The sequence below is a fragment of the Diceros bicornis genome, chromosome 19 (genome assembly GCF_020826845.1).
Source record: "Diceros bicornis minor isolate mBicDic1 chromosome 19, mDicBic1.mat.cur, whole genome shotgun sequence".
NCBI classification, from domain to species: Eukaryota; Metazoa; Chordata; class Mammalia; order Perissodactyla; family Rhinocerotidae; genus Diceros; species Diceros bicornis.
This window is the reverse complement of record NC_080758.1, coordinates 8,744,784-8,888,962: the sequence shown is the minus strand read 5'-3', so window position 1 is coordinate 8,888,962 and position 144,179 is coordinate 8,744,784. Positions and strand designations below refer to the sequence as shown.

At 42.9% G+C, this 144,179-nt stretch overlaps 1 protein-coding gene across 1 annotated transcript; it reads right to left on the bottom strand.

Moving 5' to 3' along the window:
• Positions 1–25,656: 25,656 nt before the first annotated feature.
• Positions 25,657–135,295, bottom strand: BCAS1 (brain enriched myelin associated protein 1). The gene is made up of 12 exons (XM_058562448.1): positions 134,949–135,295; positions 124,875–124,951; positions 122,442–122,520; positions 99,084–99,655; positions 76,548–76,706; positions 75,553–75,597; positions 66,119–66,295; positions 56,226–56,267; positions 48,758–48,931; positions 40,438–40,503; positions 33,906–34,166; positions 25,657–26,803 (listed from the first exon to the last, which is right to left on the bottom strand). The coding sequence occupies exons 2-12, from the start codon at positions 124,944–124,946 to the stop codon at positions 26,729–26,731; spliced, it is 1,722 nt and encodes a 573-aa protein (XP_058418431.1). The 5' UTR covers positions 124,947–124,951; positions 134,949–135,295; the 3' UTR covers positions 25,657–26,728.
• Between the last annotated feature and the right edge of the window lie 8,884 nt (positions 135,296–144,179).

Here is a 144,179-nt window from a genome sequence, read left to right as displayed (position 1 = left end):
TTGTTCGATCATTTGAGTACTCTCTGTTTCTTTGTGTCTACACACACACACACACACACACACACACACAGGTTTTCTTGGAACCATTTGTGGTTGTTATATTCATCATGATCCTTTACTCCTAAATACTCCAAGTTTGTTTTTCCTAACAACGGGGGTAGTCTCTTACGTAGTCCCAGTAGAGTTAACAAACTTCATATGTTTATACTGGCACAACTCTTTGATTTAATTTATCACCCATATTCCAATTTCATCAGTTAACCTTATACGATCCTTTATGACGTCCCCCTCTAGTACAGGGTCCAGTCTCAGGGCAGGATTTGCATTTAATTGTCATGTCCTTTTAGCGTCCTTTAAGCTGGAACATTTCCACAGCTTTTCTTTGTCTTTTGTGATATTAGCATTTTTGAAGAATCCCTCCCCTGCCCCCTGCCCACTATAATAGAATGTTCCTCATTTTGTGTTGGTCCGATGTTTCCTCGTGATTAGATATAGGTTGTATGTTCTTGGCTGGAATGCAGGGCAGAGAGGATGTTGTATCCTTCTCAGGATATCACCTCTGGAGGCACGTGATGTCCATCTGCCTGTCATTGGTGATGTTAAATCCCCTCAAACTTGTATCCTATGTTTGTGGATGGCACGAGGTGGGGGAGGGAGGAAGAAAGTTGAAAAAACAAGGAGGCATATGACTCAGTGTTAGTCAAGGTCCTGAGTCATCTGTGTTGCTGAGTTAACCACCCAAAGCAAAGTTTTGTGTAATCACAAAGGACAAGCATGCAAACACACATGCACACACATGCACACACGCGCACAGACCCAAGCTCAATTCCACTTTACAATTTTCTATCCACCCCCAGAGTCCTATTTTAGCACATGGAGCATTGGCAGAAATAATTCGGAGAGATTTTCAAATTCTGCATTAAGGCCTCAAGTCTGAATATTACTTCCTAATAATTCCTTGGGTCTTAAAGGCTTTGGTGCTCTGGTTAGGAGGTTGGAGGGCCCCAGCCAAGCGTATGCATGAGCTTAAAGCAGTGGTTTTCAGCACGGGCGGTGCCTGACATTCTCCTGGGAGCATTTCACCCCGGGGCTGCACAGACCCCACCCCAGACCAACTGAATCAGAACCTCTGCGGGTGCAGCTCAGGGAAGGAAGAGTTTTCAATGCTCTGCAGGAGTTTCTAGTGTCCTGCCAAGGTGAAGACTCACCAGCTGAGAGGCGATTCCAGAGCTTCAGTGACCCCCAAACACTCTTTCACTTTTGGTCAGATGCTCCCTTTCATAGCTACAGTATATTGAGCACATTTTGTGTGTCGGGGACGTCCATGGATTTTGTCCTCGCAGCATTCACTTTTTCTTCTCTGGGTGAAAAGCCCCCTGGTTTTCCTTTGGCTGGCTACCGCCTTCACTTGCAGCTCACGTGGTTTGGGGGGGCCAACCCTGCATCCTGTCTTCAGGGATGGGCATTGATTCTCAGGCTTGGCAAATTGATTGGTTCGTGAATGGTCTAATGAGACTCGAGCCAAGACTTTTGCTGGAATTATTGGCAAAGAGGTGTTTTATTTCTGCTCAGGCTTAAAGCTGAGAGAACGTAAACGTGAAGTTACCAGGGGCTACTACAGAAAAGGGACCTACCCAAGAGTGAAGCCGACATAGAATAAGGCAGAAAAAGAGATGAACTGGGTGGATATGGTTTGAGCACCAGTCCTGGATCCAGCCATGCCTGAAGCTATCAACTCCTATTTTGCTTAATTTAGTTTGGGTTGAGGTTTAAGAAGCAGGTAAGACAAGTATCAGCTATAAAAACCTGATAACGACCTAAGATGGAAAGTTATCAGAGGCAGGAAAACCTTATAGAAGGAGGAGAGTTTAAACACTGGTTCTCTGGCCTGTGGCTGTGGGACATCACAGTCATTTAGTCTCCCTGGGCTCTAGCTGCCTCCTCGGTGGGGGCAGGGGGTGGGATAATGGGGCAGACCCCATAGCGTTGCCTCAGCATTCAATTGCACAGCCTGGTATGGCCCTTCGCAGTGGGTGGTTGCTGAGACCATTTTTAGGAGCCCGCATAAAATTCCAGAAGGCCTTTGGGAAGTTGGAGCAGGAGATACGGATGTTTCTAAAATGAAAGCTGTGTCTCCTTAGGCCACTGCTGCATCCGCTCTGTTTGGGGCATACGTGAGCAGGACACAGGCAGGAGGTTTGAGCTCTTATTTGCAAAGCCACTTTCTGTGCTCTGTCTCTTCTCCCCGTCTCCTCTCCCCCAACTTAGGCAGGAGCCAGCGCTCCATCCTCTTCACTCTGTCGCATGGTCTCCATTCTCCACCGTGGCCCTCACCCTCCCGGCCTGATGGGTAGCTGGCATCTCAGATGAAGCATAATCTAACAGCTGACGGCAGCTTGAGCCCTAGTGTTTTGCCGGGCCATCTTAATATGCCCGTGGGGTCCCCTCCCCAGCCCCAAATGAAGTTCCAAAGAAAAAAGGATTCAACCATAAAACAGAATTGCATTTTTTGAAATAACACACAACATTATATGCTGCGATTAAGTTATTGTCTTTGGAGATGTTCTCTTTCTTTCTTGGGGAGGCGAACCCCTCCTTTACTGGTGCCTCACCTGTGCCACTGGCCGCCTGTTGAGAACCGGGCACAGGCTAAAGCACTCGCTATTCAGTCAGCCCAACAGCCCAGAGCTCGGCCCTACCCAGCGATCTCTGCTTTCCAGATGAGGAAGTGGAGACACAGAGAGGGGCGGTGATTTGTCCATGGCCATGAGGCAGGAATTGATCCAGGTCTAGCTCTCCTATCCTCCTGTCTTTCTGTCTACCTATCTATCACATATCTATCTACCTAGCTAGCTATCTACCTATTAATCAGCTACCAATCGTCTATCATCTATCATCTATTTATCCATCTATTTATCTATCATCTATTTATTTATCCATTTATCTATCATCTGTCTATCTACCTACCTACCTACCTATCAATCATCTATCTATGTATCTTTGTCTCTTACTCCTGACTTTGAACTTACCTAGGTCTGGTGTTATGTTTTCTGTAGAGTGATCTTATTTATCATCCAGTCGAGGACACTTTGGGGGTGAAGGGAGGCCCCGTTAGTACTTAGGCACACACTGGCGCTGCCCCAGGCGCCCCCATATGTGGCGGGTGGGGAGGGGTGGCGGCCAGGTATTTATTTCTCCCCAGTCCTTATCTCATCACAAGGACTCCATAAAGAGAGGTGGTGAGGAAAGCTCATTTGTTTTGTTCAGAGAGAAAGTGAATCACAAAGCGACAACTTACAAAGTCACAGAGAGGAAGTCACAGGTGAGGTGGGGCCAAAGCTCTGCCGCAGGATTCCTTGGTGCAGGTAATCTGAAAGCTCCTCCATCAAGCATTTGTGCGCAGAAGCTAAGCTCCAGGCCTCCTGGAGGGAACTCGTGGCAAAGAAATAATAAAATAGTAATAGCTGGTGTGCCCTGAACCCATGCCAAGTGGGTTCACTGGGCCCTTTACCCGCATTGTCTGATTTATTCCTTAAGGAAGGTGTGATTATTATACAAAAGGAAAATGAAGGCACAGCAGACAAATCCCCCGCTGCCATACAGCTACCAGAGCCCGAGAGACCAGCCGCGTGTTGTCTTCTTCCCAAAAGAGTCAGTGAGTAGTACTTGGTGTTTGCCATTTAGAAGCCCCTTCAAAAAGTTGTCTGGAAATCTTAAAAAGAGCAGTAAGCATCCATTTAGAAAGGAGCTTTTTAATCTCATAAATATGCTCAATGCACCAAAACAGGCAAACAAAATAACCCAAACTCACAACTTGCCTCGGTACCCCACCCCTTAGATAAACAAAAACAAATCACAAAATATGCTTAGTAATGAATTCGCAACACGGAGGAGCTGAGGGCAGGAATCAAATCAGCTGGGACTTCAGCCGCCTTCTGTAGGGAGAGGGGAAGGCTCTTGCAGAGAATATGGCGAGGAGAATGAGAGAGAGGGAGAGGGAGGGAGAGGGAGAGGGAGGGAGAGAAAGAGGGAGGAGGAGGGGGAAGAGAGAGAGATGGGAGAGAGAGGAGAGGAGAGAGAGAGGAGAGGAGAGAGAGAGAGAGAGATGGAGAGAGAGGAGGGGAGAGAGAGAGACGGAGAGAAAGGAGGGGAGAGAGAGAGATGGAAAGAGAGAGAGGGGAGGTGGGCAGAGAGAATGAAACAGAGAGAGATTGGGAAGGAAAGGTGAGAGAAACACAGAGAGATTGCGAAACAGAAACAAAGAGAGAAGTGGAGAGAAGGGGAGGAGAGGCGAGAGAGACTAAGAGATTGAAAGAGAGATTAAGAGATGGAGAGAAAGAGAGAGAGATTGAGGGGGGAGAGAGAGAGAGAGATTGAGGGGGGAGAGAAAGAGAGAGAAATAGAGAGAGAGAGAAGGCAGGGAGCAGGATTGAGAGAGAGGGCGAGATGGCTAGATAGATGACAGATAGGCAGACAGATAGATATTGAGATGCTGACTGGCGGTGTGGAGAGGGCAGCTAAACTGCATAAAGTCCACCTCTGGTCCCTGCAGCCTCCCCTTTACAGCCTCCACCATTTTGTTGCCTGGCAGGAGTGTGAGGGGCAAGGCTGTTTCCAGATCCCCCCTAAGGAGCAATGCCCCCATCCAGGGGTGCTCCTGAGGACAGCCCTCTCACACCCTAGGCCTGACTTGCTGGGCGGCACGGACTGTGTCACACAGTGAAGACCTCATTTCTCAAGAGTTCTGCAAAATGGTGCCTGCCCGTGTTGACACTGGAGGCGGTGCGTCCCTGAGCCGAGTTGGAGCGAGCTGCGGCTCCCTCACCAGCTGGCTGCCCGCCCGAATGGCTCTTATCTCCAAGTTTTGACGACATGTCCTTAAGGTGACCTATAATTATCTGGCACCTCGGATTGCTGCTCACAAAAAAAGTATCACTGGAAGAAAAAAAAATCCCTAATGATTGTGTAAATACTTTTTCCCAAGAATATTAAGCTCAGATGCCCTCTGCTGGGCGAGACAGGCAGGGGCGTTGGCCAGCAGGGTAGATGGGCCGGGGCCAGGCAGGGCCTGAGCCGAGGCGCACCCGGAGCAGAGGCTGTGCCAGGGCAGAGGGGCTGCCTCCTTCTTGTGTGACCCTTGGGCATCGTTTAGGGCAAAGGAGCCAATATGAGCTCCTTCAGGCAAAGGGAAATAAAAACAAAACTGAAGCTGCTTATGAGTAAATCATTCACTTTGGGAGAACTGACAATGTCTTCACCTGGATTTTTTTTTTCCTGTTACTAATATTGTTGGATTTGACAGGTGGGAAAGAATCAGAAAAAAAAAGGCAGGGGCATTGCTGACGCTGCCAACTTTTCCATCCAAACAAACTGTTTTAGGTCTCAGGGAAGTCCTGGCAAAGACTGTGTCTCAGGAGGGTGTGTAGAGATGGTGGCCAAGTTCATTGTCATTATTAAATTGTATTTCCCAACCAGGACATTTTGAGAGTGAAAGAGGATGCTGTTAAAGATTACGCCAGGTCAGTGGGTGTAATCCAGGAGTATCCCAGGCAAGTCAGACTATCTGGTTTATTACTATCCAAAAAGAACTTTCCACGATGATAAAAATATTCTAGATCTGTGCTGTCCAATATGGCAACCACTAGCCACATATGGCCATTGAGCATTTGAGACATGGTGAATGCAACTGTGGAGACAAATTTGTACTTCCTTTAATTTTTATTAATCTACATTTAAATTTAAAGAGTTGCATGTAGCTAGTGGCTAGTGTACTGGACAGTAGCGCTCTGGTCATATTATTCATTGGAAAAGACCAGAATCCTAGATGACAGCAGCTAAGGCCCCAGGCATAGGACTTGCTGGGAGAGACCCTCACTAAGAATTTGTTGAACAAATAAAAACTCAATGGGCGAAAGTTACTGTGCTCTGTCTCCACAGTGACAGAAATTCAGACGACTGCTCAGAGACTTCCAGGAACTTGGAGAAACACAGCTTCCCCCAGGGAAAGCCAAGAGCCCAGTGACATTTCCTGTCAAATGTCCAAGGCTAACTCCAGGTCCAGAGTGTCAGCCCTGGCATGTGGCACTGGGATCAGCCGTTGGAAGGATTATTTGCCACTCGTTTCCAGTGCTTTCCCGGTAGCGTCCTGAAAGCCAGCGGGGTTTCTGCCTGGTCAGAAAAGACCTCTTTCATTTGGGGTTTCACCAGCAACTTTTAAAATTTCTCCAGTTGTCTCCTGATGTTATAGATTTGGAAAGAGGCGTTTTTGTTTCTAATTATAAATTCCTGGGTGATGTCATTCAGCCCCCAAGCTATACTGGATAGGGAGAGACAGGATGCTAACAAGTTATCTGGAGGTGTCAGAAAGAAATGATGAAAAACAGTACAGTTGGGGGAAATGTTTTGCAGCTTGCTTTCTGGTTTTAGCAACTGCACTAGAAGAGATAAGATACACATGGCGTTTATAAGGAGGCAGCGGGATCTCCAGGGGACGTGAGGCAGGAGAAAAGAATCAGGCTGAAAACGTCCAATCATCACATAGTTACTGAGAAACAGATTACAATATTGCCAAGGAAGCTCTTCAAGGAAGGGCTCCTACAGGGACCTTTGGGGCAAAAATTCAGTGGGCTCTGGGACAACTTGACTTCAACTCGATGGTATTTGAATAATCAGCCAGAGAGAAAACAGATATAGTACACACTGTCACATCTAGCGTTGAAACTCTCAGTCTGACTCTGAGTAATGTTCGGCCACGCCCAGAGGTCAGGCCTACACTCACTCAGAAACAAGTGGAGAATTGAAGCAATTATTCAGATAGCCACAGATGTAGCTAGTGGCCAGTGTTGCATCCCTGATTTAACCAAGAAACAGTAACACTATTATAAAATGTGTGCGATTTGTGGAGCTATCTTGAATGTATTAAGGAAAAGAGATCACAGAAAAATCCAGAGTGTCAATGGGAGTACATTCAGGTTGAGTCATACAGAGTAAAGTGGGAAATTGATGGCCTCCCACCACTGAAAGGAACATCTTGCTTTCAGCCAAAATGAAAATAAGGATTAGGTTTAAATTTTTCAGATGGTTCAGGAGTCCACATCGCTGTGTATTATACGCACAGTTGATAAGTATCATGTTGGATTGCATTTGGGCCAAAAGACAGAAAATGGTAAAACGGCACATTAAGAATTTTGAGATACTATGAATAATGTAATATTATTTAGAGCTATCCCTTAATTACACCCTTCTCATGAATTTTGGGTGGGCTAGCCAGTGGAGGAAATGTGTTTTTATTTCCCCTGGTTGTTCAAAGTAGCTTTGCATAGAATATAGTTTATCTACTTGTAAGAGAAAACCCAAATACCAGCGGCTTAAATGAGATTTATTTTTCCCCTTCAGTAAGAAATCCAGAGGTAGGTGGCTGTTGGTGTTGGTGTGGTATGGATTTTAAGGCCAAATTTTTGGCCTTTTTCTCATAGTCACATAGTCAAGTAGCAGCAAAGGAGAAAGGGAAAAGTGTCACCTGAGTCTTCACCTCCCACATCCCCACCTTTAAGGAGCTTTTGAGAACGTCCACCCAATGACTTCTGACATCTCATGGGCCAGAGCCATGTTAAAGGGCTGTGTCTAGTTGCAAAGGAGGCTGGGAAATGTAGTTTTTAAAGCTACAGTTTTTTAAAGTCCCCCCCCATTATATGTAGATGTTAGGTAGCATCCAGTAGACTTTACCACCTCAAAGAATCTTAAAACAAAACAAACAAATTTAAAAAAATAAATTTTTTATCCAGTTTTGCAAAAATAACCCTAACTCAGTCTTTATGAACAACTTTTATTTATAACTAATTACCGTGTAGTAAAACAATGATCATGCATATTATTAAATTCACATATCAAGAAAGAAAATCAGTAAGTTAAGGGGTATGTGTTTGTCTGTGTGTGTTCTCCTACAAGGTGAGCAGCGTTCTTACTGGATGATCTTCAGTACATTTCTCCTGGGGTTTAAATGAATTAGGTGTGACTTCGTCCGTCAGCAGCTCAGTCTCCCTCTATTAGAGTCTGAGCTGAGTAGGATACTCCTGAGAACTAAATAAAGAGCTTCAGTAGGAGTTTCTTAAACCTGAAACACACTGTCTAGAACAAGTTCAACTTCATTAGCGATTTGAAGAGAGATTTATTGAGCCAAAGGGAAGACCTCTCTGACCGGAGTGTGTCTATCTTCATTTAAGTAACGAAAACAGCCGCAGCGTGGAGTGATGGTTGGGTTCAGGTCTGAAACAATTTCTTTATGAGTCAGCCATTACTAGTGGTGGAAAAAAGGAAGGGGGTGAAGAGAAGGGCTGGGAGATGAGGCTGGGGGCGGGGGCAGAGGGGCCAGATCACGCAGGGTCTTATGTGCACATTAATAGGTTGAATTTTAGCCTGTGGTTCAGGGGTTGCAAACTCCTTAAGGGCCAGGCAGTAACATGGGTGCCTGAGGCTGGCTGGGGGAGGGAAATAAGGAAGGAGCAAAGTCCCTTGCTCAGCAAGGTGACAGTCGCTGCTGGGCTCCAGCCAACCGATTCTATGTGAGACTGCAGACCCCGTGCCGCTAGCCAGTCAGACCTTTCAAGAAAAGCCCAATATCTGAATGCTTATATGAAATCTGATTTGATGACATTGGATCAAATTCTATAATGCTGGGCCGAATGCTGATCAAATGTGGCCAGAGTTAGCAACCTTGCTTTCTGGGTGATATGGCACTAGTAAGGCCATCTGAGCAGGGGAGGGACATGGATACTTCCCCCTCCTCCTGCTCCCTCCCCGTCAGCCATGGTGAGTATGTTTGAGAATGGAGAGGAGGGTAGCACAAAGGCGGAGCGGGGAGGTATCAACTGACGGCAGGAAAGCCAGTTGGGAGGCTCTGGTCACAGCCAGGGTGCGATTTGGTGAGCATTGGAATTAAGACAATGGCAGTGGGGACAGAGGGTGGGCTGAATTCTGGAGCAATTTCTCAGGCGGAATCAGAGGATGAGTGATTGATTGGCTAAGGGACAGGCCAAAGTTAGGAAAAGGGGTATTTGAGGAAGGGAGTGATTTTGTTTGAGGTAGAAGTAACCATCTGGCATCTTGGCAACTGACTCTGCCTTATAGGTGTGTTTTGTGGACCACCTGGGATTAAAATTTTTTTTCAATGAATTCTCAACTCTTAAAAGATATGAATATTTACATACAAATCTAGATTTCCAGCTCCTTTCCAGCTCAAAATAAAGTCTGAGCGTATCAGGCGTAGATTCCAGTAGAAGCCTGGTGCCTGAGGTGCAACGCTGCAGAAGAGCTCGCGGGAAAAGGGTTGTAACAGGCTGTTCACGCAAGTTTGTGCTGCACCTTGGAGGGTGTGATTTGTCAATGCCGGTTAACAGTAAAAGGAAAAAGTGCACACTCACTGGCCTGGAGGTCCAATTCTCAGTATCTGCCCTAGGGAGGGGAAATTCCCACGCAAGTGCACAGAGAGACGGGGTAAAGACTGCCCTTCGTTGCATCCTTGTTTGTTATAGTGAAGGACTAGAAACAACATAATGTCCATCAGGAGAGTTACAGGTAAATAAACCACGGTCCATGCTATATCTGTGCTGTGGTGACCCGAGGAACAGCTGAAAAGATAAGACGCGCTGAAAAACTTCTGAACAGAACAAATAATACATAGCAGTATTCTCTCTTTCTCTCTCTCTCTCTATGTGTAGAAATGGGACCTGAAGGCTCTGTACCACACTTATCACACTAGACATCTTTATTGAAGGAGAAAGTTTCCAAGATTGGCAGTAAGTGGTTAAAAGGGAATCTACCTTTAAGTTGTTAATTCTTTTAACTAGGAAAATGCATTTCTGTATCACTTGTGCAATTAAAACTTAATTGAAAGTGTAGGACAATGCATTTGGCGTTTTGCAAGGACTGTCTCGGCAGAGCAGGGGGCGTGGTAAACAGATTTACAACATCTCGAGGAGTAAGTAGGAGGTAAAGAGGCGGAAGTCGAAGCAAAGGGAAAGAGGAACATGGGGGTGGTTAGAGTCAAGGCAAAGTTCTTTGCTGGTTGCTTTTTTACTAGAGTGGCTGAAAAACTCAATAAAAGGGCATTTTGGCCTCTTCTTACAGGGCATTGCTTCTACAGTAGAGCTTGGTGTTTACTTCTGAGCCAAGATCGCAGCTATAACTTGTGTTCTGACTCTTCTGGTATAGAAAAGTCTAGAAGGATTTTGATGGGAAATTAAAGTTGTTTGGTAGGATAGGACCATAAACTCTCTATAAAGGTGAAACAGTCATATGGGGAAAATGTAGCTTGAAATAGGATACAAAGGAATGTCCCATGAAAAAAGTGATTAACTATGTTGTAATAATCGTTGTGGTACATTATTAGGTGGTTATTAAAAATCATGTTTTCCAAGTTTTTTTATTTGAAAATATGGGGAAATGCTGGTAATACAATGTTTGATTTAAAAAATTCGTGCTACAAAACTGTTTATGCTGTTGAGTCCAATGGCACTTACAAAAATAAGTGTATATGCATAAGGGAAAAAAAGAAGGAAAGCACTCAATTGTGCACAGTGCTTCTCTCTGGGTGATGGGGAAATTGGTGATTTTATTTTTCGTGCATTTCTGTTGACACAACAATTTTCTATCGAAAACATTATAGCTTTTGTAATTCCCCAAAGGAACTGTTTTTAAAACTGTAGTTTGAAAATCATTTATGAGGGAAGACAGCCAAGGAAGGATTTCTGTTTGGCAAGGAATCAGGCAGGCAGGCCCCAAGCAGCCTTTTGGAGACTTTGTTCCCATTTTGCCCAAATGTCAAATGTCAGACTTCCACGTGGTTAAAAGGATGTAGAATGATCGGCTTCTCGGCTGGATGACAGATGTCAACTCTTCCATCCTCCCAACCCAAGGCCTGTTGAGTGTTCTTAAATTTAAAAGAGAAAACAGAGAATTCAAATGGGCTGGAGACACAAGCTGGCAACTGAGGTTTGGCCCTGTCTCCTTGGGCTGACCCTGGAAGGGTTATGCAATCTGCAGAGAGAAGAACGCTGCTCCTCGCCACCCTGCTGAATCCCCCTCCTTTCCACCAACATGGCAGGAAGCAACACAGCCTCATGAGTAAGCCTGAAAATTCCAGGATCAAACAAACCCATATGGAATCCTTGCTCTTTTACTTAACAGCTCCGTGGCTTCTGGCAAATTCTGTAACTTCTTTGTACTTCAGTTTTCTCCTGTGTAAAAAGGGGATGCAATCCCCACCTCACTGGGTTCCTTTGAAGACTAAATAAAATAGAACACATTAGAGTGGACATATAACAATCATTGAATCAGTGTTTTTATTCTCAGGTTGTCTAATTTTATTTTCTTCTCACTCTACTTTACGACCATAATTCAGGGGATGGAATGAGAAAGGACAGTTTGGGGAGAAAGATACTCTTTTTAATCTGCAGATTTTCCTGTGAAAAGTCAAGCATCCCAGTTCCAGGCTGGTATAGACCTGAAGCCAATGAACCAATCTGTTGAGCACTGTTTCCTTCCAGGCAGTGTGCCTAAGGCCCATTTCAGGAACATGACCAGGTTTCACATAGATTGTATTATCCTGTCATGTTTTATTCAAATAAGTCCTGAAAACAGCCTCTTCTTGCCATCTCTTCAGCAACCACGCTGATCTAAGCTACATCTTCTCTCCAGAAGTGACGGCACTAGCCTTCTTCTTGGCCTCTCCACTTTCATGCTTCCCATTTCCAGTGAACTTTGGAATCAACCAAAATAGGAGAAGAACCAGTCTGGAGAGAGTAGTGTTATGTGTGGAAGCCCAGGGACTTTGGAGGCAGGGAGACTTGGGACTGAGCCCTGCCTTGCTCAGTAACTAACTTACCTGTGGTCACAAGGGTAGCAACTGGCGAAGCCACTTTTGATGCCTATGGCTGCCTGGCTCCGGAGACACCACTGTGGACCACCCTGCTTGCAGTCCCCCATCATCGCTATGAGAAGTGAGCATCAATGTGCAGCTGGCTGTCTCTGCAGCACTAGGTAAGTGCCTCTCACTTAGGGAGATGACTGTCACTCATCCTTCCTCTCTGCTTCCCCAGCACCACAGGGAGACGTTTACCCACCCAACACATCATAAGATTTGGGGGAGGGCTGCTTCAGGAAACATAGTATGTAGCCAAAAATCTTTCTCTGCAACTTTTTAAAGCCAATCTTTGAATTAACCAGAGGTCTGATAAGATCTTTCCTATGTATATCTACTAAAGGTGAATTTATATTTGTTTTTGTTCACGAATACATCAAAATGCTCATACCTCTTCTTGATCTGTGTTGGGGGAGTTGTGGTTTTAATATGATTTTTTTTTTTTTTTTTTTTTTTTTGTGAGGAGATCAGCCCTGAGCTAACACGCGCCAATCCTCCTCTTTTTTTTTTTTGCTGAGGAAGACGGCCCTGGGCTAACATCTGTGCCCATCTTCCTCCACTTTATATGGGACGCCGCCACAGCATGGCTTACCAAGCAGTGCGTCGGTGCGCGCCCGGGATCCGAACCAGCGAACCCCGGGCCGCCGCAGCGGAGCGCGCGCACTTAACCGCTTGTGCCACCGGGCCGGCCCCTAATATGATTTTTTTGAAAGAGTGAAAAGCAATGCTTTAAAATGAAAATAGGATCACCACATGATTTCATCATCTCGTGGAGTTCATTCTATTACCACCTTGTCTTCTGGAAGGAATCTTGTTTTGGTTTAATCTTTTTGGGCTCCCTGCTCAGCTAACTACATGTTTAGCTTGGCGTGTTTAATTTCATATTCTATAATTGTCTTAAGAAATTTTACAAAAAAGGCAAAACATGGTGTTTAGAACTGTTCACTGTGGTAGTGTCTAAAGTAGCGTGGTCTGTAGTAATTCTACGTACAACAGGACAGCAAAAGAGAAATGGCTTGCACATAGACACAATGAGATATCCTGGAGCCATCAAAATTGTAATCATGCAACTTATGAAAAAACATAAGGGAAAATGAATGTATATGATGTAATTATAATATCACAATATAATGTAATATAATTGTGACTTAGGTACACAAATATTAAAACAAAATAGTTTGCATTGAATTGGACCATCAGGCAGTCCGTATGCATTTTATTGAGCACCTGCTATATGCCAGGCACTTTCATAACTATGAAATGATCAATATAAAAAAATATTTGCAGGGACTATGTAAAAATAAGATTGAATCAGAGACATGGGATTACGATGGACTGTTTTACCTTTATTCTCCTCTAACATTTAAAAAAATTATGGTTTCATAATTAAAAAAGGGAAAGAAATGTTTGAAATAGTATCATGATAAAAGTTGCAAATGCTAATTTTGTGCTAACTTAATCCAGGCACTGCTCTGAGTGGTCTGTGTATATTATCTGATTTACTTTTATAATGATGGTATTATCAATAACATCATTCCTATTTTATGGTGAAGAGACTGAGACATGACGCGATGTTTCATATCAAGCCCAATGTCTTAGAGCTAGTTTGTAGGAGAACTCAGTTCCAGAATGTTCTTAACTACTGCTCCAAACATATCACACAAGGGTACACAGCACAATTATGCATGTGGGATTTCCTACAGTATTGCAGTGTGTTTTGGCCTTTGGAGTGGATGCCTCCTCAGTTATACTGGAGGGTTCTCTGCTTTTCCTGTTTACTGCTCCCCCAAACCCAGACTCACAGCTGACACTCAATCAATTTATGGGTAAACCAATCCCACTTTAATAAAAGGGGCCAGGAATTGGGTTGTCCATTTCATTTTTTCACAGTGTCTGTCAACTCTGTGAGACTTTTATAGAGTTTTTTCTGTGTGCCCATGCTTCCAAATTGAAACAGACGATTCCAACCCAGTTCACAAGACAAGCAAAAACGTAAACTGAGAAGATGGTGATAAAAACAGGAAATTATTTCACCCTGGGAATATTCCAGAAACCAAGTTTGAATAATTGCTTCATGTTCAGTTGGACACAGGTTCACTCCCAGGTTAACTCACACATGTAAATACTCCTGACTACCTTATGATTGCTTCACACACACATACACACACACACACACCCCTGTCTTTCCACAATGCTAACTATGCAGCGTGAATCAGTCACTTGACTTCAGAGCACTGAGCTCTTCATCTCAACCTGGACTCCTCTCTTTCTTGCATACGCACATGCAATACAACAGCAAATCCTGCCCGCCCCATCTTCTAAATTTGCGACCTACTTTATAGGCCAGCACATGTCAATTTTGGTAAATATTCCATGTACAGTTGAAAAAGAATATATATTCTTCACTTATTGGTTGCTTTCTTCTATAAATGTCAGTTAGGTCAAATGCGTAAATAGTATTGGTCAAAATTTTTCTATTCCTATTGATTTATTTTTGTTGGCTTGTTTATTAGTTACCAATAGAGGAATGTTAAAGCCTACTGTGATGATCGTAGATTTCTTTATTTCTCCTTTTAGATCTGGTGGTTTCTGTGTTATATATATATTGAGGCTATATGAGCAAGTGTTTGTAGATTTAGAATTGTGCTATCTTTCTGATGAGACTGACCATTTTTGTTATGATAAAACATCTTTATCTATTATATTGCTTCTTATCTTAATATCTACTGCATCTGATACTGGAGTAATAATCAGCTTTCTTTCGGTTAGTGCGTGCATGCAATATCTTTTTCCATCTTTTTATTTTCATTCTTTTTGTATACTTATATTTAAGGTTTGTCTCTTGTAAGCAGAATATAGTTGGGTTTTTGTTTTTTCATTTAGTATGACAATCTTTCTTTTAATTGGAGTATTTAATCCATTTATGTTTAATGTAATTACTAATTCATTACTAACACAATACTAACATATTAGTAGTTGTTTTCAATTAGTTGCATCTGTTATGAGTTCCCTTTTCTCTCCTTTGTCACTTTTTAAGTTAATGAGGTCTTTTTAATATTATTTTTTCCTCCTCTCTATTAGCTTATTATTTCCATATTTTCTTTTTCTTTTTAAATTACCCTACAGATTACAAGTATGATCCTTGACTTATTAGAGTCTAATAAAGTCGGTGCTTTTGCTACTTCTCAGGCAATGCAATGAACTTTGGATATGTTTAATTCTTTTTTCTTCTTACCTACCTCTTGTGCTATTGCTGCCAGAAATTTTAATTCTACATATATTTTAAGCCCCACAAGACATTATTATTATCTTTTAATGCAGTCAATATTCATTTAGATTTACCAACACATTTATTCTTATGCTGTTTTTCATTCTTTCCTAAATTTTTATTCTTCCATCTGAGATTATTTTCTTTCTCTCTAAGAACTTTCTTTAGTCTTTCTTTTAGTTAGAGTCTGCTGGCAACATATTCACTCAGCTTTTGTTTGTCTGAAAATATATTTATTTCCTCTTAAATTCTGATGGATATTTTTTACTGGGTGTAGAATTATAGGTTGGCAGTTGTTTTCTTTTAGCCCTTAATTTTTTTTTAAAGGGTTTTATCTTTTGGCTTCCATCAGTTCTGCTGAAAAGTCAACTGCCAGTCCCATAGTCTCTTTCCATATAAGTGGACTTTGTGTCTCTGCTCTAGGATGCCTTCTGACCAATTCTTTGGTCTAACTTTTGTAGTTGTCTTCAGTAGGTGAGATGGTCTGCAACTAGCTATTTGGATATGTTTCTAGAAAGAAGTTTTACATATTAAATGGCTTTGGTTTTCCCCAGACGATGTTGGAGATAGCAACTGGAGGTTAAGGGAATGAGGGATGATCAGAGGGAGAGAGGTTAAGATAGAAGGAGTAGTTTTACTTGAAAGGAGTGGACCCCAGAAGATTAGCAGCAGTCTGGGGCCAAAGGAAAGATATAGGGGACAGAATGTCATTTTCTGAAAATAAATGGCCCCAGAACCTCAAAGACTGTGATATCCAATATTACATTTTATATTTCTCTTTGTCATGTTGTACTTCCTTGAGGTAACTGAGATCCAGAGAAGTTAATCAACTTGTCCAATCTCACACAGCTAGTACACTTACTGAGATTTGAACCCATGACAGTAGACTCCAGAGCACACACTTTTAACCACTAAACTATGCTAAAGACCAGAGACTTTTAAGCTTTTCTGATTATAAACCATAGTAAGAAATACATCTTGAATCTGTATATACATACTCAGAATCAAAACTAACCTTTCACTAATCAATACTACCTGTAACACATCATGAGATATTCCATTCCATTCCATTCCATTCTATTCTATTCTATCCATTCCTTCCCTTCCCATCCCATCCCACTCCATTCTATATGTTGGATCAACAGTAATGGGTTGGGCCCTAGTTTCAGATAAAAATCAGTGGTAAAGACAATGATTTACCTTAAGGATTAATAAAGTACATAGCTCTGATTTGCCAGGGAAAGCTCAGAAATTGAGAAGGAAGGGCAAAAGAAGCCACTTATCGTTGTCTTTCAGAGATTTAACAACATAACAGCTTTGGCTCACCCACTTTAGATTCTCGTAGTAGGCAGCCTCCAGTAGGTACTTGAACTTTGGGCTGGCATTGAGTAAGTGGGGACGTTATGTTGCCTGTTTGGGAGTGCATCTTAGCCCTCTCTATACAGTATAGGAGCAGAGTAGGCATCAATAAATGTTTGCTACCTGAGTCAAATCACAGGTCGAGGGGGGCGTCTCGGAGTCTTCTCTGCTCTAATATCCTCTATGTAGCCCCTGAATGAAGAAGGCTACAACATTTCTCTCTGAGTCAGAGTCAACAGCAAAAGAATCTCCTAGAATGGTCATTTTTTCCAGAGTTGCTATCTTAGGCTGCTGTGGCACTGAGGGACGAAAGAAAAATCACCCCCCCCCCATTCCAGAATTTCCTGTCCTATCTTGTGGTTGACTTAAAACATTTCAACTCCCGCCTCCCTCTTTCTCACCGTCTCTTCTTCATGGTTAAAGACGTTATAAATTTGCAAAGGAAATGATTAAGCAAATCCAGAGATTTTGGCTAAGGGACTTGATTTTTCAAGGCCCTCGTTTTTGAGAGCTGAAGAAATCTGTATGATGAAGGGTTTGTGCATGAGTTTTTAGCCTTAGTCAGGACTGGTGCATAATTTCCTGTTTTTGTATCCTCAACACTGCTAAGCTACTTGTGAACAACTGGCCGGCAAAGATAGGGAGGGGGTGGGGGTGTGGAGAGAGGGTTGTGAGCCAAGAGGGGAGGAGAAGGCTGTTCTTTCTTCAGTTCTGGCAGAACTTCTGTGAAAGTGGAAAGATTTTTTTTTTTATAGACAGTGAAATAGAGACCAGAGGCAGATTCTAGACGTTGAAGTGGGGGGCGGGGGGTGACTGGTAGAGAGGAGAAGAAACAAGTTTGAGCAGGAATTTTAATGGGCTGCCAGATACTCAAAGAGCAGTTGAATCTCAAAATGTTCCGATAAGCATGAACATTATTAGGCACTTATTATGTGCCAGGCACAGTGCTAACTACTTCGCACGGAATATATCATTAAATCCTACAGCAACTCCATGAGGTGGATGCCACTATCATCTCCATTTTATGGACGTGAAAGTGAAGCTTGAAGAAGTTAAGTGACTTGGAATTCCAACCAAGGCCTTTGGACCCTGAGCCTGTGTTCTTAACCACGACTCTGTTCTGAAGATAAAGAAGGTGACAGGGTTGTCGCTGGGACCATAATATACATGTTCTTTTATTTAGATCCAGGGTGGGGGGTGGGGCCCTAACCAAAGTGGCTTTCTGATTTTTTTTCCTCTCATGTTAGGGCCTCAGATTGTGCTAGGCATTCGCCTCTTGACTCTTAGTTCCACTTTGCATGGTTCCCTTCAAACTGCATTTCCCAGGGGCCATTGCCAACTGTCTTCTGGTTGGGTGCAGCCAGTGGGAGGCGCTGGCGTGGAGATATTTGTCCAGTGCCCTCCTGTCAGCAGACAGGCAGTTTCGGGATAGCCCCACTCTGGTCCCGGCTACTCTCAGCCAGCTTCCCCCACTGCCCCATGGCGCTCCATTTCCCACAGGATTCCGGGCTCCCTGCTCTGGTAACGTCACCTCTTCTGTCTGTCTGACCTCCATGGTAGTTGCAGCTTGCCTCTGTGTCTAGTCTCTGGGAGGCCTCCTTGTCACGTGCTTGTCTTTTCAGCTCTTCCAGCATTTATTATTTATTTATTTATTTTTGAGGAAGATTGGCCCCGTGCTAACATCTGTTGCCAATCTTCCTCTTTTTTTTTTCTGTTTTCTCCCCAAAGCCCCAGTACATAGTTGTGTATCATAGTCGTAGAGTTGTAGCTCTTCTAAGTGGGACACCGCCTCAGCATGGCTTGATGAGCAGTGAGTAGGTCCGTGCCCAGGATCCGAACCGGCGAACCCCCGGCTGCTGAAGTGGAACACGTGAACTTAACTGCTACTCCACCAGGCCGGCCCCTCTTCCAGCATTTTTAAAACTAGTGCCCATATAATGTCCCTCTTTTGAACTTCTTGGCACAAGCTAGGTTTTCCTGACAGAACCCTAAGTGAGACCCAGACATGTGTGTCTTAGACACAGACCCTGGGAGAAGAAGTTAGATGAAAATCGTTTATTTGGGAAGTGATCTCAGAAAGCACAAACAAGGGAGAGTGTGTCCACTGGTACGTTACCACTGTGGGCAGCTAGGGTTCAGGCTTGCTGGGGACCCTAGTGGGAACATGTAGAAGGCACCTCAAAATCATCCCTCTGAGAGATGGGGAAACCGAGATATTTATCTGCCAATTTCCATCCCTTATTGGATGAGGGTGGTCCTTCGGGGCATAAAATTTCAGGCATTTCCAGAATGCCCTGCACGTGGGCTGATCAAGTTCTCACAGCCTCTGGAGAAAGCCACCAAGAAGAAAAGCAAATAACGGAGAGATCACTGAGGTGGGAGGCTATTCGTACTGCAGGTAACTCAGAGGTGGGCTGAAGGGGAATGAGGCGGGGCATTCACAGCATCTGCTACTATGGCAACCTGGCTCATATTATAAGTAGATACAACCAAGGACAGTCAAAGGCAGACAGAGGCCCCTCCCCAGAAATTCTACTTTACTTTAGAATGGGATGGACCCCAGGGAAAATCAACATCTTTCTTTTTCCTCTTTCTTCCCTCCTTTCTCTTTTCTTGGATGAGCCAGCCAGCCACCTGGTTACCAGGATGGAGAAAGACTGGGACACAGTTTAAGGATGTCCCAAAGATTGGATGGCCTTTGAGCGCATGAAAGAGAAGACGTATGTTCTACCTTGAGCAGATGTTATTTGCATCCTCATCATGATGCTGACTGAGTGCTTACTGCTTGCTGGGCACGGTACTCACAAGCCATAAATGCATTGTCCCATTTACTCTTCTCAGCAACTCCCTGAGAGAGTTAACCATTATGACTCCCGCTCTACAGAGACCAAACTAAGGCTCTGAGAGGTGAAGTAACTTGCTCAAGATCTCACAGCCTTGGGTCATAGGTATGGATCATCTGGGTGGATCGTGCAGCCAAATTCCAAATCCACATATATGACACTTGGAAATAAGCATTTAAGCATCCTGTTAAGGACCAAAGCCATTTGGGGGTTTTATCTATATGGATATTTCTTATACTCTTTAAAGGTACTTAAAAAGAAAATGATTATATTTTATAATATAGATGGTCCCCCACTTATGATGGTTCGACTTACAATTTTTTGACTTTATGGTGGTGCAAAAGTGATATGCAGTCAGTAGAAACTGTACTTCGAGTTTTGAATTTTGATCTCCCCCACCCGGCTAGCGATATGTGCAGCTCCCCGTCAGCTACACAATTACGAGGGTAAACAACCGATACACTTACAACCATTCTGTACCCAGAAAACCATTCTGTTTTTCACTTTCAGTACAGTATTTAATAAATTACATGAGATATTCAACACTTTATTATAAAATAGGCTTTTTGTTCATTTTGCCCAACTGTAGGCTAATGTAAGTGTTCTGAGCACGTTTAAGGTAGGCGAGGCTAAGCTATGATGTTTAGTAGGTTAGGTGTATTAAATGCATCTTTGACTTATGATATTTTTGACTTACAGTGGGTTTATTGGGATGTACCCCGATCCTAAGTCGAGGAAGATCTGTATCTAGTAGACAGTTCAGGTCACCCAATGAATCCAATGGATATTCATTAAATTGAGTTTGTATTAAATCCTACCTGTAACCAAAATGCAAATCTGACTGTGTCACCCTCCAGCTCTGATCTCTTCCATGGCTCCCAGCTGCCTTCAGGAAAAAGTTTAAACTTCTTACTATGGGCTCCTTACTACATGTCTGTGATGATCCAGTCTGTGCCTCCTCTCCAGCCTCCACCGTCTTACCTGTCCTCCCGCAGCCTCACTCCAGCTACGCTGAACTACTTGCCATTCTCTCTGTGGACTCTGGGCTTTTGCATTTCCTGTTTTGCTGGAAACCCCTTTGGCCAACTCTTATTCATTCTTTGTGAGTTAGCTCAACTGTCAACTCCTCAAATGGCCAACCTCCATCCCCCGTAGTCTTGTGGCGGTGCCTTCCTCAGAGTTCCACAACACCCTGCGTTTACTTATCTTGTATCATTATCGTCTTTTCGCCTGTCTATCTCTTCCACAGACATGAAAACATGCCTTTATGAGCTTAGGCTGGGCTTCAACCTTGGCTCAGACATGTGTCCTTGGGCAAAGTTCCTTCTGCTCTCTGAGCCTTAGTTTCCTCATCTGTAAGATGGGCAGTAAACAAGGTAATTCATGTGACACACAATACCTGGCATATTGTAAGGTCCAATATTAGCTGTTACTATCTTTGCATCTTCAGGGCTGGTCTTTTTCAGGTGGTGCTCGGTGAAGTGGTAGCTCTACCTGGACCAGTGGTTTTCAAATTTTCTCTGCATCAGAACCACCTGGAGGGCTTGCTAAAACGGACTGCTAGGCTCCACCCCCAGGGTTTTTGATCCAGTGGGTCTGGAGTGGGGCTTGAGAATTTGCATTTGTCATTAGTTCTCAGGTGATGCTGGTCATTATGGGACCAACTTTGAGAACCACTGGGGTAGGCACCTGGGGAGGGTAGCTATCTGGTTACAAGTGATCAAACACTCGGTGCTAAAATAAACTCATACTAGAGCGTAAAGCAACTGACTCACCAATGGATGTGACCATAGAATATTTATCTATCAATTTATCCATTTAGCCCATATTTATTGAGTATCTACTATGTCCAGGCATAGTACTAGACATTGATGATAGAGCAGTGAATGAGACAGACAAGAAGGCCCCTGATGTTGAGCTCACAGTCTAATGGCCCAGCTTCAGATTACACAAATCCCCTCAGTCTGAACTGAAAGGGCATGGTTGGTTTGGGGAATGGCCACCCTTAAAAATATTAATATTAATAATTGCTTTATTGTTGATTGCCTCATTATAATTTCCTTTTCAATATTGATATGACCAAAAGGATAAATCGAAACTGATTATGGTAAACCTAATCCCCTTGTCTAGAACTGCAGCCATCATTTGTCATCCTGGTCTTAGGATAAAGTCAACTCATGGAACACGGCAGAGCAGAGTCCCAGAGATTCAGAGCCAGGCTGTGACATAATACCTGTTATATGAAATGATGTCTATCCTTATTGTTATTATTGTTATTATTAGCCAATTTGAGTAGGAGTTTTCTGTTACTTGGTGCTGAAGGTCCCCTATGATATAATAGTTCTCCTTTACTAAGTGCTTATTATGTGCCAGCCACTGTACCAACTGTTTGGCATGCTCATCTCACTCCATGCTCACAGCACCTCCATGAAGTAGGCACTATTATTATCCCATTGTTTAGGGAGGAAACTGAGAGGTTAAGTCACTTGTCCTCTGGTTGGGGGTGGAGACTTGAGAGGTAAGGCTGCTCGGTGGAGCGTGATGGGCTGGCAAGGATAACTGAAATACTTTGCAATGACACCGACTTAAGTGGTTTGCCATCGCACTATGCTTCCTTAAGCTTCTTCCAAGACTGAGCTGATAAGAATGGAAAAACAAACCAACCCACTTTATCTTTGACTAGCAGGGCAGGGAATCACAGAAGGCAATTGACTTGCCCAGTTTGGCCCTCTTGTTCTAGTTCTCTTCGTTAAACTTGACCGCTTTCTAGAAGTTAATCAACAAACACATTCCTAAGAGCTTCTTTGGCTCAACCTCCTTGCTAGGCAGTCAGGGAAAAGGGCCTGGCTAGAGATTGTAGGACCCTAGGTCCTGGAACTCCCCCATGTGGCCGGATTTAAACAAAAACATCTTTCAGTGAGAGTAAACATGTAAGCAGCGACAACTACCAGAAAAGCAGCTGGGGGCCATTTTGTCAAGAAGCGCTCCTTTGGGGAAAAAAAAAAAAAGCCATACAGGTGCATGCCAGTCCCCTCTGAATAAGATGTCACAAAAGAGGCAATTAAGTTCAGTTAGAAGCATATAGCTTTAAATTAGATAATGTATTCAGAAAGCATTCTATAAACTGTAAAGTGTGATAATGTAAGGCATTATTATTATTGTCCTTACTTCTGTGAAATTGCATGGGTTGCTATGTCTGCTAAGCAAGTTAAAGGGCCAGGAGATGGTGAGGCTAGAAGGAGCAACTTTCTGGGGAAGGCAAACAGAGCCGAAAGAGTTAAACTCCCCAGAAAACCAATTTATGCAAAGGGCTGGATCCTGACGGCATTCAGGCCTGCACTAAAGATCTGAATTACAAATTTACACAATTTGCTGCTCAGTAAGTAATTTCTTTTCTTCCTAATGGAGCCTGTAATTTCCAGTGGGCCCGTGCCACTTTATTTTCCCTGATAGAGTGAACAACATCTAGACCACAGAGGAGCCTGATTCTACTCACCGTGCGAATTGCCTTTTTTAAAAGGCTTAAAAAGGGACATTGGGAGGATGGTTAAAACCAACCCTTACCATCTGACATTTCTGCAAAGCGCATTTCCTGCGTTTGCAACTTGGGTGAGTTAATCATTGAAATCATTTTCCTTTCCTTCTCTTTCAGGGAGGTAGGCGAGCTGATTTTATTTTTTAAACCTTAAGATCAACTTGGAGCTCTTTGACATGAGAAATAAACATTTGTCAGGTCCAGTGGGTAGAAATCTGCTCCCTTCCAGGCACTTATAGAAGGAGCCAGCAGGACACAGATTCTAGTCTCTTGGAATCTAATTTAAATCTGGACTGTTTGCAAACAAACAAGGACAATCCAGAGTGTGTGTGTGTGTGTTTGTGTGTGTGTTTAAATCCCTGATAATTTGTTTAGAGAGCCGAGGGGGTACAACAAAAACACAAGAATTTCACTTTCTTTCTCTTTTTCTTCCCTTTTTGGCATTTCTTTGGGTATATATCCCCTGCCCCAAGAGGATGGATTCATGAGGGACCTCCCGGGCTCCTGAGAACAACTACGCTTTTGAATGAATTCTTTTATGGGTATCAGTCAAAAAGTCACCGTCAGCTGTAACTGGAAAGCAGTTTTTTTTTCCCCAATGGCGGCCATTTCAGTTCAATAGCTCAATTCTTGGAAAAGGCCACTTCTTCTTGACCTTGAAGAAGACGCACTTCTCTGTGCACCTAAAAATAAATAAGTCAATAAGTAAATGAGTTTGTAAATTGAAAAAAGGTCACCGTTGCCCCTCCCCCACAACTTGATTTCTCTTTCCGTTTCAGGGTGTTAATGTTTTGCTGTGTGCAAGTGTTGCTGTCTGAATGGCATTTCTGGGCTCCGTATTTTGAGGAACTTCAGTCCCTCTGTAAATCCATGTCCCAGAAGTTTTCCTGAGCTCACCTGGAGAGTGTCTGCTCTGTGTCCACACGAGTTCAGCATGAGGCATGGAAGTTAGTATTTACTGTAAATGCATCAGAAATGGGCTTTCAACTCAAAAAAAAAAAAAAAAACAACCCACAAAACTCCAAAATGCAGTTTTAACTTGCTTCTTAGGCTACAACTGAATTAAGAATCCTCCAAATAAGTCATTTTTTGAGTCTGCTCTGGCTTAGGCTTTCTTGCCTTTAAAAAACAAACAGGCAATTTCATTAAAAGATTGCTCTCTTTTTTGGCTAGGAAGATGGGAAACCAGTTACAGAAACTGTTGGCATACTTTGCAGTGAGATTCTCAGCAAACAACCTCTTTTTAAAAATTTTTATATTTTTTTCTAGGGAGGCGGGGGATGGGAGAGCTCCTTCTGCGTTAGTGACTCAGTCTGGCCTGGGGGCGTTTCTCATCAGGGCAAAAAGCCCCTGAGCCCAGTGAGGTGAAACCTGGAAATGATACTGTCGCCTTTCTCAATGGTCTAGCGTGGCCCGAGCTCACCAAAGGTCGCACCAGGCAACCCCCTGGTGTTTGGACCAGGCCACCCCCTGGTGTTTGGAGACAAAGGAATAACCAGTTCCTGAATCATCCCACGTTCTATGACGGCGTGCGAGCAGGGAGAGTCCCCCCCACCAAGGGCTTCCCCAAAGGGTTTTTTCCCGATTTGTGCCAAGTTAAGCATTCGGACATGAAGTGACATGAGGTTGTCTCAAGTGGGTGAGTCACGGACACTGAGTAATCTCCAAGTTTGGGCAGCAGGTCTGAAGAAACTGACCCAGCTGCAAGGAAAAGACCTCTGGTCTTTATTTGAAACCTAGCATTCAGCCAGTTCACACTGGGGGCTAGCAGGCCCCAGCAGCAAAGGGCCCCCCAAATCTGGTTTTTTTAGAGATATTAGTTTTTCCCCAAACACCTTGTTGCCAAAGCCATGGTTTTATTTGCCTAAGGTGCAGACTTGTCAGGAGAGTATATTCAATGTTTATTTCTGATCAGTATGTGATGGTTTGCACATGGGATGGATTTGTGTGAGCCAGTGTGTATGCGTGGATCTGTGTTAGTTACATGTATCTATTTGTGTGTGTGTGAATATGAATGTGTATATGCATTTACCTATTCCGGTATGTAGTATATAAATACGAATGTGTCCCTGTATCTGTCTATTCCTGTATGCAGTGTATGTTTACATGTATGAAAGTGTGTCTACGTGGTATAAATACATATCTGAATATATGCGTGTATATCTGCAGTAAACACTGCGGATGCGCTCGTCCTCCAGCTGCTAAGGGATCCAGCTTCTCAGCTTGATGGGAGCAGCTTGCCTGTCCCCCACCTCCCAGGGTGGCCTATGACTCACCACCAAGGATGCAAAGGCTGGCGCCCTTGCCTCAAGGTAGAACCAACTGTGTGGTGCAGTTCACGCTCCAGAGCCTCCCCGGGGGATCAGGACAAAATTCCCCTCCAGCTGAGACCAGCCCTTGCTCAGCTCCTTCCCTGTCCTGTTCTCTTCTTCCCTTTCTCTAGGAGCCCTCCCTCAGCATATCATGTGCATCCAAATCCCTGTCTCAGGCTCTGCTCTAGGGAGCCGGGGCTAAGACAGTACTTTTATAATGTGCCTGTGTGTATATGCACATACACACGCACACACTTTGTAGATGTGTGTGCTCATAAACAAGGAAATCTAGGAAGATCTGGGGGAGAAGAGAAGCTAGAGGAAGAGCACTGATTTCATACTGTGGGAGATAAAGCATCTCAGACACAGAGTAGGAGAGACCTGCTTTACAAGTGACAATTAAAAGATGCTTTAGATGTAAATGTATTTTTTTATTAAATCAGAAAAAGGAAGATACAGTATACATGATATCAGTCAATCTTTGCTACTTTGAATTACATTTTAATAGGCTCATGGACCTATTTACTCCTCTGTACAAGTATTAAAAACAACTCAGGTATTTGAATAATCTTCTGTAAATTTTTATTAACTGGGGTTACGGGAAGGGTTTTATCAGAGCACATCCTGAGAACATTAGGAAATTACAGACAGACTCGAGATAAGTGTCAGACAGAACAGATGAAGCAAGCCCCTCGGCCATCTGAGAAACATTAATAATGTAAGATTGCAGAGACCAAATCTTTGTTAGGGATACCGGTTGAAGGATTAACATGGAGCCCTCAGCGCCCCCTTGTGTTGCTTAATAAGCTTGCAACTTCATTTGTTTTGTTTTGCATTGTTTTTTAGGAAGTTGTAATCTTCGCCCTTGTCGCTGAGCCTAAAAAAGCAATTGTTTTCCCAAATCATCTCAAGCCCTCTCCAGTCAATCTTTTCCCTCTCGTCAATCACTTTCAAGGACCCTATTTGAAAAACGACTCTTATTCATTCCCTTTTCATTCCCCGCACATTCCACTCCAGGAAATTGGCAACCTCCCAGCACCGAGCCCATGTTCTCCCTCCTTGAAATGTGAACTTAAACAAACAGATTTTCGTCTCTCCTCTAAAAGGTTAGAGGATGAGTACGTATTTACTACAAAACTTAATTCCTTCCACCAGGCATTTTTCTTCTGCAACTTACTCGTCACTGCCATTTTTCATAACTTAACCAGAATGCCTTCCTCCGTCCCCTCCCTCCCCTGCTTGGCAACCAACTCTTCTGACCTTACTAGTTAACTTGCTAAACCATCTTTACAGCTATTTACCGGGAAAGACTTGACCAGAGACGTAAATAATACACCTCAATATACAACAGCTCAGGCTTATTTTGTAGGCAGAATTTCATTTGATGGCCATCAGAAGAAAAAATATATACATGGAGTGGGTTTGGGGAGGAGATGGAGTGGGGAGGAGACATCCTGGTGGCAGGAGGACTTGGTGGGGACTGTAGTGATTTGTTTACTTGGATTTGCCAACAGGTCCAATGGATACGGGGTCTGTCTGCACTTGAGCATCCAACATCCGCTTTGGTCCCTGGAAAAAAACACAAAGACGTTGCATCCTGATGAAGATCTGTTACAGCAACAGCGACAACTGTCATTTATTTAGCACTTACTCTGTGCCAAGTGCTGTGCAAAGTAAATAGACCTTATTCGTGGGTGGTGGATAAGAGAATGATCTCCAAGCAGATGCCCGAGTTCAACGCCCAGTTATATTTACTTTCTAGCTTTGGGAAATCTCGGACAAGTTATTTAACTCTTTGTGTTGCACTGTCTTCATCTTTAAAATTCATCTCAGAGGGTTGTTCATATAAGATTAAGTGAGTTCATACTTGTAATGCCCTGAGAACAGCGCCCGGGGTGTGGAGACCTTCCATAATTACAGCTCACTTTAGTCTCCCTCTCGAGTCACTTGCGGACCACATTGCCCTGTTTAACTTTCTTATCAAACACATCACCATCGGAGATGATCTTATGATCTACGTTGCTTGTCTAACATCTGTCTCCACCAGAATGAAAGCTCCGTGGATTCTGTCTGCCGTATCCCGGGTGCCCAACAAGTGCCCGGCACAGAGCAGGAGTCCTTCACGTGGACTGAATGTGGGTGAACAAACCCGATGAGTCGAGGACTGTGATTACTATTGTCATGATTATTATTTCACCTTTTCTGTCAAGTATAATTTATATACAGTAATATTAACCCTTTTTATGTACGGTTCTATGAGCTTTGGCCAACACAAATAGTCATGCAACCACCACCAAAATCAAGATATAGAGCAGTTCAATTATCTCCCAAATCCCCCTGTGCCTCTTTGTAGCCAACGCCGCCCCCACCCCCAGACCCTGGCAACCACTGATCTGTTCTCCATCCTGGGAGTTTTGCCTTTTCCAAAACATCATCTCAATGGAACCACAGAGTACGCAGCCTTTGAGTCTGGCTTCTTTCATGCAGCGTAATGGATCTGAGATTCATCCATGTTGCTGCATGTATCAGGTGTACAATTATTGTTGGCCTTATTTTATAGTGTAGTATATATAGTGTAGGGTAGTATAGTAGAATACAGGATAGTATATATGGTACAGTAAAGTATATATAGAGTATAGATGGTTTATATAGTATAGTACAGTACTATATATATGGTATAGAGTAGTAAAATATATAGTATAGTAGAATATATATAGTATAGTATATATACATAGTATAGGGTAGTATAATGTAGCATAGGATAGTATAATATAGAATAGTATAATATAGACTATATTGTATAGTATATATAATATATATATTTGTATAGTGAAGTCTAGTATGGTAAATATAGCACAGTATATTTATTTATTTATTATTATTTTTTCCCCCCCAAAGCCCCAGTAGATAGCTGTATGTCATAGCTGCACATCCTTCTAGTTGCTGTATGTGGGATGCGGCCACAGCATGGCCGGAGAAGCGGTGTGTCGGTGCGCGCCCAGGACCCGAACCCGGCCGCCAGTAGCAGAGCGCGCGCACCCAACCGCCAAGCCACGGGGCCGGCCCAGCACAGTATATTATAATATGGCAAAGTACGTACAGCATAGTATACATTATATGTGTATATATAGCACACATATATAGGGTAGTATAGTACAGTAAATATAGTATATATAGTACAATAGTATTGTATAGGGTAGGGTAGTGTAATATACTATTGAAAAGTATATGTAGTATAGTATATATATACATGGTGTTGTGTAGTATAATATAGTATAGTAGAGTATATATAGTATAGGATAGGGTAGCATAATATATAATATAGTATATATAGTGTAGTATGTATAGTAAGTATAGTGTAGTGTATTATAATAATATTGTATATAGGGTGTGTATATATTGTATATACAGCACATACATAGTATAATATACTATAGCATATAGAGCATGGTATAATATAGGATAGTATAGTATATAGTATATAGTATATAGTGTAGTGTAATGTAGTGTAGTTTATCACTGGAATCAGACTGCTGGATTTTGAATCCCAGATCTGCCACTTCCTAGCTGTGTGACTTTGGTCAAGTTGCTTAACCCTCTGCACCCTAATATTACCATTGGCGAAATGGAGATTCACAGGGTGGTTCTGAAGATTAAATGTTAGTATATGTAAAATGCTTAGAATGGTATTCGTCACATAGTAAGTGCTAGAAAAGAGTTATTGTTACTATTTTGAGTGGTGGTAGTTGCATTCATTCATTCATTCAACAACATATATTGAGTATTAGTAGGTTGCGTTAGTCTTTGGGAATACAATGATGACCAGGACACCGTGGCACATTGAAAGCTTGGGCTCAGGATCAGCCAGAACTGGATTGGAGGACTGCTCTGTCCCTCTGATCAGTTCCCTGCCCTGTGAGCCTTATCCATGTGACGGGTCTTACGGCTGTGATCACACCTGGTCCTCACAGCACCCTGTGAAGTTGACCCCATTATCATCACACCACAAAGGAGGAAGCCCAGTGACCGTAAGTCACTGAAATCAAGTTCTTCACTAGTAAGTGGTGGATCAGAACTCTGTCTCCGATTTGCCCGAATCCTGAGCTAGTCTCCTAAGACTGGCAATTCCCAGTCACCACCTTGTAAATACTTGATGCTGTGATTACACCACAAACTCCTCAAGACTGGCCGTGTCTATTCTTCTCTGCACCTTTACAACCTAGGGTAGAGGCGGATGACAAAACACCCGCAAAATAGTTATTCCTTCCTGACAAATTAAACGTGCCGGGCATTGTTCTGACACTGCGTGATCTCAAATCATCTTCCTGCAAACCCTGTGATGTCAGTACTATTAGCCCCATGGACATGGCACCTGAAACTCAGAAGAGTGCCTTGTGCAAGTTCACATGGCCACTAAGCACAAGAGCCGGGTTCACATCCAGGAACCAGCTTCTCAGGTTTGTAGGCCCTTGACTCAGGCTGGGCCCGGGGAACAGTTAGCCTTTCCGCCCCTACTTGACCCGGGATGCCTTCGTGTGCCTGTCCTGGTTTACACAGTGGCCCCCTCCCATTACGCACCTCCTGAAGCCGACCCTCCCGAGGTCACATTCCCTTCGGTGCCATGATCTGGGGCCTCATGGGCTAAGCTCATCACACTCAGGTTGCCAAGTGGCTGCCGTGAGCTGAATTTGGTTTGTAGATGGGTTTTATTTACTTTTTAAAATTTCAAATTAAATGCTAACACTTAAAAATTAGGTACTGTCACATAAAAATCTGTACTTTTGTTCCTTTCTCTTGAAAAATGGGAAGATCCTGCCATATTGGGTCCTTAATTCTGCAAAGCAACAATGGCTGGTGCTGAGTGGTCACGCCCTCTTTAGAGGGGGCCCTTGTTCTTCAGGTTGCCACAGACCCCACCCAGCCCCCTCCACTCATATCCATCCCCCTCTGGCCCCATGAGGCATGGACTTTGGAGATCAGGGACAGAAATGCAACTTTTGTCCTGTCTCGTATATCAGGACTGCACTTCACAGTTTACAACGCCAAACCTAATCCTCTCTCTCCTCTGGTCCTCTCACCAGTGAGGTGGGCGGTGCTTATTAGCCCAATTTTACAGATGTGGAAACTGAGGCTCTGAGATAACCCAGGACTAGCGTATGTGGTGATGGACTGGCCGCCTTGACTTGGAATCTGGACCTCAGCTCACCTGCTCTCCCAGGCTCCCTCCTGTGCCCTGTCCATGCTTTCCAACCCCTGGGTGGAGGACCTGAGCTGATTGTCACAAGCATCAGTTCGGCCCGTGTCCAGTGGCGAGAGGCAAAGATGACAGGTAGGGGATGCTGGGAGTTCACCTCGAGTAAAGAACAGGCCCTATCTTCTTTCAAATCTCCATTTGTTCTTCTGTCAAACCTACAGATTGGACTGCACCGAATCCTAGAACTTCGTAAAGGGTCTTAGGGACCCGTGCAAGTGAGAAAGATGAGGGGGGACATCAAGTCTGCCATGCTTGGTGGGTTGGGGTGGGGAACCTACTCCTCCTCCAACTGGGGCTCCCTGTTGGTCAGATACGTGTGTCTCTATGTGTATATATGTATGTACAGTCGTGTATCACATGATGTTTCGATCTATGACGGACCACATATATGACAGCGGTCCCATAAGATTAATACCATAGAGCCTAGGTGTGTAGTAGGCTACACCATCTAAGTTTGTGTAAGTGCACTCTGTGATATTCTCACAACGAAGAAAACTAACAACGCATGTCTCAGAACCTATCCCCGTCGTTAAGCGATGCATGACTGTATATACATATACGTGTGTGTACGCACATATGCACACATACACACACACAGGTTCTGTGACATTTTCTTTTGTAAAAGAAGTCCCTCTGTTCAAAACCAATATGTTTGTGAACAGTTGCACTTGATGAGTTCTAAGGGCTTCCTTCCAGTTCTTTTCAGACTCTGCCTGCAATACCAAGTAGGCTGCTCTGTTACAATTCAAGCAGCGCGAAGAGGGAGGAGGGAAAAAGAAACTGAGAGAAGAGGATGTCACCAGGAGGGCAGAGGTCAAGCAGGATTGGTTGGCGGTGAATTTGGGAAACTGACTGGGGCAGATTCTTTTGGGGAGGGAGAGAGAGATGAAATGTGGGCTAAAGGGAGCATGAATTTCAGGGAAAGGCATCCCCAAGGTGGATTTAAGGAGAAAGCAAGGTGGACCAACGTCTCAACTTTGCCAGGGGTGAGACTCAAGTCCACACACAAAGACCCAGATAATTTGCCACGGAAATGATAATGTCTACTATTGAACTTCTGCTTTGTGCCAGGCGCTGGACCAAGTAATTTATGTATTCATTCGATTCTCAGAGGGACCTTAGAATGGTAGCTGTTGTTATTATTTCAATTTACAGGTGGAAACCTGAGGTTCTGAGGAGTTAAGTGATTAATCCCAAGTCAGGTAACCGGGAAGTGGTAGGTTCAGGACTCCAGTGAAGCCACCTGCCTTCATAGCGCAGGCTCTTAGGCACTGTTCTGTTCTCCTTTCACTGTCCTACGTGCTGGCTGGTTGTATCATGGTTTTCAGCCTCGTCACCGTTGACACTTTGGGCTGGAACCTCTTCATTGTGGGGGACTGTCCTGTGCAGTATAGGACATTTAGCAACATCCCTGGTTTCTACTCACAATGTCCCAATAGCACCTACTCCCAGGGGTGACAATCAAAATGGTGTCTGGACATTACCAAATGTCCGCTGTGTACAAACTCAGCCCTGCTTCAGAACCACTGGATTAGATGCATCCCATTAGATCCAGGATTTCATGGGTAAGGAGATATGCAGAGGACACCCGAGGGCCCTCTAACCAAAAAAACCAAGAACCGCCAAGAAAGAGGGGAACTGGGCATATGAGCTCAGAACTTTCCAGAACAGCACCCTCCCCACTCTACACGCCACTCAGTGCACTGTGGCTTGGCAGGTTCGACCAGAACTTTGGGCAGAAAAAAATGCATAGTCGGTTTGGAAATGTCTGAGAAAAGTGTGGTTAGGGTTCACACTCTTCTCCAAGCAACTGGAGCTGAGAACTGAGACAAATACTCCAACAAGACCACCCACGCGTGATCGGTCTTTATACACCCTCCCCTTTCAGTGGTTAGTCTCCTTTCTTCATCACCTCTTTAAAACTGGAGAAAGGCCTTCACCTGAGGCGCTGGGGAGAGTGAGGGGGACTCTGCGCCAGGGCTTCACGTTGCCAAACAGCCTCAATTTTGTGACGTTAACACCATCTCAGACTGAGGTTCTACATACGTACTCAAGGACACAGAGACTAGATAGAAATATGATGACGTTTATCACAAAACTTTAAACTTGGGGCCTCAGAGTCTGCCTTTCTAACAGGCTCCCCAGAGATGCTGTTCTGGAGACCAACCTTGGGCCAGGGAACCATCTCACTCACCTACCTCTCCCTATTAGAGGTCACCCATATCTACAGATATTCATGGAATGGAATAATTATGAATGATCAGGTAGGTTTAGGGCAGTGTGCTTCACGTAACTACCCCATCTTTATTGCAACATGAAGGTGAGCCCCAGTTCACTGGCGCCCCGGCCGGTGTCAGCCTTCTTTCCTTGCCTTGCCCTCCTGGCTCAACCCGCATTCTCAGGGCTCCCGGGCATGACTTCATTTGTTTCTCCTCCTGGTTAATGCTTGACTACCTTGCTTATCATTTGAGTAATGACCCTTCAGATGCTCCTTGTTTGCCAGGATTTACAGTATCCCAAATGTAATGACACATTTACTAGTGTCCTATTTCACTCCATCCATCCATCCATTCATTCAACAAAGACTTATTGAGTGTCTACTACGTTCTAGCCACTGTGCGGGCAGGACAGCACCTCTGCCCATGACAGGTACGCTCACTGTCCTCCCACAGCTAACAGTCTAGGGAGGAGACAGAGAAGAACCAAATAGACACAAATAAAGAATGCAAAGGTTAATTAATTATTTAATGTCTGGCCTCCACTCACCCCCGACTGGGCTTCCCTGGAGGGAAGAAGCTATTTTAGTCACTTCTGAATACCCAGCCCCCAGGGGCAGGCTTAGAGCAATTTCTCTGGTTTCAACTCCTCAAGGCTCCCTTTGGCCACAGACAAGCAGAGATGCACCTGTTCCTGCCAACCCCTCCCCCATCCTTGGATTCCCTCTTCCAGCCAGACTGCACTTCAGTTCTGTGCTGTGTCTCCAGCACACCTCTGCAACGGTGGTCCCACTGCCTAGAGCGCACTCTGCCGTCAGACCTCCCCTTGCCTCCTCCCTCCACAGGCTGACTTGAGATCCCACATTTCCTCTGAGAAGCCTTCTCTGACACTCCTCTCAAACCCGAGGCCAGGCCCCGTCCACACACCCAGGCCGCCTTCACATGCCTGCTTCTGCCTCCTAGCTCTTCCCACACTCAGCACCCAGCCCCCGTCAATTCCGCGCCTGACTGAGGGATCCAGGAGAGCAAAGCCTACGTCCACCTTGCTCTCTGTGCCCAGCACAGCGCCTGGCACACAGCAGGTGCTCAATAAATAGTTGACAAGTGTCCAGCCAGCCCCTAGCCAACTGGTCCCCTTTGGAGGTGGGAACCACACCCCTGGCCTGAGAGCCTGGAAAGAAGAGGGAAAAAATCCACCTACCAGGCCCTTAAAGAAGCCCCCGAGGGACTGCCGCCGCTTCTCGGGTCGCTTTGGGGCCTTGTCCCCGTCCTGCAAGTTCACCTCCCCCATGGCCGGCTCCGCGCATGGGGCCGGTTCTCTGGCTTCCTGCTTGTTGCTCTTCTGCTTGTTCATTTCGGCTGCCCCCTTCCTGTCTTTTGAGGAGCCTTCTTTGCCCTTCTGGCCTACTCCTGCCGGTTCTGGCTCCGGTGGCGAGAGGGCCTTCTCCGTTGAGTCCGGTGTCTACAGCAAGGTCAAACAAAATGCATTTTTAGTGGCTGCAAGACAACTCTCAATAGCAAGTAAAAAAAATATGTTAAAACAGAGGTGTTCAAATGTTGGATGGTATCTACATTTTCACGCGTGCTGGGTGAAATGAAAAAAAAAATATGAAAAATGTGCAAATACTTAGGGTACAAGGTTACAGCAGGGGACATTTATTTATTTAGCTAACAATTCGTTAATTAATTTTATGCTTTCCCAGCAAGGATTCTTTCCTCCTTCTGGTACTAGAATCTGAGTTTTCCTTGGGGAACCACTCTTCTCTCTTGTCTATTTTTTTGTGGTTTAGGCAAACTAATTCCACCCCTGGACAAGGGCATGTGACTCAGATTTGGCCAATCAGAGCATTGCATGCAATTGGGCTACGGTGATTGGTTCTAGATGCCCCAAACACAGATAGAAACTGAGCTAATCTCAGAGCTTTGCTAAAATAACTGAGAGAGAATCCTGCTCCCTTTCTGCTGGATTTGAAGATAAAAGCCTGGAGATTCCAGAGCCACCACCATTTCCAGGAGAAACCAACTTGAAAAGGAAGCCAATGTAGAGGAAAGCAGAGCTGAGAGATGAGAGAGCAGGAGAAAGAGCCCATGTGCTGATGGCATTGTGTGTGCCCCTAGATCTAGCTGTTCCTGAAGCCCTTTTGTGCTTATGCAAGCTTTGAGAGGGTTTCTCCCACTTGCAACCACGTGTGACTCTTTTCTTGGGGATGCCTATTCTGCATGATTATGTCTATCTTAATTCCCGGTGTGCAACTGTCCCTTCCCTTCACAAAACAATGGTAAAAGAAGATGATTGTTTTATTTTTAATTTTGAATGCACATTCTTTCATGCTAAAGTGAAATGTTTGTAATCCTACTTGGTTCCTACAATTTAGAAGGATGAAGCTATAAAATCCAAAATTCTAGAAAATGCTAGGTAAATTACAGATAAGAAAAAATCTGTTAGGATGCAAAAGCCTTTTTCCCATAATTTACTCAAACTGAAATGCCTATGGGGGCCAGATAGATAAAATAAAAACATGAAAGAGGCTAGAGATAAGAATAATCACATGGGCCGGCCCCGTGGCTTAGCGGCTAAGTGTGCGAGCTCCGATACTGGCGGCCAGGGTTCGGATACCGGGCGCGCACTGACGCACCCCTTGTCCGGCCATGCTGAGGCTGCGTCCCACATACAGCAACTAGAAGGACGTACAACTATGACATACAACTATCTACTGGGGCTTTGGGGAAAACAAAGGAGGAGGATTGACAATAGATGTTAGCTCAGAGCCGGTCTTCCTCAGCAAAAAGAGGAGGATTAGCACGGATGTTAGCTCAGGGCTGATCTTCCTCATTAAAAAAAAAAAAAAAGAATAATCACACGGAGACCTTATTTTCCCGGTTGTAAAAGCAACATAGGGCCACAGAAATATTTCTTCAGCATAAGAAAACACCAGTTCAAGCAATGCTGGATTTGATGTTGGGGAGACAATTTGGAGTAGGGGGGACTGTGGTGAACTGAATGTCACATGGCCTGTCTCAAGGGGCAACTGCTGCTCAGACCCAGTTGAAAAATACTGTGTAGGATTACAGCCCCAGTGCTGTCGAATCTTCTATTTTTTTCAATGGAAACTTGAAATTGAATCTTTTTTAATGTAAAATATGTCCATTTTTGAATCTTGACTTCAAAAGTTTTAAAGCTTTGTTCATGGCCAATAACCACAACACAAGTACCCCTAGGGGCCGCATTTGACCTACTGGATATATGCTTACAATTGCTGAGTCATAAAGTTATGTACTGTCCCTGGGTCTGAAAATTCTATGACAAAGTGGCAGGTTTTTTTTTTTGCTGAGGAAGATTGTCCCTGAGCTAACATGTGCCCATCTTCCTCTATTTTGTATGTGGGATGCCACCACAGCATGGCTCAATGAGCGGTGTGTAGGTCTGCACCCGGGATCCAAACCCATGAACCCCAGGCCACCAAAGCAGAGCGTGTGAACTTAACCACTATGCCACCGGGCCGGCCCCAAAGTGGCAGTTTTGATTGAGGAGGCAGCGATCAGGAGAACTGTCATTTCATACCAATGGATCAAAGACAACCCTTAGAAATAAGCGAGAAGACAGAGAAGATTCCCCAGTCCCAGAGGCCTCCACAGTTGCCTCGCAGGGCAGAAGTCCTTGGAGAAAGAAGCATCAGACATCCAGTGCACCCCGAGAAGCTGTTCTGCAACCACACGTCCTGGATATTTCTGTCAGATCCCCGCTGCCAAAGTTGCAGCATTTGCACAACATGATGTCCACATACAGCAGACAGCCCAGAGCAGATGCTGCCCTTAGGATGAGACAGAAACTGCCATCATGAGGCTCTTCAGGAAGGCCAGAAACAGGGACCCCGGTTCAAACACCTCATTAACTCTTTTTGTTGTGTAGAAGATTTTAAGATACAGTGAGTGGCTAAGAGCAGTGTCTGCACTCAAAGGAACATGGTGTGGTCCTAGTTTCATTGCATCCTTGCTGTGTGATCTGGAATAAATTGTTTGATCTCTCAACTTCCTCTCTGTATGGGAGTAACAACAACAAAAAATCATACCTCATGGCGTTTGAGGATTAAATTAGCTAGTAATGGAAAGCCTGTTGGCATGGTGCCTGGCTCGTGGGAAATGCCAAACATCAGGGGACCAATCGTCTTGGTTTGTCTGAGAGTGAGGGGGTCCAGGACACAGAATTCACAGTTTTAAAACCAGGAAAATCCAGGGCTAACTGGGACGAGTTGTTCATCTGGCTTAACAAGGCCAGTGGTGACTCCTTCTGAGAGCCTGTGGGGATCTGAGTGCTGGGTACCGACGAGGCAGTCAGGAAATTCTCGTTCAATGGAGTCCCCCTGTGCCTCTCCAGCTGTGTCTCCTATCCCTTTCCCCTCCGCTTGTTCTGCTCCAGCCACACGGCCTCCTTGCATCCCTGAAACAAGCTTATTCTCAAAACATGGCTTCACATTTGCTGTAGCTTCTGCTTGGTGTGTCTCCAGGGCTTCAAATGACCGCTGCTTCCTTCCTATCAAGTCTCAGCTCAAGTGTCACCTCCTTGGAGATGCAGTCCCTGCATCTTTAGACCTTGGAGATGGTCTAAAGAAGCTTGACCCCCTCTCCTCCGGAGCACTGCTGCATTTTCTTTATATTTGCAGCCATCTGGGGGATTTCTCTGCTCACTTGAAGATGTTCTGTCTCCTTCTGATGGAAGGGGAGCTCCAGACAAAAAAACCCCTCTTTGTTTCTTCCACTGCTTTATCCTCAGCACCTATTCTAACACACAGTAGGTCTCCATCAAAATGGGTTGAATGAATGACCAGCAACTCGCCTTCCAAATGTTTCCAAGATATTTCTCTTGGCAAATCATTATGGAGCGGGAAGTGGAAGGTATATATAGTCCAATAGTTCTCATTGGATGTTGATTTTTTTCAAGAGGGGAGCTTTCAATGGATCATGTCCATTTGCAACACGGTTATTCTATCTGTATTAGGCTTCAATTTTCTTTTCTTTTTTTTTAAAAATTATTTATTTATTTATTTTTTCCCCCAAAGCCCCAGTAGATGGTTGTACATCACAGCTGCACATCCTTCTAGTTGCTGTACGTGGGACGCGGCCTCAGCATGGCCAGAGAAGCGGTGTGTCGGTGCGCGCCCGGGATCCGAACCCGGGCCGCCAGCAGCGGAGCGCGCACACTTAACCGCTAGGCCACGGGGCCGGCCCCTCAATTTTCTTTTTAATGTCTTTTTTAACTTCTGAAGGCAATAGTTGGCTGGTTCCTTATTTTCAGAGCAAGCTAAGAATCTAAACTTTGCAATGACTGCTTTCCCATTAAATGCAGACAATTTAAAACATTTGCTTGGTGTTTGACTCTGTTTCAAAATTTATAACAAAAATTATTCACATCTGAATCTTCTGAGTGCATCCTTTCCTAGAGCCCAGAGATGCTGACAGGAAGTTGGAGGACAAGGTCTTGGGAATGTCCCATTTGATTCAGACACTGGAAGCCAACCTAGGCTGGGAGTGCCTTGGGCTTCTTTTCCTAGAAATATCAACTAAGACTTTCATAACTCGGAGAGGGCAAATCTAAAAGGAGCAGAGAATGTTTGCTCCCATCCCCGCCGTTTAAACGAAGCATTTCTAATCTCTCAATGAGTACACACCAATCTTCTCAAGTCTAGATCCAAGGCCCTGGAAAATAGAATTCTCAAAACACTGCTAGATAACTGTAAATAGAATGAGGTTTCCAGCTCATTCAGATTTTCACTGACTTCATTCAGATTTTAGAATCACCAAAATTATTGGCATAATTGTTTCATTGTCAGATTCTAGACAAAAGGCGCAATCATATTTAAGTTTTTCATACTAAATAAAGTAAGTTTATTATGTTTTCAAGGTAGTAACTTTTGGGATTTTTGGTCCCAAATTGGTCTAGAATATGGGTTTGGGAGGCAAGCATAGTAGTAAGTTAAAAAAAAAAGAAAAGAAAAGAATTTGAATGCAGTAAAAAGCAATATATTTCATGTTGAAATATACAGGATAATCCAATTACTGTGGAAATAGAAATATCATAAATTATTTACAACCATTGCTGCCTATTTGTGTGTGTGTGAGATGAACAACATTATAGGATGGTAATTTCCTATCAGCAGTGTTATAGTAATAGTAACAAAACAATAGCAACAGCTATGGTTTCGTTTGTTGAAACCCTAACCCCCCAAGTGAAAGTATTTGGAGTAAGGAAGTAATTAAGATTAACTGAGGTTACAGGGATGGGCCCTGATCCAACAGGATTAGTGTCCTCATAAGAAGAGACACCAGAGAGCTCGCTTTCTCTCCTCTGCCATGTGAGGACACAGTGAAAAGGCAGCCATCTGAAAGCCAGGAAGAGAGCCCTCCTCACCAAGAACCAAACCCTGCCACCATCTTGATCTTGGATTTTCCAGCCTCTATGACTGTGAGAAAATAAATTTCTGTTGTTTAAGCTGCTCAGTCTATGGTACTTTGTTATGGCAGCTGTGCTAACACAGCAACTAACATTTATTGAGCCCTCTGTATCAGGAATGTTCTAAGTGCTTTACACGTATTGATTCACCTAAGTATACAATCCTGTAAGGCCGTACTTTTCCTAGCTCCATGACATAGATGAGGAAACTGAGGCACGAAGAGATTGGTAATTTGCCTTTAGTCACACAGCTAAAAAAATGGCTGAGCCAGGATTTGAACCCAGGTATTTTGAGTCTGCAACTCTCACTGAACCACTTCTCTGTATTGCCAAAATTAGTAGAAGAATATTTGATCATATTTTTGTGGAGGTAAATTTTTAGTTGAAAGAGTACAGGTTATAAAATAGGGTGTTGAGCATGAGATGATCCCATTGGAAAAAAAAGAATACATATGGTTATAAAAATGTCATAGGGCCGGCCCCCGCGGCTTATCGGTTAAGTGCGCACACTCCGCTGCTGGCGGCCCGGGTTCGGATCCCGGGCGCGCACCGACGCGCAGCTTCTCCGGCCATGCTGAGGCCGCGTCCCACATACAGCAACTAGAAGGATGTGCAGCTATGACATACAACTATCTACTGGGGCTTTGGGGGAATAAATAAATAAATAAATAAATAAATAAATAAAATTATAAAAAAAATAAAAATGTCATAGCTATGTTTCTTTAGAATAGAGAAAATAATGGAAATGAACCATGTGATTCCATGTCTTTCACTCATCTACTCAAGAAATAGCTCCTACTACGTGCCCGGCACCATGCAATGTGATAGAAAATAGAAGAGGCTCCTTCCTTGCTCCACAGATGCTCCAGATAGGGGAGGGAAGGGATAGGGGACACAGAGGGCTAACAGACAAATGACTTAGTACCACATGTGATAAGTGCCATGAAGTAAAAGGACAAGATGCAGTGATGACGGGTGGAAATGGAAGATCTCTTTGAGGAGGTGACATTTCAGCCAAGACTTGAAGGACAGGAAGGAATTTTCCGTGTGGAGAAGAGGGAAGAACATGTGTGAAAGCCTTGCGGTAAGAAATAGTGGAGAGACTCTAGCTTGTTCATGCTCGTATCTGCAGAGCTCAAGATAGCGCCTGGTATACAGCAGGTGCTCAACCTAGAGATGTTAAATGAGTTAGCTGTGGTTGAGAATTGCATTGGGAATGAGGCTGGAAAGAACTGAAAACACGCCAGCTAAACCCACCACCGAACAGAGTTTACATGTCACTTACTTGGTAGCTGGAGTCTTTCCCATTTACTTCTTCTGATGGGGTGATCCCTCCATCCCCTTTCACTGACTAAAATAACAAACAGACAATGGCCTTTCAGCTACCACAAGCACAACAAAATGGAGAACGCACGAGAAGTTCTGAAATGGATGACCTTAGTCATTCATTATTGACATTCGGAGTCAAGACAAATGGAGGACCAATTGGAAACATTTTACTCATGAGCTATGCAATGTCCATGTGGTCTGTACCCAGAGTCTGATTAAACTCAAAATAACAACACAGAAGTCCTAAACCCTAAGATTAGGTAATTCTGAGATAAATAAATGACGATGAAAATACTCATGTTGGAACCTGGAGGTGGTTGAACATATTGAAGAATAAGTAAAGGAACGAACAATGAAACCATTGGGAGCCTTGCAGTGGTAACATTTAGGTGGTGCGCGTGTTGTTGTATTTCCCCTAGTAGAGAGATGGGCTATGTTGAACATTTCATTTTCCATCTTTTAGTGCCCCCTGTGGCCACTGACGTCAGTGACAAGGCTAGATGTGGTTGAATTCACAGCTTGGCCCCTTAAACCCACCCTTGAAGCTAACGGTTCTAAAAGTGTGATCCTAGGATCAGCCGCTTGAACATCACTTATGAGCTTGTTAGAAACGCAATTTTTTTTTTTTGAGGAAGACTGGCCCTGAGCTAACCCGTGTTGCCAATCTTCCTCTTTTTGATGAGGAAGATTAGCTGTGAGCTAACATCTGTGCCCATCTTCCTGTATTTTTTTGTATATGGGATGCTGCCACAGCATGGCTTGATGCGTGCTGCATAGGTCTGCACCCAGAATCCGAACCCGCACACCCCGGGGCTGACAAAGCGGAGTGTGTGAACATAACCACTATGCCAACAGGCCTGCCCCATGAAGTGCAAATTATTGAGCTCTACTCCAGATCTACTGAATCAGAAATTCTAGGGGTGGGGCCCAGCAATCTGTGTTTTAACTAACCCTCCAAGTGATTCTGAGGCACACTTGAATTTGAGCATCACTGCTTTAAGCTAACTGGCCATAGACAAATACAGACCAATACTGGGGTCTGTAGTTTCAACTGTGCCTTAGTAATGCTCTGTGCTTGATAAAATAACTAAGAAATCTGGTAATGAATTGTTCAGTTTTTCTTTTTCTTTGAGGAAGATTGGCCCTGAGCTAACATCTGTTGCCAATCTTCCTCTTTTTCTTTTTTCTCCCCAAAGTCCCAGTACATAGTTGTATATCCTAGTTGTAGGTCCTTCTATGTGGGATGCTGCCTCAGCATGGCTTGAGGAGCGGTGAGTAGGTCTGCACCCAGGATCCGAAGCAGCGAACCCCGGATCGCTGAAGTGGAACATGTGGCTATGCCACTGGGTCAGCCCAAATTGTTCAGTCCTTATCAACATTGTTGACTCCGGTCTAATCCCCACATATTTGGTCCTTGCTTATCATCTTTTCCTCCCTTCTGTGGAGGGAGTATAGGAAGTGGAGGTCAGGCCATGTGGGGCAAAGAGAAAGACTTCCAATCCCACTGTTAATTGTGGCTGTTCTGTTAGCAGACAGCAAGAAGCTATAACACCCGCACTAAGAGGAGTTAAAAACCTTACAGGCACTCAAATACTTTTTTGACTGATCAATATTATATGCCTCTGTAATCTGACATATGGCACTCTTATTAGTAGAGATAATAAAACTGGTATTTAGGAAGGCTAACTTGAAGTGCTTACTAAGTGCCAGGCACTGTGCTCAATGAAATAATAACACATGTTAGTTCATTTATTCATCACCTTGGAACCTTAAGATAGAGCAATAATTTTATTTTCCTCATTTTACAGGTAAGAAAATGGAAGCTCAGAGAAACTAGCATGAGTCATGGAACGAGCAGGTTATGGAGCCAGGATTTGACACCAGGTGATGATTCTGTGCTCTATACTCTTCACCACCTCCCCATGCTGCCCTAGAAGGTAGGAGTACCATTCAATGAATAAATATTTATTGAGCATCTACTATGAAGCTATCAAATTAGGAAAAATGATAAGGACTTGGATAAGATGGAGGTTGATACATCTCACATAGGGATGTTCGTGGGACATGCCTATCCTCAGGGGTCAACCATGCTCACCTTTAAATATGCTTGGTGCTGCTCTCCGATTCAGAAGACTTGACTAGGACTGTCAATGGTTTAATACAGCATGGGAATTCCTATGTCCTTTTTCTACTCCAAAAGCAACCTTCACAGAGCTCGGCCTAAGGTAGAATACATGCTTCTCGATTGGTTGGGAATGGAAGAAGTCTTCCTTCAGCCTGAACTCCTGGTGTCTGGAAGGGCCATGTGCTTTTCTTAGGGATATCGTTGTCATGGGTTTCACCAAGGTGTTCAACCCAAAGACAAATAAGGATCTGCCTGTCCTCTACATAAACTTTAGATCCATTTAGATGCAAAGTGGTTTTTTCTTCCTCTGGGTCTTCTGGATTGTTCTACAAGGGCCAGTCTTGCTTGAGAACATTTAGAAAAAGAGAATGACACTCTTGGTTATTATTTCTTTCCCTACAGCCAACTTTGTCAGCCTCCCCATCTCACCCAAAGGTTTTGCCACTTTGGGATTTCATTTGGCCTCCAGAATTCAGGCTGTGTCATAAGAGCCCTTCCTACTCAAACACATTCTCCAGTGTCCTTAAGACTATAGCATCATGTCCTCATTAGTGGGCCTTTGGGGAATGTTAAAGCAAAACCAACCAACCAAGCAAACAAGATGGCTTTTTAAGCAAAACATGAATGGACATCAAGAGTCGTGCTGGCCCTTTGGCCACCTTTGTCCCCTAAGAGAGAGAGAGATTTTCAACTTCCCTTTATTTGTTTCAATGTAGTATCCGTTAGGTACCCTACCAATTTAAGGTTTACTTTTGCTTTCTTCCTCCTCCCTTTCTTTGCTAGCCCTTGGAGGAGAATTTGGATTGAACCCAAAGGTTCTCTTGGCAGCAGTGGATCTACATCAGCATACTGAAAACAGACCCTCAGGCTGTCAGGGAGATCATTGCAAAGAAGTTCAACCTCTTAAAAAGAAAGGAGACTATCTCAAGCTTTTCTATGATGTTTCTCTGTTGTTCATTTTGAGGCATATACAGCTGTATTTACCCAAAGGTGACTGTATGCTGAGTTTAAACTAAGGGTCTTATTAAGTCCATCTGAAGTCTCTGCAGTAATGCAGTTATTAATAATTCCTTCCTGCCTCTCTCCCTCCCTCCCTCCTTCCTTTGTTTTCTCTCTATCCCTCTTCTTTCCTCTTTGCAGAGCCCTCTTTCAGAAACAAATTAGAATAGCCCATGTTGGGCTTTGCATTCAAAGGACCATAACCACAGAAGCTTATTTTTTCCAGCTGTCAAAAATAGCAGAGTTACTGTTTAAAGAGACCAAAATTCTTTCAGAGACTTTTTAAATACTTTAAAGAACAGCTTGAGGACTATTAAGTAACTTCAGAGATTTCCCAGTCTGATACTGAGCAACTTTCTTCATGGAGTTGATTCTCATTCATGAGAACCAAAGGTGAGGCATCTCAGGCGGCCAGTCTGCAGCGTGGAGATGGCACCTAGTTGTGGCATCCAAACCTTGCATTTTTAATTTCTTTCATCGTCATGCATTCCTAGAGCTTGATACTCTGGGGAACGTTTGAACCATCTCCAATGTCTATTACTTAGATACTCAAAATTCTAGTGGAAATGTTTGGTGGTCAGTTCACACTTCTTTGAAAGGAATGCAAATGTATTTTGATGATGCTCCAATCCAACCAAAGTTGAGATTTAAAAGAAGAAGAATTGGGATGACATTTTAATTTAGTGAGAGTCCATCAGCAAGGTTGTTGACTACATCAGCCTCATTACAACAAATCCAAGGAACTGGACCTGCTAGAAATTTCCAGGATCAACAAAGGCTATGAGTCCAAGCTTCCTGTTTTACCTAGATGCTCGCTTGAAATGGAATTGGACAGTTCAGACAAAATTACACAGCTGAGGTAAATCTCATTTTAGTTACAAGTATATTCAGAAAACTTAAGGTCGATCTTTACGTAAGTCATGTACTAATTCTCCTTTCTTTTGCCTTGTTGTAACTTCAGGTAAGTGTAATTTTGGGTCAGCGCAACACATAAAAATGATATTTCTTTCCACAGAAAACATTACTAAGAGAATCACAGAAATGGAGCTTCTGGTTGTTCCACTTCCACTTACTCTCACAGAAAACCCGCTGCCGGAGGCAGAGGAAGCAGCAGTAACATGAGTGAGCTCACAAGAGTGAGCTTCAGAATCAACAAAAACCTGAGTCTGAACTCGGGCTCTGCCATTTGCCAGCTCTGTGACCCTGGGCAGATGGCTCACACCCTCTGAGTGTGCCCTCAACTGCAGTAAGAGTGGGGCAGTAACAGTGCTTGTTTCATGCAGTTGTTGTATGAATAAATGAGTTCATGCATAAACGGGCTTATTGTTATTAGCACAGTGCTGGCCATGCCATTTGCACACAATAAATAAATGGTAGCTATTATTATTATTATTACTATTAATAACTGAGAAGAACCGAATGACTACAGAATCCCCCTTAGGGTAGGAAGGCATACGAGTCTCTGGTGGAGACAGGAATGGCCCAAACAAATGTGACTTTAGGAAACCTTTCCTTAAAGAGCAACTCAGTATTTATATTTTGGTACTCAGGGAAGAATTTGAGATCAAAAACTCTGGCTAGAAGACTCCTGTTTTTTGTTTTATAATTACCATTACAAACCACCGTCTTTTTTCCTCCAGATAGTAAATTTTAACGGATTCTTTTAGATTTGTTAGATTGAATGTAGTCAACAAAATCTCCAATTTCTTGGCTGTTGCTTTATTTGGGTCTTTAATTTGCCAAGTATTAAAGCTCGCAGTATTTCTTATCTAAGACTAGGAACATTATTTCAAGAAAGAGTTCCTCACAAAACTAACGGTTTAAAGAAAGAGACAGGAGGAGGATTAAATGAAACAATGTACGTGGCAATAGTTTGGAGGAGGAAAGTACTTTTCAAGTGCAAGGTGTTATTAATATTGACAAATTATAAATCTACATGCTATATTTCTATCTACCACCTTTAGGGTTGCATCTGCCTACCTGGTTTGTGGGTACATGAATACAGTTCTCTACCCACTCACTTTACAAAAATATACTACCACTTCAAATATCCAATTTCTTGACATACAGTTGAATTAATACATATAAGAATCTTTTTCTATTTAGGGCATGACAGATGTCTCAGCGATTCCTTGCAATTATTTTGAAAAATCTGTGGGAGCCCACAGGATTTTCGTGAAGTATATCTACATATCTCAAATGCAATGTAAGGACTTGTGTGACTCTATTTTCTTTCCTCTGAAATATAATTATTTGAAAAATGATATTAGTTCTATTTTTATTTTTATGAGATGTTAATTTCTGGAAAGAAAGAGATCTCTTTAGAAATGAACTGGGCAATGCATTTATTTAAAAAAAAAACTCAACCAAGAGTTCCTTTGCCATGGAATAGTAAAATATGTTCTCTGAAAGAAACTTAAGGGAGGCAATGGCTAGATGGTAGAAAATCAATGATCTGATGAATGGAGACATTGATTACAAAACAAGAGTGACACATTTGCAATTGAGTTTTCTCTTCTAGTAAATCAATTATTTTTAAAAAACTGTATTTTGCTAACAATGTCTAAAATCAATTTGAAACATTCACTTATTCGGCTCAAAAAATAAAAAGTAAAAATCCCCTAGTGATGGGCCAGGTACTGTCTCTATTTACAAACCCTTAGAGCAACTTTTTTTTTCCTGTATAAATCCAAAGACTTTAAGTCAGTTTGGAAGCCATAAAATGTTACCCAAAAGTATTTCCTGAAAATAATTGCTGAAGCTGACTTCCAGGAATCTACGCTATGGGGATGTTAACACATGTGCGTAAAGGTAGGTGTACAAGGATGTTCATGCAGGTTAGTGAAGCAACTGAGATCATGTGTGTAAAACACATGGTGCACGCTCACTGAATATGGGATAGAGTTAAAAATAAGTGTCTGTTTTCCTCAGTAAGTTTTATTCTCCATGAGAACAGGGACCATGTCTACTTATGCTCACTGTTGTATCCCTAGTGCCTGGGATCTAGTGGGCACTCAATAATTATTTGTTGAATAAGTGAATGAATGAAATGCAAAAAGTTTGAAACAAACCAAATGTCCATCAATAGAGCAATGGTGAATCAAAGCATGATAAATCCAGACAATATGATTCAGTGAAGTTATTATAAAGAATGAGGCGGCTCTGTATCAGGGGTTGCAAACTCAAATACCCACAGGGATAGGACTAGGAAAATGAATGAGGGAGCTAGGCAGGGTGTGATGATAGGGAGTGGTGGGGATTGTGGTGAACTGGAAAACCCATGTCTTTTGTGTATTAGAATTAATCACAATAGTAAAATAATGTTTTAATGAAAACAAAACAGAATGTAAGACAAAAATAATTAGGATATTTTAGGTGAAATCCCAACAATCATGGAAACTTTGGAGTGTAAACATTAAAAGGAAGGAATAATGTTCAAGCTCCCAGGCATAAACCTTTTAATGGGCAATAGGAAATAAGAACAATGGACATTATAAGACTTGATACTGTGGATTGACTGAGGATTGCTTGGGAAAAATGTGTCCTCTTCTACCTCTATCCCTCTCCTATGAAGAATCAATTCCAAAGGACTCTTTTGTTTCCAATTTATTCCTCTACCAATTCAGACTTACTCACTTTCTACTGCTAGAAAATATCCCCAAACAATATCTAATGAATATCTACGGAGGATGAATTTAAGTAATATAGGACCTCCTAGAATTTAAGAATTTGTTTTGAATGGATGTAATGGTGGTTTAGAGGTCTTTCATGCTTTATTTGGGGTTTCTGGTATATTCCTCTCTTTTACATGAAGAAGTCTCATTTTGATTATTTGGAAGAGAAAACCATTCTGTTTGCTATTTTTTTTTTTTGTACCTCTCAACTCCATTCAGAAATGAGAAAGCTGGATCACCCTCAATGTTATGATGAGCTATTTGGGGATCCCATTTGTAATTTAGATGTGTTGCCAGAAACAGGCCAAATGTTCTTTTCCTTCCTGACATCGTGTAAAAACTGGTTTAAAAATTTCAAATCTTGATCCCCATTTTCAGCACCCAATTGCAGAGTAAAGGGCCAGAAATATAGATGGGGTTCCAGCCACACAGGCTCTCCACGACTCACTCTAACTTCTCACTCCATGAGAATCCAACAATAGGAGAAAATGATTCCTGTCAACAATTTCTAACAGAGGTATTTCTAAAATGTCTTGACTCCCACTGGCAAGAGTTTTGTTTTGTTTTGTTTTGTAGACGAGAAAGAATTCCCGAACATGTTGAGCCTGTGAAATTAGAGAGTTGCTTTCTCAAAGGATTAAATTCCCAAATACTCCTGAAAATGAAGGCGCACGATAATGAAATTCTTGTTTTTCATTAAAAGAGAATTAAACCAATGACCTTTTACGTGGGTTTTTGCTTTTTGTCTTCCAACTAATTTGGTTTTGTTGCATTATGTTATTGAAGTTCCTGCATGTTTAGGTGTTTAATGTACATGACTCTTCATAGACACCAAAAGATGTCTGCCCACATTCTTTCCATCCTATACAAACTAAAAGCATGGCAATTCACCAAATAAGTTATACATATTCATTATTAGAAAATTATTTGCCATTTCCTTATTGGAATTATCTACGTCACCTCTGCCCACGTTTGTGGACCTCATATGTCACTTTCAGAATTTTTCCAACATCAGTATACAACTTGACTATTCATTACTTAATCCTTTAAAAAATGCCTTATGTTCTTTATGTAAATAACTGTGTTTTCAAAGGAAACTGCATATCATTACCATAATGAGAAAAGCAGTATCATTTGCCATAAACAGAAGGAAAATTTAAAATAAATAAAATTAAAAGTAAACGATAATATTAACTTCTAGGTGGATACTGCTGTTTGCCAAAATTCAGGACCCAAGGCCAGCTCTTTCTTTGTTAAAAAGGGAGTTAGCAGAGTTAAAGAAAGGTTAAGAAATATTAGCAATAAACTGAGGCTTTCTCTGTGTTGAATCAGAAGGACGAAAGGGAATTTTCTCAACGCACAATTCATATTCCATCTATAACACCTACAATTATGTCTCATGCCGCCTGTGACACGGGTCTCTTATTCTCGGATGCTAATCTAAGTCAGTCTTTCTGCACCGGAAGCAAGTGGCTTACCATTTGTTTGAGAAAGGCCATCAAGGAGGTTCTCGGTGGTCTGCGTTCTTCTCTTTTGAGTTTTGCTTCTGCGGGTTCAGGGGTGGCATCTCCTTCTTCGTTGAGATCCACTGTCTGTAAGGCTGATTCTACTTCCTCGGACTTTATAACCTCTACCGGTGATTCACACACTGCCTAGATTATTTTGCCAGGTAATAAAACAGTCAAAAAAAAAACATTCCCCCCAAATGTGTTTTATAAAGTAGGGTCCTGGTTGCCCCCTTGTCCACATAGTGGCTACAGGTTTGCATCTACGACCATTTCTACACAGGCACGTCTTCAAGAATTAACACTCATGTCATATAATGTGCTCTCAAATAGCCAATATGTGGCCAACTGCCAAAATGACTTGGAAGTGGCAAAATTCCTGCCCCATGAAGGTACAGGGCTTAGATAGGAAGTTCCTTTTGGGGGCTGCCCTTCAGAGCACGCTCAATATCCCTTCCATTCTAGTAGGCCCACGTCTTTGGTCTGCCCTAAAGGTGAACTACACCTGGCCTGTGTAAAAATCAGGAGGAATCATTCCCTTAAGAATGCAACCTTAGAGACGGTGACCACGACGTATTCCTTTCCACATCCTAGTTCCGCTGCAACTGTGGAGAAACCGTCGTCTTTGCAGAGAGGATAGTGCGAAAGCCACTGGATTTAATACACCCCACTCCCTTGTTAACTCATTTCCCATCTGCCCCAAACTGGTCATTTGCCATTGTCACTTAACTGAAGTTCATGCTTTTAGAAGAAAAATGAACTTGCCAAGGAAACGATGGCTAAGCTCCTTATGGCCCCCAGCAAGGTACCTAGCGAGCTCAGTGCCTCTCGAATATCTGTGGGGGAGAAGGGATGGCCAGCAGTGAGGGGCTGAGATGGAAGGTCTGATTCACCTGCCCTCTGATGCAGGGACAGTTTCTGCATCTTCCTTGGTCCCTAGAACACGACAGAGTCCACCCGCCTGGAGAGGGTTTTGTAATTTCTCAGCCAGCGGTTGACAAACTACCACCAAATTCATGCCGGAGCCTGTTTTGGGGTGGCCCTTGAGCTAAGAATGGATTTTACATTTTGAAAGGGTTTGAAAATTTTTTTAAAAGTTGAAAAATATGCATCAGAGACTGTAGGTGGCCTGCAAAGTTTAAAATATTCACTCTCTGGCTCTTTACAGTTTGCTATCCCTTGCATCAGAAGAAAACAGTCTAGAGCCAAAAGCATCTCTGCCTCTGTCTTTGCTGGAGCCAGATCCCCAACTTCCTCGGAATCTTGCTCTTGCTGTCAGGGAGCAGGGGAGGGAACTTAGTTATTTCCAAAAACACAGTACGCTTGTGGAGAAACCATTTTCCTTTCCTTTGTACAGAATATACCATTGGTTTGCAAATGACCCAAATGATCTGAATTGAGGAGAACACTTCATCTCTGTATTGTCAACTGAAGCAGGAAGGTGCCCATCAACAAATGAGCATGCAGAAACAGCCCGAAATAAGGCAATTAAATCACAGCTGTCTCTCCCACATTCTATTTCTTAAAATATTGACCCAACTTCTAGCATTTTCCCTTTGTAAACAAAGATCCAGTTTGGGGAGTGACAAACTCAACAGTCCCCGGGAGGCAAGGCAGGATATCAGCATGGATTTACCAGATGTAAGACAAAAAGGAGTGGTGGTGACTATGGTGAACAAGAGTCAACTTGCCCCACCTAAAGACATTGAAAGAAGAAAAGCACTGGACCAGCCAAGCAAACATGTCTGTGAGGAGGCTTCTGTTGCTCGGCTGCCGGTCTGTGACCCAGGCCTGTCTTTAGGAAACCAGGCAGAGGCTGGAGCCAATGAGACTGGTATTGGTGGTCAAATGCAGACGTGGATTTCCACATCTAGGTCTAATTTAATTCAATTGCATTTCTCAAAAGTAAGCTTCAGCACCAGCGCCTGGGGTAAGCCTGAAACATAGGCTGTCTGACATGGTGACTGTGAGCAGCTCCTAGTGCCGGCCTGCCTGGGTCTAAATCTTGACCGTGTCCCTCACAGAGCCTCTAATCCAAGGCCACTACTCAACATCTCTGCACCTTCATTTTCTCATTTCTCGATGGGGACAGTACACACGTCAGGAAGTTGCTTTGAGAATTAAATTAGGCAATGTTTGTAAAGTTCTTAGAACAGTACCTGACACATAATAAGCATCAATTAATCCTAGTGGTTGTCACTTGTGCTATGATGAGAGCTATTGACTCCATGGGCATGAATTATCTGGAGGCACTCACCATGCACGTGTTCACTATTTAGAGACGGTATTAATAACTATCTCTTACTATGTCAGACATTGTGCAAAGTGTTTTTAACATATTACCTCAGTAAATGGTCACTGAGTTATTAAAGAGATCTCAGAGTAGATAACATTATTCCTGTTTTACAGACGAAGCATCTGAATGATTGAACGACTTGGTCAAAGCCACACTACAGGTAAGTAGCCCTTTCACTGAAGATGGAGTTGTTTACCAGTAACTGAATATCTAATACTGACTTCACCAGTAACAATATGGAACAAGAAGTTTGAAAGTAGGAGGTTCTGGGGTTGATTCAGTGGCTCCACAATGTTTCTAACAACCCAGGCTCTTTCTATCCTCCTTTGGCTTTGCTATCCTTGTCATGCTGGATTTTTATCTTTTTATTTGCTACCTCATGGAAATAAAGTAGCTGCCACAGTCCCAAGCATCATATCCTCAACCCAAGATCCTAAAAAGGGAGGAAGGTCACAGCAAAAGATTTGCTTCAAATGAACTTCTGTATTTTGATCCCCTACCTCAGGGTACATTTAATTGTCCAAAGGTACATCATATCCTTACCCCTAGACTAATTATCGGTGAAGAAAATGGGATTATTGGTTTAGACTAAGCATGATCAAATACTTTGGCGCTGTGGTAGTTGCCAACCTTGCCTAAGATCCAGGGAAGAAGGGCGGAGGAATGGCAAGTGGCCCTTAGGTAGGTAACAAACAGAGTCTGACTCACTGACTCTGGGTTCAGAACTATTCACTCTTTGAAGCAGCAAATTCTTTTTTTGTGTGCAAGGGCCCGGAGGGAAAATTACTCATATAATAAGACGATCGGATGATATGGCAATAACTTTGTAAATCAACTTTATCTGAGTGCCAGTGGTTTTCTTTCCGGGCCTTTCCAAATGTCGAGAGGTGTCAACTCATAAATCCTAGGCCAGAGTCCATTCTTCAAAACACAACTATTTTGGTGGGCAAAACCAAAAAAAAAAAGAGACTTCTAGAGGCTCCCATTAGCTTTGAAGTCAGGCCAAGAAGTTGGCTTTCAGCAGCCAAGGAAAATCCACTGACATCCAGTGTGGAAATCCAGAAGGATTTGAGCTAAGTAAGGATCCGATTTGCATTTGTATTTGAATAGTTTTCAGATTTCCTTCCAGACCAGGGCTTTGGAAAAGGCATTCCTTATTTAGAATATATGACTGCATCTGCACGTTTTAATTTTGGATACGATGGGTATAATGAAAATCAGATTTGTGCTATATTTTAGAATTAAATGCCCCTGGCTTGATTTCAGTAGGGGATATTATAGGTTGCATGAAGATGGCTAGTACGTTTAACACAGGTAATACACATTTCAGCAAAAGGTTTTACTTTTTGCCTCAAATATTATACCATACTTACTCTTGAAATTTGGTTTATACAGTTTTTACTAGAGCTGTGCGTTTTGGACACTGAATTTATAGCAAAATAGATGTCCTCCACTTAAACTTCACCCACAACATCATAATATTGCTGTTAAAAAGTTTTTATTTTAGAATCTTTCTGATTTATAACATGATTATTTGATTACAAAGAACTTGTAGAGATTTTATGTTTCTACCCAGTAACTCTTCTCCCTCATGCTCTTCACAGCACCCTAGTTTAGCTTTAGGGGAACACTCCTCCCTAATTTTAAGACTACGTAATTTGCATGAAGCCAGTTGAGCAGGTCTAAGCCAATCAACATGGTTTAGCTCCTTGACCATATGGGTTCAGGGATGGCAGTGTGTGGCATGTATTGTTTTCCCAATTACTCACTCCGCCTTCCCGTAAAAGAATTATACATCTATGCTCAGTGCTGTGTGACTTGCTTTTGCAAATAGAACACGAGTAGACATGATGGAAAGCATGACTGAGCCATTGCGTGGTTCACCCATGGCACTATTTTCTCTCGGCCCCTATAACTGCACATCCCTGTCGAAGGGGCTGCTTCTTCAGTCTAGATCTCAGCAGGAAGGGGCCACGAGGACCACTCACAGCCAGCTTACAACTGACATGCAGCATGAGTGAGAAAAAAAGAATCTTTCTTTGCTGTTGAAAGACACTGAAATTTGGGGCTTGGTTGTTACTGCAACACAAACTGGCGAAAGCAGACTAAAGGAGTGTTTGAACCCATTTGAGACAATGAAAGAGAACAAATTCTAGAACATGTGAGGTTGCTACTGGAGCAATCTCTCCTTTACTCTGGACCGGGTGATGTGATGCTGGGAAGCTGAGAATGTAGCAGGCCAGGAAGGCTGAGCCGAAAAGAGCCCTGAATTGAGATTTATTTAAAACCAATTCTACTTCCTAGCAATGAGCACAAATAAATTCCATTTTCTTTTCAATCTAGGTTGAGTTGGGTTTTCTTTCACTTGCAAGTGAGAGTTTACTTTCTAAGAGAGATACACAACAGAAGTACTTGCTTCCTTGATCTTATAGGTCATTGGCAAGGAAAGATTTTTTTCCCATTAGTTAGAACATTAACTCAATTAACCAATGGCCAAAATATTTTCAGATTACAACCGAAGGATTCGGTAACTTCTGTAGTCAATATAGATAGATTTTATTTCTGATGGGACCAGAAGCTCATTCTAGGAAAGCACCAAACTTCCACGGGCTTCAAAAGCCTTAGTTTTCTTTTCATGAAAAACTTTGAAAAATGTTGAAATCACTCTGTCCTTTGCTCTGCGTTGGTTGATAAACTGGTTTTGGAAACTTGTGGTAGAGGAACTTAAAAAACTAAACTCAACCACATTTTAACCAGAAGAAGTCGCTAGTTAAAGGACATTTGTAATGTGGTTAATCCACTTAACTTTCCTGTTCTGAAGGTTTAAAATACTATGCGTTGTTTTGATTAAGGCCATCTCTCTTATTTGGGAGAAGGAGGAAATTAAACTAATTGTTTTACATACGCCTTCACTCCACGTGGCCACTGAGTCAGCTGTGGGATGTGTAATTTCACAAGGAAATAAAATCACTGATTCTGGGAGGCACTCACTCATAAGGTTACAACTCCTATGCACTAACAACTACTGCAGGGGGCGCCAAATCTTTCCTGTAAAGGGCCCTGTTGCAACTACACTCAACTCTGCCGTTGAAGCACGAAAGCGGCCATAGGTGGTATGTGAAGGAATGAGAATGGCTGTGTTCCAATAAAACTTTGTTCATAAACACTGACATCTGAATTTTGGATAATTTTCACACGTCACGAAGTACTATTCTTCTTTCAGTTTTTTAATTTAATTAATTAATTTAATTAGTTTAATTTTTTCAATTATTCAAAACTATAAAAACCATTCTTAGCTCACAGGCCGTACAAACACAGGCGATGGGCCGGATTTGGCCCATCGGCCGTAGTTTGCAGACCCCTGATTACTGAGTTCTTCATACCTTCAGGCACTGAAGTACGCACATTGCACGCACGATTCGTTTAATTCTCACAAGAATCCCAAGGGGTAGGGAATATTATTATGGCCATTTAAGAGATGAGTAAACTAAGGTCCAAGAGGTGGCACAGCCTGGGGATGATGGGGCCAAGATCACAGCTTTTTAGCCTCATTGTCTCCAATTAATAGGCTGTTAGAAGATGAAATGTTGAAGCTTAAAAATAGAAATGTTATTTATAGGGCTAAGCAATTTAAAGCAATTTTTATAATGTTTATTTTCTTGAGAAAAAATGTTACTTTCTTATGTTTCTCTATCAGCTTTTGTGTTATCTTTTGGTATCAATAACTTAACTAACTCATGTTTATATTTCTGTTTTAAATTTCACACTAGAAAATGAAATACTTCCTGTTTGCCTGTTAGAGATCAACTCTGCATTTTAGCATGTGAGCTGCAAGAGACACCGGTTCCTCAAACAGGCAATGACACACAAACATCCAAAAAGAAGTTTCTCTTCAAAAAACTGGGAACCTCAAAGCTAACTGATGCTCCAGATTTAACCTGCAGCTTTTGAATGTGAAGTTCATGGGAAGAAGAACTCGTGGAGTTCCTTGTCGCAGGTTGCTGAAATAGAGACTTTGACTCTGTAGCTAATAGCTAGTAAACTCATGAGAATTTTCTGGAATTATGAGAGACCTGAGCTTTGCTGAGCTACTAAGTCTGGTTCAAAAATGAAAGAGAGATAGAGGGAGGTAAAGAAAAACAACAAAAAAGCAGATTTCAAAGCTCTTTCTCTTAACAAGAATCATCACACGGCCATTCTAATTTTCGCTCTACGTCACAGACAACATTTCCGGAACATATTGGGATTTTCAACATCTGTTCAGTTCCAGAAACTAAATAAAAACGAAAACCCAAACCTTATTCATGGCAAGCAAACAAGAGACATCTAGAAAAAGCCAAACATATTTTGCTTTGGCAAAATGATGATGATCAGTTCCTAGCTTAAGCTGTGAACTCACTTATCCCCATTATAAAGCTTTCCAAAGACTGCACTTCTTTCAGAGCAGAAAGCTGCTGTTTTGGGTCTGAAACTCATGAGGCCAATTTATTCATTTCCCTGGAAGATGTTTTGGCAAGACACATTTTTGTGGTGTCTCATATGGAACCATCTCCTTCAGACATGAATGCACTGCCTTGAAAGTTTTGACCTTTGCTCTAGAAGATTAAAGGCCCAAACTGCACTGAGGCTCAATCTCTCTCTCTCAGGTGTAGACCCACGGGGTGGGCTCTCCAGCCCAAGACTAACAGTCCCGGCATCTATTGCAGCAAGATGCTCTCATGGCCACTGCCACCCTCTGTCCCGGGTACCACCCACGGTTAGTCAAGAATCTGGGTTGCCATGGAAATAAAGGTGAAAGAGCAATCAAAGTAGAATGAAGCAGAGGGTGCAGCATCATTGTCCCTTGAGGAAGTGTAAAGATGTTCTTATGTTTAGTAGACTCTTTCAGCCCCTAAATGATAACAAATTATACAAACAGGTGCTCTGATTTTGCATTTGGTTTGCACTGATTCAATGGGCATTCCAAATATTTATCCAAAGTTATTCCCCAGTGGTCCCTAATCACAGAAAAGGGTGAAAGAGTCTCCAGCAGATGCACAACACTTGGAGCATGCAAGAACACAGGACCGCAGAGCCGAAATGCCCAGTGGCCCAACATGCAGATGTTGAGAATGGAATGATTCTGTCATTTCATGCGTAACTTACATTCTCCTCTGCACCTGTGGGGACTGAATCCTCTTTAACTGACTAAAGGGAAGATAAAAACAAAGGTAAGAGTCAAGATGTTACCAAAAAATGAGGGGTTAGTTGGGCTAACAGCCCTCTGGTGCAATTCCTGGTCATCAAATTGCTTATGTATACCTGGTTCCTAAAAGAACTTGAAGGAGGCTTACGCAGATGTAAACAGTACAGTAAGATAATATAAATTATGTATTTTCAAATGTAACAAAGGGAAAACAAACACACAGATGCAGTCAGGACACAAATGGAGTGAGGACAGGGGTTGCTACAGAAAACACAAACCACAGTCTTGGCTGTGGGTAAAGCACACATTTGCCTTGACATTTTCTCACAGCTGATGAAGAAGGAACTGTGATCAATCATGCAATACCCAGTCACTGTTAGGTAGAAACAAGAGAGCTGCTCAGGAATGTAAGTCCAGAGAAACTCATCCCATGGTCCCCACAATGTAAGCAGGCACTGTGTAATAAGCAGGGTTCTCAGCCTTATTGTGACATAGCACAGTAGCCAGCATCAGAAGCTGCTTCTTACGTCAGCCCTCAATATGGGCCAATTTCATCAATTCAGTTAAAACACTTCTATGGAGGGCCAGAGAGCTGGAGTCCAACACATCCAACCTCAGACACTGTTGGTCCCAGCAGTAATTCTGGCATACACAGTCCTGCCCCAAACAGGAGAGCAGTTATCCCGATTCTATCACAGGTCATGCCACAATCATCACGTCAATTTGCCAAGCTCCACTTCAGAGGTCATCTTTGCATTTTTCCTACAGTCCTTATTAAACTTTTTTGGAGTGGTGGTAGTGTTTACAGACCACTTTGAGATTCACTTGACAGATCTGGACTCTCTTCCCAGGAAAATAAACATGAACAACATATTTTGCAAATGATTTCAGGGTGTTTCATAGACCCTTGCATCTCTTCTCTTGGATTCCAGGTTAAGAACTCATCTCTATATCCATTTTTTTTTTTTTTTGTGAGGAGATCAGCCCTGTGCTAACATCCGCCAATCCTCCTCTTTTTTTGCTGAGGAAGACGGCCCTGGGCTAACATCCGTGCCCATCTTCCTCCACTTTATATGGGACGCCGCCACAGCACGGCCCGCCAAGCAGTGTGTTGGTGCGCGCCCGGGATCCGAACCAGCGAACCCCGGGCCGCCGCAGCAGAGCGTGCGCACCCAACCGCTTGCGCCACCGGGCCGGCCCCTCATCCGTATATCTATTTTGTTCCCAGTCTTGCCTTTGTTTTTGCCTTTAAAACATCCAGTGGGAGGGGAAGAAGGGAACTGACATTTACAAATACATCTTCTGCACTTGGTGCTTTGTATACATTATTTCACTTAAAGTAGCCCCAAGTGGTGAGGATGGCGATCTTCATTTACACAGCCAGAAATGCAGTAAAGAGAGGTGAAGTCACTTGTTCAAGGTGGTACAGCTAGAAAATGATGGAAATGGTTCTAAGAGCTAAGTTTTCCCCCTGCCATGATGACTTCAAGGATGAGAAACGCACTTTTTTGGTGACTGTGTGAGCTCCTTTCTCCAATACCAGACTTGCTTTCTTTCTAGATGAGATCTTCAGCTAGGACATTTATTTCTACTTATCTACTTCTCATATTGAAGCTTACCTGGGCACAAACATGTCTTTAAAAAGGATTGTGGCTTCTCTGGAAGCTTCTGATTGTCAGGAAATTATAGAACATTTGGAAGGAATTGCAGGTAGTGTAGCTTTCTTGGAATTACACCCCTTCTCCCTGAGACCAGTTGGATGCTATTTAATATTATGAACAGGTAAAGAATTAAAAGGTATTTTAAAAGCCAGACCTTTTCAAAGCTGACGCACAAGAGTTTCAAGAGTCAATATACTGTCTATGTTAGGCTGAGAGAACCCTCCCACTATTTAAGAACACTGGTTTTAGTTTTTCAAACCCTCTTTCCTGTCCCAGTTGGTTGTAATGAGATGAGTTTGTGTCTTTGGTTTCCTGTGTCTAGAAAGTTCTCAGCCATTGATCGCTCACTGTATTCCAGAGGAAGCTGGGAACTTGATGCAGGTGCTGATTAGGAGCAGAAAGACCTACTTCTGGACACTGATGTTTCCATCATCTTCATTATGATTTCAGACTTCCAGATCTTTCTGAGGTTTCAAAAATTGGCATTATAAATATTGTCTGTTCCAAGACAAATTGCTATTTCATATTTTAAAGTTACACTATCCAGCACAACATTCCTTATTTTGGGAATTTGTCCAGTTGAGCACTTCTTAAACTTCAACAGTTTGCATACCATTTGCACAATTCTTAACCTGCCCATGTACCACCTGAATTTACCTGATATTATTCTTTAAGTTGACTTACGTTTTTACTTAAATAAATATATTTTAAAAGAAAACATCTTATCATTATAGTGAATGCAATATCAATGTCCTTGCTGTAAATAGAAGTATGTATTCAAACAACTGCAGTGCATAAAACAAAAACGCTTATTAAATTCTAATTATTTTTAAGTCTTTGTTAAGAAGGGAGATCAGCAAGTGTTAGTACAGTGAGAAATGCCTGTTAATATCAAGAAGAGACTTTCTTCTTAATGTTACCAGAGGAATTCGAGTAGAGTGGAAAAGGAGATAACTGCATACTAGGTGACTGATCACATTTTTAGGGCTGTGCCCAAGGACCATTGGAAATCATTTTGCACATTTTTGTACATTTGCACACTGGCCTATGAGTGTAGCCTTGACGTCAACAGTGGCTGAAATATCCTGTTAGTATAAGGACCCAAAAATGGGTAATGAGAGGCGAGGTTCCTGTTCCTCTTTGGTATTTGGCACATGTAAAAGAAAACCTGCTCAGAACCCAAGTCTAGAGCATCTTGGACTGTGGAGTCAGGTTCAAACTTACTGTTTTAGTTGTACAACCTTGGGCAAGTTAATCACACCTCTCTGAGCCTCAGTTCCCTTACCCAAAGGTCGGCTATTAGACTGTCAATCGTAGGGTTGTTCTAAGGAATAGACACAATAAAGCACGTGAAGGGGGAGTCACGGCTGAAGCAGAGCCGAGACTCACCTATGTTGGGTGGCTGGGGTCAAGCCACACGGCTCCTCTTGGAATGTATACGAAGACCTTTGTTTACATGGGAGTTGGAGACACTGGAAGGTGTGTTTATGGTGGGGAGGAACAACTTGAACCACGTCTATAATTAGGGTTCAGTCCCCTATAGTCTCTTCTAGAAGTCAGAGTGTAGGTGGTGGAGCAGAAATAAAGATTTCAAGCAACGGACACCAGAAAGAGACTTCGCCCGTGGAAATAAGGACTCCAGGGGAACCAGCTACCCGCAGGGCCAGGTTCTGGGCAGCGTGCTGGTGGCTGGTACAGCAATTTGGCTCAGCTCAGCTGCCCTTGAGCTGAGTGTGCGCTGGGGAGAAGAGGGCTGTGTGGATGCTGCCGACGGATCTTGTTAAATAGTGTCACTCTGTGGCCCAAGCAGCTGCAGTGGGCTTCTCTTCCCGGAGCTGAGCATAACACAGAGGGACAGTTTTCTCCCCACTGCTTTGCAAGTGGCAGGTGAACTATGGCAGGCTTGTGAGGACCAACAGCAGGGACAGGTCAGGCGAATTGGCATGGATCTTCTCATTGGTGGCTCTGGTGGCAGTAGTGTGGCTCGGGAGTGGTCAGCCAGTAGAGACACATGGCAGCCCCGACTGATTCATGATCACCTTTCTTGGATTCCTAGAACTATTTGGGTGGGATGAGCAGGGGTGTGGATTTATTTATGTCCATCAGTCTACGAGAATCGCTGGTATTTATTTTATATATGTAAATCACTTAGCAAAGGCACTGCATATAGTGTGTGTTCAAGTAATGGTAGCAATTTTTATGAACACTGAGGAGAAGTGGCATAAGCTAGGCCTATTAGACCTATTTGAGACTTTTCTTGACTAATTCCGTGGTGTTTTTGAAATTTCCTTAAGTCTGCTTGGGGCAGATACATGTTTGCTCCTGAATGCCTTACGAGCAGACATTTTTAGCACTGCTCTTTGGTTATATTAGGTTCCAGAATTGGAATGGGATAGGGGATGACAAGGGTCTCAGTTAAAATCTCGATGATATGTTCCCTATAGCACAGTGGCACACTGACATTTGTAAAACAAAAATTCTAGCTCATGCTAACTTCAACCCACTGTGCTGATATTTTGAGATTTTTATTGTTCATATTTTGGACTGCATTAATGAGCCCACCCAGCTTGTAAACTTGGTAAGTGTGCTTCATAGGTCATGGACCAAGTTACAGACAGAAACTGAATAAACAGGGCTGAGGGCAGATTCCAGAAGCCTTCCCAAAGAAAGCTTCTTGCATGTGGTTTTTATCTTTTAATAAATATTCTTTGTTGGCTTGCATCTCTCCATCTCGTGAACATGCATCAGATGCAACTCTAAAGAAATGAAAAAAAAATAGTAATACTAACAAAGATAATCACAATGTTAACAACCCACATTACTGGGCTATATGTGAGGCAGTGGGTTATGTGTTTTACATTAGTATTCCATGTTGGTCTTCAAAACGGAAGCAGATCTCCCTTAATTTCTAGGCCTCTGCTCCAACAGCTGTTAAACTTTGCTCCTACCCCAAAACCATAGCTCCCTTTGAAAAGGTTTGAGATTCTCCTCCAGAGCTGACTGATATACTACAGTATCCCTATCGAACCAGTTCTTTGAGCCAAGCCTGGACCTCACATTTAATGTGTGTTTGTCCCCAGCGTGGTTTCCATGTGCAGCACACAATGACAAATGAAGGCCTCAGGCAACTTCTTCCTTTTCTCCTTATGTTTTCCACACAGCAGAAAGCCTATGAGCTGAGGAACCAGCAGTATCAGATTCCAATTCATTATTTTCCACTGCCAAGGAGTATGTTGTGATGGATAACCTCTGAAGTGGAGGAAAGATCACTCTTCCACACCAGGAATGTGTTCCGGAAGGGAATCTCAGAGACAAGAAGAAAATTGGACGGTGCTGCTGACGAAGTGACTCACTTCAAAGTCAATGAAAGAGAACGATTTAAAAGTGCAAGTTCGGTTTCTGCAGACCAAAAGGCTTTTATTAGGGTCTCAAACTCTCCGGTCAGAGGAACAAAATTAGCTTGGGGGCAAATCAGGAAACACACAGAGCATGGGATTTTCATTCAAATCTCAAAACCAGAAACACTTCCAATCTTCTTCAATGAACTGGACATCTGGCTGTTATCTGGTGAGTCTAAAAATTGTCCAGCCTCATTAACAACAACAACAATAACAAAAATCCAGTTCGAAATCTAAAGAATCCTGTTTGGAGATTAATATTGCTGAGAATAAGGATCTAAACAGCACATAAATCTATCAGTTTAAACGTGAATAACAAGGGTTCCTCTCCTTTGAAGAGCACATTCAATTCTTAAAAGAATATTTCTTTAAAAAACTGTCACATGGTAGCACTTAAGTCAACAGACACCCCTCCTGTTCTTAGCAGGTCTTCTGGAAGCATCATTTGATCATGTGACAGCTGTTCTGACTTCATTTATTTCACAGTAGCCCCAAGACCTCTTCTATCAAGTCTAGATATTTCAGTCCATCTTTCCAGTGTTTCTGTAATTGTTCACCATATGCCAGGCTCTCTTAACCAGGATCCCTGTGGATTCTGGGATTGAATACAGGATTTTGTATTTGAAACAAAAAACCCAGATGATTCAGAGGCATTTTTAAGTTCTCTTAGTCTATTTTGACCTACACAGACTGCTGCCTTTTCTAAACACCCATAGTTTGTAACTCGTACTCCACAGATTAACACCGGGTTCCCAACTTCATTGTTTGGAATGGGGCTATCACTCACTGAAAGCCAGTTACTTTGCATTCATTTTCTGACTCAGTCCTCCCAATAATCACGGAAGGTAGGCATCACTGCCTACTTTCAGAGCAGAGGAACGTGAGGCTTGGAGGGTTGAAGTCATCCGCTCAAATTCAAACAGCCAGTAACTGTCAGAGCTGAGATTTGATTATGTGTCTCTTTGGCTTCAGAGCTCACATTATTTTTCCACTCCATCATCTGTCTCCCCCAAAGGAGAGCAGGAAAAGAGCTAGTCCGAAGATAGTCCAAATGTATCATTTGCTAATTGTGTCCGTGCACACACTCATACACACGTGCATGTGCATGCATGTGTATCTCGTTCCTCCACATGGATTTCAAGTCTTTCGATGGTAGCAAATGAGTCATACACTTGTTTTGTACCCAGGATGCTTACTGTTGGCACCAGAAACCACACATAGATATTCAGGTCATGACCTCTGATTGTTCATACTTGAAGAAATGATGATAACACTGTTCACTGAGCACTTACTATGTCTCAGCTGCTCTCTATGTACAATTATTGGACTCTTATAACAACGCTGTGTGATAAACACTGTCCCCATTTTACAGGAAAGAAAATAGGGGCTCTGAGTGGTCCAGTAAATTGTCCAAGGTCACACAGCCCAATCTTCCCGACTCTGGTTGTTATGCAAGACTGGCTATAGACAAGATTTTTCAAGATCATCTGTTCCAAGTCTTTCATTCAACAGATGAGGAAAAAGAAACCCAAACAGGGTAGGTAACTTTCTAAGGTTCCAGAACAAATGGTATCCCAATTAACCCAGAACAAGAAAGAGCATATTTAGTCCAGGTAACTGGATTTTAAACATTTTTTGGCAAGTAACATAATTCGAAATTAAGTTTCTCAAAGGTTATTTTTATTTTATAATAAGAACTACTTCAGCAATCAAGATTATAAATCAAAATAACTTATAATTTTATATCCATTGTCTGTTGGGGAAAAATTCATTTCTGATGTTCATAATTGCAGACTTATAAACTTCAAAATTAGTTTGCTGAAAAGCTTCTCAATCAAAAGATGGGAAGGAGAACTTGGAGTTAGTTAGTGGAAATATAATTTTCTAGTGTTTCTTCTTGTTTGTTTTTCAAAATTTTTATAAGGATGATTTTATACACAAAGCTTATTCTAATTTAAAGAAACGAAAACAAAGGTCTTCATTTTGTTTCGTACTAGAACGTATGTCCCCCATGAGAATGTAAGCTACAAGAGGACAGCCATCTGTTCACTGCCTGGTACTTAACACGAAGTACTTAGCACAAAAAAACTCAGCACAAAGAAAGTGATTAAAAATACTGTTGAGTCAGTGGATCTTCCCTATTTTACTTCCATATAGAGCTATTCTTTCTGACTGGATGAAAGAAGGAAAGACAAGATTTACAAGTGATTTGGTTTTTAGTTTCTCTTAACTTTATTGTTTTTATAATCATTTAAAGGAATAAAGCCAGATAATCACGAAAAAACAGTGAGACTGAACTAAATGAAAGTCTGTCGCAGAGAGGTGAATGTCAAGTGGTCCTGCCGTTTATTTTCAATGGGAATAGCTTGATTTTCAAGAGGAACTAACACACCCCTGTCAGATCCCAAAGAAGGAAAGATAAAGTACTCAAGGTTTAGTAGCTTAGAAGTGTTCCCAAACTGGACGCTACAGAAAGATAAAGAGGTGGGCATGGTTAGTGCCTCAGCCTTCTTGAGTGCACAGGAAATAAATGACATAGGCGACAGCGACTGTTCATTGGCCACTTCTATGCTAGACATGGTGTCAGGGTTTTACCAGCATCTTTTCAGTTAATCTTCACTTCATTTCCATGACATAGGTGCTGTTATTATTTGTATTTTATAAATTAGGCAACCGAGGCTCATCGAGGTGGACTGCGACTCAAAGTCAGATCTGCCTGACGCCAACCCTTACGGATGTGTTCCTCCAACTTCTGTCATTTGCCGGCCTCCTATCTGGTTTTTGCCACATCGTATGCACCATCTGTGGCAGCCACGGAAGTGTGCTGCTCAGATTCCCTGCACGAGGGGCAGCCTCTGACCGTCATGCTGTCAGCATCCTTTACAGTGTTAATGCTGAGGCTGTGCTCTCCCTGGCTGCTCCCAGGCAATGACTGAGCACAGCAGGGTACTGGGCCTCTCCTGCCCGACGCAGGACTCCCCGTGTGGCAATCTCTGCTCTGGGATTCCCCACTGGTTCAGCACCAACCTCAATCTGAGGCTCTTCCCACCTTCTCCTCCTTCCTTCCCTCTCTCCTGTCACAGGTGTCAGACCCTCAGTGTGGTCTGCAGGCTCTCTCTACCTTCCCCTGCCCTCTCCTTTTTGTCCTTCACAGTTGTTTTCCTTCAATTAATCTCTTACGCATCAATTCTGCCTCGGTGTCTGCTTCTCGGAGGACCCAGATTTACTATTATTTACTTAATATCAGTACCATTATTCATGTAACACTTTTCTTTTAATTGGGTTATTATTTTTTTTTTTTGGTGAGGAAGATCAGCCCTGAGCTAACATCCATTGCCAATCCTCCTCTTTTTGCTGAGGAAGACTGGCCCTGGGCTAACATTCGTGCCCATCTTCCTCTACTTTATATGGGACGCCGCCACAGCACGGCTTGACAAGCAGTGCGTTGGTCCGAGCCTGGGAACCAAACCTGCGAACCCCGGGCCACGGAAGTGGAGCATGTGAACTTAACCGCTATGCCACCGGGCCAGCCCCTAATTGGGTTACTTTTTAAACTAAATACATATAGTCTCACCTTGAGCAAAATATATGTTAAATTGAGTTTAATGTGCTAGTTCTATTTTTCCGAATACACTCAATTTATATATATGTGTATATATATGATTATTTAAATAAAAATGTTTGACTATGAGTCACTTAACTCATCTCCCTTGCCACCAATATACACATGTAACTCATTTGAAAACTGTTCTCTACATTATATTGCTGATAAAAGATTTTTAGAAATGAGTAATTGATGGTTGTTGAGGAAGGAGGATTAGAACAGAACGCCAAATGACATCATCCACAGTTTTCATTAAGTACTAGAGTTTGTGTTCTGGGCAGAAGCTAGAAGGAAGATTTCTGTACAACAGGAAATAGACAGGAAAGAGTTTCAGAAATCCAGCTGGATTCTAGACCAGAGAATAGAATTAACACCACAGTGGCGTCTGTATTTATCACCTGCTTGCTCAATGTATGCCAAGTGGCATGGATGTTTTGATGAAGTTACTAAATTAGATTTTTCCAGCTCAGTGAATTACACCCCACCCTCTCACCCCTGACTTCTTGCTCATCTTTCGGCCACATTTAAAACAGGCAAGAGTTCTGAACATGTGTGGCAGCTGGGGTTTGCTCAGCAATGATGATCAAGGAATAGCTCTCAGAATTACTCAGCCCCACCCACTCCATTTTTCGCACGGCTCCTTGATTCTAGAAGAGAAAAAAATCAGACTGTGGTTTGCATTTTCCTATCAGAGAGCACATTGTGTGCCTGCCCTGGTGGTAAACTGGTGGGCACGTTTTCCAAAAGGAGAGTAAGACCTAATGGCTCATAACGACTGATTATAACTGACTGGGGAAAGAGAGAGAGCGAGCCCAGTGGTGGTCCATCTCACCAGGGTCAGCACCCTCAGAGGAAACCAGGAGGAAGCCAGAGTAATAAACCATTTTGGAAAGAAAATGAAATCATGAAATACCACAATTCTCTGTCATGAACCAGAGTCATTTCAAGAATGAAAAATTCTACTTGTTCATTTCCTTTTCTTTTCCATGAAACACATGTTTATAACATGATAGGCATTTCATTCTTCCCAGGAGGAAATTAGAAGTCTTCAACTCAATAGCTATTTGCGTCATTTTGGAGAAGAAAAAGAAACTCCATACGTTGTTGAGTATGTCGATAGGCCCAATAGAAATAATTTCTCAAGACATCCTTGCTTCAAATACTCTTCAAATCTGGAAAATAGGACTTACCTTTTTCCAGAACAGTTTGCCCAGAGGCAGAGAGGTGGGTCCCCCCTTTTCCTTGGCACCTTCCTTTGCTGTTTCAGTGGAGGGAGAATTCTTGGCTGCCCCTTGGGTCTCCTGGGGTACAAACTTGGCTTTGTCTGACTTGAGGTCGGCTGAAGTAGTGGGTGACTTTTCCGCACCCTAGAGCGTTAAAAAAATTCAAAATGATCTCAAGATCTCAAAAGTGAAAGATCCAGTTTTCACAAACACAGGCTGGGGTTATGCATGTTAATTTTCTTCATAATTTTCTGTATTTTCCAAATATTCTATGTGGATGTGAATTCATGTAAATCTTAGAAAAAATCAAGATACTTTCCTTTTGGAAAAAACATATATAGAAACCGTTATTTATCATGTTCATGCAAGTAGCTCATTAGGAGTCAAGGTGATCATAAGAGGCACTTTGCTGTTAGAATGTTAGTTCATATCGAGGCCATTGGTCTTCAAATGGTTTTGATCATGTTCCCATCAGTAAAAGCATTTTGAATATGCACCTCCAATACATGCATATTTGTGTGTGTTATAAACATGAATTATTTTACTAATCCAAATTAGAAATTAAAATAGCTATAATTGAAAATAGAAGTTCTGAAATTTTCCTCCCATACTCCACTCTGGGGATCACTGGTCTAGGCTATAAAGTATGTGTAAGGCACCTAGACTGAAATTCAGCAAATGGGTCTTGGGTTGGAAGGGCATCTAGAAAACCCATTTCTTCCCTTTTAGATGTAGGCTCCACATCTAAATTAGATGTAATTGAATAGATTGTAATTGATTTAAAATTTCAAATGTTATTCATTTGGTCCTTATTCTCCTCTCTTTCCCTCCTTTTCTCTCCCTCCTCCGTCCCCCTTCTCTCTCCCTCTCTTTTTCGCTCTCTTTTCTTCTCCCCTCCCTTTCCCTCTCTTCCATCTTCTCTCTCTCTCCCCTCTCTGAGTGGCTATACTGAGATCCAGTCCTCAGTGACTAGGCTGTTACTTCCCATGCTGTGCCACCTCCTGAATCTTGGGATAAAGGAAGAGTTAGAAGAATTATAGTCTCAATCTTTCTCGACATGAGTGACTATTGCATTAAAAATTTTAACACTAGGTTCAGCTGACCTAACCTCATCATCTTAAGCATCACTGTTTTATGATTTTTGTACCAGGGACTTGTGACACAAACCCTTAAATTCCAGGAATGTCCCATCTTTGACCACATTCTCTGACTAAAAGGAAAAAAAAAATCTAGCAGTAAAAATGGGGTGTGGAAAAATTCAAGAAGTTTGATAGTATTTTTGATGTTGTAAAGAGGCTTAGAGACCATCTAGTCCAATGCACGAATTTTCACAGAAGGGGAAACTGAGGCTCATGATCTGCCCAACATTAAAAAAGGGGCCTAACCTGGCCTCAGATCTGGACTTCTGGCTCTGACCTCGTGCTCTTTGCACGCAGCACGTTGCCTCTCCAAAGGGCGTTTGCAAATAACGTGAATTTTACTCTTTGACGCAAGACAGAACATCTTCTGTGCTGACTTTTCTGATACCAAGAGGGAGTCATTTATTGAGCAGATTCTAAGTTTGAATCAGGAGACAAAGGGCCAAAGTATAGAAATTACTTTTGTGATAATTGATCCTGAAATAACCCCAGTTCCATCTAAAAGTGTTCAAAACTGCATAACACCAGGATTTAAAATAACCTCTTTATTTTATAGACAGTGAAATCAAAATGGCTGAGCTTATAAGATCCTGTATTTATATGTGTCCAAATGGTCTTGGGCACCTTGTGCTGTTTTAGCTCTAAGTAGTAATTAAATTAAAGAGGAAGTGCCCTCCACCAAGTGGCTTGCTTTCTTTTTCAGAAAATATGAGAAAGCATTATTTATTCATTTATTCACAAAAAAGGCACTGAGTACCTTCTATGAGCTATGATGAGTATTAAGTGCTGGGGTTACATGTCCTCACGGAAAGAAAGATGCTAAGCAAATAATTTCACAAAAAAATGTAAAACTTCAACTGTGATAAGTGCTATGGCATGGGGTTGGGCAGGATTTGGTGCTTAAAAAGAAAAAGCTAAACCAGAGAAGTAGATCCAGTCACGATAATCAGGGAAGGCTTTACTGAGAAAGGGATGATGGGTGATTGGAAATGACCTAAGGGTGACTGGAAATTAACTAGAGAAGGGAGGAAGGGTGCTCCATGCACAGGGAACAGCATGCTCTGACACTGTTGACAAGGATCTGAGGGGTGGGAGGGAGGCAGAAAGAGCAAGGAGTGGCCAAGCTTGGTCACTTCCCAACATCAACCTCCCCTGCTGATTTCCTGGGAGAATCCCCATTTGCTCAGGGGTCCGTTTTGGACCAAGAACCTGGGGGATTGGGGCTGGACTCCTTTCCATTTCTAAGAAAGGGGCTGGTTTAAGTCAGTCATTAATCCTGTTAATGTCATTACAGCAGATGCTCAAATGCTTGACGACCACATGCTGTTTTGATTTAAAATCTGTTGCTCAGCTTTTTACAGTCTAGATGCTGAGTTTCTGTCCAGCTCACGGCTGCCCCTTCATATGTGCTCAGACTACTCAGCCAAAGCCACGTGGGGGGTTGCAAAAAAAGCCCCCTAGGTTCTGGAGTTCTAGAATTTCTCTGGGCCAGGTCCAGTTTACTTAATCATCACAGGCCTCTGGCTTGGGTGGTTTTACCACTTCATTTTGTCCCCCTCAGCCTCCCCTCTCCTGGACCATAGTCACCTCTTCAAGACACAATTTCCAACTTTTCGCTTTGATTTAATAATAACAATAAAAGGTACAGTGCCAGGCACTGTTCTAGGCGACTGAATATTCTAACAGTCCTATGAGGAAGGAACTAATTGTCACGTCCATTTTACAGTTAGGGAAATTTTGGTCCCAGGTGGTTAAAAAACTTCCCCATGATCACATTAATAAGGGGACAGAGTTGATATCAAAATACAGGGAGTCCGATACCCAAACCCAAACTCTTAATAGCTACTCTATACCACACGGCCTCCGACGAACCAAGGTCTCCCCACTCCCTGTGCTAGTCTACCCATCAAGGGATGGAACCATCTACACCACACATTCGCAACAAGAGCAAGATTATCTCCAATGGGAGGAGAGTTGGGAGGTGACATTGCCCTCGTTCTTGAGGGGGGATGTTATGAAAAATAATTAGATATTAACATCGTCTATGGCCCTCCAAAAGGCCACAGCACATAAACAGATATACAATATATCTGTTGTATTAAAATGTCATGATGGAAAGGGCAATTAGGGAGAAAATATCTAAAAAAGCTTCATGATGGGGAGGCGATAATGAGAAAAAGGTTGAGAAACACATCTACACTCAGCAGTTTCTACACTCAACAATTCTCTTCTCTTTGCCCTAGGAAAATACCCAGAGACTCTTGAAAAACATTACAAGGACGTAACTCTATTATATGTATAGTAATATAACTCTAATATATTTGCATAATTGTTTGTTGACTATGCATCTCCCTGGCCAGACTATGGGATCCTTGAGGGTAGGAGCTATTATGTCTTGGTCATCATTATAGCCCTAGCTCCCATCAGTGTGGCACTAGCTCCAATTAGTCTGGTACTAAATAGGCATTAACTAACTAACTAAATAATTGTATCAAAGGGACCGGAGAGGCAGACCCACACAGGATCCTGCCATGTCATATTTCCATCTACCCATCCTTACTGGGCCATGGAGTCATAGGCCACCATTAGTCTCTTCTCTCCCTGCCCACCCATCTCCTCATTTCCCAAAGAAGTGTCCCAAATGGTGTTCTGCCAGCATCAATTGAATTTATACTCTTGTCTGCATTATGCAGGAGACTACAAAAATTCTATCCGTGTCTTTTGGAGTCAATCTCATGGATAGGGTTGCCAGATTTAGCAAACAACGATGAGAATACAGGATGCCCTGTTCAATTGGAAGTTCAGATCAACAAAGAATAATTCTTTAGCCTAAGTAGGACCTAAATATTACCTGGGACATACTTATATTTATACTAAAAATTATTTGCTGTTTATCTGAAATTTGAATTTAACTGGGTGCCTGTATTTTGTCGGGCAACTATACCTATGAAATGTATTCTAATGTATTAGATTTGGAGATCACATATCAAATGACATTCCTTACCTTCTTCCACGTAAGTTTTCATCTGGTTTTCACAGTTGGGTGTGCGTGAAGGGAAGTGTTAGTAAGATGTAAACATTACACCAAGAACCAAAAAACAGTGAATGTGTGGCAGAGCTTATGAATCACACGAGCCAGCTGCTAACATTGTAGCTGCCTTACAGAGAGGGTAGGCATCAGGAAAATCTGAGTGGGGAGAGGGGTATTTCTGGGCATGGCAAAAACATTCTAAAACAATGCCTTGTCTTGTGTGCATGTTGTCATGTCCAATGTCTGAAGGACGTGTGAAAAAGCTTGATGCTGAGGCATTGCATGTAATTAAGCCAAGAAAAAAAGATTCAAATTCAGCAAAGGAAAGCTGACACCCTTATTATTTATAACAGTAAATTTATTTCATTTATTAATTCCAAGCTTCTCTACTTTTTTAAACTAAGAAAATTCATTTTATAGGAAGAAAAATTGAGATATAGAGAAATGAACCTAGGAATTAACCAGAATTGGTAACCATTGTATTTTTTTTTAGAGAAAAACTAGATGATGCTGTTTTATACTTGAATTGGCTTGAATTTCTCCTTTTCTGTCCTGGGTGACAATGAAATCAAGGAGGATGAGTGTCACACCTTCTATACTCACACAACGAGGTTCACTGACGCAATCTGGCTGGTCACTGTTAATGGCCCTATTTTCCTATCTTTTTGGATGACAGAAAAATCAAATGGGGAAAAGAAATAAATTATCCCAGGCATGGAGGTAAACGCCAACGAGATCTACCAAACTGCTGCATAAATGAGAATTAAGACTGTTTGGGAATTGTCCACTTACTTTACTTTTACGTAAAAAATAGACTGAACGTAACTCAAGGCAAGACCCTAAAGTCCTGTGTCTGTATTACAGAATCCCAGAAAGGGACAATTCCTCTCCATCTTCCCAGTATTTCCAGAATCCTATTCTACCCCAAAATGCAACTCACTGGCAGGACGTGAGCCCAATGATTTGGGGAAGCCCTAGGAATATTGAACTTGGGTGGTCCACTTATGGGAGAGAAGAGATTCTGGAAACATCAAACTTTGCAGTGCATGAAATGAAGTCATAATGAAATGCAGATCTGGTTGGGGAGTGGTCATACACTTAAACTTTCAAGGCCCCCTGTTCACAGAAGCTCCATTTGGGACTTCAGCTAGATTGCTTTGTAGGAGATCTAGGACATGTTTCTCTAGCAGTTACCAAATTGTCTCCAACATACAGTAGTACCACTTTTTAACTTCCCCTCCCCCATTGCAATATCTATCACTCCAACCCCTTCTCTCTTTACCGAAAAACGAGCCTGTATGGAAATTGAAGGCTGGCTTCATAACATAGTTTGCTTATGCAAATATAGATTCTGCCATGAGAACTTTCTTTGGAGCTTTTATTTGCATACACAATTCTGGGACTATAACATCCAGCTGGGGAAGTTTTTTAATAAGTTCGTTCAACTTAGTGGAGAATGGTTGATATTTTAAACAAATTTCCAAGCATGCTGGCCCAATTCAGGGATCCTTTTAATTGATGGTTTCAGACAAACACTGCATCTTTTTAGACGCTGGAAGAGTGAAATCTGCAAAACTGACATCTGTATGTCCTCACTGTCCCTACGGAGATAGAATTTGCTCTGCCTTCATTCATTGTTTGGTTCTGCCTGGGCTTTTATTTGGGTTCAGTATGAGTTTAGTTAATCCTGGGGATGGATGCAACAGACCACAGAAAGATAAAATTGTTATCTGGAGGTTAGAAAAGTATTTCCCAAAATATAGAAAGTGTACCATTGGTGGTAGCAGAGGTAAATTTAGGTTGTGCAGAGATTGGATATTAAATAACATTAAAATAGTGAAGGTGCTTTTCCTTTTTCAATTCTCATTTAATCTTTCTAAGAACATTCAGGAGAAAATCTCAGGGTAGTGCTGGTGCGTCTTGAACATTTCCCTACTGCTGGTTAATTGCCTTTTAATAAAGCTAGAAAGGGCAGTAGATTCAGAGCGTAACAAAAACGAGCTAGCTAGAATGGAATACCTTTTTTTATTAGCCATATTAATAGTTACCTTCCTCTTATGAAAAATTATCCCGGTTTTCCATGTATGATGTAATTATAAAGTTTCTTTTAAAGATATCTTTAAGTAGGAAATGAGTCACTTTCAATATAAAAATATCATGTAAATAATCATATATCTGACAAAAATGATGAAAGTTGGCATGCATACTTTCAACATTTGGGAAACACTGGGTTAGAAGAATAATTTCAGAACCCTGGTCCACACGAGGAAGAAACTAGTCTAAGATGTTTACAACTATGGAGAATTTCTTTTTTTTTTGCTGCAGAAGATTGTCTCTGGGCCAACATCTGTGCCCATCTTCCTCTACTTTACATGTGGGATGACTGCCACTGCATGTCTTGATGAGTCGTGCGTAAGTCCACACCCAGGATCTGAACCTGTGAACCCCGGGCTGCCGAAGCAGAGCATGGGAACTTAACCACTATGCCACAGGCCAGCCCCACTATGGAGACTTTTTAAAAATCATTGAAATTTGATTCATATAATCTTTAATTTCCTTTTAATGATCCCAGCCACTCAAGGCTCTATCTTCACTGAAGTGGAGCTGGGTGGATATGGAATGGCACTGGTATGATATGGTGAAGACCAGGGTTCTTTTTTTCCCTCCTAGTTTAACAAGATACAGACCTTATGCCTAAAGAATTTTCTGAAGGTGAGTCCTAGCCTGGGGCTATGCAGATGCTTTTTCTTGGTGCCTTTAGCCTGGGCCTCGGCTGTCTTCGGCCCAGCTTGTCCGTCACAGACATTTTCCGTTTTGGATGCCTTTTGGGCAACAGCAGTCACAGCTTATAACTTTGTTTTTAAACAAAATCCATTTTTTCTGTTGTTTTTAGGTGCATTAAAACACTTTGACAATTAACTGCTGGTGTATTACCCCCATCCCCCAACCACAAGACATCATATGAATGTTTATCTTTTTTAAACTCCCAAAGATGATTTGCTAAAGAGCATGTTCACAGTTCATTTCAGGTACACATTGATTTTCAACAGGGCGACCTATTTAAATGACCAGATTAACACAACTCCATTTGCTAAAGACAATGACAGGACATTTAAACTCTGTCTATATGACAAAATATCCAGACGAAAAATTTTAAAAATCAAAAAGATAATACAGTCCCTACTTGATAATTTTAAATATATAAATGCTATTGTCATATAGGAAAGAAAAAAATACCTGACAAACGATTTATTTTTGGATCCTGAGTCAAGGCAAATACTGCCGCTGAGTGGCTCTCATTCTCAAGCCAATCTCCTTTTATTCATATTAGAAACCTTAGGGAAGGAGCACCAACCACAAAAATTTCAACTGACTTCTAGATAGGAAGATCTCCCAGGCAAAAGAAGTTTCTAGTATGAGCCAGTCTACTGAGACAAAGTGGGGGGAGATTGGAACTGAAATAGCCCAGCTACAACCATTCAGAATTGTTGACTCGAGTTACAAATAGCAGGGGATTTTGTGTGGGGTGTGTAGCGTGCTAAAAATCGCCCAGGGCCAAATGGGAAGACAGACAAATCCTATAGACATTTCAAAAGTGTGAATCCAAGAACTTCAGTAGAAAAGATGTTTAAAAGGCAAGGTGTGAGAACCAGGTTTGTAGAAAGAGGTCTGTTTGTGGGTGTCATGGACAGCCTGCATTCACAAAACCCTCCTTTGAGAGCCAGCTCCACTAGCAGTGACTCCACTGGTCTCTGGGCAGGGCAATGAGATTTTACCAGCTGGAGATAGTCAGTTGGGACCACATTCTAGGTGGCTGAAGAGGCTTGGTGCATGAGCAGCTGAAGAGAATGAGTGCATCAGGTCACTTGGGAGGCCACACGACACACCCACGTACCCCACTGTTGATAACCTTTTGTGCTGACTACATGACTTGAAACAATGCCAGACACAGAACCCAAAGAGAAACATTTGGATCCAACAATTCATTGAACTTGACCCTAGCTGCCTTGTAGCAAATGAATAATTTCATAGGAAAACACTTGTAGATGCCTTAGATGTATATTTTTTCCAATGGAAGAAGAAAATTCCAGAGGAACCAATCAATACAATACGAATGTAATCATGGCCTTCAATCTGTCTTGCAGTGATTATGAAAATAGAAATCACCTACATTTGAATAGAGCTCCATGGTTTCCCAGGCATTGACACACCTTCATTCAATCCTGGGGTTGGGGAGATAGAATTTGTATCGTCCCAATTTTACAGTCGTGAAGATTTGGGTTCAGACAGGTAAGGATCACACAGCTATCAAGCAGCAGGATCGGAGCTCACACACAGGTCTTCTGAGACAAATTCTAGGATCCTTGTCACAACTTAGCCCCTTCAAATATGGGAAGCAGATGTATCGGGCTGGTCCAGCCATTCATTTGGTCCCAGTGTCTTTTCAAAGCACTTTCACTTCTTAAAAGAAGGACGCAAGACACTTATCTGTCACCAAGTTAAACTTCCTTGCGATTCCTGTGAAATTTAAACCATGTGTTCCTCTAGAGAGAATCAATTCTGTCAAGTGTAAAGGGAAAACATCTCTAGAAAGCAGTCGTTCCACACAAAATTTATTTTGAGGGGAATTGGCTGAATTTCTACGCTGACAGTGAAAAAATTTAGGCTTTCTAGGACACCCTCACTCTTACACACGTTCCTTCATCTGACAAATGTCCCCTGGGGATGCTTTCACGTCACCAAACAATTGCCTTTGCCATGGAGATTTATTTTTTTCAAATTACGTGAAAAACAAAGAACACATTTTCTAAAAGCCAAAAATATAGCAGCTCACTTCTTCTTTAAATTGAGTCTCACTTCTTCCTCATTTCCAGTGGCTAATTTTTACTATATTCCCTGGGTCTCTCTACACACAACTAAAAAGACTAAGATGACATAAAATTATTAGCATTCTGTTCTTATTCTATATAAGAAATTGCTTATGGCAACATTATTTAGCCAGAATTGGCATAGATTTCAAGCCTCCCACTAAAATTTTCATCGAAATACCATTAACGTAAATGAAACATTTTAAAGACCATCTAATGGCACTATTAAATTGCTAAATATGTATATGTGTGTATGTGTATAAACACATACACATACAAAATTCAAGAAACAAAGAAGCAGACACAAATCCAAATCCAATTCTATACACGAACCCAAATGTAAAAACACTTCAAACTACCTACCGTGTCTTCCAGATCCTTCTTTGTTTCAGCTTTGTTAGGTGAAACCTTAAAAGTTTGAGGAAACAAAATGTTAAAAATCACAGCTCTTTAGGGTGATTTTATTTCATAGATACGTAGCTTTTTAGGGTGGTCCAGTTCACTATACAGACTAAGAATGTCATCAGAAGTCTTTTTAGTACAGTAGAAACCCATGGACTTCTGGGTAATACCTCAGTATAAAAAAGTTAACAAAAATTAAAATTTTGTAATAAAATGCATCAGATCTTATGCAGTCACCAAGAGTTTGACCACATTCAGAATTGTCACCTGGAAGGCCACAGACTTTCCATCAGTTCTGCCACTAATCCAAACAAATGCACAACCCTTTGGTGTTTGTGGTACATTCTATTGACTTTTTGGTTTTATCTTTTGAAGTTAGTCTTGGTCTTTGGAAATAGCCCAGACACACTTGGAGCTGTCTGCTTAATTATGCATTCATTCAGTCAGCCCTTAGTTGAGTGTCCAGCATGTGTCAGGCCGTGGGCTCTGCCCTCAGGAATCAGAGATGAGCATGCAATTCAAGACATGGGTTTCTGCCTCCATCCAATTAAAACGGTAGATTTAGATGCAACAAGATAGAAAGTGATTTCTCCAGTTTTATCTGCCATTTGAGTGACAAAACTGCTTTGATCAGTCAACAACTTGAGGAGGTATTTTCCAATTATTTTTATGGTTGATGACCATCCAATTGCAATAGAGTTCCGTTACAACAGCTCATTCCACAGTTTGGACACCTACTGTTGGTATCATGGTTCCCAACTCTGAAGGCTCCCTCATTGAAAGCCTGGGGTAACACAACGCCTTGATAAAACGCATCTTGTCCCTATTCTCCAATGTTCAAGCTGCATCATGATGGTACCCCATTCAGTACAATAACATTCACATAGGCGTTATTCTTAGAACTAACACAACTTTTGAGCAATAGAGTTAAGGAAAAAAGAAAGGACACTACTTACCAGTGTTTTAAAGAAGCTCATGATGGAATTATTATTCTCTGTTATATTTGTTGTCTGGGGGTCCTCCTTTGCAGTCTCCAGTTCTTCTGGGTCCCCCGGGACCGAGTAACTCACTGTTGTGATTTCCTGTCCTTCCTTTCCCTTGCCGTCAACTACGTCCTAGGAGCAAAACAGAGTTTTCACAGTTGCAACTTGTTGAATGTGGACTCAAAGTAATATTTTTGCTTCGCACCCCTTTCTCCCTTGCCCTCTAATTCCAGCCATACTTCTTCTGCCCACGGGTGTGTAGAACAATCAGGAGCTTATGCGAGTCCCTCTTCCCTCCCCTCCCCCTCTCTCTAACATATTCAGCGTTTGCGGTTAGCTGGAGAGACATTGTTTGGAGCCAGAGGGTAACAAACACAGCAGTGCAAGTTACATTCCAAACAAAAACCCTTTTCTCCCAATTCTGCAAAGACGTTGTGGATGATGCCCATACTTTCCGTCTTTGTGGTCTCCTAGTCTAATGATTTGTATGTGATCCCCAGAGACGTATCTATTAGATTTCCCACAATCTCCACAATGGTGAATCATATCAACTAAAAAAAAAAAGTACTTATATTTAAAAATAATAATTCCATTGTCAGGACCCCGGAGTTTACGGGTGCAGAGAACGTGACATAGGGACTGATTTTCTCCTCTAACTCACCCTGGAGGGTAGGATGCATTCTGAACTTGTCCCCCATTCCCCTTCTCCCACTCCCATGACCCTGAGCTGAGCCACGGTCATCTCTCCACCTCATGACTACAATAGCCCCCTGCCCTCCCTGCTTGGGCTCTTGGCCACTTCAACCCATTATTTATTCAGCAAAGCCCATCCCCCCACTCCTTACCACCTTTCCATGGCTTCCTACGGCCCTTGGAATCAGGTCCAAACTCCGAGACGGGTTCTCCAATGTTTTACACGGTCTGGCCCATGTCTACATTTCCAACCTCTGTGGAACACTCTCTCCTTCACTCCATCCTCTCTGGCCACATTTCTCTGAGTTTCTCAAACATACCACAAGCTATTTCCAAGCTCAAGGCTTTCTGTCGGGAACACTCTTCCCCTCTGTCTGCCTGTGGGTAATTTCCATTAATTCTTCAAGTCTTAAGTGTCATCTCTCCTCCCCTCGCTATCATCTCTATCATTGTACTTTGCCCTTTTCCATCTTAGCTATTCCAACCTTTTTCCTTACTTGCTCAACATCTGCTCCTTTCCTCATACCCCGGCTAGACTGTGGGCTCGACAAAGACAGGAGTACATCTACTTTGCTCACTGCTATTTCTCTATTATCTAGAACAGGGATGCCCACAGTAGGCATTCAATAAATATGTATCATTTGACTACTTAATAGATGAATGGATGTAAATAAATTTTATATAAATGGGATGGTGCTATCTGTATCGACTCGCTTTTTTCACATAACAAAGGAGCACAGACATCTTCCTGTTGCAGTACAGCTAGATCTGCATCCTTCTTTATATCTCACGTGGTATTCCACTATCCAGTTGTAACATTTTTTGTTGTCTGATATACTTATTGATGGGCATTTATGGTGTTTATGATTTTATACCTAGCATGTTATAAGCGATATTAAAATGGACATCCTACACATATTTTTAATCAATCAAGTGCATTTATATTTCCTTTGGGTAAATTCTCAGAAGTGAAATTTCTGGGTAAAGAGGTATGCAAATTTTATAACTTTATAAATATTCTTGAAAAAAAAAAAACGGAAGATTTCACTAGGAAGGTCCTCTAGGTATGTCTTTGGATCTGAAAAGCTGTTTGGTTCATTGGTAGAGGTGGCGGATGATACATAAAACACATCCAGAGCAGGCAGCTCTGTACATGGCGGCTCTGGATTTATGGCGGGGGAGCTTGGTCCGGAGGTGGGTAGAGTGAGGGAGAGCTGACCCTCCAACTCTTACCTCCTGCTCTGAGCATCCTCTTCCCTCTTCAGTGAGTCTGCCACTCCTCTGTAGTCCTTTCCTTCATCCCAAGGCCTTGGGGTTCTGCCTTCATCTCCATATGACCTCCCCTCCCCTCTACTGAGAGGACATGGGAGGGAAACCCTTTGTTTCCTCATAGGGAGTTCTAACAAGTAGATTTGTGAGAAACACTTGTTGAACGGATGAGTGGATAATGTGTAAATTCTTCTCCATGAATCTTTGTATACATCATGCTCTCTTCTCTGCCTTCTATCTTCTCTCTTCAGAAGCCAGGTCACTTCAAACCCATCCATTCTTCAGGCTTGGGCGTGAGTCTACGTTCTGCCACTGAAGTCTGTCTAGGTCACACCATCCGTGGTAACGTATTCCCTTTGCTGAGTGTCTATACCCCTGTTCTCCACGCTCACTTGACACAGAGGTTATATGCATAGACCAGCCTAATGCCAAAGCCCAGGCTGGAAGAGTCTGCATTACAAACGGGGCTTCTGTGGAACAGCTATGAAAATACATAAACACATTTGGGTAATATTTTAAAAGGCAATAATCATACATGTATTCCACAAGAGTTTCATTAAGCCCGAGGACTCTTTGTAAATGGAGAGGTGCTTCTTGTGAAATGCCTCATAAAGAGCTGGAACTTCACAAAACCAAAAGCAGATAAAGCTGGGGCCTTAACAAGCTTGTTAGGTTTTCTAGTTAATTCCAGGCACAAAGTGTTTTGCTTTGGAAGAAATGCACTTTTAAAAAACAGGTTCTAATATGAACTATTTCTAATGTGAGTTGAACTTTTTATAATTCCAAGGTATAATTCAGATGCAGGTTGTTAGGTTGGTTGACGAGAAGGATGGTGGGAAATTCTGTCTATAACAGGTGAGTGCTGGCATACCTGCAGGCGAGGTGATTTTATTTTTTTATTGTAGGTGGTACACACACACACACACACGTGTACACACGAGGTTATTCTTTTAATGTACATTAGAAACATATTTCTAGTATCAAACCTTTGGCACTATGGATATTTTTGCTTAGGTGAAGCTGTGTAAAAATAAAATTTAAAATAAAAATAATTGAACAAGTGTTTTAAAGATGAGCCATTTTGAAAGTGGGACAAGATATAAATCTAATTGAGAAATACCCCACTTGGTCTGATTAAGGTGTTGCCTAAGAAAAAGTTATTTATTTGCAGCCATTCATCGACTCATCTTCCTTCAATAATGACGTGGGGGAATTCTGACTTTGCACCACTGTGCAGATGCCACAGAGTATTAGCACAGGCCCTGGAGCCAGCCGGCCCCGACTGCACTCCCTGCTCCCCCATTCCTACTAGTGCAACCCCGTGCGTGTTCCCTACCGTCTGTGCCTTGGTATGCTCATGTGGAAAAGGAGGGTAACAAATAGCATCTGCCTTTCAGAGGTTTTGGGGGAGTAAAGGGGATAACCCATATACAGAATTTAGAACCGTGTATAGCACACAGTGAGCATTCGATAAATGTTAGCTATTATTGTTATTTAAACTACTGAGCACTACAGTGAGCCCCGCAAGATTTAACAAGATGAATCAGACGTGTTCCTCTCTTCTAGGTGCTTACAGTCTCGTGCTGGATAAAGGCCGGTGGAGAGAGACAAGAGCTCTGATAAAATGGTAAGTGTATTCCACCAGCCCCCTGACTCTCAGCTCTGCTGGATTAGAATCACCTGGGAGGTTTTTTAAAGCAAAGCCCATGCCCAGACCCCACCAGGAGGAGAGAGACATCACGTGGATGCCCACGATGGAAAAAATATGGACAGTCAAGAGAGGACAACAGCTCCAGGAAGGTAAGTAGACCAGAGCTCTTTTCCCTCATCCCTCCTCCCTGAGCTCACACACCTGAGGGCAGAAGAAGACGTAGAAGAGCAAATCCTGCACCTTCCAGAATGCAAGTACCTCAGGCCATGGCCACTTCAGAACTTGGTTCCAGAAGGAATTGGGAGGAGTGTTAAAATGAATATGAAATTGAAACTTTAAAATTGGGCGGAGCTGGACTATTGAACCACTGCAAGGTTTGGGATCTGCCTATGACATCATGAAGGGTTAGGAAAGAAGCTATTTATCAAAGATCTGCCAGGTGCCTCACCGATCTAGGCACTGGGAAAATAGCAGTGAATGAGACAGACACAGTTCTTGTCCTCAAGGAGGTGAAATTCTAGCAGAGCAGAAAAACAACTCCCTCCCCCCAATACAAATAAACCAATAAATGTAACATGTGACTCAGGCGGTGAACACAGCACAGGAGAAAATGACAATGAGGGAACAGAGGGCCACCAGGGTGCTGCTACTTTAGACAGTGAGTGAAGTCCTCTAAGAAGTCGTGTGGGGGTGGGGAAGCCCCCCTGAACAGCACCCCCAGAACTCCAGGCTGGGTCAGCTGCTCTGAGCAACTCTGGTCTCACAGCCCCTGGGCTCCCAGTGCTCAGCACAGTGAAGGGAAGGGTCTGCGTCTGGGTCACCCCCTCCTCCCAGACTAGGTGTTTCCTAAGGGGAGCAAGAGGCAATGATTCTTCTCTGTGATCCCAGGGCTAAACACACGGGGAAAGTTTACTAAACTTCCTGGAAATAAAATGGGATACAGTGAAGTCAACTGAAAGGGAAATGAATTGGGAGAACGTCAGGCAGACCCCATGGGTCTAGGTTGCCTTCAGGGAAAACCTGCCATGATGGATATCCTCCGAGCGAGGGAGGGAACTATTAGTGCTTCTTCACCCAGGAGAAAGAACTCTGACTGGAGGAGACACAGTCGACAGAACTCCAGGAGTAGAGGAGCCCTCCAATGTTCTCCTCTGCCCTGTGGCGTCCTCTGCAGCCATCTGAAGATGCTGTCCTCTCTTCCCTGATTTCCCGGGTGCAGCACTGTCTCAAGACGTGGACGGCAGTTAAGGGATGACAAGACCTGCTGGCTCAGTGCAGGAACGTGTTTGTTTGCCTGGGGCTCTTCCTGAGTGAGAGTTTTACAGCCTTTCAAATTGAAATTCTCAGCCTGAACTTGAGCCCTTTTCCTGAAATACATTTTTCTTAGACTTAGCCTGGCTTTAAAAAAGAACATAGGACTTCTTTTTCCAGGAAGATGGAGAATGTGTACTTTACCTTATCCTTCCACTAAGCACAATGGAAAATACCCGACATTATATAGAACACAAACACAAGAGGACTGTGAAAGGTGGAGAGGAGAAGGCAGATCAGTGAGGGACCTGAGGAACAACAAGGTGGTGAATTCCCTGGGTTTTCTTTCGGCCTCATATATCCTACACTTGGAGTTGAAGAAGCCAGCAACCTGGAAACACCAACGGGAACTGACAGAAACAAAGTCTCTCAAAAAGCCTGCTCTTTCTAACGAAAGGGCCGGGAAGGGGGCAGGCTAGCAAGATAGAACACTTTTAGACATTAACTGCTCTGTACCAGCCAAACACCACAGAAATGCAAGTCAAACCCACAAGGAGATATCACCTCACACCTGTTAGAATGGCTATTGTCAAAAAGGCAAGAGATAACAAGTGCTGGCGAGGATGTGGAGAAAAGGGAGGGAATGTAAATTGGTGCAGCCATTATGGAAAACAGTAAGAAGGCTCCTCAAAAAATTAAACATAGAACTACCATATGATCAAGCAATCCCATTCCTGGGTATATATCCAAAGGAAACGAAATAAGAATTTCAAAGAGGTATCTATACTCCCATGTTCATTGCAGGATTATTCCCTATAGGCAAGATAGCTAAGAGTCTATCTACAGATGAATGGGTAAATAAGATGTGATATATATCTATATCTTTATCTGTATCTAAATATAGATATATAATGGAATATTATTCAGCCATGGGAAAGAAGGTAATTTTGCCATTTGTGACAACATGGATGGATCTTGACAGCATTATGCTAAGTGAAATAAGTTAGACAGAGAAAGACAAATTCTGTATGATATCCCTTATATATGGAATTTTAAAAAGCTCAGGGCTGGCCTGGTGGCATAGCGGTTAAGTTTGCATGTTCTGCTTCAGCGGCCCGGGGCTCACCGGTTCAGATCCTGGGCATGGACCTACTCACCGCTCATCAAACCATGCTGAGGTGGCATCCCACATAGAAGAACTAGAAGGACTTACAACTAGGATATACAACTATGTGCTGGGGCTTTCAGGAGAAAAAGGAAAAAGAGAAAGATTGGCAATAGATGTTAGCTCAGGGCCAATCTTCCTCAAAAAAAAAAAAAAGCTGAACTCATAGAAATAGAAAGTAGAAAAGTGGTTGCCAGGGACTAGGGGGTAGAGGAAATGGGGAGATATCAGTCAAAGGGTACAAACATCAGTTAGTAGATGAGTAAGTTCTGGGAATCTAATGCATGGCATGGTGACTATAGCTAACAATACTGTATTGTATATTTGGAAGTTTCTAAGGGAGTATATCTTAAATGTTCTCACCACAAAAAAGAAATGATAATCATGTGAGGTGATGGAGGTGTTAACTAACCCTACTGTCGTAATCATTTCACAATATATACATGTACCAAATCATCACATTGTACATCTTAAACTTACACAATGTCAATCAATTACCAATTGTATAATTGTCAATTATATCTCAATAAAACTGGAAAAAATATAATACTATTTATAATTGTACAAAAAATGAAATACAAAACATGTACACAACTTATATGCTGAAAACTATACAATGCTGATGAAAGGAATTAAAGAAGATATAAATAAACGGAGAGACATACAACGTTCATGGATTGGAAGACTCAACATAATAAAGATGTCAATCCTTCCCAAGTTGATATACAGATTTAGTGCAGCTCCTATCAAAATTCCAGCAAGATGTTTTGTAGAGATAGACAAGATTATTCTAGAGTAGAAGGAATCAGTCTACCTGATTTCAAGTCTTGTTATATAGCTATAGTAAGCAAGGCTATATGGTATTGGTGGAGGCATTCACATAGGTGAATGGGACGGAATAGAGAACCCAGCAAGAGACCCACACAAATATGCCAACTGACTTTTGACAAAGATGCAAAAGCAATTCAATGGAGGAAAGATCATCTTTTCAACAAAAAGCTCAGGAACAATTTGACATCCAAGGCAGAGAAAAAAAAAGAACCTTAACCTACGTCTTACACCTTATCCAAAAATTAACTCAAAATAAATCACGGACTTAAATTCAAAATGTAACATATAAAAATTTTAGAAAAAATACAGAAAATTTCTGGGATCTACAGCAAAGAATTCTTAGACTTGATATCAAAAGCACACCCCATAAAAGGAAAAAATGAAGGGCTGGCTTGGTGGCATACTGGTTAAGTTCATGCACTCTGCTTTGGTGGCCCGGGGTTCGCAGGTTTGGATCCTGGGCATGAACCTACACACCACTGATCAGGCCATGCTGTGGTGGCGACCTGCCCCATATAAAAAATAGAGGAAGATGGGCACAGATGTTAGCTCAGTCACTCTTCCTCAAGCAAAAAGAGGAAGACTGGCAACAGATGTTAGATCAGGGCCAATCCTTCCTCAAAAAAAAAAAAAAAGGAAAAAATGATAAATTGGTCTTCATCCAAATTAAAAGATTTTGCTTTGTGAAAGATTGTGTTACAAAGATGAAAAACAACCTAGAAAGTGGGAGAAAGTGTTTGCAAACGACTTATCTGATAAAGGACTAGTATCTAGAATATATAAAGAATTCTCGAAGCTCAACAGTAAAAAAACTCCAACAATCTAATTAGAGAATGGGCAAAAGACATGAAGAGACTTTTCACTGAAGAGAATATATAGATGGCAAATAAGCACATGAAAGATGTTCAATTTCCTTAGCCACTAGGGAAACGCAAATTAAGTCCACAATAGCACCAAACACCTATCCGAATGGCTAAAGCAGAAAACAGTGAGAGTATCAAATGCTGCCAAGGATGCCGAGAAACTAGGTCACTCATACATTGCTAGTGGGAATGTAAAATGGTACAGCCACTCTGGAAAAATTTAACAGTTTCTAAAAGAACTAAATATGCAACTTCAATACAACCCAGCCATTGTACTCTTGGACTTTTTTGCCTCAGAAAAATGAAGACTTATATTCACACAAAAACCTATATATTAATGTTTATAGAAACTTTATTTGTAATAGCCCTAAACTGGAAACAACGAAATGTTTTTCATGGATCAATGATTAAACAAATTGTAGTACATCCATAACAGAATACTAGTCAGCAGTAAAAAAAGAAGGAAAGGAATGATATCTATAAAGGAAAGATATGGTCAATGACCTGGATAAGTCTCCAGAGGATTATGTAGAAGGAAAAAATCCTAGCCCAAAAGGGTACATACTGCATGACTCTATTTATATAACATTCTTGAAATGACCGAACTATAGAAACAGAGAACAGATGAGTGGTTGTCAGAAGTTAAAAAAAGAGTGGAGGTGGGAGGGAAGTGGATGTCCCTACAAAAGGGTAACATGAGGCGTCCTTGTCATGATAGAAATGTTCTCTATTGGATTGTATCACTGTCAATATCCTGGTTGTGATATTGTCCTACAGTTTTGCAAGATGTTACCATTGGGGGACCCTGGATAAAGGGATTTCCTTATATTATTTCTTACATCTGCATGTGAATCTACAATAATTTCAAGATCAAAACGTTAAAAGACAGCATTATAGGATAATGTTGGACAAGTAAGAATGAAGAACCATTAAAAAGTTTAACAATTATGGAATAGATAAATAAAGCAGCACGTGGCGTTAACTTGTGAAATTTACCTATGACCATATGATGGAATATTTTGCAGCCATGAATTCTTTGAGGAATGTGTAATAGAAGGAAAAATGTCCATTATAATAATAAAAATGACCAACCTTTGTGTGCCAGGCTCAATGCTAAGCTAGTTAAAAAGATCTCATTTAATTCTTATAATGATCCCATGAAGTATGTACTATTTGTAATTTTCACTGATGAATAAATTGGTGCATCAAGATAACAAATAACTTGCCTATTGTCATAGAGTGGGGCTGGGATTTGATCCCAGACCCAAACGATTTCAGAGGAAAAAGCTTTCAGCACCACACTGTGTTGCCTCAATCATCTCTCTTCCTTCAGGTGCTCACTCAAACATCATCTTCTCACCAGGAGTTTTCCTATTTTGATTTCCCTCATCTCTATTCCTCTTCCCTGCTATATATTTTTTTTTTTCCCGTTTTGGTCACCATTCACATGCAACACATTTTTCCCAAAGACATATGGGAATTTAGTGTATGATAAAGATGACCCCTCAAATCTATCAAAGTGAAGAAGGATTATTTAGTAAAAGCTGTAGGGAAAACAGCGTGGCCATCTGAAAAAACAATTAACTTGGTGCCATAACTCAACCCTCTACCAGGATAAAATCCAAATGGATAAAAATACTAGAAGACATGGAAAAATCTTTTATAGTTTTGGATTGAGAAGGCTTTTGTGATTTTGACTTGAAATCCGGAAGTCAGTCTTTCCTTTCATGTAAAAAAATCCAAATGCTTGAAAACATTCAGTTGGGAAGCTGGGGTGAGAAGCAGGCACGCTCATACATTGCTGATTAGAGTGTAAATTAATTCCGTCCTGATGGAGGGCTGAAATTTTGGCACTATCGACCAACTTTTTCTTTTTTTGCTGAGGAAGATTGTCCCTGAGTTAATATCTGTGCCAGTCTTCCTCTATTTTGCATGTGGGTCACCGCCACAGCATGGTTGCCGACAAGTGGTATAGGTCTGCACCTGGGATGCAACCAGTGGGTTGCCAAAGTGGAGAGTGCTGAACTTAACCACTAGGCGACTGGGGCTGGCCCCCAAAATTTTAAAAAAAGAACATGTTCTTTTACCCAGCAATTCCACTTCTAAGAGTTGATTCTTTTTTTTCTTGTGAGGAAGATCAGCCCTGTGCTAACATCTGCCAATCCTCCTCTTTTTTTTTTTTTCCTGAGGAAGACTGGCCCTGGGCTAACATCCATACCCATCTTCCTGCACTTTATATGGGACGCCACCACAGCATGGCCTGCCAAGCGGTACGTCGGTGTGTGCCTGGGATCTGAACCGGTGAACCCTGGGTTGCCGCAGTGGAGTGCGTGTACTTAGCCACTTCCCCCAACGGGCCAGCCCCTAAGAGTTGATTCTTAACCTCAATTCACATATGTGTGAAATAACAAATCCACAAAGTTATTTGTTGTAGTGAGAGAATAGCAAATGTTTGGAGATGGGCCAAATGTTATTAATAGGGTCCTTGTTAAATAAATCTTGGTACATCTATTCAAGGGAACACCATGCAAGTGTTACAAATGAGGAAAATGTACAGATGTGGAAAGTAGTGCTCCCAACTGAAAAAAAAGCATGAAACAGACAGAATGTATATTACCTCGGGGTGAAAAAGAAGGAATAAGAATTTACGCTTGTATTTGCTTGTGTACACCCAAAGGAACCCTTGAGGGATACATTTAAAAATACAAACAGTAATTATCTATTGGGGGTGGCATTGATAGACAAGTATACCATTTTATAATTTCTTTTTTTAAGCCACGTGAATGTATTATCTATTAAAAATTAAAATTAAAGCAAAATGTGGGTGACTAATTTCAAATTTTAAAAAACATCCAGAGGCCCAAACTAAACACAGTTGGGAAGATGATCCAGCCCAAAGCGACCAGTTTGTGACCTATGCTTTAAATATCGGGTTATTTGTAGGATCTTTGTCCTTAACTACAAATATATTTTTGCTGTTCTCATCAGGCCTCCAGATCATTCTCAGAAAACAGAAATTTTAGGCAGAAGCACAAACGTTCTCCAGGAAATATCTGGAAACTTCTTTTAAGCAAACAGGTGTTCATGGTGTCATCTTGTTTTTCATCTGTCCGGAAGAAGCCTATATTTTTTTCCTTTCCGTTGGCTTCAAAGGGTAAACAGACAGGAACACTGGTTAAGTGACCACAATTTGTCGTGTTGAAAAATAATGCTGCCTCATCATAATTTGATTGTCCATAATAAACCCCCGCGGAGCTTCTGACACCTTCCTTCAACCGTCCAGTGTCAACTGGGTTTCAGCCTCCTTTAAGCAGGGTCTACCTTGTCAACGTGAAAATATGTTAGGGCAGAACGATCAAGGCTAAAAAAGTCTCCTGTGGAACAATTTGTGAAGAATGTCTACCTCATCTAGATTTCCCCATTGATGGTGCTGGTTTCATTTTGAATCTTTTTACCAAGTATCAGTGCCTAACGTACAGTTTAACATGGGAAAATTTGTCTGAAAAACGTTGAACGGTACAGAAACCCATTACTCCACTCCTTTCCATGTGTTAGAAATTTGAGCCACATGCTGCCTGGGATAAAAGCAAAAGTTCTGTTTCATCCCCTTGGATGCCCCACAGCACGAAGGTCATCATTTGCTTAGCAACAATGGTCTCCAGACAATCATTTAGTCTTACTTTTCTTCTTCGGAGAGCGTCCGTCATCACCTGCATAGAGCCATTGTCAGATTTAGGAAGAAAAATAGGATTTGGATAATTCTTGAAGATCGAATTTATCTTCCAATTTGCCCAGAAGGGAAAGCAAATTAATAACAAACAGCAAGGAATTCCAAACCAAAGTCTACGAAAAATGTTTTGTGGAACTTCGAAATTTCCTAAACAGATAGGGATTTTTTTTCCTTTGTTTCACTACAAAGCTCATAGCCACCTAATGAGGGTCCATCACTGCAGCTAATTTGTATTTTTATTTTTCCTACTATTCCTTCCCAATTTACATTAGCTGATAAAAATGCATTTATACGTTTTAACCCTATGGCAAAAATAGGGAATGAACACAAATAGCATAACCATAAGAAATGCCAATTATGAGAGGGCTTCAAAAACTGTCCATCCACAACAAAATTTCTCTTTCCGATCTCCTACTGGAGATGAGTGCACACTAGGTTTAAGTATATTTTAAAAGACAGTGTTATTTCTGAACAAGGAATTGCCACACTGGCTCTGGATTGCACAGTTCGGGAATTGTCGTAAGTGAAAAATCACCTCTTGTGGAAGCTGTTACTGGCAGCCTATTGCAATTTCTCCTACAACTCAGGGTGCCTGGAGCCTCATAGCACAGTCTAGTGGAGGAAGCAGGAAATGACCTAGATTGTAGTATTTTCTTTTTTTTACTTAGCTAGGCATTTGCTATACTTGCTCCTTTTATTAAAAAAAGAGAAAATATAGATGAGCAAAGAGTAAAAATATAAAATGCACCCATTACCTCATTACTGAAAGAAACTACTACTAACAACGTGCAGTTTTTCATTCCACACCTCTCTTTGGGTGAAAGGATGAATACGTGTGGACACGCGGCCAGACATCATTTTTACCCAAAAGGGATCATTCTGTATATACTATTTTGAAATCCACTCTTCTTAATTAACATTACATTATGACTGTCTTCACATGTCAATAATTCCATTTTGATGTCATCCTAGTTTATAATGTCCAGCATAAGGGTATACCATAATCAGTACAAAAACCCTCCAATTGGTCTTTTAGATCTTTCCAACTTTTCTCTTATAGACAATGCCGGAATGTAAAAAAAAAAAAAAAAAGGCTTGTGGATAAAATTTTGCTCATTTTCTCAATAAATTCCTAGATGTTGAATTGCTCATTCAAAAAGCATGAGTGTTTTAAGACTTTAAAATTGTGTACTGCCAAAGTACCCCGATCGAAAGAAGCTTCCTAGTGATCCAACTGGTTGATTAAGAAATTATCAGACTTCAGAGGCCAATAAAATAACATAAAAATATTGAAACGTGAAATCTAGATTTCCATTGTCTTTTGGCATGTTTTCTAAGAGGGGAATTTAAGTTGCCTGACACAGATCTAAAAATGCTCCACTTATCCATTTTTCCTCCTCTTTTTAAAAGAAGAGAGGCATATTGTTAATTTTAGCTGCTTATACTAACTGAATCGAGCTAAGTTGGCCCAATTATCCAGTATGATTCTCTTTATTATAAATCATTAGATCACCACCTGTTTTAATACCCTGTAGACATAACCTCAGGATATTAAAAGCTCATCTCATATCTTGGCAGCAGAAGTCTCACAGAGCACCTTTAAAAGGTAGAACCTCATTAATCCATGGTATTGACTGATGCAGAGACGTTATATTTAAAAGATTAAATAAACCAGGTGCTCGTTGCAGTCGTAGGTAGAGGGTGGAAAGAAATCTATCAAAGAAAGCAATTCACACTTGCTTCCTATAAATAAGGATTTTCCATTTTGTCTCCCAGCAACTTCTCCACTTGAGGGGTAAGTGAATTTGTCAACTTGAATTCCAATGGCAAGTGAAGTGTGGGTAGAGAATTAAGCAACAAAATGTTCTTTTCTTGCTTCTTTTTTTTTTTTTTTTTGGCAGCAGTCATTTCTTTGGGGGTATTCCTAGGGACACATGAATGGGCACACTCTTAAAGAAAGTCCACTATGTACGATATAAAATGGAAAAACACATTTGCTGTGGGTAGAGAGTGATTCCCAGGTCACATTGGGCAAAAGGATTTGTGAAGATTCTTCTGTTCCATGATTAGTTCCAATATGTACAACCTCCAGACTGAGAATGGCATTTCACGTTTATTAGAGTAAAAATATCTCACATCAAAAAAAAAAACTACTTCAAAATACAAACGCTAATAACTCATAGCCTAGCTTGTGTTTGTCAAATGCTTAACAAACACTTCCCAACAGTGAGAAAACTGTTTTGAATGCTGCCAAAATTAGGCTGCAGACTTTCGAAGAATGGTTTGGCCTTGTGCAGAAAAAGAAAAAAAAAAGTCACATCCTTTACCCTGAATTTTTAGATTAGACCAGATTCCTTTCCTACCCTAACCCCTATCCAATGCTAATTATCAGCTTCCTCCCCATGCTACTTTCTATCTCAAAACTCTGTTTATTTCATTCATAGTCCTTTTTATACACTAGAACTATTGTTTGTTTATTTTCTTGTTTATTGTTGGTCTCTCCAGTAGAATGAAAGCTCCCATGAGGTATATCGTTCTATCCACCCTGAAATCATTCCCGGCGAGAAGAAAGCACTTGGATGTTTGTTAAATGAATAAGTGAAATTATTCCTGCCTCCTATTTATTGTTCAACACCTGCCAACAGATTGACTGTCAGGCTGGATTTACAGTTTATTAAGCAGATGGTCACCTAAATAGCTTCCAATTGTCGTAAGTACTATAAAGGAAGTAAGGTGTTGTGATGGAAATATTTTCCTTTACTCTCAACTCTACCACAAGAAGATAACCATGCACATGTTATAATGAAGGACAAGCATGACATGCTGTAGGGATGGGTGGGGACTTGGGTGAACTGGAGAGCGAATGCCCATCTCAAGAGGCGGTCACAAGTCACATCTCATCTGGGAATATAAGACAAAACTTCCCATTTTCCAGAAATGTCTGAAATATGGAATTGTATTGAAATCTCATAATTTTAAAATATCGTTGAACTTTGTCAATTTAAAAATATTGTCAGTATTATTTAAAATACGGTGTAGGTCAAAGAAAACCTATCTGCGGTTTGATGCATCCTACAAGAGGCTATTTTTCAACCTTGGTCTACATGCGTAGCCCAGAATTTTCTAGAAGAACCACTGGAAGAGATGCCCACTGGTTAGACAGCTAATAGTTACATGGACAGTTAAGCGTGAGAAACAGTTAAACAAAGTGAAGCCAGCGTGCTTGATGCAGGATTTCTCAGAACCTTTAGCAGGCTGAGGTCCACCGTGAATCTTCACAGTGAGAGTGAGAGACCATAAAGCAAGGAGTATTTTCCAAACTATATGGTGGTAAAGCCCTATTTCTAGGCCAATCTTGCTGGACTGATGGGTCCACAGAATGTCAGTTTGGGAAGTACTATCTTTAGAAATTTTAAAAAGATATAAGATGTTTCAAAATGTTCAAAGTGTTCCCTCTTTTTAAACTTACAGGCACAGTGGCTCAGCGTGCGGACACTGGTGACAAACTCCAGCTCTGCTGCTTTCTAGCCACGTGATCTCATGCAAGTTACTCCACCTCTCTGTCAGGGAGCAAACGCTCTGTAAATGAGGGCTGTAATTATAACCTTGGAGGGAGGGAATCAGACTGGAGAACACCAAGGGGAAAGTTAACTCAAACTTTTCTTTGCAAATTCATTGCAAAACACAGTTCACTTGATATGTCAACCATGATTAACACGATAACATGTAAAACACTGAATTAAAAATATCAAATAAATGGTATAGACATATGATTCTACATCTATATGGGAATATATTCTGAAATCATTTTCTATTTAAAGTTGTGTTAGGCAGAGCTGATAATAAGATTGCAATAATATACTCTAACATTCTTTGAAAAGTCGTAACACGATGTGTACCATCTTCATTCTTGTCAGGTTCATCTAACAAACATTACTGCATGCCAACACGTGCTAGGCATTGGGAATACCCTACTGCATAAGAAACAGTCACATCCCTCAAGATCATTGTCTCCATATATGAAAAGGGTGATTATGTAGAATATAGTTTTTCAGACTTCAGTACTGGTGGATTGGAAAATAATTTAGTGGGTCAAAATCAGCATTAAAAAACATCAAACAAAATAGAATAGAAAATACCAGCATGTGTTCCATGATGTAAGAATACTACTATTTTGTGAATTCTTTGCTTCATGTATATGCATGTATAGTAGGTCAAGATATAAAATCTATTTCTTACTGTGGGTCTTAGTCAAGTTAGAAAGCTAGTGCAATGAGAACAGTCAAATAAGTTACCATAGGGGGATACTTTAGCTCCATTCACTTAAGGATATCCTGATAGAAAGTTGGAAAGAAAAAATGTAGTCTCCCACCGCATAATGAGGTTTCAATCAATGACAGACCACACATAGGACAGTGTCCCATAGATCAGTACCACAGAGCCTAGGTGCGTAGAAGGCTGTACCGTCTAGGTTTGTGTAAGTACACTCTATGCTGTTCGCACAACAACGAAATCATGTAACAACGCGTTTCTCAGAGCGTGTCCCCGTCTTTAAGCGACACACGACTGTATCTGGTTTCTATTTGTGGCATCATCTTTGCTGGCAGAGCCTGCCTTCTACTGAAGTAACTTTCCAAGCCTCCCCTGTTCCTCAACACAAATGTGTGACTCAGTTTTGCCAATGGGTAAATCTTAGGAAACTCCTCTTTCATTTGATAGGACATTATGACAATATACGGTACCTGGAACCTTGATAGCCAGCTTAAACCCACAAGAGGCCACGCCTGTGAACCAGGCCAATACACAGAGGATGCTGGAGAAGAAGGACTGATGCATCCTGGGGCTGTGAAGATGCTGAACCAACCTAAACCTCCCTATTGCTAGAATTCTTATTATATACAAGAAACAATATGTTTCTCCTCATTAACTAAGCCACTGTTGATCAGGTGGCTTTTTTATTTTACTTGCAGCCAAAGGCACCCTAAATGATATACTACTCAAACTCCATTTTGCTGGAAGGCCATTTGATCTATTTCATAATTTTCAATTTCTAAGTATCTCACAATTTAGAAAATATATGGTTTTATCATTACTACTGATTACCTATATCATCTTCTATCCTTACAGTTGCCCCCAGGGCAGGCAGTGTCTTCTTTTTGTGGATGAAAACACAAGGTTTTGAAATGCCTGAGTGTAACAGGCTTTGGTGACTGACAGGTCTTGATTCTGGTCCTGCCACTAATTTAGCTGTGTGGCCTTGGGCAAGTAACTTAACTTCTCTGAGCTCCAGTTTCCTCATCGGCTAAATGGCAATAAAAATATCTAGCTTGTGTTGCTACAAAGAATCAAAGCAGATAAGGTATGCAAAATGCTTACTACGCAGCCTAGGAATAACGAATTATGGAAAAGCGAGGCAATTATTGTTATTTCACTCTACCCCATATCTAGTAAGTGGTGGTATCTGAATTCATACCCACGTCTCTCAGGCTCCTAACACTTGCACATCACCTCTGCTGCTGTGAGAGCAGAGACATTTCATACAAATGGTTCTTAGTGCTAAATGCATACAATTCATTAAAATTATAGTGTTATAGCCGAAAACCTTGCTTACTCCTAAACCTGCATAATTTAAGATGGATTTCCCCTCTGTACCGACAAAGCCTTTTGGGTGGATGGTTCTCTTCACCAGTTGAAATGGCATGGCCTTCTGGCCATAAGGGAAACAGAACAAAACAAAAAACACAGTTTATAATTCACTTGGCCTTCTAATGTTGGAATTAGGTGACCCTTTTTTTATTTTTAATTTGAGATTAACTTGGTATTTCCATTTTTGCACAGATTAACATTTTTGAATAGGACTTCCTCAGATTAATACTCCATTTTGCGTAGTTGCAACCCGACTGCACAAGTTTCAAATAATTGATAAAAACATAACATTGAGCATGAGAAGTATGAGCTTTAGAGATGGGAAATTCGTTTTTAGCTGCGTAACTTGGAGTAAGTGACTTGGTTTCTCTCAAGCTTTGATTTCTTCACCTGTAAATTGTAAAGACACAGGAATTCTCTTGTAAGTTTTGATGTTTCAATGAGATGATTCCTTCAAAGAGATTTTATCACAGAATTTGACTTAACATACAGCGTCCAAAAAAACAATCTGAGAGTGATTCATGTCATCAGAAACCCGCAGGAGCGGCGACATCTGGTCAGCTTCACGGAGAACTTGGCACTTGAAGGTGAAGTAAATTTTTGATAAACAGAGAGAAAGAGATACAGGCAGAGAGGACACTGGGAAGCGGATGGAGTCTGCACAGGTCATATGCTGACCAGATTAACTACGGGAAGAGCCGAAAATGCAGTTGGAAAAATAGGCAGAGGAAAGGCTGTAGAGACCCTTGAGTGTCAGGCTAAGAAACTGGGGCTTGTGGGCACGGGCATCTAAATTCTATTGTTTCCAGAATAATTTTACATCTCCTCCACCTTTTCTTTTTTTTAACCCAAATTAGGACTTATGCCTTTGGTTATGCAGCTTTCAAATTGGATTCAATTGTGTTATTCTGTGGGTGTTGGTTGAGGACTACGGAAGGGAAGGGTACAAAGACTAAAATGTGGAGTAATAGGGAGAAAACCATGACACTAAAAATAGCTAAATTCTCTTTTTCTCAAAATGCAATATTTCTGTGGTAAGTACTTTACATGGATTATCTCATTTAATTTTCACAAATATGAATAATGTGAAAATGTGCTCGATACTATTAGCATCCTCATCTTACAGGTGAAGAAACTGAGGCTCAGAGAGGTTAAGTAACTTGCCAAAGGTCACACAGCCAGTAGGTGACAGGAGCAGAGTTGAAACTTAGGCTATTTGACTGCAATGCTGGAAAAGGATGATGGAGGTCTCGGTTCTTTAATTCCAATGCACCCCTAAATAGCAGTGGCAGGATGGAGTTGCCATTAACTGAGATGGGCAAGCCTGTGGATTCAACATAGGCATTTTGTTGTTGTTGTTGTTGTTATGTGTGAATAAAGAGTTCCGTTTTGGTCATTTTGAGGCTGAGATGCTCAGGGAACATTCTAAAGGAGATGCAGAAATTCAAGTAGACATGAGGAAAAGGCAGCTGGTTATTTAAGTCTGGACTTCAGGGGTAGATCTAGGCTAGAGATATAAATTTGGGAGTTGTCAGCAGATGGCTATATTTAAACTCTTGGGACTGGGGGAGATTTCCAAGGAAGTAAGTGTAGTTAGAAAAGACGTCTAAGAACTGAACTCTGGGGAACTCCAGCATTCAGAGGGTGAGATCCAGCAAAGGAGATTAATGAATAGCATCCAGGATGGTGGGAGGACCTGGAAACCAAGTGTGGATGATGTTTCCAGAAGTAAGGGGCGGCCGCTGTCTCAGACGCGACCGGCAAGTCCCGCAGGATAAGGGCTGAGCTGCATCCGACTTGGCAGCTGCAGTGAGGGGTGGGGGAGGTGCGCCATCACAGCAACTTTGACAAGAGCAGTTTTTGTGGAGGACAAAACCCTGAATGGAGTGTGTTCAAGAGAGAAGAGGAGAGGAAGAAGCAAAAACACTGAATATTTTTCTTCATATCAGTAGCCTGAATGAATTTGAGGATCAATGCATTTATCACAATCTCCCTTAAAAAAACTGTCTCTTCTAGTTTATGATCTATGAAGGACTAGGTCCATGATTTATCTTTCAAATGCCTTGTACAAGGTTGGCGTTTAAATAACAATTGCAGAATTTACTTAAACTTTTACAAGATAAGGAACATTCCTGTTTAAATCTTATGAATCTGCTTGGCAACCCTTTAAGCACCTCCCTGTATCCCCAACACAAAGACACTTCTGGAAGTACCAGTTGACAACAGAAATTGTTTTTTTTAACCGATAAAGGTCAAATTTTCATTATATGACATTTTTTTGCAGTGAATCTCTTAAATGCGTATGTTATAGCTCTGGTTCAGTTGTTGGGGGGAGAGAAAAATTTAAAAAAAAATCTCAACCCTGCCAACACGTTGGTTTGTGTGAATCACAGCTCAGTGAAACCTTTCAGGCATATAATTTATCTTTTCTTTGGCCTATGTAGTAAATGCTTCATTTGTTCATGAATTCTGGCCTTGTTTTAATTATGCTATGCTCTGAATGTAGTTTTATAAGGCACAAAAATAAGATTGTCATTCTGAAAACACAGAAGATTTGTGTGTTTCCCCCAGAATGAAATGGTGGCATCTTTCTCCCAATTCACAGCTCTGTGGGTTTGTGGTTGGAATTCCAAACCAGTAAGAAGCATGCAGAGAAACTGGGGGGGAAAGGTTTGTGTGGGTGGATGGGAGGGACAGCTGACACAGCTGAGCCCAAGGCATAATTTACCCTAAGAATTCTGAATCAATACATTGACAGCCATTTATGAACAATGTGGTACTCCCACCAAGAAAGCCATTGATTGAGAAGTTTAATTTGTGTTACTTTCTGAGGTCTGGATTCTCTCACTACACTTACAGAACGATCGATTTTTCCCCTCCAAATATGGCCTATGCAGCTAGGGATCAGATGAGAAACCTTAACAACCAGAAGGCTGTTTTTGCTAAAAATCTTTGCAGATATGTGTATTTGAATATCCACAAGTTCACAGATTGAAAGAGAAATGAATAGCTATTTCATAATTTTTCCATGTTTTACGTGCATATAGTGCAGAGTGGGAACTCAATATTTTAATTTCCAATGATACTACCAACAAAAAAATGGAAATTTGTAGTGTAACAAAAACAGACGCAAATTTCATTGGTGAATCTAAGGGAGCTAACTTACTCTGAAAGGAAGATAACTCACAGTTTTTGGGTCTTCTGAGAGGTTACTACAACTTCAACACATCACCCACGGGCTTGACTATATTAGATATCTGCCATGTTCCCAACACGAGCCCCCATCTTCTGAATCAAATTCCATTTCAGAACTCATTCCACTCAAATTGAGTTGTCTCTACGAGTCTTCAATAAAGGGAGCTGAGTTGACAAAGCACAACTCTAAAACTTTTCTTAGACTAGGAATTGATTGACTGCCTTGGGGTTTTATGGTTAAATAAGTTCAAAGGTCGGTTATCAGATGCTGAACGGGTTTCCTTAATTAAGATGGAGGTTTGGAGGAGTCACTGAACATCTGCCCAAAGATGGGTAAGGCACAGTCCTTCATTCTCTTCCCATGAATAACAATTTTTTTCTAACTCAGGCAATGGGTTGGCTTTGGATGGCCATGTAAACGAAACATGTGACTATTCAAAAGCTCACAACCTCACCATGGCTTTAGGAGCCCAAGACCAATAATGAGAACTCAACAAGGGTTTCCCCATTCAGAGTAAAGTAGTAAATAGTTTCTCAAATATTCATGAATATTGATGACCAGTTTATAGCCCCAAGATAAGTAACTTTCTTGCTCCAGATTCATATATTTGATGGAATGTTCCCTGGGCCAGCTAGGCTACTTCTCCTCGTATCTGGGCATCCTCTCCAACACTCGGCCTCCCCCAGCAGAGCACTTGGCACCCTGCATAACAACTGCGGGTTTTTTGTACCTCTTCTCTCGCTGGACCACAACCTCCCTGAGGACAGAGACTCTGTCCTGTCCACCACTGTGGCCGTGCCCCACCTCTGCCTGACAGTGTCACACTCAGTAAAGATCTGATGCCTGGATGCATTTGAAGACCTACTTTGAATTATACAGAAAGCTATTTGATTGACTCCTGAACTGGTGCACTTGGGGAAGGGGGCATTTGAAGGGCAATTTTTTAAACTTTTGAAAGAAAATTTGAAAATCAGTTCTTGGAGTAAAAATTTATAGAAACAGTAAGAACGGTGATAGTAAGAGCCTAAACACATGCACTTTATCATCTTTTCCCAATTTTAACTGTCCAGAATTTTCAGCTCGTGTCTAATATTTACAATATAATTCTTTATACCACCCTGGATGCACTAAAACCACAGATTACTGAGATACTCATTTTCCTTAAGGAAAATAATATATGTACAGTGCCTAGAACACAGCCTGGTATATTGTAAGTGCTCAATAAATGACAGCCAGGGTTATTATAGCAACTTGGCAGTGCAGTTAGCTGTTATTAACACAAGTATATTGACAGCCATGATACACAACAATGTAATAAAAAACTGGGCCCATCTAATTTTCTCCTGGTTCTAACCTCAAGGAAAGATACTTTACTTTATTCCCAACTTTTGAAAAATACTGTTATTTAAAAGCCCATTAACTAAGGAAACAAGTGCTTTAAAATACAATGTATCAAGTTTTATTTCCTTCTTCATTAAAAGAGTTCTTTTCTCTCTCCAAATATAAACAGACTCTCTCAAGGTTAAAGGCAAATGTTCTTTTTAAGATCAAAAAGCACTGCCTTTCTTTGCTCAGGAAAGAAAGCAACTGATTCTGGATCCCTCCTTAAAAAAAAAAATCTAGGTTTTACAAAGTTATTACTCCAGCTTGTTGGAAAATAATTAGTACATAAAAGAGTCTACCCAGAGCTGTAAAACCTCTTTATTTAAACCCGCACTTTGGTGCAAAAGATAATTAAAGATCAATCTGGACTATTAAAAATAAGAAATGAAATGTGTTCCAACAAAAGCCTATAAACACACTGCATGTGAAAAATGCTACTGAGACCAGGCAGGGTATTTAAGTCTTTTAGGAACCATTTTTATTCTGCGAATTCCTTTCCCTCCAGACTCCATTGATCATAAAGGCAACCTGTCTGCGTGTGCCTTTGATAAATGGAAGGACGAATTCATCTATATGTAACTCACCTCTTCTTTTCTTTTACATAAAACAGATGCCACAGTGTTATTGTTCTTCAAACAGATGTTTCTGCCCACAGAAACATGGAGAGGCACTACGCTACAATGTGTTATTTGTTCTAGAGGGGTCGACGGCTTGATACCTTGTCAGGGCCCCTCAGTGATTGTAGAGAACACATGTGCCATCCTCTTAGCCCATCTGTGCCCCCCTGAGCTTGCGTTAAGAACAAAATGCACTGTCCTTTTCAGGACTTACGCTCTCCAGAGGCACATCGTCCGACTGCCTCGATAATCCAGGAGTTTCGTCGGCCTGGTCCTGATGCTCTGCGCTCTTGGCTTCCTGTTGGCTGTCAACTGGTGCCTTTTCCCGTCCCTTGTCCAGTTTGAAGAGCTTGTCAAAAAAGCTGGCGTCCTTGGGCTTGGAGGGGGCTGGTCCCCCTGACTCAGGAGGGAGAGGCGCTGGTCCCCACTCTGCAGAGAGGCCTTGGTGTGCGGCCGGGGTCTGCCCCGGGGCTTTATCTGGGTCGTGCCCCGATGCAGCTGCTACGGGAAGTGCCATGCTCTCACTCGGCCCTTTGTTCCCTAGAGCTTTATTGGAGCTGACATCGAGCTTCACTGATCCGGTGGATGAATCTGTGGCTTGGTCTGCGGTACGTCCTGGTACCGGCCGAGAGAGTGTCAAGAAAAAACGAGATTTAGCAGCTGGGGCCTCGGGTTTGGCTTCTTTCCCAAGATTCTTCCCGCTGGCATCCGCAACAGCGCTTATCTCCATTGTTTCGGGGGAAGAAGTGGCCGCATTCTCCTCCTTGACACTTATTCCCAAATCGACTGTAAACACAAACATAAACAGCAGTTATTCTACACAGTGAGGAAATTCGAGGATTGATAATGGACTCTGAACGTTTTAATATACAAAGGCCATAATGCAAACTGGGCTCTGTTGTTCTCCGGCCGCTCTGCAAGGCAGAGGTTACTTATCTAGCTGTCTTCTGACCCCGCTCTTCTTGGGAGACAGGAATGGAAGGCTAGTGAGGAGGGAAGCCGGTTATTGGGAAGCACACACAGATGCTGTAGGAGGGATACTCACGTTAATTACCTTCTTTTATCTTCGCAGGACTCCTGTGAGAAGCAAAGTGTCATGATTTCAGCTGGGAGGCAGTACAGCGGCTAACACCTTGGGCTCTGGAGCTAGAACAAAGTTTCTTAACCTTATCTCTACTGACATCTGAGACCTGATCAGTCTTTGTCATGGAGGTCCAGCCTGTGCACTGCTGGGTGCTTAGCAGCATCCCTGGCCTCTACCCACTGGATGCCAGTAATATCCACAAGTTGTGACAACCAAAAACGTCTCTAGACGTTGCCACATGTCCCCTGGGGGGCAAAATCACTCAGGTTTAGAACCACTGGGCTAAAGTGCTTATTTGAATCTGAGTTACTTAATTTTTCCATGCCTCAATTTTCTGGTAAAATCAGGCAAATAGTAGGACCTACCTCATAATTTTTTTTTAATTTGTTTATTTATTTTTCCCCCAAAGCCCCAGTAGATAGTTGTATGTCATAGCTGCACATCCTTCTAGTTGCTGTGTGTGGGATGCAGCCTCAGCATGGCTGGAGAAGCAGTGCGTCGGTGCGGGCCCGGGATCCGAACCTGGGCCGCCAGCAGCGGAGAGCACGCACTTAACCGCTAAGCCACGGGGCCAGCCCCTACCTCATAATTTTGTGATGAGATGACATGAGATAATATTCTTAAAGCACACAGATAGTGCCTGGTATATAGAAGTGCTCGATAAAAGTCATGAACGTTAGCTATTATAATCATTCATGAGTGAGAAAACTGACAGCCAGAGAGGCTGAGCCACCTTCCCACGGCAGCCCAGGAAGCTGGTAAGTCGCAGAGCCTGGTTCTGGGCAGAAATCTGACTCCTAAGTTTGTGTTCTCTCTGTCTTACCATAAGACCTGTGGTAGCATAGGCTGTTGAGAATCCTGAAAGATTTTAAAATGTAATCCTCAGAGAGTTTCCCTCTTGAAGGCTAGAGGAGCAGATGTGCCCACAAGAAGGCAGATTAGACCTCAGGCCTGCACGGAGTCAGAGGTGTGGGGTTAGGTGTCCAAGGCTGTGCGTGTGGATGCTGGCTCTGCCTCCTGCAGGGAGGGGCACGGCTTCCAGCATCCACGTGTTTCTATTTTGACCTCTGCATTCACCTAATTGAACTGCCTTCTTGTCTAGGTCCCTTTGATAAAGCAGTGCAATATTCAGGAAAAAAGATACACCACAAATTTTGGAATCACAGTTAAAGATCAAGATTCTCTACGATATGCTGTGTGACCCCGGGCAAGTCAATAAAAACCTTTGGATTTCCTCAGATGTAAAATGGGAATAATAGTAGCTCCCTTGCAGGGTTGTTGTGTTTAAAGGAGAGAACTCACACCAAGGATCTGGCACACTGCCTTTTCCATAGTAGGTGCTACATCATTGACAGATACTGTGATTATTTTATTTATTTATTTTTTTGGTGAGGAAGAGTGGTCCTAAGCTAACATCCATTGCCAATCTTCCTCTCTTTGGTGAGGAAGATTGGCCCCGAGCTAACATCTGTGCCCATCTTCCTCTATTTTGCATGTGGGACGCCGCCACAGCACGGCTTGATGAGTGGTGTGTAGGTCCACGCCCAGGATCCGAACCAGCCAATCCTGGCCGCCAAAGCGGAGCACGCAAACTTAACCACTACACCACTGAGCTGGCCCCTGTGTGATTATTTTTAAGATTTCTCCCATGCTTTTGCCAACATCGCCTTTTGCTTTATACTTTTGCAGCTGGCCACTTCTTAATATCTGTTTGCGGGCAGACAGAGAGAAAGAGAAAGGGGAGAACAGAGGTTTCTTTTGGTCTGCTTGTATTGCTCATTAATATGTAGTGACAAATACACACACACCCACAGCCATTAGCAATCAGTTTTGCCAAACTCTAGTATCTCCCAGTGTCTAGAGTCAGGAACAAACAGGAAAGGAGAGCGAGAGAGCTGGATTCCTGCGCAGAACGGTGGTCTCATTAAGCACTGAGGAGCAGAGAGGAGATGGTTCAGGAGGCCAGTGACAAGCAGTAGGGTTCCTCATAAACTCAGACTCAAAGAACTCCCCCTATGTGAACAGTGGCTATATCTTCTAGGTCTTCTTAACCTTTTTTCTGTGGCCCAGGCGTTCCTTATTGTGGTAAATATCACACTTGGGGAGGGCAGTGGGGGGAAAGAGTGGGAAGAAGGGAGTGATGGCTGATTTGCCAGGGTGCCAAGCAAGCCAGTGAGGCAGCTAAAGCATCAGAGTGAATATAAATGAATTGTGGGGATGGTCCAAGCCAGGAGAAGAGGAAACAGGCGACAGAAAGGGAGAGACTCTGATTCAAAACAAGGAAGGGCTTTTCAAAACGCCAAGATCATCAGCTGATCTCTTTCAGTCTTTTCCTCTCTTCCTTACTCTCTGGCTGGGGACCAAAGGAGCTAGTGGTGAGTAAGAGTGTCACAGCCAGAGAAAAAGTCTCTGAAAAGAATCTTCCCATGGACAGACTTTTTAAAAAGTACCAACATATTGCTTTGATAAAGGATAATTTACTTATATCCAAGTATCTATAAGACCAGACTTTAACGCTTTTAAAGATTACAGCAGATGCAAACCATAGTCTCGATGTCAGAGAATGCGTGAAGTGTTTTTGATAACTTGTTAAGAACTAGGAATTTTAGATGGGATGTTCCATGACAATGAAGCTCTGCTCCCCAAACTTGGATGAGTGAATACCCAAATCCATCACATGAAGCTTGTATTTCCCTTGCTAAAAAACTCACCTCCTAAGTGGGCACATGACCTAAGCTAGACTAATAAAAATAAATCATGTGACTTTTGCTGAACCTATTAGAATAGAGTTGTACACTTTGTGCTTGCGTTGACAAACCAGTAGGGGGTACATCTGAAGTTGGTGGCCTTGGCCATCTCACTAAGGGGTACTTGCCTGAGAACCAACACAGATGAAAGCAGAGCCAAGAGATCCAGGGAGCAGATGCCCAATGATAGCATTTGGACACCTGGATCCAGCTGTGCCTGAAGTTGGACTTTCCATTACATGGCCAACAAATTTTCTTTTCACTTATACTTGTTTAAATTAAGTGTATACTCAGTGACTTGAAGAGAATTTCAGGGAATTGGTCAGTACCTATTTCACTTGTCAATTAGTAGCAATCAATCCTCTCCTTGAGAAGTTGTCTTCAGGCTCTTCAAGTCTGTCTAGGAGGCATTTAGTATGGGAGGAAGGAGGGTACAGAGAATGAAATGGGAGGAAGTGAGTTATAAGGAGCTGGATAGAAATAAAAAACATCCACCAACACTTTATCTTCTCAGTAAAAGTGAAGGAAAAAAAATCCACTTGGGGAAAGAGATTACAGTCATTTGAGACCATAGATGAGCATTAAAAACAAATAAAATATGTTCTAAAACATTAACTTAAACACACACACACAAATCCAATCTGTATGGATGAGTAGCAAGAAAACCCATTGGAGTTATAGGTTTCACATTCTTACAAGGATGGAGATCGTTTACGTGCCTTCCTCACATTATTATGGAAAAAATCAAAAGTTCCTTCTAGATGACTGGAACTAAGCTTTCAGTTCCTATGAAAAATCTTAGTAGCCCATCTTGAAACTGGTTTCAATAAAAAGTTTTCTCACAAAGCAGACAAACAGATGACAAACCAAAGAGAGTTTACTTTCCAAGAAAAAAAGTAAGAGTTTAAAGAAGATAAAAAGAAATCAAGTAAGAATGCAAATGGCAGCTCCCAAATATTTAGAAGAGTTGAAAATTTTGATCTCCTTAGCGCAGAAAAGATATTTTGTATTGTGTGTGGTTGTTTTTTTAAAGAAAGTCCTTTTATCTAGACATGTGATTGAGAATTATTTCCAGTGGCGTCTTAGTGTAATTGTGAACAACTTAGATTGTGAATCAGAGGGACCTGGGTTTAACCCTAAAATATTAAATATGTGACCTGGGCAAGTTACTTTATATCTCTATGGCTCAATTTTCTTATAAAATGGGCAAGAAGATAACAGTGCCTTCTTCAAAGGGTGATTGTGAGGGTCAAATGAAATATTTCCTACAAGATGCTTGACGCAGGCTGGTATGTGGTGGATATTCAATAAATGTTAGTTGTTTTTCTTATATTTATATATTATTACCACAATTACTATTTTATATTCCTAAATATAAATCATAAGGAAAATAATTATTCCAATGCTTTAACCTATAAACTTGAGTTCTCTGAAAAGACTTTATAAAATAGTAATGATATAAATTAATTTATCTTCAGAAACCTAAGAAACTGGGCCAGAGAAGTTTCAGGAATGCTTATCATTTTCCAAGCACCAAATATTCTTAGTCGAAACAAGCTGCTTTGTCAGAGTTCTAATATATATTTTAAAAACATACACATACACACATGCAGATTGTATTACAATATCCAGAACTTCTGAGGAAGGATTATCTTTTGTTTTGTTTTTTTTCACGTGCCAAAGCTAATATTTTCACTTGGTAACAGCTAACATTCACTGAACGTTTCCCATACGCTGGGCATTATGGTAAATGCTGTAGGTAACAAGAAGCATTTTATTTACGTATTACAAATCTGTAAGCTAGGTACTATCATCACTCCCATTTTACAGGTGGGGAAACTGAGGGTCTGAAAAGGAAGGTCACTTTTCTAACGTCATCCTGCTCACTAGTGGTGGAGTCAGGATTTGAACCCACGTTTGCCTGATTCCAAAGCTCAAACTCTTAACAACACGTTGTAGTAGAAGCAAGAACAGAAGAGAGTGAGGGAGGAACGAGGAACGAAGCAGACAAAGTTGGGTTGATAGAATTAGTGGATTTTCAAAAAAAAAAACTATGCACAAGAGAAAAAAATCCTGTGTTTTCTCACATCTGGGAAACATTGGTATGTGATTTTTTTTAAAGAAATAAAGATCAGATCATGTCATTCGTCTGCATAAAACTATCCAAAGAGGGCCTCACCACAATTAAAATCAAGTTCAAACTTTACCCCGGGCCACGCCCACTAGAACCTCGGCTCCTCCCGTGTTCTTCCGCTCACCTCTCGACAGGCCAGCCTTGTTCCCACCCGAAGTCCTTGGCACCAGTGGTTCTTTCCACCTGGGAAGGCACCCCCTGAGATCTCCCCGAGGCTACCTCGTTATTCAGGCCTCAGGTCAGGCCATCCTTGACCACTCTCTCTGAAGTAACCCCTGCCACTCACCCCCATTTGGGTTCTGCAGAGCATTCCTTGGTCTCTGACATGATCTCATTCATTCATCATTTACTTGCTTTTTCCCCACTAGAATGTAAGCCCCAAGTAGACAGAGACCTGTCTGTTTTGATTACCGCTGCATCCCCAGTGCCTCCAGTCATGCTTGGCCTATGGTAGGATGAAGTCAGGGTAACTCAGCGGGCACTGAGCCTGGGGCACGGCAAGCACTCAGTGACCACGATCGCAACAGCAGCAAGAGTAGCTGCCCTTGTGATAACGGTGGTGGCAGAGACGGAGTTCTTTTCTTCTAGGAATTCCTTAACCAAATCCTCCTAGTTCTTAAGGTTAAAGAGGGAAACAGAAACTGTCATCATAATTTTATTCATAAACGAAGTGTCCACATAGGAAAGTTATTCCCCACTCAAACATCCCTTGCTATGCAATGCTGTCCTATGTGTCCATATCCTGATCAGTCAGGATAAAGCATAAACAAAGTGGAAATACAATGTGCACTAATTGCGAAGGGAAACCGCAAATCTTGCAAAAGATGCGGGAGTTTGTAGAGTCAAGTAAAGTAATTGCTGAGACCACAAAAATGGCTATTGTTGGATGAGGATCTGGCAGTCAAAACAGTTTACCAAAAAAGAAGGGAAAATAGAAGAAAAAGTGGATGATGACAAAGTAAGTTCTTCAAAAGAGAATTGTATTAGAATATCAAAGGATTACGATAGGCCCTTGGGAAAACTGAGGAAGACCTCAAAATGTTTTGCAGAAGTGACCCTTTTGTGGTCAGGCTGCAGGAGTCAAATGACACTTCAAACAACTGTGGCTGTCTGTGTTGTGCAAATGTATTTGTTGTTTTAAAGGTCTTGAAATAAGGATTCACATGGCAGATACTTAGGGCTTGAAGGAAGATGTTAGATTTGAAAATTTCACGGAACGATCAGATTTCACGCTTTCCATCTCAATAGTAAAAAGTCAGGATGTCTCCGCTAAGAAATTCTAGCACAAATAAAAGAAAGGAATGGGTTTGGGTGCATGCGAGAAGAATTCTCGACGATCAGCTTGATACAACATGTCTGAACATTTAGTGATGAAAATGCAGGGTTCGAATGTTATGTGGGCAAAAGGCGACTGCTCACCCCGTGCTCTCTGGAAGGCATCCTGTGAAGTCAGCAGCAATTGTCAGCCCCTGGGGGGCAACGCTGTGCTGGTGATAATCACGATTTCCACTCTCCTCTTTACCCACATACTTCCTATCATTCATATGCCTACAAAAATCTGGAACATACAAAGATAATTCAAATGCAAAACCAGCCTTGGCTCCAACACGAGCAAATATTGTCACTCAAAGGCACGTTAGATGTTTGATTTTGTGTTTTTTTCTCAATTTGATAATAATACACATTTAACATATGTTTACTACCCAAAACAATTAATCTCTAAACCCTTTTCTTTCCCTGACTCTACTCTCCACTCTCATTGCAATATAACTAATATCTGCAACCCGACGTGGCTCATCAAACTCGGTCCACGTTCACACAAACACAGATAAGTATTCCGGATGCACGTACGGAGCTTGTATTTGTCCTTGTTGGTTTTTATAAAAATTGGATCATATTCGATATAGCTTTTGATTGTTTTTTTTTTTTTTTTTTTTTTTTTTTTTTTGTGAGGAGATCAGCCCTGTGCTAACATCCGCCAATCCTCCTCTTTTTTTGCTGAGGAAGACGGCCCTGGGCTAACATCTGTGCCCATCTTCCTCCACTTTATATGGGGCGCCGCCACAGCATGGCTTGCCAAGCAGTGCGTCGGTGCATGCCCGGGATCCGAACCAGCGAACCCTGGGCCGCCGCAGCGGAGCACGCGCACTTAACCGCTTGCGCCACCGGGCCGGCCCCCTTGATTGTTTTTATATATCATTGTTATGGGTTGAATGTTTGTGTCCCCCCAGATTTGTACATTAAAATCCTAACCTCCACTGTGATGGTGTTAGGAGGTGGGGCCTCTGGGAGGTGATTAGGTCATGAGAGTGGAGCCCCATGAATGGGATTGTGCCCCTATACAGGAGGTCCCAGAGAGCTCTCTTGCCCCTTCTAACACACGAGGACAAGTGAAAAGACGGCCATCTATGAACCGGGAAGAGGGCCCTTATCAGACAAGGCATCTGTCCGCACCTTGATCTTGGACTTCTCAGCCTCCAGAACTGTGAGAAATAAATGGTGGTTGTTTAAGCCCCCAATCTATGGTATTTTTGTTAGAGAAGTCTGAATGGACTAAGGCAACCACAGTTATCCTTTCTGGTCAATATATCCAAATCTATCTTATCTTTCTTAATAGCTGCATAATATTCCTTAGTGTGGATATACCAAAAGATATTTAAGCCATTGCCTCATCAGTGAACATTCTGATAGTCTCCAAATTGTTTTTTGCCATTTCCATTACAAACAATGCTGAATCCTAAACTAGTGCTTTATTTCTATAGACCAGAGGCACAGATGTAGAATTGCTGCACCCAAATCAATGTGCATTTAATTTTTAAAGATGGACACTGCCAGATTACTTTCCCAAAAAAGGCTCTAGAGATTCATATTTCCGGCAGCAATGTGACAGAGTGTCTCTCCCACCCTGTCTCTCTCCCACCCCCAAGGGCAGGGATGTGAAGCAGCAAGAACACTGATCAGATATGCAATATTAAGCACTCTTTTTTTTTTTTTGGTGAGGAAGATTAGCCCTGAGCTAACATTTGTTGCCAATCCTCCTCTTTTTGCTGAGGAAGATTGGCTCTGGGCTAACATCCGTGCCCATCTTCCTCTAATTTATATGTGGGACACCTGCCACAGCATGGCTTGACAAGCAGTGCGTAGGTCCGTGCCTGGGATCTGAACCTGCGAACCCCGGGCCGCTGAAGCGGAGCATTCGAACTTAACCACTATGCCACTGGGCCGGGCCCTTAAACACCTTTTAAATGGTAAAAACTTACCAGGGGAGGGGCCGGCCCAGTGGCATAACGGTTAAGTGCGCGCGCTCTGCTGCTGGTGGCCTGGTTCGGATCCAAGGCGCGCACCGATGCACCGCTTGTCAAGCCATGCTGTGGTGGCGTCCCACATCAAGTGGAGGAAGATGGGCACGGATATTAGCCCAGGGCCAGTCTTCCTCAGCAAAAAGAGGAGGATTGGCATGGATGTTAGCTCAGGGCTGATCTTCCTCATAAAAAAAAAAATTTACTGGGGGAGGTCATATGTCATTCTATTAGTGCCCCCAGCTGTTAGGGACCAGGAGTAAGCTTCAGAGGTGGCGAGTGGGAGTAGGTCGAATTCATGCCACATAAAACACTGCTAAAGAGTGACAATTATTAGCTCGGGACCCTGGGGCACTGAGAGTAGCTAGCCAGAAAGTGGTATGAGACAAGGGGCTCAGGGGAAAATCCACACTTTAATAGGAGGAATTTTATGGAATGTGAATTATATCTCAATTTTGGAAATGAAGACATTCTATAAAAAAAATCAACACAGTGCGGGGGGGTGGGGATGAAGACCACACACGAGCAAACAATTTATAGAAAAGAAGTTCAGTCATCCCCCCTTATCTGTGGGGATACGCTCTAAGACCCCGGGGGATGCCTGAAACCACAGACAGTACCAATCCTGTATACACTGTGCTCTTTCCTATATGTACATAAAAAGAATAAAGTTTAATTAAGAAATTAGGCACAGTAAGAGATTAACAACAATAACTAATAATAAAATAGAACAATTATAACAACAGATACTAAAAGTTACAGTAGATCTTAGCAACCTCAGCATATGACTTTTTTCTTTCCTTATTAAGTTGAGAACTTTCACCTTTACATTTAAAGGAAGTACTTTACGGCTTATCTTTGGCATATCTGAATTGCCAGCATCACTACTCTTGCACTTTGGGGCTATTATGAAGTAAAATAACGATTCCCTGAACACAAGCACTGTGGTACCATGACAGTCGATCTGATACCCAGGACGGTTACTAAGTGACTAACGGGCAGCTGGGATCCACTCGTCTACAGCGTGGATCCACTGGACAAAGGAACGATTCACGGCCCCAGAGGGACTGAGCGGGACCACGGGAGATTTCATCACGCTACTCAGAATGGCACGCAATTTAAAACTTATGAACTGTTTATTTCTGGAATTTTCCATTTAACTGAACCGCGGAAAGCGAAACTGTCAGTAAGGGGAAACTACTGTACAGCTGGCTTGTAAACATATGAAAAGATGTTCAACCTCATGAATGGTAAAACACAAGCAAAACAAAATTACAATGAGACTCAGCTTTCCATCTACCAAATTGGCAAAAAGGTCGACATTCAGTAACCTGCAGTGGGAAGAGAGAGTGTGAAAAAGAACAGCTGCATATATAGTCGCTGGGAGTGCAATTTGGCAGTCTCTTTGGAGGATAATTTGGTAATATATATCAATATTTAAAAATTCACAAACTCTGAGAGCTCTAATTTCTACTTCTAGAATGTTGCCCTATAAATATAATTGCACAGAGACACAAAGATACGTATAACAGATACACTATTTGCTGGACTACTGTTATTGTGGCAAAAGACTAGAAATGACCTAACCGCTAACCAATAGGGGCCTGGTTAAATCAATTATTGGATGTCCACACAATTAACAGTGGGCATTAACAGTCCCCAAGACATATAGTACGTGAAAAAAAGCCATGTCTAACTGTATGTATAGTACATTCCCATTTGTTTTTTGAAAATGTTGAGAGGTAGAGCGGAGGATTTAGCTCTTTACCTCTTGGGATACCTCTGGCCACAAGAAACTGTGGAGTTCTTGCCTCTGAGGAAGGAAATTTGGGGAAGGAGGTGGGGAGCAGTCAGAGTCAGAGAGGGGACGTTTTCCCTGCCCGACCTCGTTATACATACTGTAGTGAGCATTTACTATGGATATGTACTAAGCCTCACCCCACCCCATGTCACTTAAAATGCACAAATAATGAAAAGAAAAAATAAAGGGAAAGGAGAAGTCTAGAAACGAGTGGTGAGATTTAAGGCTACGGAAGGGACATTGGGCCTGTTTCCCGTGTTGCCTGGGGCTGGCCCAGTAGCAGTGGCAGGCTGTGTAACTAATGAGCATGCAGCTCTGATCGGAGGGGTTTGCCAGGCCAGGTGGGCCCTGCATCCTACAGTGAGTGGCATGACCTTGGGTGTATCTCCATATTCCAGAGTCTGACCCTCTGCACAGCAAACTCAGAAACTCGAACTTTTTAAGTCACCTAGAGTTGATGAACCCCTCAGAGGTCATTTTAAAGGGGACTCCTGAATTAACCACACGGGCAACTTACTGGTTTAAGATGAGGCAATAGGGCTTCAAAGGGGACTAGCCACTGGTGACCTCCCACTCACGTGGTCCATCCCTGTGGGAAACATACATGGGAGCACCTTATCAAGGGCAGGATGCCTGGTGAGCCCAGACGCCAAGCAAGCACACTTAGAGTTGGCTATAGGGTTCAAATGTTTAATTGTTTCAAGCTGTGATAACTTGATGGCAATGATGATGATAAAAAACAGGTATCGTTGTTGAGAGATGCGAAGTCAGGGGAAAAATTTATAATATCAGAGATTGGCAACTATGAGATCAGCTGATGTGGCCTGCAAGGTGTTTGGCCAGTGGAGTGTTTAGACGTTTTCGAATTGGGAAATTTCATTTGAAAATCCTAAAATTGGGCTTTCATTGAAATATCTTATTATTGGCTTAGGGATTCCCGTAGGGCAGCCATGCCTGGAGCTGAGCTAAGCTGAGGCTTCTAGACAGGGAGAGTTCCAGTTCTCTGCAACCTCCACATCTCCCAGAACCTCCTGCCAGTTCTCAGATGCAGTGGTCCTCACAACTGAGGGAGCGTCAGAATCTCCTGGAGGGCTTGTGAGGACAGATGGCAGGGCCCCACCACTGGCATTTCTGATTCAGGTCTGAGCTGGGACCCCAGAATCTGCAGGTCTAACGGGATCCTGTGACGGGATGCTGCTGGTCTGGGGACCACCCTGAGAATCACTGTAACACATCACAGCTTTGTACCTACTAATGGAGCCGGACTCTGCTTATGTTTTCCTGCTCTCATTCCCAGAAATACTTGGTCTTTGGGTTATGCTTTGCCCATATCAGATCTCACCCACTAATATGTTGCCTTCATTATTAAACTTCCAGAAATTTAGGTAGCCCCTTACCATTTCTTTGGTCTCACTGATTTATTATTTTTGTTTTTGTTAGCTGACAAGTGTTGGCAAATTCTTCCTGGTTTTGTAAAAGAATGTGGAAAGTAGGCATTAAAAAAATGTCTACTCTAGGACGAGAACTGTGGAGGTGTTTATTTCGTTTGAAGATCCGGTTAAAATGCCCCCTGGGAAAGAGAAACGAGGTAACATGCAGTTGTCACAGGTCAATACTCTTTCTCTTTTCCCTATTTTTCATGTTTTCTCTTGGTCTCTCCCTGGCTCTCTTGGTCTCCCCTTCAACAGGGGGACAGGTTAGTATCGCTCATGCTCCTGAAACCGTGTCTCTGTTTCTGTCTTTAGAGCTGAGTGTGCTGTCTGCTTTTCTTCTCAGGCCAGAGAGGCGAAGAGCAGCTCGTGTGTTACTCAGCAGCAGCTGCGTGAAAGTGAACGAAACAAGACTGTAGGAAGCCTGGAACAAAAAGTTGTGCCCAGAGTATCAGCCGTGGTAGGGACAAAAAAGTCCTCAAAGAATTTAAAACAGAAATACCAATGTTTTATTTTTGAAAAATGTAAATAAAGAATTTCCTATTTGAGTGCATTCCAAATGGTTTTCAACGTTGGCTGAACATTAGGCGTGTTAAAAATACTTATGTTCAGGGACATAAAAGGCTTGAAAAAGGCTTGCAAAAGGCTTATGTCTGGGCCCTAGCCCCCAGAGCCTCTGATTTAATTATTCTGGGGTGGGGGCCTGGGTGTCCAGATTTTAAAAATTCCCTGGGTGATTCTAACGTGCATTCAAGATTGGGAACCCCTACTTTCAGGAGTCGACATAGTTATAATGGCCATCGTTTATTGTTTCAGGTACCAAGTGAAGGGATTTGCAAGCATTATCTTATTTTCTCTTCATAACACCATGAAGTCAAGGAGTCAAGTCCCTTGTCTAAGCTCACGCAGCTGCTAAGAGGTGGGGCAAGGCCTCAAACTCAAGTGGTTTGTCCAAAAGCACTTGCTTTAGCTGCTATATTATACAGCTTCCCTCCTGAAGACACTATCTCAAATGCAAAGGATAAAAAAATATGTATAAGAATGTTGATTGCAACATTGTTTAGATTGGAGAAAAACAGAGGGGGGAAAAAAAAAGAATGCCCAACATCAGGGTAGTGGCTGAGTGAGTCATGGTACATCCATCCACACCTTAAAATACGTCATAGCTGTTACACAACAGTGAATTAAAAATGTACCAGTTGAACTGGAGGGATTTGCCTGTTAGTGCCGCCCAGGGATCTGTCCTGGGCTGGGATGGCTGGCACATCTGGGGACTCGCTGGCCATTTCTCTCTTTCTTGCCCCATGGCTTCTTCACATGACATGAGGGAGTTCGGGCTCCCCCCCAGCATGGCAGGCTCAGAGTGGTTGGGCTTCTGACATGGTAGCTAGCTTCCCCCAGCGCTGGTGTTGCAAGAGACGAAGGCAGAGGCTGCAAGGCTTCTGAAGGCTTAGACTTGGAAGCCATGTGTCATTCCTTCCACTACCTATTATTGGTTATACGGGGCCAGCCCAGAATCCAAGGAGAGGACTACACAGGGGTGTCAGTGAATACCGGGAGGCATGGATGATTGGGGGGCGGGGATGCATGTCTGGAGACCGTCTACCACAACAGTGTAACAGGCAAGATAATGTATCCAACAGAATTCCCCACTAGAATTTTTGGTGAGAAAAAGCACTAAGAGGTTGAGAAGGATTAGATTTCTTAGGGACTCTTGCATGCTTCCAAGGAGGGCAGAGGAGCAAGGAGCTGTTGGGCCATCCGGAAGAGCCAGTTCTCGGAATTCTGCATCACTGCCTTACGCAGAGAGGCCATGCAGTGCACTGTAGGGAAGGGGAAGGGGAGTGCCTGCGTGGATAGTGTGTCTAGCAGAGTTTCAAGGTGCACAGTTGAGGAGAAGGAGCTTATTGAGTGAGATATATACCGCAAGATGATGGGAGGAGAGAGAAGAGTGTTTAGGAGATGAGCTAGATCCCTGTAATGTCTGTTGAAAGGACTGAGTAAAGATATGTCCTCCTGTTGGTTGCTCAATCATAACTTTTTGAAATCAACGCTGGCAGACACTGCTGATTGCCTGTCCAGCAGCCAATCCACTCCCATCCCATGTTCTTTGCTTGCTGCCTACACTGATGCTTGACTTCCCAGCATCCCATGCAGCTAGTGGTGGCCACGTGACTGAGTTCTGGCCAACGACATGGAAGAGGATGCCTACTTGGGGCAGGGGCTTCTGGGAAAGATCTTCCTTTCTTTCCTAATAAAAGGAGAAAAAAATGGTGGCAAATCTTGGCCTTTCCCTTCCTGCTTTTGGATCCCACCCTGTGGGGATGTGATGTTGGGTCTGTGGCAGCCATCTTGTGAGCAGCAGTGACATCACTGGCACACTTAGTTGGTGTCTTGATGATGCTCTTGAGCTGCTGCTCCAAACTTGGAATTGCCCACCCCCAGGTGTCTGGTTATACAGTCAGGTATTGCTTAACTACGGGGACACATTCTGAGAAATGCGTTGTTAGGCAATTTTGTCGTTATGGGAACATCACAGAGCGTACTTACACAAACCCAGATGGTACAGCCTACTACACACCTAAGCTAGATGGTACTAACCTTATGGGACCACCATCGTATATGCTGTCTGTTGTTGACCTAAACGTCATTATGCCGTGAGTGACTGTAATTAAAAGTGATATTTACTTAGGGTTGTATTACTTGCAGCTGACACATCAGGATCTAGAACTTTCTCTTCAGCCTCATTTTCTTGCTCCTCTGCTGCCACGGGTCTGATGTGCCACCATTCATTTATTCATCAACCATTTCCAAGCCCTTGTATCTCAGAGCGTGTGCTAAACTCTGGGATTATTGCAACAACAAAAGAAGGCACGTGCTCTGTTCTGAGGACTTTTATTTGAGTCGGGGGAACAGATTGAAAAAGCAGGCCGAGTGGGGGGAAGAGTGGATGCTACAAGGACACATATATTTGCTCCTTTCCCGAACAGTGATGTTGGCCCCACATTTTCACCATGTCAGGGAGCCCTGATTTTTGGCATTGGGTCTCCTATTACACTTTGCCCAAGCTTCGCTACTGGAAAATGCTTCTATTCTCATTCACTGTTTTACAGCATCGGCAGGCGCACTTTGCTCAAGTAAGAATTTTCAATCCAATAAAAGGATTCCACTTATTTCTTGTTAAAAAAAAACAAAATTAGGCAATTCTTCTTTTTAGGAACAACTGACTAGGAACAAAAACAGAAGATATCAATTTTTTAGAAACATCTTATCCAGGTGAAACAGAGACAGTCTTCTGTTTCTGAAAAATGATTTGTTCTGGCAGATGAATCATGCCTTAGTCTCTGCCATCCATTAGCAGCGAGGACTGAACAATTTTTTTTTAAAGAGGAAACTAATGTGATAAATTTGATACAAAGGAATCAAAGAAGGAGAAAAATGAGGCATTTTTATTTCCCCTAAGATCTGTGAGGTTTTAGGCATAAATACACAGGTGGGAAAATCTGGTCAGGAAATGTGACAGGGAAAGCCAGTGGCAAGTGACACACAGGATAGTAGACTCTGCTTGTAGTTTTCCTGCCTCCTTTATTTCGTCACACTTACCCTGTGCCAGCCACTGTTCTTAGAGCTCCTCTGTAAAATGAATATTATTATTGTTCCTACTTTACAGATGAGTCTCTGAGTGTACAATTCCTTGCCAAGGTTACATAGCTAGTGAGTGGCAGAGCGGGGACCTAAGCCCAGGTGTGTTAGCCTCTGAAGCTTGAATGCGCTCATATGAGTTTCCTATTGCTGCTGTACCAAATCACAATTTTCGTGCCTTAAAACAACACAAAGATATAATCTTACAGTTCTGTAAGTCAGAAGCCAAAAATGGATCAACTCCTAGAAGCTTTAGGGGAGAATCTGCTTCCTTGCTCTTTACAGCTTCTAGAAGCCACCTGCCTTCCTTGGCTCGTGGCCCCTTCCTCCATCTTCAAGGCCAGCAGTGTAGCATCTTTAAGTCTCTCTGTGACATCTTCTCCCATCATCATATCTCCTTCTCTAACTCTGACCCTCCGGCCTCCCTCTTATAAGGGCCCTTGTGATTCCATCGGGCCCACCTGGATAATCCAGGATCATCTCCCCATCTCAAGATCCTTAATTCAATCACATCTGCAAAACTGGCTTTTGCATGTAAGGGAACATATTCAAAGGTTCTGGAGATTAGGCTGTGGACATCTGGGAGGGGGGCATTATTCTGTGTACCATAGACACTTAGATACTATACTCTGTGGCCTAATACATAAATAAACTACATTTCTTTCTCTCTTTCTCTCTTTCTTTTTGTGAGGAAGATTAGCCCTGACCTAACATCTGCTGCCAATCCTCCTCTTTTTGCTGAGGAAGACTGGCCCTGGGCTAACATCCGTGCCCATCTTCCTCCACTTTATATGGGACGCTGCCACAGCAGGACTTGACAAGCGGTGTGTTGGTGTGCGCCTGGGATCCAAACCTGCGAACCCCGGGCCGCTGAAGCGGAGCACGCACTTAACCACTATGCCTCTGGGCCGCCCCAATAAACTACATTTCTTAGTGCATGCATTCTCAACAAGGGCAATTTTGCCCCAAAGGCGGGCAAAAAATGGTTCTGGGGAGAGGATGAAAAAAACTTATTCTTTTTATATAGAGAGCATAGATATACATATAGTACATAAACAGATATGCAGCATATCTGTGATATTACAATCTCACGAGGATTTATTAGAAAAATTGTGGCTCTTGGAGGGAGTGATGATTTAAAAAATAGGTTGAGGAACACTGTTCCAGGGCATTTAAAAGCTTTTCCAGACATTTCCTTTCCGGAATCTGTAGAGTCAGTCAACTTTCACCCTCACTCCCAGCTTTGGATTAAAATGGGTAAGAGAGAGCTCCCATGGCTCCACTGCACAGATGGGAAAGTGGAGGTTTAGGGAACATTCAGAACGCATACAGGAAAAACAATTGTTGCACATTTCTCCTGAAAAGAGGAAGCTACAGGGGCGGGGGAGGGAACCCTGTTGGCTTTCCACCTCCCGGAGATAAATCCTCTCAGTGAGGGGCTCATGGCTCCTCTTGGTCTGCTTCCTTCCCCTCTCCCTCCCCCACCGCCGCCTCCTTTTTTAGGCAACTTCTACACCACGCCCATGCTGAGCAGGAAGCAGCCTCTTGTGAAATATCTTTCCCTTCTAGTAACACAGTAGATACAGCCCCTGAGTGCTTCCTGTGTACCTGGCATTGGGCTTGGTTCTTAACCTTAGCTCTTCCTTCTGGAAGTCACCTGTGAGGTCAGCTGTCATCTCCATGGCTCACCTCCCTTTCTTTGCTCCAGGTATCCACACCCCACCCTTCCCGCTGGCCCCGCCCCCTCTGGCCCCGCCCTCCCCTCTGGCCCCGCCCTCCGCTGGCCACGCCCTCCGGCCCCGCCCCTCGCCTTAGCTCTTAGTGAGAAGGTGGCTCCGTCTTCCTCAACAGCAAATGTGCCTTTTTAATCGTGTTTTTGTTATCGAAGAGGAAAATGTTAATTAAATCATCGCAGCATTATCTACACTGTCACAGAGTTTGGTTTTGCTAATACTTGCCCTATATCTCCGTAGGGCTCTTTTGTAAAAAAATAAACTAGAAAACAATTATATTGCGGAGGTGTTTAAAAGCCTTTTGGGGTATTTCCTTCCCAGAATCTCCGGGGTTAGCTTTGACCTTCTTTAGGTTTTGGGTGAAAAAGGTGAGCAGCGGCCGTCATTATCGTATCTTAGAGGTTGGAAGAGTGATGGCTGAACATTAACAGAGGTGTGCCATCTCACGGCTAACGTCCCACTACAGGGAAGAGCCAGTCTCTTTCTAGGATGATGAGTTCGTTCTGGCCTGGAGGTGGGTGTGGGGGACTGAATGTTCTGTTCCTTGTAGCTGCCTGGTCTCGGAGCCATAGGCAATTTGGTTTCTCCTTCACCATTCGCCCAAGTCTGTGTGTGCAAAACACTCAGGAGATGCCTGCATTCAACAGGAGGGCCGATGTGCTAAGCTGTGAGGCCAGTCCACCGCAAAGATTGTCTGATTCAACGAGAGGCAATCAATTCACACATCCCGTGTGTGGAGGGGAAGCGGAGGGTCAGGTGACCGTCTCCCGAGGGCTCCCTCTCCTGGGCTGTGCACAGTATGACAAGGAGCTAAGAGACGCCACCTCTCCACAAAACACCTTCCCAGCACCTCACTTTCCTCCCCCTTGAGTTCAAATGGAACAATGGAACTGGCTGAGTAAAGTACACCCTTCTAAAATAGCAAATGATCTTTTTTTAATAGAAAATATCCGTTATTAGGTTTAATTTTGTTCTGTCTTTAGTTGATGTGAGTTGCTTTGACAATGCAGATTTTTTCTTTTCTCTTTTTTTTTGCTGAGGAAGATTCTCCCTGCACTAACATCTGTGCCAATCTTCCTCTATGTTTTGTATGTGTGTCACCACCACAGCGTGGCCGCCAACAAGTGGTGTAGGTCCACACCCAGAAAATGAACCCAGGCTGCTGAAGTGGAGCACACTGAACTTAACCACTAGGCCATGGGGCTGGCCCCCAACCATGCTGATTTTTTAAGACTTCATTGCACCTTGATAGTGTTTTAAAATCAGATTTATCTGATTGAGGTATGGTTTACATACAATAAAATTCGCTAACTTTAGTAGTACAATTTGATGGGTGGGTTTTTTTTTTTTTTTTGCTGAGGAAGATTCACCCTGAACTAACATCCACAGCCAATCTTCCTCTTTTTGTGTGTGTGAGCACTCCACCACAGCATGGCCACTGACAGACGAGTGGTGTGGGTCCACGCCTGGGAACTGAACCCCGGGCAGCCTAAGCGGAATGTGCGGAACTTAATCACTAGGCCATCGGGGCTGGCCCTCAGTGAGTTTAGACAAATATATACACTCATATAACCACCACCAGAGTCAAGATATAAAACCCCTCCATCATCCCGCAAAGTTCTCTTGTGACCCTTTGCAGGGACCCCTCTCCACCCACCCCCAGCACTGGCGACCACTGATCTGCTTTCTGTCACTATATTTTTGCCTTTTCTAGAATTTCATATAAATAGAATCATACAGTCTGTTGAATTTTGTGTCTGGCTTTCTTTTCTTAGCATAGTGGTTTTGAGACCCCTCCACGGTGCTGTATTTGGCAGTAGTTCATTCTTCTTTATTGTGGAGGAGCGCACCACCGTGGGGGTATGCCTAACTGGTTTAACATTCTACTGGTGGACGTTCTGCTCTATTAAAGATATTTCCCCAGCTATTTTGGAATACAAGTCAAACATCTATTTGAACAAGAAAGGGAGAAATTGAAGATATTAGTGTAAATAATCATGTTTTGGCAGAGCAAACACATTAGCCTCTAACCCAAAGTTGCAAGCAAATGTGTTGCCCTCGGTGGCATTACAGGTAAATCAAATTGTATGTGGCTTTGACATCATTAGCAGCTTACTCCGAAATAAGACTTTCAAATGGCATCTGAAATTGGCAAATTAAGCTAGAAATATAATATGGTAATAAAAATGAGACATTCTGATTTTCTAAGATATTGTTATTTAAGATGAATTATAACGCCAAGATTTTGAGAGAGATCCCTAATCCCAAATCCCCTGGTCTCTTGTTCTTACTAAGAAAAAACACTGTATGAGATATATTTATTTCTAAGATGAAACAGAATGTAATTTTATGGATCAGTTTAAAAGAAGTGTTTTGCCTGATTGATATCTCCCACACTGTGTCTGGAAGACTCATAAATAAAAGATTCAAAAAGTATAAGGGATGTAGAAAAGAAAAGTTTTAACATCTGATTTTAAATTGGCAAAAGTTATGCAAGGCAGACATAATACAGTTAACTTCAAACTGTAATGACAGCCTTTATGACGATCAACATTAAACGCAACACAGAACAGGTAACTTTCCTTACGTGTTCGCCACCTGCCAGGCACGACTGTAAGTATTTTAGGTGTATCAACTCATCTAAGCTTCACAATGATCTTAGAAGCTTTATAAGCTTAATAATTATTATTATTCCCATTTTACAGACGAGAGAACAGAGAGGCTCAGAAACTTGCCCAAGCTCACACAGCAGAGCCACGATTCAAATTTAGCCTCCTGGCTTCCTAGGCTGTGCGCACAGCCTCTGTGCCATCACTGCTTCTCAATAAGCCTTTATAGGAATTGTTCCTGCATGGCAACGAGCTGCTTTAATTGTAATGGAAAAAAGGGGGGGCAGGCAGGAGTACGATAAAAAGAAGGAAAACTGTCACCCAGAATCCCATTTATCTATTTTTCCGGTGACTTTTCTCTGTGTGTATGCATGTATGTATACACCAACAGAGATGAATACAGATGTGTATCAAACGACATGGTCAGAGAATTCTGTCCAAAGGACAAAAAAAAAAAGTCACCCGGAATCCCACTTTTATACCCCCTTAAGACTGCATTGAAAATGATAACTTAGTGAATAACCTGGGGAAAACAGCATGAGGATGGGATAATCACTGCAAAGTGAGTTGCAGGGGGCTAAAGTTGTCAGTGAATGATAGGCCGAATATTGACCTCAGAGGATTAACCTAAACTCTTCACCGATTCTCCAGTGGGCACTGAGTAAGTTGAAAGCAAGGCTGCAGGGTAGTAGGGCTAGGTGCTCATCAACTCAAATCTCTCTCTTTGCCCTTGTCACATGCAGGCGTCTACACAGCAATGCACTATTCCAGATTGTCGTTATGTATTTCTTTTACCTCTTTTCCTCCTTCCAGGAAGACTATATATATAAATGTTAGAGGTGGGGGAAGAAAGGAGGGAAAGAGGGAGGAAGAGAGGAAGAGAGAAAGAGAGAGGGAGAGAGAGGAAAGGAGGGAGGGAGGCTTTCTTAGTTCCCAAAGCTTTGTTCCTACGTAATTCTTCCATATAAAAATATGAGGATGATAATAACAATAATAATAATAATAAAATGATGATAAAGAAAACTATTTCTGTAAAGCATATTATATTCTCAATGCCTTGCAATTTTTTGAGAACAAACATACAGTTTGCAAATTATGAAAGCAGTATGATTCTCATTTCAAAGCCTGTGCATCTCAATGGGCAGCTTTTACCCTGTTCTCATCAAAGGCCGCTGCTGTGAATGCAATCCGTTTTGTGTACATCAAAATAGAAGTTTGACTCACAGGGTTTAAAGGCAGGAAGAGACTTGTGACATTATCTTGTCCTGTGGCTGCCAATCCTGGCTGTACATTAGAATCCTCCACAGTTCAGATCCTTAGGCCTCAACCTTAGGGTGTTCTGGATAACGCCTGTGGGATGGATCTGGGCATCTAAGATTTTAACAGCAACCTGGGTATGATACTGTGATTTATAAGACATATATATTTGGTCTTCATTGCTGTTCCTGCACAGAGCTCCTAAAACTTATAAGTGATAAGAGCTACGAAGATGTCTTTTGTTATTCACAAGCCCCTTTCAACCACATCTGAATTTATGTTAATAAGTGACTTTTGGAACGCCCTTAAGAATGGGGGCTGGTTGTCAGGGGAACCAGCCATGTGATTAGAGTGTTGGCCCTGTCAGCCCCACTCCCGAACCTCTGGGGAGGCAACAGGGGTTGGAGATTGAGTTCAATCACCAATGGCCACTGATTTAATCAATTATGCCTATGTAATGAAGCCTCCATAAAACTCCCTAAAGTACAGGGTTCAGATTTAGGGTTGATGACCACGTGGAGGTGCTGGGAGGGTGGCATGCCCAGAGAGGGGATGGAAGCTCCACCATTCCAGGGTGCCCACCCTGCCCCACACCTTGCCCTGTGCATCTCTTCCATTTGGCTGTTGCTGAGTTGTATCCTTTTATAATAAACTGGTCATCTAATAAGCAAACTGTTTCCTGAGTTCTGTAAGCCATTCTAGCAAAGGATTGAACCTGAGGTGGGGGTCATGGGAACCTCTGATTTGTAGCCAAGTAGGACAGAAGTCATGGGTAACCTGGGGACCCACCACTAGCGACCGGCATCTGAAGTGGGGGCCAGACTTGTGGGCCTGAACTCTTAAACTGTGAGACCTGATGCTGACTCAAGGAAGACAGTATCAGAGTGGAATTGAATTGTAGGACACTCAGCTGGTCTTCCAGAATTGCTTGATGTGGGGAAAAAACCCACACATCTGGTGTCAGAAGTGGTGTGAGTAGTAGAGTGTCAAGAGGGGAAACGGATGGGAGCTTTTTCCTTACACCAGGAAATTCTAAAACCTATGTTGTTCAAGAGATGAAATGAGGTCCAGAAACTTACATGTAAATGACAGCAACCATAACCATAATATAATAATGATAGCTAGTATTTACTTTGTACCAGATGCTAAAATATGATTTATTATACCTGATACCTATGTTATAGGTACTGTTATTATCCCATTTTACAGACAAGGAGGCCAAGGTTCAGAGAGGTTAAGTAACTTGCTCAAGGTCACACAGCTGGGAGGTGGCAAAGCCAAGGGTCTGATTGTACAGTGCTTCCCCTCAACCACTGGGTTATCCTGCCTCTTATATAATTTATATGTATTCTTCACATAGTAGAAGCTGGCCACTTTTGATGCATTGAATTTACAGTTTATATTCTGGGATAAATCAAATAGATAAGTATATTGTTCAGTTTTAAAACTGCCCTCATGTATGGAAAATTCTATAGTCTTGTATACTTGACCAGTTTCTGAGGAATTCCTAAGTGTTGAGTAACATGTGAAATGCTTCATGAGTGATCTCCTTGAATCCTCTCAGCACAGAATCCTCTGAGGGAGGTATTCTTATACCCACTTTAGAGATGAGAAACCTGAGGCTTAGAAAGTCAAATGACTTGCTCCACGTGACACAGCCAGGAAGTTGCAGAGTTTGTGACCCAGTTTGTGACACTGGCGGCCCCAGGAAACTAATACAAGTGTTTCCCAAGTGAGCCTGTGGCTTCAACCCTCTTATTTGGTTTCACCATCAACAGGGTCGGCGGCCCCTTCCTCACCCCAAGAGGAGCAGCCTGCTCCCCCCACGGCACTGACCTTCGTCGTAGAGTTGAACGGTGTGGGTGGAAAGGATCACTGGCACCCCGTTTTGACCACACTCCCTCCCAGAAGCCACCTGGAACAGAACAGGTGACATTAGGAGTCGAGGCTTCTGGGAAAATCAGAAGAACTCAAGGCCACAAGGGTGCCTCATAAATTAAACTTAATTTCAAGGCTGCACTTCTGGAAACTACCACGCTTTCTATCCTGCCTCAGAGAAACTAAATCACCCACTCCCGGGCCTGGATCTGTGCCTCGTCTGGATGAGCCTGACAAGCACAGTCAGTTAGGACCCCGTCCTACAGACGGGGCGCCCGGGCTGAACGGGGGCGCTTGTCTAACAGTGGGGAACAGGAATTCAACACGCTGATTCCGAAACCTGTGAGGTTAACCTCACTCACTGTCCTGCACACGCGAGCCCCATCCTCAGCCGGGCTGTCAGTCAACAAACGCGTCAAATCCAGGAAGTTCGTGGTTGCTTTTCTCTGCTCCACGCCCACTCGCTCATCTTCATTGTTGCAACCTCTTTCCAGTTTTAAGCCACTGCTCTGATTTTTTTTTTCTCTTCTGTTGTTTATTACAGATATTAAATAAGATTATATATATGTATGTATATATATGTACACATATATGCACATGGAACTATACACACACACACATACACTCAGATGGAAAGAAAAAAGTTGCAAAAGAGAATGTACGTTATATCATTTTTGTAATGAAATAATCTAAATTGACCACTAATAGTTGACATTGACGGAAAACTGATTATATGCTAAGTACGTTGCACATCATGTCTTACTCTGCTAACACTATCAGTAGTGCAATATATGTTAATAAGGGCAGAGAGAAAAACACTAAAAGACTAAATAGCACCCTCCTAAAGAGGGGATCCTCTCCAGGGGGATATGGAAGACTTTTCCTTTCTTTATATTGTTGTAATGGTTTTAATTGTTTAAAATAAGCCTGTGTTCTGAATTTTTATCATTAACCCTACCAAGAAATCACAAATCTAAACATCAAACCTGCGTAAGCATTTGGCCCTGAGGTCGCAATTGGCACCCCTGGGCAATACCAGGTGTGCAGATTTGATTTATTTGGCTCACAGAGTTTAAGTATTTTGGAATTAGTTGGCAATATTTAAAAATCAGGAGATTTTATTAAAACTGTTCACCAACTTCTAATGAAAAATAAGGCTCTGGGAACATCTGGGGGTGTGTGTGTCATCCAGGGCCTGCAGCCTCTGACCCGGCCCCGCCCTCCTACTTAGCTCTTTGTTGTGACTGCCTGGCCCCTGGAGGCCAGAGGCTCCCAGATTTGGAATCATTTGGGAGCTTGAGAAACTACTGCTCCCTGGGCCCACACCCAGAGGTTGCATTTGAGTTGGTCTCAGGTGGGGCTGGGCCTCAGGAGTTTTAAAAACTTCCCAGGTAATTCTCAGATGGAGTGAGGTTTGACACCCACTATGAGTTTTCAGCCCATTTCTTCAAATCCAGCCTTCTCTTCTGAGCAGGAATTCCCTCAATGATATGCTCAATCTTAGTCCATAGGTATTATCAGCCTCCTACAGGGATTTCCTTGTTTAACTGAGCTCCACAGCTTAAGCGGAACGGATTTCAGAAGCACTGACGGTGGGGGATGTTTATGCTTTCTGCTGCCTGGTCCTAGAAGATCCTAAGAGAAGCATTTGGGCGTCCCTGGCCTCAGCCTTCCAGGCAGTCTTCTAAAAGAGGGATGTCTAAACTAGTAGTTCTCTGCCTCGGCTGCACAGGCAACAGCTGAGGAGCTTGGAAAATGTGGATGCCCGCCCTCACTCCCACACACAGATTCTTATTTAATTGGTCTATGGTACGACTCCTGCATTGTAGTTTTTTGAAAGTTTCCCAGATGCGTCTAATGTGCAGCCAAGGCTGTGAATTACTGATCTAAACCTGGGTTTCTCATCCTTGGCACTACTGCCATTTTGGGCCAGCTCATTGTTGTGGGGGCTGTTCTGTGCATAGTAGGATGTTTAGCAGCATCCCTGGCTCTACCCGCTAGACCAGTAGCACTACCTGAGTTGTGACAACCAAAACATCTCCGGACATTGCCAAGTGTCCCCTGGTGGGGGTCCGAATCCACCTGGGAGTGGGTACCAAATTGGCCCTATGGGAATCAGTCCCCTTGGAGGTCCTTAAAGACACAGGTTTCATAGGCTCCCAGCCCTGCAATTTCTGATTCAGTAAGTCTCAGGTGGGGCCTTAGAACCTGCACTTTTAACAGTCTCCTTGGTGGATCCTAGAGGTTTGAATACAACTGAACAACCCATGGGAACAGCAACGCGTCATCAATCACGTCTATGTGGTGAGCACCAAGCAGGCCGTGTATTCTGCTCTCATCCCCAGCTCTTCCTACTAGTAGCTGATGACCCAGTGACCGTCACTATACTACCTTGTAAGTGTCTGTTTCCATTTCGTTCTCTTGGTCTTCAGTTCTTTGTGGAACACTCATTTGGTTACCCATTGTCCCTGCGATAGAGAAAAAAAGAGAGAGAAAAATTAAAACCCCAAATTAACTGCTTATATTTATTTTGGGGAATGAGAGGAGATTTTGGACTCATATTCAACAGAATTAAAGTCAATGCAGCCCCAATTTGCAACTGCATTTCCTTGTTGGGGGAATATTTGCCATCATGAAAAGTGTATTCAGCATAGATAATATTTTCTTCCCTCTTAGCCAGTCACAGCTATTATATCAAGAAGATTCTAGAATGAGGATAATTAAAACAATACTTACAATTTTTAGTATTCTCTGATCCTCAAACTAAATTAGGTCCCCTGTTAAACCTCTCATTGGACTGGCATTTTTTTTTCATAGCACTTAGCACTATTTGTAATTATATATTATTTGGCTATATTTTCATTCATTGATCGATCCAGCAAATATATATTGAGCGCCAACTCTGCACTTTACACTGTGCCAGACACTAGGGTTACAGCTGTGAATTAAACAGATGAAGCCCCTTGAACTCATGGAGCTAAAATCTGGTGGGTGGACAGACAATAAACAAATAGGCAATAAATCCATAAACTAGGCCATTTCTGATAGTTCAAGGCAGCATAGTGCAGTGGTTATGAGCACAGAGCCCGGAGTAAGACAACCTGGGCGTGAATCCTTTCTCTACCCCTCATTGCTGTGTGTCTTTGGATGAGTTAATTAGCCTCTCTGTGCCTCACAGGACTACTACTAGGACTCGATAAATTGTAAGCACCACAAGGGCAGGTACTGTCTGTCTTTACCCATCATGGTATCTCCCGTTCTCAGCACTGCATCTGCATTCATCAGGTGCGAAATTATTGCTTATTGGTTGGATAGAGGGAATCATTGATCATTGAGGGATCATTGGTTGGATAGAGGGAATCATTGATAACGACCCCTCACCTGGCTGGCGCTGAGCAAGGTATGTGCCCACATCGTCAGGAAAACTCTCAAGAGCCTTGTTATAATCATAGTGACAATACTTGACAGTGATTTCACACGTTCTCAGTCCCAAGTGCTGTTATCCAAATGTGTTTCCTGTGTGGTCTCATTTATCCCCGCAGCACCCTTGTGAATAGGTGTTATCATCACCTCGTTCTAGACATGAGGACGCCGAGTCACAAGGAGGTTAAACTACTTTCCAAAGGTCACCCAGTAAATGACGGAGAGGCAAGATCCAAACCGAGGCTACCTGTGCTCCTAATCACTGGAATGTTCCCTATATTGTTCCCTCCCCTTGGAAAGAGGGGACCTGAGTCTCCCTAGCTCACCCAGGACACACATCCCAAAAATGGCCAAGTGAGGATTTGACCCAGAGTCCGTCTGGTTCCAGAAGTGGGGCTCTTTCAGCCACTCCCAAGACCTACTGCCTCGCTACTGAAGTTTCTTTTTCACACAAAGGATTCCAATGTAGCCTGTCCCCAGAGACCTGGCTGCTGGCTCCTCTACTCCTGTGGCTTTCAGAAGAAAAGCCAGGACTTCTGATTTCTGGCGAGAGGCAGCTGATGCATCTCCAAGGATTCCCTGGGCCTCTGACTCACGCTATGAGTTTTTATGCCCTGGTAATAGACTCAATGAGTAATCAGAAATTACAGAGGCCAAAAACGGGTCACAGATCTCACCACCTGCTCTCTTGGGGGAATTTGGTAGATAACAGAATCTGGGGATTTTCCATGTTTTCTAATCACACCATGTAATAAAATTGAGCAGTGCTAAAACATACAGGACACTTGTCATTTTGCAACATTTTCTATTTATGAAATCCATGATATGCATACCTACAATAGACCATCACTTCCATCTATAAATGGGACATTATGAATATAGTATTGAATCCTCAAGAGCAGGATGGGCAAACAGCAGCTGTGGGCCAAATCCAGCATGCTGCCTCTTTTAGTAAAGCCAGGGAGCTAAGGATGGGGTTTACATTTGTAAGTGGTTGGGAAAAATAATCAGAAGAATCATGGATTTTGACATATGAAAATAATATGAAATTCAAATTTTTTTTGAGGGGGGCGGTGAGGAAGAATGGCCCTGAGCCAACACCTATTGCCAATCTTCCTCTTTTTGCTTGAGGAAGATTAGCCTTGAGCTAACATCTGTGCCCATCTTCCTCTATTTTGTACGTGGGACGCCACCACAGCATGGCTTGATGAACAGAGTGTATGTCTGTGCCTGGGATACGGACATGCGAACCCCAGGCCGCAGAAGGAGAGCACGTGAACTTAACCACTACTCCACCAGGCTGGCCCCAGTGAAATTCAAATTTTGGTATCCATAAATAAAATTGTATTCGAAGACAGCCACACCCATTTGTTTACATATTTTCTACATGTGGTTGCTTTTACGCTACAAAGGCAGAGTTGAGTAATTGCACCAGAGGCCGTATGGCCCACAAAGCCTAAGACAAATACTATCTGGCTCTTCCCAGAAAGTTTACTACCGCCGTTCAAGATCACCCTGGGTAAGTTTTACTCATTTTGCAAATAAGGGGATTGAGGCAGCTGATAGATTGTGTTGCCTGTAGTAAGGCTGACCAGGATTTGAACCTCTTGTGTATAAAAACAACAACTCTAACAACCATAGTAACGATAAAATAGTAATAATATTAATAATAAAATTTGGTGAGTGCTTACCATGTGTTGAGAAACTGTTCTAAGAGCTTGTAGGAAACTAATTTACTCCTTGCAGCAAACCCACAAGGCAGTAGTATCATCATTCCAATTTTACAGATGGGAAAACTGAGGTTCGTAGGTTAAATGCCTTCATCAAGGCCACACACAAGAGTATATATATACACTGGACTAGGTCTCCATCTAAATCCAGTTTTTTACAAAATTAAAAATTATTTACCAATGGGTTTACAAATTTTTGTAATTTAAATTCAGTCCAATTTGGGGGGCTCCTTGCAATAAAAATGTTTGAGGTTATGAAAAATCTTTGGGCTGGGAGAACCGTGACCTGTGCCAGTAGGAGAGAAACTTTTTCATCCCGCAGAGTTGGGGTTACGTTATCCTGACCGTCGCACATTTTAAGGAGCCTTTTGGCAAATTCAGGGCCAAGTGGACTGAAAGAAGGAAAATCCATTCGCACATCTTTTGCAGCGACGACCTGGATTCAGATCGTATTGTTTTCCACCAGCTGTTAGAACGCGTGTGTCGTGAAATTGCTCCCACTCTTCAAATTTTGGGAAGAGCGGGATTTCTATGGGACAAAAACAAAAGGTGAGTGCCACCTATTGGCTGACATGAGTATCAGCAGAAAGGGATAGAGTCAGCCTACTGGGCTGGGGCAAAACGTCCGGGGAGGGCGAGGGGAAGGCTTTTACATTTAGCTATGAGGCCTTCTGTTAAAAGTTGGCAACAGAAGGGCAAGTCTTTTAATGCCCGAAAGATAGTGCAACTAAGAAAACAATCGCGATAACCACATCTGCTGTGCGTGGAGCGCTCGCCACGTGCCAGCCCGCGGCCGAGCACTCCAGATAGAGAGCGGTGCGGCACAGGGAATAAGAAGGTGGCTTCTCGAGTTTGGAGTCCCTGCTCGGCCATGTGCTGAAGGAGTGACCTAGGCAAGCTACTGAGCCTCGGGCCTCAGTTTCCTCTTCTGTAAAATGGGCATAATAACAGCGCTCGCCTTAAGAGGTTGTTGTGAGCATTAGATAAATTAAGATACACAAGGTGCCCTGAAGAGGGCCTGGCCCACGATAAGTACCATGCGAGTGGTCAGCCGTGATTAGGATTATCATCATTATTATCATTGATATTTTCATTCATTTTCCCCCAAAGTTGCCTGATACGGAGAATCAACTGAGGAACCTGGCAGCACTTTTGATTCATAGGATCCTGTCACCAAAAAGTCGGGTAGGAGCCCTGGATCTGTATTTTTAGCAAGTGCACAGGTAATCCTCATCATCAGGCACATATGGGAAATACCATGATGGGGACCACCTGTCCAGGTTGCACAGATGGGAGTGAGGGTGTTCCGGAATGCGGGACTTTTCTGTTAAAACCAGCAAACTCCTGGGCAAACCAGGATGAGTGGATCACCCTAGAAGCCGGCTCAAGGACTCTGTGAGGCAAGGACTCTTTATCCCCATTTAACAGACAGCAAAACTGAGGCTCAAGGAGGTTCAGACAATAATTCCTGTCGGCGATATTTTCTCCAGTCTCTGACAAATGAGAAAACTAAATCAGATAAGGAGTTTTTCATCCAGAAAAACATCTTCATTTGAGATAGCTAGCTTTTATTTTGAAAAAAACCGAAGTTTGAAGGTGATGTCAAAATGCCCTTTCTTTCGTGAACTGATGGTGTTAGTTGTTTTGTTTTTATGACCTTCTTTGACATTAAGCACAAGCTGCCATCTGGCAGGGGGTTTTGTTTTCAAAATTAGACTCGTGTGTGAGGTCTTAGCATTTTGAGAAGGTGGGGTGAGCCTTTTGCTGGGGGTTGCTCAGATGAGAAAGTCCCTCTACTTCTCCACGTCCCGGCTGTGCTCCGGAGACCGGTCCTCAACCTGGGCTGCACGTTAGAATCATCCGTGCAGATTTAAATCCCTGAGCCCAGGCCCCAGCCAGACCCATTCCATCAGACTCTCCGGGGTGGGGCCTGGCATCGGTATGTTTTCAAGATCTCTAGGTGATTTCCATGCCAGCCGAGGCCGAGAGCCGCTGTGTGGGATATTTCGGGGTGAGCGAGCGTCCCCTGGGACAGTGATCTTTCTCAAATGCTGCCTCCCCTGACTCAGAGAACCAGGCTCAGAATTCTCAGATGGGGGAAAGGACTCAGCTTCAGGGCCGACAAATTACCGGCAGCCCGGTCATCTGAAAATGTTCACAACCCTTCCAGGGCGCGCCCTTGTGGGCCCTCTGTTCTGTCAGCCTGCAAATCAAGAGAAACCTCCTGGGTCTCCAGCTTTCCTTCCCCGAGAATGGGCGTGCAGGGCACGCTCGCTCCTGCACAGCCTCCCTTTCCCCTTGGCTGTTAAGTCAGCAGGTCTGCCCCACGGGAGGAGGGCGGAGGGGCTGCCAGAGTGGGGAGCAATCAGTCTCTCCTCCTGTCTGGGCACCCCCTCTCTCTCCTCGAGAAAAAGAGCTCTGGACGGAGACGGGGCCCCACAAATCCCACGACGGTGAGGCTCTGGGCACGGCGCTGGGCCCTCTGAACGCATTTTTCTTGTGGAAAGTGGCAGTATTCACGATGATGACAATAACAGCATGTCTGGAGTGTTTTCTATGTGCTGTGCACTACTGATTTGTGTGTGTCGACTTCACGTGGTCCTTTGCGACAACGCTTTGGGTTAGACACTATTATTTTCTCAATTTTCTGATGAGAAAATGCGGCACGGAGAGGTTGTGGCCCTTACCCACAGTCCTCATCCATCCCAGTGTCATGGGGGAGGGGATGGGGTAGACACGTGCTGGCACCGAGCGGGTGCCCACAAGTGGTAGTAAGATCTATGTGTGTATATATAATGTCTAAGGTGTTTGGTCCCAGTTATTCAGGACTATATATTTATATTTCATATTTTAGTTTTTGTCATATTCGTTGATGAGTTACATTATTATGTTGAAATGTTCTCTTTAGAAATATGTTCCACTCTGTTTTTCTGACTCACCATAACTTGAGAGCAGTGTTTCTCAAACTGAGGGTGATTTTGCCCCCCAAGGGACATTTGGAAATGTCTGGAGACATTGTTGATGGTCACGACTCAGGGTAGGGGGCTGCTACTGGCATCCAGCGGGTAGAGGCCAGAGACGCTGCTCAACATCCTACAGTGCACAGGACAGCCCCACCACAGAGAGTGAGCTGGCCCCAAATGTCACTAGTGTGGAGGTTCAGGGACCCTGCTCTAGGGGTGGGACTTCTTGATTATCTCCTCACGTTTACAGTCTAGTGTCCCCTAGGGACCTACATTTCTGAAGAGCGGGTTAGAGAACTAGTCCATGGTGGTGCAACAGAGCAATCCTTCCCGCCTGGGTTCATATGCTGGCTCAGAACGGCTGTGTGCATAAGCTTCAACTCCCCATCTGCACAGGTGAGGGGTAGACAAAGGACCATAATAGATCCATCCTCATCAGCGAAGATGTAAAGGGTGTGGTCCATGCCATGTTTAGCCCACTGGCTGGTGCACAGCAGTTGAAGAATAAAGATTAGCTATTATTGTAAGTGGTAAATAAAATGTGTTGTACTTTGTTAATAATTATACCTAGTATTTCTGCAGAGCCTACTCTATGCCAGGCATTGCCCTAATGGCTTTCCTGTATTAACTCATCACATCCTCATAAGGACGTCATGAGGCAGGTACTTTTATTGTCCCCTTTTTGCAGATGCAGAACCCGAGCCTGGGAAGCTTAAGATCATGCTATGAATTGAATTGCTTCCCCCTCCAAATTCACATGTTGAAGCCCTAACCCCTGTATTTGGTGACAAGGCCTCGAAGGAAGTAACTAAGTTTAGAGAAGTTGTAAGGGTGGGGCCCCGATCCCGTAGGATTTGTGCCCTTATAAGGAGACACGTGAGAACATGCTCTCTCTCTCTCTCCACCATATGCGGATGAAAGCAGACTGTGAGGAAGAGAGCTCTAACCAGAAACTGAATCGGCCAGGACCTGGATCTTGAACTTCCCAGCCTCCAGAATTCTGAGAAAATAAATATCTGTTGTTTAAGCCACCCCAGTCGATGGTATTTTTGGTATGGCAGCTCGAGCTGATTAGTGCAGATCATCTGCTAGTAAGTGGGAGAATCACGACTTAACTCTTGGCAGCCTGGTGCCAGAGTTCAACTCTTAAGTTTCTCCTTCCTTACCTTCTACTGTCTCCTCTGCCATAGAAGTTATGCTATATTTTGTTAAATATTTGTATGTCATGTAATGCAACATAGAATGTAAAATATTTATTGCGTATCTGCTTTTGCAATAAGAAATTAAAATTATAGCTAGTCAAGGAACGTGGTCTGAACTAAAGTGAGGAAGGCAAAATTGAAGAGTAATTGATAATTTTTGTAGAGATTTAGCACAAGGGCTTGGCAGTAGTCAGGTGAGAAAATGTGCGTTCTTACTAAACTATTTATTTTTCTTGTCACTGTTATGATCCCAGTGGCTCCGTGTGCCGGTCCCCGAGTGAGTTGGCCGCTCTGGAAGTTCTCCTCGAATTCTTCCTCTTTTACATCAATGACTGGTGTTCATGTTGCCTCATTTTAGTTACAGGTTAACAGTAAGCCCTCCTCCTGATCAAACACCACACACGATGCAAGCTGCCTGGAGAAAGCATTTCTGCGGCTGCCTGGCCAGCAGGCAACTAAATGACTGTCAGATGGAAGGGGGAGGTCTCGAAGGGTGGAATGGTGACAGAATTAGTCACTGAGTAAACAGAAACACCTTTGATCAATGCAATGGAATGTAGGCAAACTGCGGGCCCTGCTCACCACCCAGTTGAGGACAATGCCAACATGGCCAGGCTGGCACACCCAGCAGAACAAGCCCTCTGCCCCCCAGCTCCAAAGGCAAGGTCAATACCTATAAAGAGAACAGACCTGCTCTGCCGTGTCCCGCGGTCCTGCATCTCCCGGAGTTCCCTGGCACAGGGCTGGGAACATGGCAGATACTATGAGGGCCGCCATGGGCAGTGGTGCAGGTTGCCTCCTGCACGAGGGGGCACATGAGGACTGAAATCTGTCCTTCGCTGTGCTCCCCAAGCCCTGCCCCCTGTGTGGACTGTGTGGGTCCAGCGGAAGGGGCGCCTTTATCCAAATCACGCTGGGTGTTTTAAGAATGGTTGGTAATTGATGTCTTGCTGTTGGAACACTCAGTTGTGTTTGTATAAATGGTCGATGTTCCTAGAAGGCTTGGAGCTCACTCTCGTATTCTTAGCGTTGCACCAAACACCCTTAAGCTGATAACAATAGCAGCAACATTAACTCAAGACTTACCGTGAGCCAGGCAGGGCCAGGACCAGGGTAAAGCCCGAGAGGCACCAGGTGCCAAATGCAAGGAGCCATCCTGCTCAGGGTTGCAGGTGCAGACTCGGGAACTGAGAGTGAGCGCCTCCCTGCATTTTGCCCCCAGGTGCCTCGCTTGCTTCACCCTAGGCCTGGCCTGGGCAGGCACTCGACTTGCGTTGCTTCCGTTTTTCCCTTTCAGCGGCCCATTACACAGATAAAGAAACTGAGGCTTGGTGATGCAATCCCTTCACCCCTAGAATGTAACTCCCTGAGGACAGGCACTTTCTGGTGCTGCGTGCACACAGCGAGTACTCAGTTCACATCTGTTGATGAAATGGATAAAGCAGAGTAACCGTCCCCGGCTCAGAAGGCTATGAAGAGGCAGAGCTAGGGTTTGAACCTGGGTCCACAGGACTGAGGGGCTCAAATCCTTCCCGGCTCCCTGGCCCAGCTCTGGGCAGCAAGAGAACCTGCCGACACTGAGACAATCAACAAACGTTGAACACCGAGGCTGCATGGAGTGCTGTGTTGACCCTCCCTAGTTCTTTTCCGTCCCTCTCCCTGTGCATCTCTTGTCATCGAAACCAGCCAGGGTGGGCTCTTACAGGCCCATTGCTCTCCTGAAACATGTGCGTCTTTTCTAAAAAGACAACCCTTCCAGAGTTTCAGAACTCTTTGGAAGAAAGTATCCTCCGAGATTCGAAGCATTGGCTTGTTCCCCCCACCTCCCTTAAATTGGAAACTGCTTTAGGTGCCCCCTCTCCGGGCATTTGTTTAGGGAGAAAGCACAATATATACACCCCAGGACTCGAACACGCAATCATAGCAGAGCCTGGCCCAGATGAGGGGGCGGGGGCTCCGGTGCAAAATTTAAGGAGGATCCAGAAAAGTCAGCCGTCAAGGTGAATAATATATTTTAACACAACATTTTAAAAAACCAAAAAGAATGCTGTTACAAATCCTGTCTTTGCTTAACATGTTATTTGGTTCATCGTGGATGTATTGGCATTGCTTTAAAATTTTTAAAATATTGCCTCAAGATATAATTTATCTCGATGACTGAGTTTTTGGTGTCTCAAATTCTGTGCCCAAGTCGAGTACCTCACTCATCTCATTCAAGTCCCGGCTGTGACTGGATCCAGGACCACAGCTTCCTTTCAGTGAAGCCTGCTCGGAGTCCTGCCCCCTCCTCCCAGCCTCATCTTCCTGCTTGTAAAATGGAGTTAGTGACAACAACAAAAATAACAGCTAATATTTATTAAGGGCACAGGTGTGCACATGTATTTGTCCCCTCAGCCCACATGGACATCACTTCAGTCTCAGTGCTATTATTACACCCATTTTACAGATGAGGAACTTGAAGCCCAGAGGGGTGAGGTAACCTGGCCCAGGGCACCCCGCCTGCCCGTGGTGGGGCTGAGACTGGCTCCGGGCACCCAGCCTCTAATCACTGTGACAATTCAGGGCAGGAAGTGGAGTTGCAGAGGGCAATGCAAATTTCTGGAGTTGTGGAGCTAGGATCTGAACCCAGCACCTATCTCAAAGAATAGTTTTGAATGTAAATAAGACAATTGATGTAAAGAGTCAGATTCCCAACGGCACTCACGGAGTCCTGCTCCCTGTCTCCTCCACTCCCTTAGACGATGCCCCTCGGTTCAGATTCAAAATCGGCTTTACTGTGGGGGATTCTTGTCCTGAGAGGGGTACCCAAATCGCATAGCATACCCATCCATCCGCTACCTTTTCCCCAAGTTTTGCACTTGAAATGATCCCCAATGGTTCCATGCAAATAGGGATTATTTCTGTTACTTTGTACCTGACACTGCACGTTGTCATTTAATCCTTGTACAACCCTTTTAAACAAGGCTATCTTTGGGTCCATTTCACAGATGGTGAAACTGAGGCTCACACACACCCAAGGCCATACAGTGAATCAGTATCAGAGCTGGGGTCAAACTCAACCCTCTCTGACCCCTAGTTGCTGCATTTCACTGCCTGCTGCAAACAACAAACCCTCACGCCAGGCCTAAAGGATCTGGAAGCGGTTACCTGTTGAGCCCCTGGTGGGAGTGTCTTCAGTCCCCTGGTGTCCCCTGAGCTGCTCCTGCTCAGGGTGCCGTGTCTCCAGCTGGCGCTGCCAGTACCAGGCTGTCAACTGTGCCCGGCTCCCTGCCCTTCGCTTCCTCGTCCGGAGCCAGCTGGCTGAATACACAGAGCAGGGCAAACACAGCTGGGGTGGGGCCCTCCTCTCCCCTGCCCGGCCTCCAGAAGCAGGTTCTCTTCCTGGATTCGGGGGCTGTCCTCACCTCTCCAATAAAAACCCAACACCTGGTTTCTCTCGCGCTATTGCCTCCCTGGCACTCCAAGCATCCCGTCAGGTGCCCCTCACCCACTGCGGCTGCTCCGGTGGACCTGGGGAGCTAATTACCTTTCCCAGTAACCGTGGGTGATGGTCAGAGCAGGGAAAACACGTTCTGTAGGATTCTGCAGCTCTGTCTGCCTTTCACCGTCATTCTGTCCAGAACACCACCTCCACCACCCCCTAGCCACCTAATTGGAAAGAAATAGCGTCTCGCCCACTGCACCACCCCCAGTCGCGTAAACATCACTCCCCAAGGGCTTTGGCCACCGGAAAGCAGGTAACCTAAGGGCGGCCTATTGCTGCGGAGACTGAGCATGACATTGGAAAGGGCATTCTTTTTCTCTCCAGGCTAGCAATTCGAGACAGGCTGTTTATTTAATTTCAACAAGGATATTTATTAAAGTGTCTCACAAGGACATATGCAATACAGTAGGAGAGCATAAATTAAAAATTACAAAAGAAGATAGCAAAACCAGAGTGGGTACGTCCATGGGACCAGGATCATCCATAAATGTGCATGTTGATTTACAGACTTGTAGGAAGGCTTCACAGATGTGGCTTTGAGCTTCCCGATAACCAATGCAAAAAGGGAAACATGCTAAGTTATACTAGTCAGTGTTCTTGAGAAAACATTCAGGAGAAATGCAAAGTAGTAATTACTGTGGCTTTATTCATTAATATGTTCACCCAAGCACCCACCATGACTACTTGTTGCGCACCAGGCTATATATAGGCCTGGGTTTAGAGAGGTGAGGAAAAGACTCTGTTCCTCCCCTCCCTGGGCTCATTGTAATTGAACACAGAGTCCTACAAATAAACACAGAATCACAGAGTGTGAGCCTCATTATGAAACAAAAGCCAAGGCAGCTAAGAGAGAGAAACAGGGAGAGCCAGGGAAGGCCCCTTTCAGAAAGCAACATTTAAGGGACAAAAATACTATTTAAATACTGAATTCACAATCAGATGCATCATAATTAGGGCTATAAACTCGATTCCTGCTCAGCGCTGTGCACTTAAATCTGGACTGTAATGAAAGTCAATTATTAAGCAGCTGTCCCGCACACACACTGTGCCAACGGAAGCACAGAGGCAGGCCGGCCTGGAGGCTCAGGAGCTGGGGCTGTGGCCCTGGGTTCAGATCTCAATTCCCACAGACCAGCTGTGTGTCTATGAGCCGGCCGCTTTCCTCCCTATCTCTGCCGGCCTTCCTGGGCTGAGTGCCCTTGTGTTTACTTTGTGCTTGTTTTTATATCCCTGACTGCTAGCAGCCTGCAATATGAGACGGCTGTGTCCCTGCCGTAGAGAAGGCGGCTGACAAACACTTCCTGATTGGACTGGCTCCCTCTTAATTATTTGTGACAATGACTGCCATGTGGATGGCATTTAACTCTTTGCAAAGCATTTTGCCTCCATCCGTCTCAGTGACGACCACACTGTAATTAGGATTTTTGCACCCATTTTACAGAAGAAGAATATGAGGTTTAGGGAGATCTGTGACTTAGTGCATAAAGGAGCATCACCCAGGTAGGGCGCTTAGCAGCGTGTGGGGCATATTGCAGACTCCCATCAAGTGTGGCCTGAGTCAGCAGTAGCAGAGGAAGCAGGGTCGGCCACGTGATTTCAGGACCCACGGCAAAAGGAAAATGCGCAGCCCTTGTTCTAAAAGCGGGGACAAGGACTGGCAAAGAGACTAAAATATGAAGCTTTTCCTTTCACCCATGGTCTCTCTCTCTCTACCTGTCTTGTATTTTATTTGCTATTCAAAGTCATTCTAAGTAAATAAAAATTGAAATTTTAAATTATTAACGTGAATTTTACCATTCATCCTTATATTGTGTGATACCGGTTTTAAATGCAACGGACTCATGTGCAGAATCCCCCAAATCACACAACTCTGTGTATTTTGTTCTACTAAAACAGAGGAAACGCTGCATGGAACAGACTCACCTGTTTTCCTCTCACTTCTAGATCCTCACCTATATTCTACCACACTCTCTACCTCCAGTTTATTGGTGAGTCAGGAGGGGTTGAAAGGAAAAGAAACTGCCCTATGTTTCCCTTTCTCTGTCATCATTCTCAGCACATTGGTTATCACAGGGAGGTAACGTGAGGAAGAGAACACGATGCGGTTCTTCTGTTGTCCATGTTTCTACAATGTGTTGCCTTCTTTCCGCGTTTGAGATGATTTCTGATTTGAATGGAAAGCGCGGCCCTTCAGGACTGTCAGGGCCCCTACAAACTCAGTTGCAGGTGTAACACCTTACTTTATACTCACCTGGAGGCCTGCTGACCATCCACCCATCGTGAATCGCCTGCAAGTGTCTGCCCGTGGGGTGTCATGAGTGCCTTCTGTGAACGGGACGGTGATGAGCAGTGGACACGTGTATTGCACATATGTCCTCTGCTCACGCACATGCCTCATTGTCCCATCAGATTTTTTTCTTTCAAAGATTTTCTCTTTTTAGAGTCATCTTAGGTTCACAGCAAAATTGAGAGGAACGTATGGAGATTCCCCAATACTACCTGCTCCCACACACGCACAGCCTCCCTCATGAGCATCATCCCCCAGCAGATGGTACATTTGTTACATCAGTGAACCTACATCGACACATCACAATCACTCAAAGTCCCTAGTTTACATTAGTGCTCACTCTTGGTGTTGTACCTTTTATGGGTTTAGACCAGTGTATAGTGACACATATCCATCATTACAGCATCATAGAGAATAGTCTCACTGCCCTAAAGGTGCTCTGTGCTCCCCCTGTTCATCCCTCCCTCCCTACTAACCTCTGGCAACCACTGATCTTTTCACTGTCTCCATAGTTTTGCCTTGTCCAAAATGTCATCTAGTTGGGATCATACAGTATGTAGCCTTTTCAGATTGGATTCTTTCACTTAGTAATATGCATTTAAGGTTCCTCCATGTCTTTTTGTGGCTTGATAGATCATTTCTTTTTAGCACTGAATAATATTTCATTGTCTGGAGGGACCAGTTTCTTAATCCATTCACCTACTGAAGGACATCTTGGTTGCTTCCAAGTTTTGGCAATTATGAATAAAGCTGCTATAAACATCCGTGTGTAGGTGTTTGTGTGGACAAGAGTTTCAACTCCTTTGGGTAAATAGCAAGAAGCATGACTGCTGTGTCGTACGGTGAGAGTATGTTTAGTTTTATAAGAAACAGCCAAACTGTCTTCCAAAGTGGCTGCACCATTTTGCATTCCCCCAGCAGGGAATGAGAGTTCTTGTCGCTCCACATCCTCACCAGCATTTGGTGGTGTTAGTGTTCTGGATTTGGCCATTCTAATAGGTTGTCCCCTCAGATTTTACTTCCACAACACAAATTCAAAGATAAAATTATTATGAAGTTCAAGACAGTGACCGCAGAGCGTTAAGCCAGGGCCCTGGCTGTGGCGGCAGTGCGTTCTCAGGCGTGTGAGCTTCTTGGTGGAAGAGTTTTCTTCCTAGTGCCCACAGGGCAGGAGTTCACTAAGAACAGAGTTTCTCTCGGCCATATGTATTTTAGGTTGTGTTCATCGTCACATCTCCTGACTTGGATGGGCTCTTAATCTTCTGGCTTTACGATCTCCACCCCTCTTCAAATATTGACGAACTCGTGAAGTCCTCAGCTCCTGTTATCAGCTGCGTTCCTGGAGCCTGGGCTGGAGCTGGTCGCCGTGCCGAGAAGAGTCCTTGGAAACCTGAAATCTGGTCTCTCCCGCAGCCCTTTCCGGGCCTCCCCCACCCATCCTTGCACGCCCTCTGTCCTCCTGCATGCAGGCGACTCACTCTGAGCCAATGTCAGCCGTGTTTTTGATCATTGAGCCAGAGGGGGGCATGACTCAGACGTTACAGTGTGGTCATGCACGTCCACCTGCTTCGGCTGAGACAGTAAATCTAGTATGCACCTTTGTCTTTTTGTGTCCACTCATGTCTTGGCGTTTTTCAGATCACTTGCTTGTACATTATCCCATGTACTCCTTATGATAATGCTGTGACATAACAAGTATCTGTTTGGGTAAGGAGGAAACAGAGGCTCAGAGAAGACAGATGTCTTGCCCCAAATCAAATCGTGGGCAGATGTTGGATTCAGTCTCTCAAGGCTAAACTCAGGGCCCAGGCTTGGTTAGGAACCCAGGCTCTGGAGTCACGCAATCTGAAAAAGAATCCTGGCTTCAGCAGCTGATTAGCTAGGTGCCCTTGGGCAAGTGCCTTGCCCTTTCTGTGCTTCAGTTTTATCATCTGTAAAATGGGGATATTGGCAGCACCCAAGTCACAGAGTTGCTGTGGGAATTAAATGAGATAATTCACAGAAATCACTTAGCACAGTACTCGGCATGTAGTATGCTTAGTAAAATGACAAAGCTGCTAAGGTGTAGGGTTGGGATTTAAACACATACCATCTGACTTCAGGACCTGCACTCTCAACAGCTAAATTTTCAATCTGCATGTATATAATATATATATACACACACATAAATAAACAAAAACCCCAAATACCTATAGTTAAAAGAGAAAGAAAAAACAGTGACAAACCCACATGTAACCTAGAAACCACGCGCAGACTGCACTGAGTATTGATCACTTGACTATGCTTATCTGTTTGACATCTCTGATTCTTTGAGTCATATTTTCAATGTAAGCAATATTTTGGGAACTACACTGATGCCTTCTCATGCCCCAGGGAGACAGCCTAATCCTCTGACTCTCATTGGGATGTGAGAAGACTTGGCAAAGAACAGGCCGGGGAGCCCTGACTTCAGTTAGAGCACAGTTTCTTATTCACTTCAGTCCCTGCCCCAGAGAAGGAGTGGGGTTTACATGGCTGTCGCCCGCAATGGCCACATCTGCCATTTCCCCTAATCCCAAACCATGCTTTCCATCATTTAGTGCTATTTGTGGGCCTCCAGGAGGGACTGACAATTAGCAGAGTGGTTCAGAGCAGGGCCTGGCATCAGACCCCAGTATGGGTTCTGGTTCATGCTTCCAGGCTGTGCGAAATCGACCACGTGCATCTCCTCACCTAAAATAAGAGCAGTAATGTCTACCCTGAGGGTTGTTTTGAGGATCAAATGAGGTGAAGAAAGAAACCCCATGCCTAGATGCTGGCCTCCAGTGAGAGTTCAGTCAGAGCTACCTGTGGTTACTGTCTATCACTGACACCAGGGGGATGAGGAAGACCTTGACACAGCCACATATTCAGAGACTAAATTTATCTTCCCTGCTATCATGCACCTTCTTTTATTGCAAAAATAGTATCTTATTTGCATTCGTAACCCAAGTGCTTAGCCGAATGCCCACGTGAAGTTGGTGCTTGCCTCATTGTTAAGTGACTCGTGGCGTGTTGAATACGGTAGGGTACAGGCTGTACTTAGGTTGGATCCTGGTTCTGCCTCAGACTTGCCACGTGAATGTGGGCGAGTTCTTTAAACTCGCTGGGACTTAGTTTCCTCACTGTCAAATGGGGATGGAATGCCTAATGTATATAAAATCACAAAATCACACACTGCCTGGTACATGACTGGTGATTGTACCAGTAGACGGTGGCTCCTGTTTATTATCATCAATATTATTGAGGTATGAAACAAACAACATGGAAAGAGAGAAGCCACCTGTGCTGGTTGACACAGAGCAGCGTTTCTCCACCTTGGCACTATTGACATTTGGGGCCGGGTCATTCTTTGCTGTGGGGCTGCCCCGTGTACTGTAGAACATTTAGCAGCATCTCTGGCCTCCACTCACGAGATGCCAGTAGCACTTCCCCAGTTATGACAACCCAAAATGTCCCTGGACCTTGCCAAATGACCCCTAGGGAGCAAAATCACCACAGTGGAGAACCACTGGGGTAGGAGAACGGGTGAGAGTTTGGCAGCCCCTTTGTACTTGAAAGCTGAAAACTGAGAAGGATAAGAGGCTTGGAGGATGGAGGATGGAAATTGCAGAGAGGGGGCAAGAGGCAGGGAAGAACATAGCGGGCTCTGGGATTTTCAGGTTGTCCAGTGGCTGGACCATAGGACATTATTCCCATAGTTATTATTATCACTATTTGCACCAGAGAATAAGGCTGTGAACACGGCCGGGATCAGATTGTGACCTTGACTGTCACGTTAGCAGCCTGGGCGTTACCCTGAAGGGCCACCAAAGGTGTTTACACTGGGGAGGAGTTTGGGGTAGTGGTGCCAGATGCAATAATGAAATTCTGACAGGTGCTGCCACATGGAGGAACCCGGAAGACATTATGCTAAGTGAAATAAATCAGACACAAAAGGACAAATATGCTATGATTCTCCTTATACCCAGAGTAGTCACATTCACGGAGACAGAGAGTAGAAAGGTGGTTACTAGGGGCTCGGTGGCGGGGGAGGGGAGTGGTGGTGGATGCAGAGTTATCGTTTAATGGGGACAGAGTTAAGTTCGGGCAGATAAAACAGTTCTGGATATGGATGGTGGTGATGGTTGCACAGCAATATGAATGTGCTTAATACCAGTGAACTGTACACTTAAAAATGGTAAATTTTATGTTCTGTATATTTTATCACAACAAGAAAATACAGGATGCCTGTTAAATTTGAATTTCAATTAAAGTAATGAATAGTTTTTTTAGTATAAGTATATTCCAAATATTGTATAGGCATAGCAGGAGTGTGTCCCATGCAGTATTTCAGACATACTTATACTAAAGAGTTATTTGTTGTTTATCTAAAGTTCAAATTTAACTGGGGGTCCTGTACTTTTATTTGCTAAATCTGGCAACTGTGATTTGGTGTCATTCCCAAGGATAGACTGGAGGTGAAGGGAAGAGTGGCAGGCAAATTAGCGAGGATGCATTAGCTGCAAGGAGCAAGAAACCTGACAGTGGCTTAGATGTAAGGATGTTTCTTGTTTAATTAAAGGGAAATCCACAGGAAGGTGCTTACTTGGCTGGCATAGCAGCTCAACAATGTCTTCAAGATGGTGTCTTCCGACTCTTAGAAAAGAGTCTCGATAAATGTTAGATATTTTTATTAGATGTGCCTCACTTCTGTGTGGTCCAACATTCTTGGGAGATAGAATTCCTGCCACTTTCAGTTCTAGGTTTGGAAAGAGAGGGACCACATTAGCTTCTATGTGACAGCACTGATGAGAAAGGAGATCTTGACCTCGTAGATCCGAGTCTAGATTTGGGGACACAGCACACTTTTAGAGAGTGGACAGGGTAAGGGAGCTCACCCAATCTAACCCAGCTGATTCTGCAAGACCAGGCTCCAACACCAGCCTCATGGTGGTTTCCCTACCTCCACGCTTAAAGAGAAGCTACAAGGAAGTGAAGGCCAGAAGAGGGGCAGCACAGCCAGGAGAGGCATCGATAAATTGAATGAATCTATACGGACCAGCGTGGAATCAAAACACCACGTTAGACTCCCACAGTTTTAGTCATTTGATTCTTTCTTCTACTCACTAGAATTAAGGGCTTCCCTGCTAAACTCTGTTCTTGGGGGTGACAAGAGGAGAGGAATCTATTTTCTGCCATTTTTCTAGCTTGCCCCAGATTTCACTATGGTGAACATAGGGTAAAATAAACCTATAAATGTTGCCATGTTGTCAGTGTACTCTGCTACAGGGAGACTTCAGTCAGAAAGCTGTTTTAAATTAGAAGCATCTGTAAATATTTCTGCAGGTAGAGTTGGAAATATGGTATTATGAGGTGCTAATAACTTTCCCTCATCATGTGAATTCCCATGGGGTTTTTCTTCTCATAGTGAATGAAATGAAATGCAGAAAATACAGACTCGAGGGCAGGCAGGGGTTTGTCTTGTTTTCTTTTTCTGCTTTCAGGAAGGCGGATGCGGTTTCCTGAGCAGTAGCATCAGAAGACAGCCTCAGTTCTCCTCTCTGGATTCGAGCAAACGTGAGCTACAAGACAGAAGCCAACTTGATGTGGGAGCTTCCAGAATAGAGAAAAGGTTGCACAGAGAGACACAGACAGTCACTGTGTTCACTGTGGCTCTGTGGGTGTAAGAGGCATTTGTGGCCTAGTAGCTGGATACTCCCCCATCTCCAGTCTTATGTGATGGGCATGGATATTTCTCTGTCAAATATTTCACCCTGTTAATATTAGCATTTCAGATTCAAGATGACTTTTTCAAGGCGTAGTTTCTACAGTTTCCTTTCCCCTTCCTGGTGACAAGAGATTTTCACATATTGAGATATATGGGGTAGCTATTTGGGTTCAAAACTGATTTGGCTTCAACTAAGAAGTCTGACTTATGGCCTATTAAACATACATTGTACATCTGCTTTAACCATTGAAGTAAAGAACGCCCTCTTAAGATAAGAAGGCACACTTCCCCTCCTGCACCCTATTGGTAACGCCTGTGTTAGTCCCTTTCCCAACATCAGGCTCATGTTGACTTGCTATTTTGCAACTGAATACCTGTTTGAAACTTTGATGAGTATTTATCCTGGGTGTGTTTAATGTACATTCTTTGTTCTAAAAAGATTTAAGACTGCACTGAAAACTATGTTTCTCCGGAATGCTTTCTTCCTTTCTGGAAAAGGCCTCCCTGGGTTATAATCCTTAGTTTGGCTCAAGTAAAACTCACTTGATCTCTCTTAGCTATAAGATGGTTATTGGTTATTCTGCTGGTCAGTTAACTTATTACCATCACCGTGGGGAAAGTGTGTGAATCTTCAGGAAAAGTCTTCCACTTTCCCAGAATACATCCCATGAGAGCCCAGAGCGAATTGCACATGAGCCTGATCATCATATTGGCAAACGACAAGATCAGACTCTCACAGCGAGAGGAGCAGAGAGCAGAGTGCCAGCCGTATTCACGCAGGACTGTGTGGTGTGCAGACCCCGTTCTTTCTTCTTGTTGCCATTAATTTAGGATGGCCTGCTGTGGTTGTCATCCACAATGTATCAATGAATAGAGCCT

Bases quoted from the DNA above. Each gene is read 5' to 3' on its own strand.
- BCAS1 (XM_058562448.1), bottom strand. From the start codon at position 124,946: ATGGGTAACCAAATGAGTGTTCCACAAAGAACTGAAGACCAAGAGAAC. The intron at 40,504-48,757 runs GTAAGCCACTTG...TTGTTATTTTAG, and splicing joins TGGCCTTTCTCAAACAAATG to TCAGTGAAAGGGGATGGAGG. The intron at 34,167-40,437 runs GTAAGTGACATG...ACCTTGCTGTAG, and splicing joins GGAAAGACTCCAGCTACCAA to ACACCGGACTCAACGGAGAA.